This window comes from Lithobates pipiens, unplaced genomic scaffold (genome assembly GCF_037356315.1).
Source record: "Lithobates pipiens isolate NorthernLeopardFrog02 unplaced genomic scaffold, aLitPip1_a1.2 Scaffold_16, whole genome shotgun sequence".
Lineage (NCBI taxonomy): Eukaryota > Metazoa > Chordata > Amphibia > Anura > Ranidae > Lithobates > Lithobates pipiens.
The window spans coordinates 357,783,813-357,918,388 of NW_027507748.1; the positions used below are offsets into that span (position 1 = coordinate 357,783,813).

At 43.7% G+C, this 134,576-nt stretch overlaps 1 protein-coding gene across 2 annotated transcripts; it reads left to right on the forward strand.

The window, feature by feature from the left end:
- Window positions 1–15,937: 15,937 nt before the first annotated feature.
- On the forward strand, window positions 15,938–112,619 carry TINAGL1 (tubulointerstitial nephritis antigen like 1). 2 transcript variants are annotated; one of them, XM_077481945.1, is made up of 13 exons: window positions 15,987–16,093; window positions 32,095–32,223; window positions 44,340–44,668; window positions 59,090–59,153; window positions 86,244–86,336; window positions 86,452–86,566; window positions 90,629–90,749; window positions 94,719–94,869; window positions 96,003–96,186; window positions 98,362–98,407; window positions 99,123–99,246; window positions 109,329–109,374; window positions 111,219–112,619. In XM_077481945.1, the coding sequence occupies exons 3-13, from the start codon at window positions 44,365–44,367 to the stop codon at window positions 111,360–111,362; spliced, it is 1,392 nt and encodes a 463-aa protein (XP_077338071.1). In that variant the 5' UTR covers window positions 15,987–16,093; window positions 32,095–32,223; window positions 44,340–44,364; the 3' UTR covers window positions 111,363–112,619. The 2 variants fall into 2 exon arrangements, with proteins under 2 accessions (XP_077338070.1, XP_077338071.1); XM_077481944.1 differs by lacking the exon at window positions 32,095–32,223 and having other exon boundaries at window positions 15,938–16,093.
- Window positions 112,620–134,576: the final 21,957 nt, after the last annotated feature.

Below are 134,576 nucleotides of genomic sequence, written 5' to 3' on the forward strand. Positions count from 1 at the left end.
CAATGTAGCGTCAGCCGCTTCTATGGAAATATGGTTCTTATGGAAATGTTTGAGGCTTGCACATATTCCCGCACCTGCATGCAGCCACACACAAAATGCAATACTTTAAAGTAAAGGTGCGGGGGTGCCATTACTTTGTAATGGGACCCCCACACACTAAAAATGTGGCTCAGTTTCCCACACACAGAAACACATGGTGCAAAATGTCATATGATTTCTACGCAACTGCATTTTAAATAAAGGTGTAGGAACCTTATCCCTGCAGGAAATGCAGCCAGTGTATTGAAATAAATGAATAATTTGCTGTGCCTGTATAAACGTGGCTTGTAGAGTTGCATAGATGTGAACTGGGGCTAAAGCACTGAGTAGAGTTATACAATGTAACATTATTACTACTTAGTATTTCCCCTGTTTCTTTTATTGCATCAAAGTTACCTTTGATGTGCATATGACAACTAAAGTAACATTTTAATTAAAAGAAAACAAAGTTTTCTCATTTAACCCCAAACCCCTGTAAATTCCCATAATGTGCATGGACAGATGGGCTAACATGGCGGGGTGTATAGAGGCAGGGAAAAAAAAAACATCAAACACCTGTAAAAGCAGGTAAAAGCAAGTCATGACAAAGTTGTTGCTGAATAAACAGGTCCATAGTAAAAATGTAAAGTTTTTTTTTTTTGCAGGTAATGGGATACACACAATACACATAACAGGTAGCACAGTGGCTAAGTGGTTAGTACTTCTGCCTAGCTTCACCAGGGTCTTTGGTTAAAACCCCAACTATGGCTCTACCTGCCTGGAGTTTGCATGTTCTCCCTGAGCCTGTGTGAGTTTCTGCTGGGTACTCCAGTTTCCTTCCACAGTCCAAAGACAGGCTGGTAGTGTGTGTATGTATGAATGTGAGTTTTGGACCTTAGATAGTAAGTATTGGGACACCTGCCTTTACACGCCCATGAACTTTAATGGCATCCCAGTCTTAGTCCGTAGGGTTCAATATTGAGTTGGCCCACCCTTTGCAGCTATAACAGCTTCAACTCTTCTGGGAAGGTTGTCTACAAGGTTTAGGAGTTTGTCTATGGGAATGTTTGACCATTCTTCCAGAAGCTTATTTGTGAGGTCACTGGAGGAGAGGAGAAGGCTTGGCTTGCAGTCTCCCTTCTAATTCATCCCAAAGATGTTCTATCAGGTTGACGTGAGGACTCTGCAGGCCAGTCAAGTTCCTCCACCCCAAACTTGCTCATCTTTGTCTTTATGAACCTTGCTTGGTGCACTGGTGCGCAGTGATGTTGGAACAGAACAGGGGCCATCCCCAAACTGTTCCCACAAAGTTGGGAGCATGAAATTGTCCAAAATGTCTTAGTATGCTGATGTCTTAAGAGTTCCCTTAACCCCACACCAAATGATTTGGACCAGTGCACAAAGCAAGGTCCATAAAGACATGGATGAGCGAGTTTGGGGTGGAGAAACTTGACTGGCCTGCACAGAGTCCTGACCTCAACCGGATAGAACACCTTTGGGATGAATTAGAGTGGAGACTGTGAGCAAGGCCTTCTAGACCAACAACAGTGCCTGACCTCACAAATGGGCTTCTGGAAGAATGGTCAAATATTCCCATATGTCTACCTTGTGGACAGCCTTCCCAGAAGAGTTGAAGCTATTATAGCTGCAAAGGTTCCTGCTCCCAACTTCGGGAAATCATAGATCCCCCAGGATATTGCAGGTCTATTCAGAAAGTACAGCGCGACTTGTGCATGCACAGCGGGGAGCACCTGTGAAACTGCAGGGAGTCACAACCAGCTTCCCACAAGTTATGACCTGTACACACGGTCGGACTTTCCGATGGAAAATGTGCAATAAGAGCGTGTTGTCGGAAATTCCTACCATGTGTGGGCTCCATCGGACTATTTCCATTGGAATTTCCAACACACAAAGTTTGAGATCTGGATATAAAATTTTCTGACAACAAAATCCAATTGCGTAAATTCTGATCGTGTGTAGACAATTCCGATGCACAAAGTGCCACTCATGCTCAGAATAAATTATGAGATGAAAGCTATTGGCTACTGGCTATTGAATTTCCTCTTAGTTTATTATAAAATTTTGAAAACAGGTAATTTTTCACCTTCATTGATGTGCACTGATGAGGCTGCACTGTTGGGCACTGATAGGCTGCACTGATAGACAACACAGATTGGCACTGATAGATGGCACTGCTAAGCAATGATGGGTGGTACTGATGGGTGGCACTGATGGACACTGGCACTGATAAGTGGCACTGATGGGCACTGGTAGGTGACACTGATAGGCAGCACTGATCGGTGGCATTGATGATGAGGCACTGATAGGCATTGATTGGCAGCACTGGTGGTGGGCAAAGGTAGGTGGAACTGGTGGTGATTGGTAGGTGGCACAGTGGGCACTGGTAGGTGGCACAGGTGGCTACTAGTGATGGACGAACTTCCGACGGGACGTTTCGCGAACGCGAAACGCGAACGGACACAAACGTTCGCGAAAACGACCGTTCGCCGCGGGCTCCATTGACTTCAATGGGAGGCGAATTTCGCAAACCTTTAGGTCGAATTTGCGGCCACGGGGTAATTATTAGGGGGTAGCACGTAGTCCCACCACCTGGACAATAGCATAATACATGTATGAGGTGAATTTGGGATCGATAACTACAAGCATTTTTTTTTTATTTGGGAAATTGTTCTGACAATTCAGGACTATGGAGCTAATGAAGGCAATGGAGGAGAGGGAAGGTCAGGGACCAGGGTAGGCAAACAAGAGGGTGCAGGAGATACAGAGCACTGACAGCAGCACCGTAATACAGAGCACTGACATCAGCACCGTGACATACAGCGCTGACAGCAGCTCCGTGACATACAGCGCTGACAGCAGCTCCGTGACATACAGCGCTGACAGCATCTCCGTGACATACAGCGCTGACAGCAGCTCCGTGACATACAGCGCTGACAGCAGCTCCGTGACATACAGCGCTGACAGCAGCACCGTGACATACAGCGCTGACAGCAGCTCCGTGACATACAGCGCTGACAGCAGCTCCGTGACATACAGCGCTGACAGCAGCTCCGTGACATACAGCACTGACAGCAGCTCCGTGACATACAGCGCTGACAGCAGCTCCGTGACATACAGCGCTGACAGCAGCACCGTGACATACAGCGCTGACAGCAGCTCCGTGACATACAGCGCTGACAGCAGCTCCGTGACATACAGCACTGACAGCAGCTCCGTGACATACAGCGCTGACAGCAGCTCCGTGACATACAGCGCTGACAGCAGCACCGTGACATACAGCGCTGACAGCAGCTCCGTGACATACAGCGCTGACAGCAGCTCCGTGACATACAGCGCTGACAGCAGCTCCGTGACATACAGCGCTGACAGCAGCTCCGTGACATACAGCGCTGACAGCAGCTCCGTGACATACAGCGCTGACAGCAGCTCCGTGACATACAGCGCTGACAGCAGCTCCGTGACATACAGCGCTGACAGCAGCACCGTGACATACAGCGCTGACAGCAGCTCCGTGACATACAGCGCTGACAGCAGCACCGTGACATACAGCGCTGACAGCAGCTCCGTGACATACAGCGCTGACAGCAGCTCCGTGACATACAGCACTGACAGCAGCTCCGTGACATACAGCGCTGACAGCAGCTCCGTGACATACAGCGCTGACAGCAGCACCGTGACATACAGCGCTGACAGCAGCTCCGTGACATACAGCGCTGACAGCAGCTCCGTGACATACAGCGCTGACAGCAGCTCCGTGACATACAGCGCTGACAGCAGCTCCGTGACATACAGCGCTGACAGCAGCTCCGTGACATACAGCGCTGACAGCAGCTCCGTGACATACAGCGCTGACAGCAGCTCCGTGACATACAGCGCTGACAGCAGCACCGTGACATACAGCGCTGACAGCAGCTCCGTGACATACAGCGCTGACAGCAGCTCCGTGACATACAGCGCTGACAGCAGCACCGTGACATACAGCGCTGACAGCAGCTCCGTGACATACAGCGCTGACAGCAGCTCCGTGACATACAGCGCTGACAGCAGCTCCGTGACATACAGCGCTGACAGCAGCTCCGTGACATACAGCGCTGACAGCAGCTCCGTGACATACAGCGCTGACAGCAGCTCCGTGACATACAGCGCTGACAGCAGCTCCGTGACATACAGCGCTGACAGCAGCTCCGTGACATACAGCGCTGACAGCAGCTCCGTGACATACAGCGCTGACAGCAGCTCCGTGACATACAGCGCTGACAGCAGCTCCGTGACATACAGCGCTGACAGCAGCTCCGTGACATACAGCGCTGACAGCAGCTCCGTGACATACAGCGCTGACAGCAGCACCGTAAGCAGCCCCAGGAGGAAGTCAGCACAGCACAGGGATGGTGTGATCCCCTCATAATAAGAACCCCCAGGAGGAAGTCAGCACAGCACAGGGATGGTGGGAGCCCCTCATAATAAGAACACCCAGGAGGAAGTCAGCACAGCACAGGGATGGTGGGAACCCCTCATAATAAGCAGCCCCAGTAGAAATATGACACCGCTCAACCTCTTCAAAGAGGAGGGTAGGGGCATATAGTACGGTGTGCTTTTTTGGGTCAGGGAAGTGAGCCAAATGAATTAAGAAGGTCTGTGTGCTTGATTCCAAAAATTGTTTATAGACATATACATGGTCTACTGATCACATGTGTTGAATTCCTCCGAGATCCATGCCTCATTCATTTTTAGAAATGTGAGGTAGTTAACACTGTGGTGAGCTAGGCGAGTACGCTTATCGGTCACAATCCCCCCTGCTGCGCTGAACGTCCTTTCGGACAGGACACTGGATGAGGGGCAAGCCAACAGTTCGATTGCAAATTGGGCAAGCTCTGGCCAGAGGTCAAGCCTGCCCACCCAGTAGTCTAGGGGTTCATCACTCCTCAGAGCGTCCACATCGGCCGTTAACCCAATGTAGTCGGACACCTGACGGTCTAGGCGTTCCCTGATGCTGGATCCGGATGACACCTGTCGATGGGTCGGCTGAAAGAATGACCTCATATCCGAAGTCACCAACACATCTTCAAACCGGCCTCTTCTTGCAGGCGCTGTTGGATTGGTACCCGCAAATCCTTCTCTGGGAGTGGGAATTGCTCCTCTGCCAGCGCACGCAAAAGCAGAATGCAGCATTTCTCGAAGCAAGGCCTGGAAGTGCTGCATTCTGACAGCCCTCTGCGACGGCGGTAACATTTCCGCCATTTTGTGTTTGTACCGGGGGTCTAAGTACGTTGCCACCCAGTACTGGTCCTTGACCCTCATGCTTTTTATACGGGGGTCCCTATTAAAACACTGGAGCATGAAGGCCCCCATTTGCACTAAAGTGGAAGCGGTGTGGTGGCCTGGCTCCTGCTCATCATCCAGGATAATGTCGTCCTCTTCATTCTCCTCTCCCCATCCTCGCACAACAGGGATCCCAGAAAGGTTTAAAGCATGCTCTTCTTGCTCCTGCTCATCCGCCCCGGCACCATCCTCCTCTGACTCCTCATCAGACTCCTGTTGTTGACTTGTCTCAGATAGAGTAGCCCCCCCTGGGAATTCATCCAGCATTGCGACTTCCTCATCTTCCCGCTCCTGCTCCTCCACAGCCTGATCAATGACACGACGCAATGCACGCTCCAGAAAGAAGGCATAAGGTACCATGTCACTGATGGCGCCATGGCTGCGACTGACCAGTTTGGTGATCTCCTCAAATGGCCGCAGAAGTCTGCATGTGTCGCGCATGAGCAGCCACTGGCGCGGTGAAAAAAAACCCAGCTCCCCAGAACCGTTTCTTTCGCAGAGTTCATACAGGTAGACGTTAACTGCACGTTTCTGCTGGAGCAGCCTATCAAGCATATAGAAGGTTGAGTTCCATCGCGTCGGGCAATCGCAAATAAGACGTCTGACCGGCAGATGGTGTCGCCGCTGAATGTCAGCAAGGCGAGCCATGGCCGTGTAAGATCTTCTGAAATGGGCCGAGATTTTCCTTGCCTGCCGCAAGATGTCCTGGACCCCAGGGTATTTGACAAGGAATCGCTGCACGACCAAGTTTAAGACGTGTGCCATGCACGGCACGTGCGTGATTTTGCCCTGTTTCAATGCGCTAAGCAGATTGGCACCGTTGTCACACACCACTTTACCAACTGTCAAATTGAGCGGTGTTAGCCACTCATCTGCCTGTGAACGCAAAGCTGAAAGGAGTGCCGGGCCAGTGTGGCTCTTTGCTTCCAGGCACAACAGACGCAGCACGGCATGGCAACGTCTCACCTGGCATGTGGAATAGGTTCTGGGGAGCTTGGGCGGTGCAGTGGAAGAGACGCTAGCAGCGGAAAAGGAGGAGGCAGCTGAGGAGGAGAGGGAGGAGGATGGAGTAGGAGGAGGAGAAGAAGAGTCAGGCCTGCATGCAATCCGTGGCGGTAAAACCAAATCTACACGGGTGCCACGGGTTACATGCTTGACGGCCGTCAGAAGGTTCACCCAGTGGGCAGTAAAACTGATATACCTTCCCTGCCCGTGTTTGCTAGACCACGTGTCTGTGGTCAGATGTATCTTGGCACCGACACTGTGTGCCAGAGATACATTCACTTGCCGCTGAACATGGCCATATAGCTCTGGGATGCCCTTCTCTGAGAAATACTTCCTTCCTGGGACCTTCCATTGTGGTGTTCCAATGGCCACAAATTTGCGAAAGGCCTCCGAGTCCACCAGTTTATATGGCAGTAGTTGGCGGGCTATGAGTTCTGACAAGCCAGCCGCCAACCGTTGGGCAAGAGGGTTATCCGGCGTCATCATTTTTTTACGCTCAAACATTAGGCCCACGGAAGCCTGCCTTTTTGCAGAAAAATGTGAGCTTGGCGTGATGGAAGGTGGAGTGGAGGACAATTGTGAGGAGAGAGGAGAAGGAGAAGTAGAAGACGAGGCTGGACGGTGAGAGCCTGCAGTGTGGCTTTGTGTGTTCCGTTGCTCCCACTGGGCTCGGTGATGGCTGCTCATGTGCCTTCTTAAGGCGGTCGTCCCTAGGTGAGTATTGGGCTTACCGCGACTAACGCGTTGACTGCAAAGATTGCAGATGGCAACGCTATTGTCAGCAGCGGACACGTTAAAAAAAGCCCACACTGCGGAGCCATGTGCCGGTGTCCTGGGAGCGCCAGATGTGACCGTACATGGTCGATGACTCGCTCCTGATACATTTGCAGTCTGCTTTGTCCCTGCTGTGCAATGTAAGTCATTGCTGCTTCTCCTCCCTATCTGCTGGTCCATATCTCCCTCTGAACTCCCCTCCTCTTCCTCTCTTGTGGGCACCCACGTGACATCACTAGACACGTCATCATCAACGTCACCTTCCCCACCGCTATAAGTAGAGTAGGCAGCAACACCGGGGACCAACCTCCTCCTTGGGCTGATCTGGGTACTGGCGTCAGACTGCTGAGTAGCGCTTGTTGCTACCTCCTCTTCCTGATCCAATACCAAGAGTGGCTGCGCATCAGAAATGTCCTCTTGATATGGATCGGAAAATAATTCCAGTGACTCAAGCGGAAGGTATGTGGTGGTGGTGGTGGTGGTCGTGTTGTTGGTGGTAGTGTCTTTGGGGGTGCACATAGCAGAGAGTGAAGAAGAGGGTGCAGATCGAGAGGATGAGGAGGGTGCAGAAGAGTAAGGCTGAGCGAGCCACTCAACCAAGTCTGGTGCATCCTTTAAAGTAATTGAACGCACCTTCTGCAACTTCCCACTTTGGCTCAAGCCTGTTGCTCCTGCCCTACCCCTACCACCCCTGCGGAAGGGCCTGCCTCTTCCTCTGCATGTCATTTTTTAAATGACCCTGTGACAAAACTCTTAGTCCCTATACCGCTGAAGGACTGCTGCAGTATAGGTGAGCGGTCAGCAGTGGTGCACGTCAACCCTATCTATTGTGGACCTATAGCGGTCCTTACAGAACAGCAGACTGTACCGCACTCAAGCCTATGTACCGTAGCACCCTATACCAAGTTACCAGTCCTTATAAGAACTTTTGTGGACCAAGCAGGTTGTGTATTAGTGTTTAGCAGACTGTACGTCAGTCCCTATACCGCTGAAGGACTGCTGCAGTATAGGGCAGCGGTCAGCAGTGGTGCACGTCAACCCTATCTATTGTGGACCGATAGCGGTCCTTACAGAACAGCAGACTGTACCGCACTCAAGCCTATGTACCGTAGCACCCTATACCAAGTTACCAGTCCTTATAAGAACTTTTGTGGACCAAGCAGGTTGTGTATTAGTGTTTAGCAGACTGTACGTCAGTCCCTATACCGCTGAAGGACTGCTGCAGTATAGGGCAGCGGTCAGCAGTGGTGCACGTCAACCCTATCTATTGTGGACCGATAGCGGTCCTTACAGAACAGCAGACTGTACCGCACTCAAGCCTATGTACCGTAGCACCCTATACCAAGTTACCAGTCCTTATAAGAACTTTTGTGGAACAAGCAGGTTGTGTGTTAGTGATTAGCAGACTGTACGTCAGTCCCTATACCAATGAAGGACTGCTGCAGTATAGGGCAGCGGTCAGCAGTAGTGCACGGCAACCCTATGTATTGTGGACCGATAGCGGTCCTTACAGAACAGCAGACTGTACCGCACTCAAGCCTATGTACCGTAGCACCCTATACCAAGTTACCAGTCCTTATAAGAACTTTTGTGGACCAAGCAGGTTGTGTATTAGTGTTTAGCAGACTGTACGTCAGTCCCTATACCGCTGAAGGACTGCTGCAGTATAGGGCAGCGGTCAGCAGTGGTGCACGTCAACCCTATGTATTGTGGACCGATAGCGGTCCTTACAGAACAGCAGACTGTAACGCACTCAGGCCTATGTACCGTAGCACCCTATACCAAGTTACCAGTCCTTATAAGAACTTTTGTGGACCAAGCAGGTTGTGTGTTAGTGATTAGCAGACTGTACGTCAGTCCCTATACCGCTGAAGGACTGCTGCAGTATAGGGCAGCGGTCAGCAGTAGTGCACGGCAACCCTATGTATTGTGGACCGATAGCGGTCCTTACAGAACAGCAGACTGTAACGCACTCAGGCCTATGTACCGTAGCACCCTATACCAAGTTACCAGTCCTTATAAAAACTTTTGTGGACCAAGCAGGTTGTGTGTTAGTGTTTAGCAGACTGTGCGTCAGTCCCTATACCGCTGAAGGACTGCTGCAGTATAGGGCAGCGGTCAGCAGTGGTGCACGTCAACCCTATCTATTGTGGACCGATAGCGGTCCTTACAGAACAGCAGACTGTACCGCACTCAAGCCTATGTACCGTAGCACCCTATACCAAGTTACCAGTCCTTATAAGAACTTTTGTGGACCAAGCAGGTTGTGTATTAGTGTTTAGCAGACTGTACGTCAGTCCCTATACCGCTGAAGGACTGCTGCAGTATAGGGCAGCGGTCAGCAGTGGTGCACGTCAACCCTATCTATTGTGGACCGATAGCGGTCCTTACAGAACAGCAGACTGTACCGCACTCAAGCCTATGTACCGTAGCACCCTATACCAAGTTACCAGTCCTTATAAGAACTTTTGTGGACCAAGCAGGTTGTGTATTAGTGTTTAGCAGACTGTACGTCAGTCCCTATACCGCTGAAGGACTGCTGCAGTATAGGGCAGCGGTCAGCAGTGGTGCACGTCAACCCTATCTATTGTGGACCGATAGCGGTCCTTACAGAACAGCAGACTGTACCGCACTCAAGCCTATGTACCGTAGCACCCTATACCAAGTTACCAGTCCTTATAAGAACTTTTGTGGAACAAGCAGGTTGTGTGTTAGTGATTAGCAGACTGTACGTCAGTCCCTATACCAATGAAGGACTGCTGCAGTATAGGGCAGCGGTCAGCAGTAGTGCACGGCAACCCTATGTATTGTGGACCGATAGCGGTCCTTACAGAACAGCAGACTGTACCGCACTCAAGCCTATGTACCGTAGCACCCTATACCAAGTTACCAGTCCTTATAAGAACTTTTGTGGACCAAGCAGGTTGTGTGTTAGTGATTAGCAGACTGTACGTCAGTCCCTATACCAATGAAGGACTGCTGCAGTATAGGGCAGCGGTCAGCAGTAGTGCACGGCAACCCTATGTATTGTGGACCGATAGCGGTCCTTACAGAACAGCAGACTGTACCGCACTCAAGCCTATGTACCGTAGCACCCTATACCAAGTTACCAGTCCTTATAAGAACTTTTGTGGACCAAGCAGGTTGTGTGTTAGTGATTAGCAGACTGTACGTCAGTCCCTATACCAATGAAGGACTGCTGCAGTATAGGGCAGCGGTCAGCAGTAGTGCACGGCAACCCTATGTATTGTGGACCGATAGCGGTCCTTACAGAACAGCAGACTGTACCGCACCCAAGCCTATGTACCGTAGCACCCTAGACAGACCAAGTTACCAGTCCTGATAAAGAGCTTTGTGGAACAAGTGAGTTGTGAATGATTAGCAGACTGCAGCAGAAGGGCAGCAGTCAAGTATAATATTCTTTCTATATTTGGAAGAAAGAATATTATACGTGTACAAGCCTATTACCGTACCACTGATACCAGTCCTGAAAAGAACCTTTGTGGAACTAATAGTAACAGCAAGTCTTTAAAATTATCCTCACTGCCTGACACACTGCTTCCTGCCTGTCCCTATACAAATTGGCAAAAAAGAGTAGGCTGGAACGATTAGCTGGAACAGCTCTTTTGTGGACCTGATAGTAACAGCTAATGATGATGATGATGATGATGATGAAGAAAGACTAATCTGGCTGAGCTGTCCCTAAAATAGCAGCATACAGCGCTCTGTCCCTTTATCTAAACTGACAAAAGAAACTCAGGCTGCTGACCTAACACCTATACCAGTCCTGAAAAGAACTTTTGTGTACCAAATAGCTAGCGTTTTCTCTGTCCCTACTCCACACAGGATCCTTTCCCTACAGTGACAGAAGAAAGAATGTAAAATGGCCACCGGATCGGGTGTATTTATAGGTTAGGGGGAATGTCCAAGTGTCCATGAGCTGTCATGTCTCAATTGGTTGTCCTGTAACACATGATAAACGTGTCACGAAAGGTTAAAGTTCTTGTATACATTAAACACGTAAGTCCGCCGGGGCGAACGACGGAAAAAGGCGTTCGAACCCGCGGACGGCGAAAGTCGGAAATTCGCCGCGAAACGACCGCCGGGCGAACCGTTCGGCCATCACTAGTGGCTACTGATAGGTGGCACTGATGAGGCAGCCACAGCTCTCTGTGCGAGGACCGATGTCCCTCTGACAGAAGCCTGTGATCGGCTTTTTTTCCCCTCATGCTGACAGCGTGAGGGGAAAAAAATACCAATTATCAATCTATATACATCACGTGATCAGCTGTTATTGGCTGACAGTTGATCACGCGGTAAGGGGCCGAGATCGGTCCCTTACTCCGATCTGTGATCAGCCGAGTCTCATAGAGTTTCCCCTTGCTGTCCACTCCTCTCTGCCATTCTGATGGGTGGGGCCACAGGTACATTGGCGCCATGCTCCTACACCCATCATGGGACTTCCACATTTGACAGTGTGAGGGGAAAAAAATACCAATTATCAATCTGTATACATCACGTGATCAGCTGTTATTGGCTGACAGTTGATCACGCGGTAAGGGGCCAGGATCGGTCCCTTACTCCGATCTGTGATCAGCCGAGTCTCATAGAGTTTCCCCTTGCTGTCCACTCCTCTCTGCCATTCTGATGGGTGGGGCCACCGGTACATTGGCACCATGCTCCTACACCCATCATGGGACTTCCACATTTGTGGTGTCTCCATGTTTGGGATGTAGTATGTCATCCTGTTGGCTGGAGGAGCCCGCGCCTTGCATTCTCCCATTCAATAGCAAGTGTGTTCTGTGCTTTCACCATAGCCATCAGTTGTATGGCGTTAGGGGTGGAGCCTGCTTCAGGGGGGGGGGAAGCGACATGGAGAACTCTTTCTTTCTGTTGGTTTTTCATCTGGCACATGTGAGGTCATAGGGAGAAAGCACTATGCCACTGACTTTTATGTTGACATCTTCATCTCTCCTCACTTGCATGAACGGCGGTGATGAATGAATGAATGAATGAAATACTTGTATAGCGCACAATGTGAACTGAATCGCCTCTAGGCGCTGATCCCGAGGATTACCACTGATCACAGTCCATAAACGGTTTATGAAACAGAGACCAGATATAGTGAATAAAGGGTCCTGGGTTTAGTAACACCAACTTCTGGGCCACTCGCTGTAGCTACACGTCAGGAATTTGACACTGAATACCGGGCAGATAGCTGCCATAACCCTGGTATATTCTCAAACAGCAGGCGGTCTACTTTACAATAAAAGTGGTCTCTGTGGCAGATTCACCGCAAGATCACTTTTATCAGTGGCGGGAGAGGTGCCCCCCATCCCACCAAGTTCTGGTCGTCTCTGCCGCTTAACGTAGCAGTGATAATGTGATGCTTCCCCTCAGGGGCACTGTGTCGAGTGAGGGAATAATGACCCCCAGTCGATTTAGTGACGTTGAATGATGGAAGCAATGTCAAACGTCACTTCTGCCAACGGCCTTAAAGGGACTTTTTTTTACTGCAAAAAATATATATACTTTTTTTTTAATTATTAAAAGTAATCCAAAAAATGTTTTTTAAAGGGACAGTGTAAAAATAAAAAATAAAAAAGTAAAATAAATTAAGAATAAAAAAAAATACGTTTTTGCACGTAGAAGCAAACACACACGTAAGACGCGCATGCATTTGTAAATGGTGTTCAAACCATACATGTGAGGTATCAACGCAATTGTTAGAGTGAGAGAAATACTTCTAGCAAAAGACCTCCCCTGTAACTCAAATCTGGTAGAAATTTTTAAATGTTGCCTATGGCGATTTTTAAGTGTCAAAGTTTGTCACCATTCCACGAGCGGCCACAATTTTGAAGTGTGACATGTTGGGTATCAAGTTACTCAGCATAACATTATCTTTCACAATATAAAAAAAATTGGGCTACCTTTACTTATTTTTTTTTCAAAAAAGTGTATTTTTTCCCAAAAAAATTGCATTTGTAAGACCACTGCGCAAATACGGTGTGACATAAAGTATTCCAACAACCGCCATTTTATTCTCTAGGGTCTGAAAAAAATATATATGAAATGTTTGTGGATTCTAAGTAATTTTCTAGCAAAAATAAATTATTTTAACTTGTAAACAACAAGTTTGAAAAACAGGCCTAGTCCTTTAGCGGTTAATCAGTACAATTGTCGTCCGAAAATACAGTACAAATACAATATATGACACAGTGGCGGCTGGTGTTTTTTTGTTTGGGGGAGCAGCAGACAACTGAACCCCCCCACCGCCGATGTCTACTGGTCGGTCCACCAGCACTTACCCCATCTAGGCAGCGGGCATCCAAGCAGCAGGAGCGGGGGTTTGGGCATTTTAGGAGCAGCGGCAGGGATCGGGCATCCAAGAATTGGCGGGGACCGGGCATCCAAGCATCAGCCAGCAGCTTTTCTCCTCGCTTCCACCGTGTGTCTTCTCCCCTTCTCTTAGGCGTCCAATAGGATCGTCTGTCCTTTTAGCCAATCAGGTGATGGGTATCAGACCCACTTCCTGATTGGCCGGGAGGAGGATCAGTGTTGCAACAGCGAATGATCATTCACTGTTGCAACACACCTGGGTGGGCTCCGGTCGCACTCTCTGTGTCCCAAGCCCACCCTATTTTAAAGCCCATTAGAGCCTCTGGCTCTAATCAGGTGCTTAAAAAAAACCTGGCCGCTGTAATTCATGCGCCCAATGCCTTGAAAGGGGCTGGATGCATGAAAAGCTGGTGGCCGCGGCGGCCATGGATAGGTTTATGCTATGCCCCTAATGGACGGGGCGCCCCTGACATGATATCACTTCTGAATTTTTATTCTGTTGCATGAGAATTTTGGTAACTTTAGTAAACTCTTCATTTTCTATATGAGATTAGCATGCAAACAATCCCCCCAAAAAACGGACCATCATTCATCTGATAATCTCATTGGTGTGTACCAGGCTTTAGAGGGTACTATAGGTGTTTTTTGTTTTTGTTTTTTTAAAGCACTAGTAGTTAGGAGTTTTAGTGCCAGTTCACACTATTGCGATCCCAGACATTGCATGTAATTCGCAGCGCCACTGCTGTTCACATTAGTATGGCTGATATCGCACTGTATTCTGTCCAAGCACGCACAGGACCCTGTTTCATGTCCGAACTGTCAGTTCGCAGTGCGATATGCGAGCTGAAATGCGGGTGTCGTTAACATATAATCAGGGGCGGACTGACCATTGGGCCACTCGGGCACTGCCCGAGGGCCCGTGCCACTAGGGGGCCCCATCAGGGTTGCCAGCCTCAGTAAAACCAGGGACAGTATGTAAAAATCTGTGTTTTTTTTACATCTCTCTCTGAAATGTCCCTTACCGACATCCTTTTGGTCTAAAAATCCTTAGATTATAGCTACCCCACCTCTCCAGTACCTACCTGTCTGATTGCCTGGGGGCCCCATAATCTCCTATTGCCCGGGGGCCCCATGAGTTGTCAGTCCGCCCCTGCATATAATGACACTCCCCAGCAGTTCGCATATGGTAATGTGAACTGCCATGCGTGTCGGGGTGCGATTCGGGAACCCGCAGTTGATTCGCAGGGTTCTCGCATCGCAATAGTTTGAACCGGCACTAAGGCTGGCCATTCATGGTTGAGTTTCTTTCTTTCCTTTGAAAATCCGATGATGCCACCGTTGATTTCAAAATTCAGCCAACCAATCTTTCAATTCCACCTCACATTATATTGCTATATAAAATATATTTTTTTGCGCATTTCTTTTTTGTTTACATTTCTCGCACGATTCTCCCATCATTGATTAGAAAATCGTTTGTTTTTCAAAAAATTTCCAACACGTCCGATTGCTCAAATTCGATGGCCGCACGCAAATCGGCTGTTGCTGCCGACCACTAATGGTGCGAAATACGAACAAAAATTCTTAGATAAAATTTTCGAAAGAAAATTCTTTTGAAATTCGACCCATGTATGGCCTGCCTAAGTTTGAATACTTTTTTAATTGAGTAACATAAAATAAATATAAAAAAGCAAATATCCTGCGCTCAGAGTAATGCCTTGTACACACGGTTGGACATTCCGACCACAAAATCTGTCGGATTTTTTCAGACGGATTTTGTCCGAAACTGGTGTTGCATACACACAGTCGGACAAAGTTGTTGGAAAATCCGATCATTCGGAACGAGGTGACATTCGGAACGTACAACGGGACTACATAGAGGCTACTAGCCAATAGCTTTGGTCTCGTAATTTGATCTGAGCATGCGTGGCACTGTGTCCGTCTAAATTCTCTACAAATGATCGGAAAAAGTCCAATCGGATTTTTTTGTCGGAAAATTTTAGATCCTGCTCTCAAATGTTTTCCGTCGGAATTTCTGATGGAAAAAGTCAGATAGAGCCCACACACGATCGGATTTTCCGACAATATAATCTGATCGGACCTTTTCCGACCGTGTGTACAGGGCATAATACACAATCAAGGTTTAAGTGAAAGCAGCTAGCAAAAATTTGCTGGTGAGGAATAATACAAATAAAAAAAGAACACAAATAAAAAAAAAATACATAAAAAAAGAATACAAATAAAAAAAAAGAATGCAAATAAAAAAAAAGAATGCAAATAAAAAAAGAATACAAATAAAAAAGAATACAAATAAAACATGATATAAATATATTGCAAACATAAAAGAAAATAAAATGTCATATGTAAGACTATTAATCGGCAGCCTAAGAGTATCGGAAGGTGTGAGAGTGCGATCGGTCGGTCCTCCTGATAAGGGGAAGGAATGAGGCTGACCTGTCAGTGAGTTGGGCTGGGCACGCCTTCTATACACGGACAGTAGTGGGAGTTCCCTGCAGAGCCCATGTCGCTCACATAAGGAGTGTCCCGCACACAACTCCATAAAGTCCTCACTGCACCATCGCCCGATCCCTGGAGACACTCAGCGATCACTCAGGAGCAGGTAAGTGGAATACCAGCACTCAGCTCTATAGGATGATCGCACTGATCCCAGCTATGGATCACACCTGCCTCTCTATGCCCTGATCAGCTGTCAGTCTGCTGGAGGGAATAGGACTGTGCCTTGGCACTGGCAGGCAGGATCTGCCTATCCAGGTATAGCCTGCTGGGCTCCAATATGTCTTAAGGTGGCCATGACATACACAGAACCATTTTATATACGATAATATTATTGATTGATTTCTGTTCTAGAGCAAAAACAGGATTGGAAGAGCATAAAAATTGATTCCCATAGTTGGGCAGCCCATACATGATTCTTTTTTTTTTTTTGATCAACATAAAAAAATTAAAATAAAAGACTTGATTCTTTCATATATATATATATATATATGTATATATATATAGATAGATAGATAGATAGATAGATAGATAGATAGATAGATAGATAGATAGATAGATATATAGATAGATAGATATAGATATATATATATATATATATATATATATATATAGTACCCTTTGATGTGGTAGGGTAGTTGCATTCCATTTTCTTACGCTGCTTTCACACTGCTCTCTTTTCAAAAACACTTGTGCATTTTTTAATGCGTTTCCCGGTGTGTTTTCAGGGTGTCTATTACCCAGAATGCACCGGTGAAACTTGGACATGGGGCTCAAAAAAAACAATGTATAGAAACGAACAGGAAGTTTAAGGAGGATCCAACTGTTGGGTTATCCTTAAACGCTGTGTTTGTTTCTATATATTGGTTCTTTTTCCCTTGTTGTGGGTGGGGGCTGTGCCAGTATTTAGGCTGGTATAGCATTAAGTGCCAGTTCACAAAGGGGCATCTTCAAAGTTGCCCCACTCCCATCTGACTCTGAAGCCGCCCCGTTCAGCTTAACTTCTGCTTGTAAAATGACTTCAATGCAAGCCGCTCCAAAGTCGCACCAAGTAATACAGGAACCTTTTTCTAAGTCGGAGCAACTTGAGTCGCTTCCATTAGAACGGTTCCATTGTACTAAATGGAGGCTGACAGGTCGCCCCTATATAAACCAGCACTAGAGGGTTGTTACCCTCTCTCCTCCGCACACTTTAATACACATATTTTTTGTAAATTGTCTCAAAAAAACGCACCAAAAATGCGTTTTTCCCTCATTTTCTATTCATTTCAATGGGGACCTGCATTTTTGGTGTGGTTTTGAAAACCACACCAAAGAGGCAGCATGCATGACTTTTCAAAACACATCGCAGTGCAGTGATGTGAAGAGTCCTGTAGGGAGTACGTTTTTAGCTCCTTAAAAATGCTTCAAAAATGCATCAGTGTGAAAGCAGTCTTAAGCTGTTTTCATTTATTTTCACCTGGTGAACCGACCAGTAAGTCTGCTGTTTTTCAACTTACCTTCAAATGGTTGTAAACGACTGAGATTTAAAATGAGCAAAGCATATCACTTTAGCAATCATATCAATCTGTTTTTCTTCTAGTATTATTATTATTATAATACAGGTTTTATATAGTTTGCGGAATCAGATTTTCCCTCTAGATCTATCAGAATCATTTTGATGACCTCAATCGGTTTGGCTCAAAATCAGTCAATGGCACAGTTTGTGTATTTACAAGAATTTATAGATCTGATGTTATCCGGAATCATTCTTTTAGATTGGTATGTGCGTTGCCATGAGGTATGAGCTGTGGTGTGATCAGATCCTCTTCCAAACCAACGAGGCCCTCCAGGAAGATGTCACCATGGGCCAATCATCTGTGGCCAAGGCATCTCCAGCTACATTTTTTCCATGCGCCTGTGGGGCAGGGGATGATGGGTCCATTACAGGTGACGGCTTCTGGATGGGTTCAGCCATGTGGCTTCAGAGGAGCATCTAAACACACCTGAGCTCAGCACTAATGGGCACCATGAGTAATGTGGGGGATTTATTAGGTCATCATCGGAGGGGAAATAGACTGCGCATGTTGAAAGACAGACAGAATACAAGAGTATTTAAAGCCAAAACGGAGGCTTATTCACACAATGTCAGTTGACCTGCGTAGATCCGCACAGATCAATACAGGCTCAATGCAAAGGCACAAAGAAAATTATTTTGTACATGCTGCATTTTTACTCAACACACCATACCTTATGAGAAAAAAAAGGGTAAACAGTGTCATGCGTTGTAACAACGCACTGCCCCTACACAACACACACCAGCAAGCGCAGATTTTAGCATGGGATAATGCGCCATCATTGGTGTCAATGGGAGGAATAGCGTGCAATCATTGGTGTCAGTGGGAGGAATAGTGCCTCATCATTGATGTCAGTGGGTAGAATAATGCCCCTATCATTGGTGTCAGTGAGTAGAATAACGCCTTTATCATTGGTGTTGGTCGGAGGAATAGTGCCCCATCATTGAAGTCAGTGGGAGGAATAATGCCCCATCATTGGTGTCAGTGGGAAGAATAATGCCCCATCATTGAAGTCAGTGGAAAAAATAGTGCCCCATCATTGGTGTCAGTGGGACGAATAATGCTCCATCATTGTTGTCAATGGGAGGAATAGTGCCCCATCATTGGTGTCAGTGGGAGGAATAGTGCTCCATCATTGTTGTCAATGGGAGGAATAGTGCCCCATCATTGGTGTCAGTGGGAGGAATAGTGCTCCATCATTGGTGTCAATGGGACGAATAGTGCCCCATCATTGGTGTCAGTGGGAGGAATAATGCTCCATCATTGTTGTCAATGGGAGGAATAGTGCTCCATCATTGGTGTCATTGGGAGGAATAGTGCCCCATCATTGGTGTCAGTGGGAGGAATAGTGCCCCATCATTGGTGTCAGTAGGGGGAATAGTGCCCCATTATTGGTGTCGGTGGGAGGGATAGTGCCCCATCATTGGTGTCAGTGGGAGGATTAGTGTCCCATCATTGGTGTCAGTGGGAGGAATAGTGCCCCATCGTTGAAGTCAGTGGGAAGAATAATGCCCCATCATTGGTGTCAGTGGGATGAATAGTGCCCCATCTTTGTTGTCAATGGGAGGAATAGTGCCCCATCATTGAAGTCAGTGGGAGGAATAATGCCCCATCATTGGTGTCAGTGGGAAGAATAATGCCCCATCATTGAAGTCAGTGGAAGAAATAGTGCCCCATCATTGGTGTCAGTGGGACGAATAATGCTCCATCATTGTTGTCAATGGGAGGAATAGTGCCCCATCATTGGTGTCAGTGGGAGGAATAGTGCTCCATCATTGTTGTCAATGGGAGGAATAGTGCCCCATCATTGGTGTCACTGGGAGGAATAGTGCTCCATCATTGGTGTCAATGGGACGAATAGTGCCCCATCATTGGTGTCAGTGGGAGGAATAATGCTCCATCATTGTTGTCAATGGGAGGAATAGTGCTCCATCATTGGTGTCAATGGGAGGAATAGTGCCCCATCATTGGTGTCAGTGGGAGGAATAGTACCCCATCATTGGTGTCAGTGGGAGGAATGGTGCCCCATCATTGGTGTCAGTGGGAGGAATAGTGCCCCATCATTGGTGTCAGTGGGAGGAATGGTGCCCCATCATTGGTAAACAAAAGGCAAGGAAGGGCTACATCTGGCCCTGGACCACAGTTTGGTGACCACTGCCCTAACAGAGGGTCGTCAATGGGACAGGTGTGCCTTTCGGAAGATTTCCCCCACCTCCTGTGCTGGAGACAACTCTTAATATAATTATTTTTGTGTCCTAGTGACTGAGATCAGAGACAGACATCATTAAAAACTGAGAGGGATTCTAATCCTTCCGTGCTTTATCCAGAACTAAAAAAAAAATCAGTTTTGCCTATAAATTGCATTTTTAAGGGTACTTTCACACTGGGGCGGCGGGTACATTGGCGGTAAAGCACTGCTAGTTTTAGTGACGCTTTATTGTAGTTTAGCAGCGCTTTTTGGCCACTAGCAGGGTGCTTTTAACCCTGGCTAGCAGTCAAAAAAAAAGGGTTAAAAGTACCCGTGTTGTGGTGCTTCAGAAGTGCTTTTCAGGCGATTCGGAAGTGATGCCCACTCATTCCAGTGGGCAGGGGCGGTGTAGGAATAGTCTATACACCGTTTCTCCACCGCCCCAAAGATGCTTTTTCCAGGACTTTTTCTAACGTACTGCTAGCGTGGCACCCCAGCGCCCTTGGGCTTTCACACTGGGTAGGCATGAGAGGTGCTTTTCTGGCGCTTTACAGGTGCTATTTTTAGCGCTAAAACACCTGAAAAGCACCCTAGTGTGAAAGGGGTCTAAATGTATAAATAAATCTGCACAGGACTCACCACACACATTATGATCCGATTGTACATTCTACAACAAAGGATGTAGTACAAGCGCCTGCCTGATTGGATACAAATTGATAGACTAGGTAGAGCCTCATATTACATGGTTTGGGTCAATCTAAAGATTGTACGGCCATTACGATTGTAATGTGTATGGTGACCTTATGGGAGAATTCTGGGTTTCTAACTAGTTTTAAGTGCACCCCCCAATGACTATTTTAGCCAGTTCAGGAAATGGGGAGGCAGATGCTGTAATGTCTTTGGACAAGTCTGATAAAGTCTCCTGACACTCTCCTTGTCATTTAGTGGTTTTCTATTATTATTTGGTATTTTTGGTTCCTTTTTTTGCCCTTCCTAGTGGTTAGAATGAAGCATATGTGTGACTTGTACATGATGTAAGCTTCCTGTGGGTATAGGGGAATGTGTACGCCATGTAGATAAGGCGTTATTGTCAGAGTGATGATGTGCAATGCAGGTCTAGATGACCCTGAATACAAGGCATGCGGTACACACAAGTGTCATTCTACCAATTCCGCTTTTCACCGCTAATCGCAACCTTCGCCTGAAGATAAACAAAGAAAGAAATGCCAAATATTGTCAATAACCTTCCGCTGTTTTTTGGCCTGAAGAGCTCTATATTCGGGCAATCTGAGCTGGAATGTTGTGTGTGTGTGGAGTCTATGTGTTATGTTGCTTGGCCAGTGAAATAGGCCCTTTTCACTACATTTCAAATGATTTTAAAAAATGGCACAGAAAAAGTTTTTTTTTTTTTTTATGCATTTTAAGTGCCAAAAAAAAAAAAGAGAACAATTTGTTAATTGTACGTTGTCTGTCAAACACATCCACCTCTCCTCTCCTTCCTCTGCTCCTCACAGTCCCTCCTCACTACAGGATTTGCATCACCGCTTCACACCATAAAAATGCACTCCGGATGCGTTCAGGATGCTTCTCTGCATGGGTGTTTTTGGTGCGTTTTCGATGCGTTCCAGTGCATTTTTCTCCCTCTTTTTTTTTTTCTTCACCTTAAATAAGGACATGTGTGTTTAGGTGTATTTTGGTGCGTTCGTTTTACCTTGTTCCAGTAAAGAAAAAATGCAGCATAGTCTACTTTTTTTTTTCTGGAACGCCTGTACTGGTGTGACCTATGCCATTGCAAACCATATAACCTACTATTCATGCAGTTTTGATGCAGAAAAAAAAAACGCTGGACTGCATGTGGCATGAACTGACCCTTAAAGAGTATGTTAGCCCAACATTTCATATTCCTGATATGTGGCTGCTGTACTATGTATTTGTATGAGAAAGTTTCCTGTTCTCTTAGTATTGCTTCCTTTATGTGAAATCCCCGGTGTTCCTGCCAGTCCCTCTGTTTTCTTCTTAAAAACTGACCACACTAAGCAGGAAAATCCACATGGTCAGTTGTTTAACTATGCTGGGAACTCAGCCTGCTCACCTCCAATGATGAGACCTGTCCTGACACACCTCCCTTGCACAGCCTTTCACTGGAAAGACCAGTGTTATGCTGTTTCACCCCCACCCTTCCCCAGCTCTCTGAGTTCGGTATGCAGCTAAGAACAGAGGGTATGCGATCGTATAAGAAAGGGGGGGAAAAGTTATAATGTTTTCATATGTATACATAAAAGTTTTGCCTTTCATTTCTATTTTACATTTCAATTGAGCCGCAGGTCCACATTAGCAGTAAAGCGCCGCTAGCTTTAGCGGCAATTTACTGTCTCTTTAGCAGTGCTTTTAACCCCCACTAGTGGCCGAAGAAAGGGTTAAAAGCGCCCCAAAAAAAGCGCCGCTGCTGAGGTGCCCATTCGGCAGCGGTGCCCATTCATTTCATTGGGCAGGTGTGGTGGAGGAGCGCTGGATACATCGCTTCTCCACCGCCCCAAAGACGCTGCTTGCAGGACTTTTTTTAAATTTTCCTGCCAGAGCAGCGCTAGCGCCTCAGTGTGAAAACACTCAGGCTTTCACACTGGGAGGCTTGGGAGATGTTTTTCAGGTGCATTACAGGCGCTATTTGTAGCGCTAAAATGCCTGAAAAAAGCCTCCAGTGTGAAAGGGGTCTAAATGTGTTGTTTTACAAAGTGAGGGTTCACATATACTTCAGCTTAGAACAAGGTCTCCATTTTCTTGGCCCATGCTATTGGACATTAATAGCACACTGTTCTATATGACTTTTAAAGTGATTTGGCAACAACACCTAGCACTTGTGTAGTGGTGTTTCGTCACATATGGCGACCCATCACATTTGGCTACCCACTGGACTGCGCATGCGCGACGACGCCATATGGGTTCCACCCCTGAGTCCAGGTTCAAGCCCCACCATCCAAGTGGATGTAGAGTTAGATTATAATTGTGCCCGAAGTGTGGCGAGCGAAGCGTGCCCACGAGGGGCTCTGTGTTGGACCGCATATGGCAGCATGCGCACTCTGGCGGGTAGCAAAATGTGTTGGTTAGCCGAATGTGACGTGACAGTGGCATTGTGGATTTGATGCATGGAGAATATGCCTATGTTATATTATTTATTTATTACAGGCATTTATATAGCATTTATATAGCGCTGTCAATTTACGCAGGGCTTTACATATATATTTTACATTCACATCAGTCCTTGTCCTCAGGAGCTTACAATCTAAGGTCCCTTGTTCACATACATTCATTCTATATAAATCTAGTATATATAATATATTATATATATAAATACACATACTATATAAATCCTGTATAATAATAATAATATATTGGGGTCAGTTTCAACAGGAGCCAATTTACCTGCCAGCATGTCTTTTGTAGTGAGGGAGGAAACCGGAGTTCCTCGGAGGAAATCCACACAATCACAGGGAGAACATGTAAACTTCATACAGGTAGTGCCGTGGTTAAATTTAAACCAATGGCCCTAGTGCTGCCAGGTGCAAGTGCTAACCGCTACGCCAATGTCAGTGGCGGCTGGTGGGGCAAACATCCCCCCCCAGCACTAACACACTCCACCTCCACCACCCGCTTTCCTTACCTTGGATGCGGGCGGTGAGATCGTGGCGGGCTCGGGGAAAGTTACTTTGGTGACCGATGTCCTCTCCTCGAGCAGCTTCCATGGTGTCTCCTCCCTGATGTTTTGGCCAGTCGGGAAACTGGTTTCATACCTGCTTCCTGATTGGCCGAGAGGAGGATCAGTGTTGCAACAGCGAATTTTCATTTGCTTTTGCAACACACCTGGGAGGGCTCCAGGCGCAATGCTCTGCGTCCCAAGTCCATCCTATTTGGAAGCCTATTAGAGCCTATGGCTCTAATCCATATATTATTAGAGCCTATGGCTCTAATCAGGTTCTTCAAAAAAAAAAAAATCTGCCCACTCTAATTCATATGCCTGGTAACCCAAAAAGGGGCCGGACACATGAATAGAGGGTGGCAGTGCTATGCTTGAATCTATCCATTATGCATATAGGGGGTGGCGACGGTAGAGGGGGCAGCGCCCGGGTGCCCCTAATGGACAGGCTGCCTCTGGCCAATGTGCTGCCCACTATAAAAAGACATACTCCCCTCCTCCAACACATTTGTTCATAGATTGTAAACTCCCTGAGAGCAGGAACTGATGTGAATGTAAAGAATGTAAAGCATTGTGTCATTTGTCTATGCTTTATAAATACCTTTAATACATAAAAAAAACGAATGAGAGAACATTTTTATTTCATTCTACAAATATTTCACATGCACGACAGGGCTGTGGATTCTTCGTTCACTACAACTCATGCTTACTAAAAGTATTAAAGTATATGAATAGTCCAAACTTTTTTTATGAATAGAGTATGAAAGGGTTTATTTTTTTGCTGCCTGTGTACCCTCTGGGTATTTCTGTTCATTTTCTGTATCAGAGAGGCAAGAGAAAGTTAGAGTTCCCCTCCTAGACCATTGTTCTTGGAACAGGAGTCCCCATTGAAATTTGGATTTCCCCTTTAAAGTGAAATCTAAACGATCACTTTGTAAAACAACCCATTCAGTTTAAAATAGAAATAAAAGGCATAACATTTTTGTATAGATATAAAACAACATTATAAATACCCTTTTTCCCTTTTTGTTTTTATAGGTGATCACATTCCTTCTGTTTTCAGCTGCATAAGAGCTATGGGAGGGGGGGGGGGGGGGGGGGGGAAAGAGAGGCACACTGATCTTCCCCCAGTGAATGGCTGTTGAGGGGGAGGGGGATACAGGACAAGTCTGATCATTGGAGGGGAGAAGGCTGAGTTCCTAGAGAACTGACCACGCAGGGCTCTCCTGCAAGTGTGGTCAGTTTATGATAGAAAAGCAGAGGAACTGGCAGGAACACCAGGGATTTCACAAAGGAAGCAATACAAAGAGAACAGGATACTTTCTTATACAAGTACATGGTACAGCAGCCATATATCAGGAATATGAAATGTTGGGTTTACATATTCTTTAAAACAGAGCTAAACGTAACTTTCCATCAACAGTCCCCAGCCTTCACCGGCATCTTCTAGTGGGTGCCTGCCTTTGGCCATCTTCATTGGCTGGTCCGGGGTAGCGTCACCCTTGCGCAGGAGTCGTCCTGGCACACGGGGACTGTGCCAACAATGTAAGCTGAGTTGTGCATGCGCAGCCTGAGAAAGCAGTGAGCAGGCAGGTAGGTGTATTTTTTTGCTGAAGAGACAATGCATGCCTTTTATGCAATAAAGATCCTGCCTACGCGCAGTTTCCGAAAACGGAACTTTAGTTGCGCTTTGATTCCTCTTTCGGTGACAGTGATCACCAAGACAAACAGGGTAAATCTCCACAATAGGGACACAGACACCAATAAAAACCTGACAGAGGGTCTGACTCTTCCCTACTCTAGAAGGATTTGCCTAGACGTACACTTTAAGCAAGGTTAATATTTCTGACCATTATCTTTCAAGAGTAACAGAAAATTTCCTGCATATTAGAAAATTTCAACAGCAGTAAAAAAAAAAAAAAAAAAAAAAAAAAAAAGATGTCCCTTTTTTAACATCGCCGTGCCCGATTCTTTCCAGGCATTGTTGTATTAGGCACATTGTCATGTACTGTACAATTCTTTACCTGTATAAATAAATTATTTTAAAACATTATTTGTCTAGTTGTTCAAAAGTGTGTGGTTGCTTAAGCCTCATGCATGCTGGATGTTTAGCCCATGTTCATCAGATCCTGGCGTTTTTAGGTGCCCAAGGAGGCACAGGTGCAATGCCAGCACCTCTGACAGCAGCTTGCCAAAATCTATGATCAATGTGCAGTAAGTTAATATCCTGCTGCTCTCCTCCAATGATTAGACTTGTTCTGACACACACACCCTTGCACAGCCTTTCACTGGGACGTTTAGTGTCCTGTTGTTTCTCCTCCCCCAGCTCTTATGCAGCTGAGAACATAGAGAATGTGATCACTTATAAAAAAGGGGAAAGGGTATTGATAATGTTTTTTTTATATCTATAGACACATTTTTTGCCTTTCGTTTCTATTTTAAATTGAATGGGTTGTTTTATAAGGTGATCGTTTACAATCACTTAACCACTTTGCCGAGCAGCCACTGTCATTATACTGTGGCAAGGGGGCATGATCCTGCAAATCGCCGTAGGTGTACGTCAGCTCGGAAACATGCGCTCCCATTGCCCAGCGCAGGAACCAATCAGCAGGTCCGGCAGACTTAATGTCCGCTAGCCACCCGCGATTGTTCCCCGCAGTAACAGAAAAGGGATCTGCCTGTCTCCGTTCTGACAGGGGAGATCACACAGATCCTGTCTTTATCCTAAGCAGGAAGATGGATCTATGTGTTTCCCCAGTCACACAGTCCCCCATACAGTTAGTAATCGCAAACAGGGAACACACTTAACCCCTTGATTGCCCCTGATGTTAACCACTTCCCTGCCACTGCCATTAGTAGTGTCAGTGCATATTTTTAGCACTGATCACTGTAATATTGTCATTGGTTCCCAAAAAAGTGTCAAAAATGTCATTAGGTGCCCGATCTGTCTGCCACAATGTCGCAGTCCTGTTAATAATCACTGATCACTGCCATTACTAGTAAAAAAAATACAAAAAATAAAATAAAAATGCCATAAATCCATGCCCTATTTTGTAGATTATTATTATTATACAGGATTAATATAGCGCCAACAGTTTGTGCAGCGCTTTACAATTACAATACAATTCAATACAGGAGGGATCAGAGGATGCAATAACTTTTGCGCAAACCAATCAACATGCGCTAATTATTTTTTTTGGAGCAGAATACATATCGGCCTAAACTGGTGAAATTGTTTACGTTTTTTTTTGTACTATATATACTATAGTATATATGGTATATAGCAGTGATGGCGAACCTCGGCACCCCAGATGTTTTGAAACTATATTTCCCGTGATGCTCCAATACACTGCAGAATGCATAAGCATTATGGGAAATGTAGTTCCAAAGCATATGGGGTGCCAAGGTTCGCCATCACTGGTATATAGTATATACTATACTATATACTGCTGCTTAATCAAGCCCACTGCATATGAGGCCAGCATGTAAACCTTAAGCCCCATACACTATCAGTTTTTCTGCTGAGTTTTTCCTTCAGGTTTACCAAAACCATGTAGTGTAAGGGTCTGCCTGATTGTATACAAATTGAAATTTCTAAGGTTTGACCTCATATTACATGGTTTTGGTAAATCTGAAGGAAAAACTCAGCAGAAAAACTGATAGTGTGTATGGGGCTTTAAAGCTGACCTTCACCCATTTTTTCATCTTTACTTAATTTTGCTCCTCCATACCCCATCTGCCCACATTCAGAGATTTTTTTTTTGTATGTAGCTGGCCAGGAATTCCATTATTCTCGACTGAGCAAGAGTAGCATAGGTATATAGTTAAGTTATTCTGCGGTCACCGATTTTAATGATATGATCAATATTATATAAAATATGATATTATAAGTGAAAAAATTGAAAAAAATATGTTTAAATGTATACTGCTATCTCCAAGAATGAAATACTTAATTCAACTTTTCTTTCCAATGCCCTGTACACACAACCGGTTTTCCCATCGGAATATATATCAAGAACGTGGTGACGTACAACAAGTATGATGGGACTAGAAAAAGGAAGTTCAATAGCCAGTAGCCAATAGCTTCCGTCTTGTACTTGCTTCAGAGCATGTGTCGTTTTTGGTCCGTCGGAACAGCATACAGACGAGCGGTTTTCCCGATAGGAATTGATTCCGTCGGAAATATTTAAAACATGTTCTATTTCTAGGTCCATCAGAATATTTGAAAAAAAAAGTCAGATGAGGCATACACACGATCGGAATATACAATGAAAAGATTCCGTCTGACTTTTCTGTTGGACATTCTGCTCGTGTGTACGTGTATAAGAGTGGCGTAGTCCCAGTCAGTTGTAGCCTCCTAATATACCACATCACACATCCCAGGAGGCTTCTAGTTGCTTTACACTGCGCATGCACAGTGGGCGTCATCAGGGGGCAGGCTGCAAGGACCCAGCAGAGACACCTGGCTCGAAATAACATAAAAAAGGAGGATGGTGGCATTAGAGCTGGTGCGCAGTAGGGGATCGGAAAATCACAGCAGGAAAACCGTGGAAGGTATGTTGGGTTTAACTCTGTGGACAAGGAAAGAGGGGTTAAAGGTAAAATTAGCCACAAGAGGGAGGTAAAGTTCCCCTTTAGGGCTCATTGACACTACTTGTAGTGACCTACTTTTCCACACTGGATAATAGCAGGACACTGGTAGGGCACAAAAAAAACAAAAACAAAAAAAAAACGATTGTACCCTGTGCACTCTGCAACACTGGTGTGATGTGCAGTGCTGCGAATGACACCGCAAGTCACTGTATAGCAGCTCAAAGAACCACACTGCTGAGAAGTATTAATAAAGTTGTAAAAAAATGCACTAAAATACACATTGCTCTGGTTCCTGCCGGAGCTTGCACTGCATTAGCCAGCTTGGTAGACTAGTGAGTTTTAGGCTTCATTCATGACTGTAAAAACGTCATTGATGTTATTATATATGTGTTTTTTAGGAGTAATGATACTTGCATAAAAGTGCATTTAAATACATAAAGATGTGTTTTCGTACATCATTTGTTTTTTATAATAATTTATTTTTTCCCCTTTGTTTAGATGTGATTTATGCATTTACAAATGCGTATACATGCCTTTTATACGTGTAAGCGTGCAATGCAGATTTTTGGATTCTGTGTTACGAATCTCAAAGACAGATCATGTTTTTGTACAATATAGCTGCATTCAGATCTGCGAATAAAGTGTTGCAAAGTCTATTTTTTTTCCTATAAAAATAATAAACATATTATACTTACCTGCTCTGCTGCAGCTGATTTGCACAGATCAGCCCAGATCCTCCTCTTCTCAGGTCCCTCTTCGGTGCTCCTGGTCCCTCCCTCCTGTTCAGTGCTCCCACAACAAGCAGGTTGCTATGGGGGCACCTGAGTTGAGTCACAGCTCTCTGTGTCCATTCAGACATGGAGCCCCGGCCCCTCCCCCTGATTGGCTAACTGACTTTGATTGACATCTGCAAGAGCCAATCTGCTGTGTCTCAGCCAATCAGAATATTAAACGGCTGAGACACTCATGAACATCCCAGAACAGAGAGGCCTCAAAAGTAGCCTCACCAACTAGTATTTCATGCAACCTGATATTATACAATATAATTATAAATTTGATATGTGTTTGTATACCTACTGAATTTTCTATACTGATTGAACTAGCAAATACGCTTCAGGAAGAATGGTCAAACATTCCCATAGACACACTCCTAAACCTTGTGGACAGCCTTCCCAGAAGAGTTGAAGCTGTTAACTTTGCAAAGGGTGGACCAACTCAATATTGAACCCTGCGGACTAAGACTGGGATGCCATTAAAGTTCATGGTCGTGTAAAGGCAGGTGTCCCAATACTTTTGGTAATATAGTGTGTGTGGCTAGCTTATAGCACATTCTTTGATGTCTGATGGTTGAGGGGTAGATATCATCATATATAGTCATGTGAAAAAATCTGACATATGTGAAATGCGTATAGAGCCCCCGCCTTTTGTTTGTTGAGTTAAACAAGAATAGTCACCCTCTGTGTTAATGTATAACAAGGAGCTAGATGGGATCAGTACAGTGTGCAGCCTGCAGACATTCCAGGAACACTGTGTCACCTCAGTAATACAATCACCTGGTAACCGTGGCTGGATCTTGACTTCCACGGCAGACATGCATCCACCATGTCAGTAGTCCATGAATAATCACATTAGTAGGCAAGTTTGCATTGTTAATCCTGAAGACATAGCCCAAAGGTTTTTCTCCAGATTCACACGTAACAATTATATGTTCTACATAACTGGCTTTCAGTGCAGAGGGGTTGCTTATTCTAGACACCCATTTATGTCAAAATAAAACATTGCTTGAATACCTTCGTACTGTAATCAATGTCTTGGCAGAGATTTTATCAGTAAAAATGTTGGTACCTGCTGTAACACATCTTTGGTCTGTTTCCCAACGTGTTGGTATGTTGGTCACTGGGGGCACAGAATGTAACAATTTTCTTTTTGAGTCTGTAAATGCTCAAACTTTTTTATTTAAAATTTTGGTTTGAATATGGAATGCTTACATTAAAGCAGTATTAAATCCAAAAGCAAATATTTATTATACCAATTCTTAGATGTGATGGCTGTATTCATTTTCTTTTTTAGGCTTTCATTCTTCTATTTTTATCTGGTAAACCAGCAAATAAGTCTGTTTTTTTTTTAAGAAGCTCTCTTCCAGATGTATCAATTTACAGGGATGGGACAAACCATTTAACACTGGCAGGTGTGCTTACAATGATCAGCTTTTCTTTATTTATGTAAAACCTTTATCCCAAAAGGAAAAAAAAACTATTGCTATAACTGATTATAAAGTATTAGCTGGAGTTTGTAATCAATTTGTTAGTGTATTTAAATATGCTGCCTACTGTGCCCCCTGTGCTCCTTCACCCAGAGTGGGGGGGGGGGGGGGGTTTACTCTAATACAGTAGGCATGCTACTGGCCAGATCACCAGGTGAAAATGGAGGGAAAACCCTAAATTAAAAGAACACTAATGTAGGCACCACATCTAATGATTGGCAAGCTGCAGTGTGTGTGTGTGTGTGTGTGTGTGTGTATATGTATATATATATATATATATATATATATATATATATATATATATATATATATATATATATATGTGTGTGTGTATATATATATATATATATATAATATTTATTTGTTTATTTTTGTCTATTTTTTCTACTTAATTGTTACTCCTTTTTTTTATTTTCTATTCTATTTATTTTTTCTTCTATTTGTTTTTTTTTTTTGACCATTTTCTGTAAACCCTAGAGATGGTTGTGCGTGAAAATCCCAGCAGATCAGCAGTTTTTTAAATGCTCAGACCAGCCCACCTGGCGCCAACAACCATGCCACTACGAATGTCAATTAAATCACCTATATATACACTATATTACCAAAAGTATTGGGACACCTGCCTTTACACGCACATTAACTTTAATGGCATCCCAGTCTTCGTCTGTGTAGGGTTCAATATTGAGTTGGCACTAGAGCTGCATGATTATTCGTTAAAAAAAAATGCCTTTTTTTTTTTTACCAAAAATATTTACCATATTGGCCTAAACTGATGAATACATTTGTTTTATATATATATATATTGATATATATATATTGATATGTATTATAGCAGAAAGTTAAAAATATTGTTTTTTTTTTCTAAATTGTCACTCTTTTTTTGTTTATAGCACAAAAAATAAAAACCGCAGAGGTGATCAAATACCACCAAAAGAAAGCTCTATTTGTGGGGAAGAAAAAGGACAGGAATTTTGTTTGGGTACAAGTTCGCACCACTGTGCAATTGTCAGTTATTGTGCCGTATTGCAAAAAATTGCCTTATCATCAAGGGAGTAAATCCTTCCGGGGCTGAAGTGGTTAATACAGGATTTCCTGGATTTAGTACAGAGAGTTCTCTGCTCACAGCTGACAGCTGTCAAAAAAACAAACAAACAAACAGCCTGCCAAGTTTATCATTACATTGTCAGTGCTGGGAGAAAACGATAAATAATGTATCTAGTTCTTTTAGATCAAAGGAATGAACTTCAGTCTGTAAATGAGGTCAGTTTAACCATGTAAAGACCAGGCCTTTTTCTGACACTTGTTGCTTACAAGGTAAAATCAGTATTTTTTGCTAGAAAATTACTTATAACCCCCAAACATTATGTATATATTTTTAGAAGAGACCCTAGGGAATAGAATGGTGGTTGTGATATTTTATCTAAGCAAAAAAATGTTGATTCTCATTGTAGCCAGAATCGTGTAGCTCTAGTTGGTACACAGCTTGGGCACAGTGCTACAGTAGATAAAGCCTTTAGTTTCAAGTCTAATGCCGCGTACACATGACTGGCTTTTCAATTAAAATAAACTCTGACGGTCTTTCCAACGGAGTTCTGATGGAGTTCCAACCGAATGGACTTGCCTACACACGATCACACCAAAGTCTGTTTGTTTCGAACGTGATGACGTACGACGGGACTAGAAAAGGAAGTTCAAAAGCCAGTAGCCAATAGCTGCCTTTGTGTTGTTTTGGTCCGTCCGAATAGCATACAGATGAACGGTTTTCCAGATAGGAATTGATTCCGTCGGAAAGATTTAAAAAATGTTCTATTTCTAGGTCCGTCAGAATTTTTGAAGAAAAAAGTCCAATGAAGCCCACACACGATCGGAATATCCAATGAAATGATTCCGTCTGACCTTTTCTGCCAAAAAGTCCGGTCATGTGTATGCAGCATTAGCATTTGAGGTAAAGCATAACATCAGCAAAAGATCCTGTATCTTTTATTTATCTTTTTTTTTTCCTAATAAATTGTCTGCCCCCACACCCCTTGCATGTCATTCACCTAGGATGACGGGGTCAGCCCTCCCCAGTTGTCCCCTGTTGGATTACAGAACACCCCTTTCTCATCTTCATAGTAAGCAAGGTGGGGGAAGTTTTCTGTAGTCCATCAGGGGAGAACTGAGGCAGGGCTGACAACACTGCTTAAAGTATAACTGAAGGCAAAAATTTTAATATTAGTTCTGGATAAAAACATGCCCTCTGAGGAAACGGTCACCCATGCCATTCCTTCAGAGCCATGTACCATGACTGGCTGCTCCCGCTCACATGCATGCAAGTGACATCAGCAGGGTTCCGGACACTCACAGAGGCAGAGTCCATGAACCCAGGAAGCAAGACGGGTGAAGATGGAAGTCGCCTCCCAGCGATGACATTGCAGACTTCAGGTAATTTGCACATAATGTGCTAGTATGCCATGCATACTAGCACATTATGCTTTTACATTGCAGGTTAAAAAAGGAAAAAGTGTGGTTTAAAAGCGCTTTACGGAGATTCGCGCTCTCTATATTTGTCCTGATTAGTGATAGCAAAAGAAAATTACACATTTTGGGTTGTCTCCAGAAAAGTAATAGAGGAGAAATCTTCAAATAGTGACACCAGTTCTGGTGACATGGGACAGAAAGTGAAGGGAAATCTCTGAAATGGGACACATGGCGAAAACATTTTTAATGGGTTATAACCCTAACTCTATCTAAAATGAAGAAAAAAGTTTTGCCTCTAGTTCTAGTTTAAAACTATGCAGATCGCCCTACGTACATTTAGAGCTCTTTCACACTAAAAGAGCCTCAGTGTCCACAGTAAAGCAGCGTTATTTTTATCGCTGCTTTACTGTCGTTTTAGTTGCGTTATTCAGCCACTAGCTTGGTGGTTTCCCCCCCCCGCTAGCAGCCGAAAAAGGGTTAAAACCACCCGCAAAATGGCAGTTTGCCGGCGATGTGGCAGTGATGCCCATTGATTTCAATGGGCAGGGGCACTGTAGGAGCAGTGTATACAATGCTCCTATAGCGCTGCAAAGAAGCTGTTTGCAGGACTTTTTGTGATGCCCTGCCAGCGCAGAGCTCCAGTGTGAAAGCAGAAATTTTCTAAAATTGTCGGTCTATTTTTGTTAATAGTGCAAAAAATAAAAAACGCAGAGGTGATCAAATACCACCAAAACAAAGCTCTTTTGTGGGAAAAAAGGGAATACATTTAATGTATACATGCATAATTGTCAGTTAGGCTGGGTTCACACTAGTGCAAATTGGATGAGGGTTCCCTACATCCAATTCGCACAGCAGGAGATTGTGATTGGCTCTCTATGGAGCCAGTTCACATATCTCCGCAGCGGCTCTGTTGCGATTTGGACAGGAGTCCTGTACGTCTTTTGGTCCATTTCAGGTTTACATTCAGCCAAAAATTCAGGCTGAAATCGGACCCGAAATGGTGAATGAGGACACACTGGACTCCTCTGAGCCTCTCTATGCTCATATGTGAACCCAGCGTTAAAGTAACTTAGTGACGTATCGCAAAAAAATGGCCTTGTCATAGGGGGGGGTGTTATGCACAAGGGGGGTAAATCTTCCGGAGCTGAAGTAGTACATATTTTAGTGCAGCAGAAGAGGCTGCGTTGTCAGGTGACTACAGACATTAGGCGCTTACAGGATTCCTGGCAGGAACAACAGGTTTTTCAAAAGAGAAATGTGCATGTATTACAGAGATGTGCTAAATATTTTTTTATTTGCCCAGACATACACTCTCAAGCAGACCTAAACGATCTCCAACAACATTAATCCATTGTTAACCTTATGCTGCTAGCATTAGTAAATAGATAGGAAGCTATATTATATTTACTTGTCTGAAGATTTTTTTACATTTCTCTAGTTGCTTACTGGTTTCTGACCTAGGCCAAAATAATTTCATGCATTCAACAAGTCTTCAGGAGGGGATGAGGGTTTTTCTCAGCTAAGCACTCCCGCCTGCTTGCATGCCTGAGCTAACGGCAGATGGATTCTACGAAGTAAATACTACATAAATGATCTGCTCTTATTCAAGATGACCACAGCTAGAAATGCTAGCGGGGGTGTATTCTCAACAAAATAAAGCATGGAGACATGGATGGACGGGTGGATTTGCTTTGAATATTAAAAATGAATTAAATAACATTTTAGATGTGGTGCTCAAATGCAGTGAGGTTCCACTTTAACAAGTATGTCTTATTTTAGAGGTTGATTTGAGGAGGTTTTTATTTTTGTTGATATAAGAACGATGAGATTGATAATATTTTTTTTTTTATTATAGGTGTCAGTGCTCTAATATAACTTCTAAAGGCATTTTAATATGCTTAAAAAACTAGGTATAGAATGTACTGCCTCGGGGTACCGCAAACTATTGCTTTCTGGTTATGGCATGCTTATTAAAGTGGTTGTAAACCACACACACCAACACACTTTGACCTACAGGTAAGCCTAGATTAAGGCTTACCTGTAGGTCCAAGAAATATCTCCTAAACCTACACGGTTTAGGAGATATTTGCCGAAAGACAGGCACCGCTGTCTACGGCGCATGCGCCGTAGACAGCGGCGCACTGAGCGCGGCACCCGTCAACGGCGATATGCCGCGCGTGGCGGCTTCTGTGTGCATGCGCGGGAGCGACGTCACGCGGCTTCGCCGAATGACAGCGGCGGAGCGGCGAGACCCACCGAGAAGATGGATGCGCCGGACTACAGGGGACAGTGGTGACTTCGCTGGCTCCTGTGTGCAATTCGGTTGGATGATTGAAATCGGCATAGAACTCACTAAGCTGAAAATCAATTTTGCATTGCAAAGTGAGCATTGTGACAGTGCGAAGCCCTGACACTGTGACAATGTAGGAGAAAACAAAGGACTCACATTAAGGCCTAATCTGAGGTTCCAGACTTTTGTTTCTGAGCAGAGAAAACTGTGTTTTTGGCTTTCTCTGGATTCTTTAAATCTGGATTGGGGCCGGGAGCTTGAAGGCCCAAAGTGTCTTTGGAGGGACAGAACCTTCAATCCTGTGTCCGGATTTTACTAGATGCCTGCAGCCTGTGAGAGTACACAGATGGGCAGGGTAGTTATATACTCAAGACTAGAGATGGGCTCGGGTGTGTTCAGGATCTCACCTGCCGATCCCACCTGGAAGCCGACACAGCACACCGCTAATCACAGGCACTGAGACATTTCCCATTCTGTGCAGCTGCGGATCGGGAAATGTCTCGCTGGCTGTGATTAGCGGTGTGCTGTGTTGGCTTCCTGGCAGGATAGGGCAGGTGGGATCCCGAACATGCCCAAGCCCATTTCTACTCAAGATTGAGGATTGCTCAAGGCTCCCAGTTTGGGGACAGCTCCTATATTGGAGACTGGATGTCTAAACCAGGGTTCTGAGGTACCCCAGCCAGGAGGCAGGAGGTCTAGTCCCAGGAATCAGATGGGCTCCTCTAAGGGTGCAGAAGAACCCCTATTCAGAGGCCAGGAGTTGGCTGTGCAGCAAGGTGCTATGACTAAAAGCTAAGAAAGCTAAATGAACCAGGGAAGCTGGTCAACATAGTCAAAGGGACAGTAAGGAGAGCAGTGGTGCTGCTGACAAGGAAGCCAGGTGGCTTGGCCCTTTCAACTGACTTCATGATTTTTATGTGAACTTTGATGTTTAATAAAAATGGACTGCCATGACCTAAAATACAGACTTGCCTAAAACCCTATAAACACAGATTTTCTGCAGGTTTTTTTCACATTTACCAAAACTATGCAATATAAGGTCAAACCTTAATGCCCTGTACACACGGCCATCTGACTTTTTCCATTGGAATTTCCGACACCCAAAGTTTGAGATTTGGATCTAAAAATTTTCCGACAACAAAATCCAATTGGTTAAATTCTGATCGTGTGTATACAATTCCAACTCGCATGCTCAGAATAAATTACGAGATCATGGGAAGCATACAGGGCCTCCCATGACACCAGTTTGGACTTGCATATCAAGAACCGGCTGAAATTCAGGGTATGGCCAGCTTAAGGTTGACATGCAGTAAAACAGGGTGTTGTATGGAAGTTTTTTTTTGCATTTAATAACCAGGAACATTTTTAAGGGAAAGATTTTCACAATCTAGGAATTCCTTTAAAAAATTACATAGAGTTGGCAGATCTTTTATCCTTCAAAACTTTGAGCCGAATAGCACGTGGAACATAACTGAAAGGCAAGGTGGTCTATCCAGCTACCATTCCAAGTTGCAGCTTCATGAGTTCTCCCTTATAAACCTAGGTTTAAAGTCTGTATTGCATGGTGCTGACTGTAACCCATATTTTCTTAATACTGCAGTAACGCAAAGCCAAGTATTTGGGTGGTTGTAGTTGTGTCCATATGCCTAGTAAAAAACTTGCTGAACTTGGCTACAGTACATTACATAATACAGTACTCACGTTACATAGAACCTGAAGGAGCTTTCTGATTTGACTGTAGATGAAGTATTTCCTGTCTAGCGTTAGGGGTTCACTGATTGTTTTTGACTGTTGCCTGGAGTTGGGATTTAATGTAGAACATATCTGTTTTATTGATGGAAGAGCTTGATTAGAAAGCTGCTTGGCTCTTTCACCAGAACCCAGTCCGCTGTTCACAGCCCAGAGCACTGATGTACTGAAATAATAACTGTATTTTATGCTGTGATGTATGAGTCATAAAAGGTTCATCAGACCGTGAAGATTTATTGAACGGACATGGACGTAGTTTTTCACATGATATGAACAAGCTGCAGCACAACTCTGATGCCTCTAAAATATGGACTAAAAGGAGAATAGGCAACACTCCCCGATGTTAAGTAATAATGACCCAATTAGTAGGCAATTTTTTTCTATATAAAACATGCATAATGATAGACTAATTAACCAATAAAAATATTTTTTTCTTAATAAGCATAATCATATTAATAATAATAATTTTTAAATAATAATAGTAATAGGTAACCAATAGGTGGCTTCATATGTTTGCGTGTTACCATGTGCATTGACGTATTAGGGTAACACATATTTTGCGTATGTTCCGGGAAGAATGTCTCTGCAATGCAATTTAGCACAGTATATAGCAGCGGTCCCCAACCTTTTTTTCACCTGGGCCTGGTTTAATTGAAGACAGTATTTCACAGACCAAGGGTGGGGTGTTGGTGGTGGAGTCAAAACAGAAAAAAAAACGGAGCTATTGTGTTCTCCCGGCAGGGGGAGGGAGGGGGGGTGTGGGGAGCCATTATTTTGCCGCTGGTCGTAGCCGCAAATAATAATCCAACAAGCTGATTGATTGATTGTATGATTATACCCAAGTCGATCAATGGATCTATCTACAATCAGCCTACCCATAGGTTTGAATCTTGAGTCCCAAAGCAAACTTCCAAGATATCTAAGCTATCTTCTAAATATCTAAACTGTCATATGATGCCTACACAGTCTGTTTAGTTTTCACTTTTCTTATCCCACCTACTCAATACCCATGGCAATTGTGACCAGGCAGGATTGGCGCATACATACAAGTTCCAAGTATTGGCTGACTAGTTACAAAATTAGGGCACAAATTGCCATGATTTATGCAATATTGAGCCCATGATTACACCTTTTTAGAGCAGCTTTTTTTATTTCAGTATAAGGACGTTACATAGAAACCATTCACAAGTATTGCTTTTGTAACCAGGTGTGACTGCCAGACTGACCTCTGCCTTCCTTTTTAGTGATTCAGAAATTCCATATTGATCAGAGTGTGGTTATTTATTCCTTCAGTGGAATGTAATGATTCTAATATACGAAGGCTTAGGACTGTACAAGTGACCAGATTCTTAAACCATTGCCTTTTCACCCCCTGTTCAGTTCATGCATAGTTCCCCAACTGTTCCTGATTTCGAGGGACTGTCCCTGATTTGGAGCAATGTCCCTCTGTCCCTCATTCATCCTCATTTGTCCCTGATTTTGGTCTGATCCATATAGCTGTATATAAAATGCACTTTTTATCTATCAAAAAGTGTTTTGCAGCGCTAAACCTTTCATCTGATTTCTAAATTTCTGCATTTGTAAATCGCAAAAGCCAATATAAAGGAATATTAGTGGTAAAAAAGGCACTTATGGGTTTAACCAATCCTGTTTTTTTGTACAATTCTCCTTTAAGGAGGCATGGAAAGGGGTGTGTCCTATGCCTGCATACTTTTGCTGATAGGTGTCCCTCATTCCCATCTCAAAAAGTTGAAAGGTATGGTTCATGACAGGTAAATTACACATGGGCAGTCATACACTAGTTTTTCTTTATCTCTGTTCCATCACCAGTATAAAACAACATCCACATTTTTTACCCATACGATTGACATTTCACTAGACTGGGGTTGATTCTCGAAATACACTTTTAGATTGACGCATCATTTTTCTGATATTGGCCATATTGTGCAATACCCTGACGGCTTCTACAAACTGTTTTCCCATCCAGTAGGACCTTTTAGGAAACACAAAGCATAACCAAAAAATAGCCCAATTTTGTGACAGTGATACCCAGTTTGGAGCACGAAACAAGGTACAAAATAACAATGTAAATGTTTGTTTGAGTTATAGTTATAGCATATGTAAACCCTATAACAATGGAAATACATTATAAAAGTAGTTTTCACATTTTTAAATCTGCAGCTTTCATTATAATAAAACTAGGCAATCCTGCCATGAAGGTCCTTGTTTAGGCACTTCCTGTTATAGTGTTACAGCGCTCTATCCCTGTATCCCATGGGTGCTCCTACATTGTCATCCTGTCACAGCAAACGACCACGGAGAATCGATCATTCAGTGGTCATGGATATAGACCAGGTATTACCCAAAATAGAAAGGAGCTCACCATAGTGTAAATCATGACATACAAATTTATTAAAGCTTAAAAAATTGCACTTACAAGAAGTAAGGAATAAAATATCAAAGTTAAAAGCCAGCTGGCTTGCGAACACCCATCCACTCAGATTAGCAACATGATGACATCAGCACGCCACTCCTCCCAAAAAGGTGCACGGTTTTATGGTGGTGTTGGAAGTAATTTCAAGAGTTCACACATTTGTTTCTTATGGACCAATTTTTATATTTATACACCTTTCCCAATTTTTTGTTGTGTAGAGTCATATTCAGATATATGTATAGTTAAGTGTGGTATTTTAGTCATCACAATATCAAGCAGACAAGAAGTGACTATAAAGAGACTGCTGGAGAGCAGCACTAAGATGAAATAAAGGATGCAAAAAAAAGTAAAAACAAGTTTTTTGTTTAGAAACAAAATGGCATTTTTTAATGCTACACAATACTTTGGCAAATTAAATATCATTTAGTTAGGGTTTAATGGGGTTCTTCAACCAAGTTTCCAAAAATGAAAAGTCAGCAGCTAAAAAAGCTGTAGCTGCTGACTTTTAATAAATAGACACTCGCCCGTCCAGAGGTCCAGCATCGTTCACACCTAGGCCAGTTCTTCTCCGGTCTTCGGGTCCTCGTGCCGGCATGTTAACTGTGGGAAGCCGGCTGTGACTCCTTGTGGCTTTACAGATGGCTTCCCACTGAACTGCGCTGAGCCCTGTGAACGGTCCCGCAACCTCCTGGGACTTGTGATGTGTCACAGTAGGTGGCAGGCATGTGGTGGGGGGGGGGGGAGCTAAACCAGATCAGGCGATCCGAGCAGAAGTGAAAGGTAGTATCAAAACCAGGAACCCCACCACCCAAAAAAAATAAAATTTGCCAAAATTTGAAAAGAGAGAGCAGACTTCCCCTTTTGGTTGAAGTTCCACTTTAAAGCCCCTCTGCCTTCTCTACACAAAGTATGAGCAGTAATTTGGGTTTTATGTTTTGCATGTTAAGTACATGTCTGAATGTTAGACCTCCGCTAAAGGTTACTGATTGCCCTGAAGCTGATCACTGCCTGGCTGGAGCTACCTGCCATTCTTCACATTCTAAGAGCTCACCTGTGGCTTCCAGATGTCAGAATACACTGCCTTTGATGCTGTGGCAGCCTGTGTGCCTTTAGCTGTTATTCTAGCATACAATTAATATTACATTCTACAGAAACAAGCAGTAATATATGAAAAAATAGTACATTTGTGTAGAGTTGGGATCTGACATAGCTGTACATTGTCACCTGTTTTATACAGTAAGGGAATGTAAAACTTTCCACCTGCTAAACAAATCCTAAAGACTCCAATGAAATGATTCCTAACCTGATTTATTCATTCTACTTTTCAAGACATTGATTTTTTATTAGCACTGTGCAGACATTCTACTAGTTCACTTTTCTGGTTCAGGCTAGTGCAACTTCTGATGTGAATTGAGTCGCACAGAATTGCATGACAAGGGAAATCACAATTATTTTCAATGGTGTTTGTCCTAATCAATGCGACTCAGCATGGTGAAATTTTGGAAAAGGTTTCTGCACTACTTTAGTGTAATTTACAGTGCAACTTGGCTCCATAGAATAATCAAAGTCTCATCAAATTTGCATCACATAATCGCACTATAAATTGCATTAGAGTCGCATAGCAGTCATGTGAACCAAGCCTAAATGTACTTAGAAACCACATGGTTTTGATGAATCTAGGGACGTCAAACAACTTTGCAAATATAAATTCTTACTTTTATCTTTTCTTGAACCAAAACACAGACAAACCTGTTTAATTTGTTTATGAATGATATTGAGGCCCGTGTGAACTAGGCTTAAGTGTTGCAGGACAAGACACTTTAACGGTTAAAATGTAGGCGACGCAGGTAGGAAAGATTGTGCTTTGTAATGTAAGCTCCAATGTACTGTGCAGTAGAGCTGCACGATTAATCGTTAAGATTCTAATTCTGTATTTACGCAGCGGTCTTTCAAAAGCAATTTTTTTGGAAAAAAATATAATTTAATGAATAAAAATAAATAAATAAGCAGTAAAGCACAATTTTTTTGTATAATGTGAAAGATGATGTTACAGTACGAGAATCGTGAGAGAATCATGATATTTATTCTAAGCAAAAAAATTGGCATTCTCATTTTAGCCAAAAGGGTGCAGCTCTACTGTGCAGTCCCGGGTGATCCAACTGGGTGTCTCTGTATTCCAAACGGCAGACTGGCGGTTGAGCTGGTGGATTCCAGGCACTTCCTGCAGTTCTCATGGAGGCTGAGAATGCTGGAGATGAGAATGATGTCACTTCCAACATTCAGATGCCACTTCCAAGTTTGCGGGTGGAGGTGGCGGCCCACATTTCGGAGCATGCATGTTCCTTCATCAGGCTGACTACCCCTGTTTTCAAGTGCATAGCTTTACATTTCTCAGTATTGAACCTCATCTGCCATGTAGATGCCCAAGTATTTTATCAGGGTCATCCTGTAACATTGCTACATCCTGTGCTTAATTTATTTGCCTGCATAATTTGATATTAAGAGCAAATACTGTTATTTTAACCCTTTAAAGTAGTGTTAAAGAATTGACTTAAAACAAATTGGTGCATGCTCCCTTCCGTGCCCTGCTCTATGCATCCATAAGACACATAGAGCCACAGCTCGACCCCGATCCCCATTCTCTCCTCATTGGCTCACTGGCTGTGATTGACAGCAGTGGGAGTTAAGGGCTCCATCTGCTCTCTCAGCCAATTAGAGGGAATCCTGGGACAGCCAAGGACTGCAGCTTCTCTATCACGTGATCACTGTGACTGGCCTTCAGGGCGGTCACCTAATTGGAAGCCCATCCTACTGGCTTCCAATCAGACACCTTGACTGTGAGCTGTCATGCTCAGTGAGTGCGCTCAAAAAGGAAATGCTTTCACACTGGGACTGCAGGGGTGACATTTTCCAGGTGCTTTACAGGCGCTATTTTTAGCCCAAAAGCATATGAAAAACGCCCCAGTATGAAAGGGGTCTAAGGTACCGGATGAGAACACATGCCCATGATTTGAGGCTAGAAGAAAAAAGGTTTAACTTCAGATTGTGGTAGGTGTTCTTTCTTGTTAGAGCAGTAAAATTGTTGAACTATCTCCCCCAGGAAGTGATATTAGATAGCTAAGGGTGTCAGCAACTTCAAACATCTTTAAATATCTTCCCTGGCAAGCATCATTTAATGGGCTGTGAGAACTGTTAGCCCTTGTACACACGGTCGGACATTCCGACAACAAAATCCGTCGGATTTTGTCCGAAACTTGTATTGCATACACACGGTCAGACAAAGTTGTCGGAAAATCCAACCGTTCAGAACGTGGTGACGTTATTTTGTTACGATGGGACTACGTTCAGGCTAGCAGCCAATAGCTTTGGTCTAGGAATTTGATCTGAGCATGTGTGGCACTTTGTCCGATCGGAATTCTCTACAAACGATAGGATAAAGTCCCATCGGACCATGTTGTCGGAAAATTTTATAGCCCAGCTTTAAAACTTTGTTGGTCGGATATTCCGACGGAAACAGTCCGATGGAGCCCACACACAGTCGGATTATCATTTTCCGTCAGAATGTCTGACCGTGTGTACAAAGGCTTAGAATAGGGGTGACCGACCTATAGCCCACTATGCAGATTTTTTATTTTTTATATAAAAATGCGTTTACACTTAGTGAACACATGCAACCATAGAAAATGTGACAGTGTCTCTTTACTGGACTTTTATAAGTTTAACCTTACCAAAGAAAAATCTCCCACTCTTCAAAATCCCACCTCATTCATGTCATCAGTTTTCGGCAGCACCTATATTTGTGGGCAACCGTTTTCAAGGATCAAGCACATGAAGGGCAAAATTAGAACAAAAATATCTAATGAGCACCATGAGAATTTATTGAGAATTGCTACTACATTCATCGAACCAGATATTGATGCGTTTGAAAAACAGTGTCAAACATCGCACTAGTTTTATGTTGCCCTCTTTTTAACTTTTATATAAAACAAAAATGACAAAAAATGAAGTTTTATTACTCCGATAGGTACATTATCTATATCAGTGATCATAAACGTGTGACCTGACCTTGACCTTATCCTGACTTTTTCTGCTCATCAGCTGTCCTTATTGTTATTATATTTTTTTTTGTGTGGCCCAAGACGATTCCTCTTCTTCCAATGTGGCCCAGAAAGCTGAAAAGGATGAACACCCCAGTGTTATGCCCCATACACACGGTCGGAAACTCTACGGAAAAGGTCAGATCGGATTATGTTGTCGGAAAATCCGATCGTGTGTGGGCTCTGTCAGATTGGGCGAAGATCCCCATGTCTGCCGGGAAGTGTCATAATGCTGCAGGCACCACAATAATAAAAAAATATATACGGTATATATATATATATCCTGTATATATATATATATATATATATATATATATATAGATATTTTTTTTATCTAGACATCATCTAGATATAGATATATATATATATATATATATATATATATATATATATATATATATATTTATCTAGATATCTATCTATCTATATATTTGGGGGGGTAGAGCTTATATTGCAGCCATCACCGACAATCACGCTAGGTCTTATTTTGGGGGGAAACAAGGTATAGCTATCTATCTATCTATATATATATATATATATATATATATATATATATATATATATATATATATATATATATATATATATATATATATATATGAACATTTTTATTTTTTTTGATGACTGTAGTTTTTTTCCACCCCTAGAGATATTCAACACCAGGGGTGTCCTCCTGCTCTCCCTGCTCCCTCCTAAATAGAAAGAAAGATCTTGGGAGAAATGTGTGCCTGCCTACCTGCAGAGATTTCTTAATCTCTAAGATAAATGAAGTCAGCAGCAAGTTCAGACAGAGATTGTTTTAGCAGAGTTACAAGGGTATTGCAGGTTGCCACTATTTGACATTTTTTAAATATTTAAGATAGCAAAGTAATATTTTATTAGTTTTTGTTCTTTGTTTTGATGAAAATGTAACTTTCTTCATGCTGCCTAATGCGAATTTAGCTGTGAATCTTAATTCCTCTTTGAATATTGAATCCCTTTAGGCAGTAACCTCTACTGTCAACAGAATCTCATCATTCATCTCTTTCCAGGAACTTTGACCGCATTATCCAAAGGATGAGGCTCTTTTTCTTCGCTTCGGTTTTGCTGTGCATTGGTGTAATTAAAGACATCACGGCCCGTAGGTCTCGCACCCGACGTGAGCTGGCCCCAGGACTTCATACTCTTGGAATTAGAGATCCAGGTGGCTCGTATTGTCAAAAGAAAACTTGCTGCCCAGGAAGAGATGATGCCTGTACAGTGCCTTATTTGGATACCATCTGCTACTGCGATCTGTTCTGCAATCGAACCGTGTCTGACTGCTGTCCTGACTTCTGGGGGTTTTGTTTAAACATTGACCCCCCAATAGCTATTGATAAAGGTATGAGCAATAATACCATGTTCACAATAATGGGTTTGATGGCTATGCAAACAGACTGTTCACTTTGCATGAGCATTTTCCCCAGCTTAAGCCTTTTACACACAGGACGAATGTCAGGCAGCATTCGGCCTCTGTGTACTGCACCTGGTCTGACAGAAGCCAGCAGTAAGGCCAGCTTCTGTTAATGGGGCATGACCAAAAGGGTCTGCCGATTGGCCCTCGATCAGCTGGGGGCGTTGACCGGAGTGTTCTGGCGGGAGCGGCCCACTGTCAGAACACAATAGTACAGCAGAGCAGAGGAGGTTGCTGGACTAACATCACATGGTTGATACAGTGATTACTCCTGAGCTGTCAGCTGTCAGAGTTTTTTTTTTTCATTCAGCCCTGCTGGGTTGAACAAAAAAAAAAACCTACTAGTGTGTACTACACATTAGTGAATGCAGTGAAAGTTCAGTCTACAAAGAATAACCAATCACATGCAAGGAAAATAAAAAATAAAAACATTTTTCTTGCACATGATTGGATGATAGAAGTCAGCAGATCCTAACCTCATTCGTCAAGCTCTGAAAAAATATTTCCTTGCAAAGTTTATCTTCCCTTGCAAAGTGAACAGTCTATTTGCCTTTAGTAAATCAACCAGACTGTGTACAGTTTTCTATATGTATTACTTTCTGTTTCCACTGGTTTAAGAGCCTTTCACCATTATTGGCTCTTGCTTTATCTTCCGTCTAGCATCATCCTTCTTCTGTCTGGAATTCAAGCATCCATGACATGCAAAGTTCTCCTCTTTTGCATGTATTTTTCAGCATGGTCAGTGGTGATAGAAGGACTGTATTTTAGTTGCAAAGCAAAATGTAGTGTGCAAAGTGTTTGTATTCCATAGCAATTAAATAGACTCCATTTTTTGTTATTAGTTTACCCAGTAAAAACAAGGAAACCTAATTGCTGATTAGTTGTTTTAAAAGTAAAAAGCCCACTTGCATGCATTTCTGCATGCTGATCAGTAAATACGTTGACATCATGTGTAAATTTAAAGATTTTTTTTTATATATTAAAAATTAAATTTTAATGTATTCCCTTTCTGGTATTCAGAGGCAGTGGCGGCTAGTGTTTATTTTGTTTGTGGGGGGTGGCAAGCACACCCCCCCCCCCCCTGTTTGCCAGTCAACCAGCACTTACCTGATCGGCAGGCACATCGGGGATCATCGGCCACATTGGGCAGGGTACAGGCTGCGGTAGATATCTTGCAGTGTCTTCCGTGTCCTGAGATCATGGCAGCTTCTGCCGTGCATCTCCTTCCCTCCTCCTAGGTGTCCAATAGGATCAATGCCAGAAAATAAAAAAACTCAAACAAACCAACAGCAATGAATTGTAGCTTGAGAGCAACAAAGTGATGTCACAAATAAATTAAATATAGCAAATTATATATAAATAAATATATAAAAATATAAATACAGTCCCAAACAAGTGACACTTGATGATCATAAGGTATGTGAAAGTCCACCAACATAAATCTTCCAAATGTGATGATATCTTCCAAAACCACTGAGTGATGCTTTCACCGTAAACTTAAAAGAACGACACCCAAAAGTGAATGTGAATAATGGGAATCACACGAATAGGACATGGGGATGTATGAGAACCTTCCTCCTCATAAGCACAGGCAGGATATAAGGAAAGAGCAAAAAGATATCCATAGCGTGAACGCACGCCACCCGTGGAGGTGTACGCAAGGTTGATTCCATCCATCACCTAAGCTGACAAGCCAGCAGCCCCAGTGCCAGGATAGGCACTTTTTAATGTAAGAAGCCATTTGGCTAAACTTATTCTATCTATCATACAATAAATACGGTATCACGCTATGGATGTCTTTTGCTCTTTCCTTATATCCTATCCTATTGATTTGTATTGTAAGTGTACTGTCTGCCCTTATGTTGTAAAGCACTGTGCAAACTGTTGGCGCTATATAAATCCTGTATAATAATAATAATAATAATATCCTGCCTGTGGTTATGAGGAGGAAGGTTCCCATTCATCCCCATGTCTTATTCATGTGAGCAGGCACTATCCTGCATAATCACTGTTTGACTATCTTTTTAACTAAAGAAGTCAAATTGATCTGGTAAGCAGACTGCATATCCATTCACTTTTGGGTGCCGTTCTTTATTCTTTATTGCACTCAAGCTACAATTCATTGGTGTTGGTTTGTTTGAGTTTTTTTTATTTTTATTTTCTGGCATTGGTATCACAAAGTAAGATTTATTTTATTAAGTTAACAAATCACTAGTTTAGCGCCCCCACACCTGTTTCACATACCATTAAGAGTCCATTACTCTTTAAGGGGAGCAGCATTTTTATTCTTAGTCATTTTTACTGGCGTGGAGTTTTCACTTTTTTATTCATTGTCCAATAGGATCGTCTAACCTTTCAGCCAATTGTGAAACGAGTAACAGACCCACGCTTCCTGATTGTCGATTCAGTGTTAGAAAAGCAAATATTATTTAGCTTTTCTAACACATCTGAGTGGACAATGCAATGCATGAATCTATCCATTATGCATATGGGGGGTGGCGGCGCCCATGCGCCCTTAATGCATGGGCCTCTTCAGAGGCACTGGTGATGTAACCAGTGTCTCCCAACTGCCCCCTGGGAAGACCAGTTACCAGTGCCTTCCATGGAAATCTTGTGCATAAACTATAGGAGCTACAAGATTTTGCAAAGTCTCACAAGATGCCGGGAAGAATTTTTTTCCCCACAGATGTCAATGCTTTCACATTGGGGTAGGGCGAGAGTCTTCAGATCTGTGCAAGCTTTAAGCATTAGCATGCACCCCAACCCTGAACAGAGCTGCAAGGAGTAAACAGTAGAAGAGTACATACAGCTAGGGAGAGTGTTCGCTAAACCCCAACTCCAGGCAAAAATGAAATCTAAATAGTGCATTGTGCCTCAACTACCCATCTCCACAGTCTTGATTCCAAACACCTTATCCTAAGCAATTCTCCAGTGTAATGGGTCAAAGACATGGTTTCCTCTATGAGCCAAGCTAATTTCCCAGACATTTTCTCCCGCTTGCTATTTTTTTGGACACCGGTTCTCTCACCTCCCCGTAAGTTCCCTTGCCTCTGCAGTCTGATAGATAACCCGACAGCTGCAAGTGTCACCTCAATAGGAGATGTTCACATCATTCAGGCAGTGATCTGGGCACCTGAAGAAAAACCCTGGGAAGTAAAGAGAAAGAGAGAGAGAAAGAAAGGTTGTCGCATGATTGTAGCTTCAGGACATTTGGATAGCTTTCTTTTTCATACTAGTGGTTAGATAGAAGGGAGTGAGCGGTAGGAGTGGAAGACGGGTTACTGATATCCTGAAGTTGGGCTTTAAGTGAACATTTTTGTTTTCACAAACATAAGCAAAAAAATGTACTCTGTGCCCAGACTTTGCATAGTAAAGTTACATTCTGAACAACCAGTAAAATTATTTTAAAACAAGCCCACATTCCTCTCTGTGCCTATAAGTTCACAACACAGGCTTAGATTTTTTCTATGAGTGCCGGTTCACACCAGGAATGCTTTCCTGTGTGACTCCTGTGCTATTCAGTGCAGTGCAATTTTCAGCCCATCCTTTGAATGAACTGAAATGAAACTGGAATGCACCAAATGTAGAACATGCACTACTTTTAAAAATGCACTGCAACCTTATTGCATGGTACTGTATTTGGGGTGTTGTTGGAAATCTTTTGACACCCGCAGAAGATTGCACAAGAAGAGAGGTTGGAACAATATGCGAGAAGCATATTCCGGCATGAACGAGCACTAAGGACAGAATCTTGGCAAGCTGCCAGTCCTCGTATTAATGTATAACCAACTGGTGTTTCTAAGTTGTTAGAAACTCAACTTTAGAGCAGTGGGGTCAACTTACTTGATAAAGGGGCCCTCAACTGTGGTCCTTGATATCACTAAAGGGATGCACAGTATTTTCAATTAAGCTTATACTAAAGGAAGTCTTTTGAGACTGCGGACATGATACATGAGATGATTGGAACCTGCAGACAAGCTATGGGGATTTCTGGAGACATTTTTGAGGTCACGGTCCTAAACTGGAGACAAATTACATGGGGATGCTAATGCAGCCCCAAATCAGCAGTGAAATACAGGCTGCTGTCTGCAGGGGCCAAAGGTTGTACAGTTTTATGAGGATTCTGAGAATGAATAACTTCACATTAAAAGGAACTTGAAAGTTCAGGAATGGCTTGTTTTCTTTTGCTGCTTGTTAAGAATATGTAACATTTTTAATATCCATAGTCAGGGCACAAGTGTTTTTGCCAATTTACATGAACTGCACAATAGCAAAACATTCAGTGAAAATGCAAAAATTTCAGAAGGTTACATCAAAGACATTTAGGACTAGTGATGGACGAACTTCCGACGGGACGTTTCGCGAACGCGAAACGCGAACGGACACAAACGTTCGCGAAAACGACCGTTCGCCGCGGGCTCCATTGACTTCAATGGGAGGCGAATTTCGCAAACCTTTAGGTCGAATTTGCGGCCACGGGGTAATTATTAGGGGGTAGCACGTAGTCCCACCACCTGGACAATAGCATAATACATGTATGAGGTGAATTTGGGATCGATAACTACAAGCATTTTTTTTTTATTTGGGAAATTGTTCTGACAATTCAGGACTATGGAGCTAATGAAGGCAATGGAGGAGAGGGAAGGTCAGGGACCAGGGTAGGCAAACAAGAGGGTGCAGGAGATACAGAGCACTGACAGCAGCACCGTAATACAGAGCACTGACATCAGCACCGTGACATACAGCGCTGACAGCAGCTCCGTGACATACAGCGCTGACAGCAGCTCCGTGACATACAGCGCTGACAGCAGCTCCGTGACATACAGCGCTGACAGCAGCTCCGTGACATACAGCGCTGACAGCAGCTCCGTGACATACAGCGCTGACAGCAGCTCCGTGACATACAGCGCTGACAGCAGCACCGTGACATACAGCGCTGACAGCAGCTCCGTGACATACAGCGCTGACAGCAGCTCCGTGACATACAGCGCTGACAGCAGCTCCGTGACATACAGCACTGACAGCAGCTCCGTGACATACAGCGCTGACAGCAGCTCCGTGACATACAGCGCTGACAGCAGCACCGTGACATACAGCGCTGACAGCAGCTCCGTGACATACAGCGCTGACAGCAGCTCCGTGACATACAGCGCTGACAGCAGCTCCGTGACATACAGCGCTGACAGCAGCTCCGTGACATACAGCGCTGACAGCAGCTCCGTGACATACAGCGCTGACAGCAGCTCCGTGACATACAGCGCTGACAGCAGCTCCGTGACATACAGCGCTGACAGCAGCTCCGTGACATACAGCGCTGACAGCAGCTCCGTGACATACAGCGCTGACAGCAGCTCCGTGACATACAGCGCTGACAGCAGCACCGTAAGCAGCCCCAGGAGGAAGTCAGCACAGCACAGGGATGGTGTGATCCCCTCATAATAAGAACCCCCAGGAGGAAGTCAGCACAGCACAGGGATGGTGGGAGCCCCTCATAATAAGAACACCCAGGAGGAAGTCAGCACAGCACAGGGATGGTGGGAACCCCTCATAATAAGCAGCCCCAGTAGAAATATGACACCGCTCAACCTCTTCAAAGAGGAGGGTAGGGGCATATAGTACGGTGTGCTTTTTTGGGTCAGGGAAGTGAGCCAAATGAATTAAGAAGGTCTGTGTGCTTGATTCCAAAAATTGTTTATAGACATATACATGGTCTACTGATCACATGTGTTGAATTCCTCCGAGATCCATGCCTCATTCATTTTTAGAAATGTGAGGTAGTTAACACTGTGGTGAGCTAGGCGAGTACGCTTATCGGTCACAATCCCCCCTGCTGCGCTGAACGTCCTTTCGGACAGGACACTGGATGAGGGGCAAGCCAACAGTTCGATTGCAAATTGGGCAAGCTCTGGCCAGAGGTCAAGCCTGCCCACCCAGTAGTCTAGGGGTTCATCACTCCTCAGAGCGTCCACATCGGCCGTTAACCCAATGTAGTCGGACACCTGACGGTCTAGGCGTTCCCTGATGCTGGATCCGGATGACACCTGTCGATGGGTCGGCTGAAAGAATGACCTCATATCCGAAGTCACCAACACATCTTCAAACCGGCCTCTTCTTGCAGGCGCTGTTGGATTGGTACCCGCAAATCCTTCTCTGGGAGTGGGAATTGCTCCTCTGCCAGCGCACGCAAAAGCAGAATGCAGCATTTCTCGAAGCAAGGCCTGGAAGTGCTGCATTCTGACAGCCCTCTGCGACGGCGGTAACATTTCCGCCATTTTGTGTTTGTACCGGGGGTCTAAGTACGTTGCCACCCAGTACTGGTCCTTGACCCTCATGCTTTTTATACGGGGGTCCCTATTAAAACACTGGAGCATGAAGGCCCCCATTTGCACTAAAGTGGAAGCGGTGTGGTGGCCTGGCTCCTGCTCATCATCCAGGATAATGTCGTCCTCTTCATTCTCCTCTCCCCATCCTCGCACAACAGGGATCCCAGAAAGGTTTAAAGCATGCTCTTCTTGCTCCTGCTCATCCGCCCCGGCACCATCCTCCTCTGACTCCTCATCAGACTCCTGTTGTTGACTTGTCTCAGATAGAGTAGCCCCCCCTGGGAATTCATCCAGCATTGCGACTTCCTCATCTTCCCGCTCCTGCTCCTCCACAGCCTGATCAATGACACGACGCAATGCACGCTCCAGAAAGAAGGCATAAGGTACCATGTCACTGATGGCGCCATGGCTGCGACTGACCAGTTTGGTGATCTCCTCAAATGGCCGCAGAAGTCTGCATGTGTCGCGCATGAGCAGCCACTGGCGCGGTGAAAAAAAACCCAGCTCCCCAGAACCGTTTCTTTCGCAGAGTTCATACAGGTAGACGTTAACTGCACGTTTCTGCTGGAGCAGCCTATCAAGCATATAGAAGGTTGAGTTCCATCGCGTCGGGCAATCGCAAATAAGACGTCTGACCGGCAGATGGTGTCGCCGCTGAATGTCAGCAAGGCGAGCCATGGCCGTGTAAGATCTTCTGAAATGGGCCGAGATTTTCCTTGCCTGCCGCAAGATGTCCTGGACCCCAGGGTATTTGACAAGGAATCGCTGCACGACCAAGTTTAAGACGTGTGCCATGCACGGCACGTGCGTGATTTTGCCCTGTTTCAATGCGCTAAGCAGATTGGCACCGTTGTCACACACCACTTTACCAACTGTCAAATTGAGCGGTGTTAGCCACTCATCTGCCTGTGAACGCAAAGCTGAAAGGAGTGCCGGGCCAGTGTGGCTCTTTGCTTCCAGGCACAACAGACGCAGCACGGCATGGCAACGTCTCACCTGGCATGTGGAATAGGTTCTGGGGAGCTTGGGCGGTGCAGTGGAAGAGACGCTAGCAGCGGAAAAGGAGGAGGCAGCTGAGGAGGAGAGGGAGGAGGATGGAGTAGGAGGAGGAGAAGAAGAGTCAGGCCTGCATGCAATCCGTGGCGGTAAAACCAAATCTACACGGGTGCCACGGGTTACATGCTTGACGGCCGTCAGAAGGTTCACCCAGTGGGCAGTAAAACTGATATACCTTCCCTGCCCGTGTTTGCTAGACCACGTGTCTGTGGTCAGATGTATCTTGGCACCGACACTGTGTGCCAGAGATACATTCACTTGCCGCTGAACATGGCCATATAGCTCTGGGATGCCCTTCTCTGAGAAATACTTCCTTCCTGGGACCTTCCATTGTGGTGTTCCAATGGCCACAAATTTGCGAAAGGCCTCCGAGTCCACCAGTTTATATGGCAGTAGTTGGCGGGCTATGAGTTCTGACAAGCCAGCCGCCAACCGTTGGGCAAGAGGGTTATCCGGCGTCATCATTTTTTTACGCTCAAACATTAGGCCCACGGAAGCCTGCCTTTTTGCAGAAAAATGTGAGCTTGGCGTGATGGAAGGTGGAGTGGAGGACAATTGTGAGGAGAGAGGAGAAGGAGAAGTAGAAGACGAGGCTGGACGGTGAGAGCCTGCAGTGTGGCTTTGTGTGTTCCGTTGCTCCCACTGGGCTCGGTGATGGCTGCTCATGTGCCTTCTTAAGGCGGTCGTCCCTAGGTGAGTATTGGGCTTACCGCGACTAACGCGTTGACTGCAAAGATTGCAGATGGCAACGCTATTGTCAGCAGCGGACACGTTAAAAAAAGCCCACACTGCGGAGCCATGTGCCGGTGTCCTGGGAGCGCCAGATGTGACCGTACATGGTCGATGACTCGCTCCTGATACATTTGCAGTCTGCTTTGTCCCTGCTGTGCAATGTAAGTCATTGCTGCTTCTCCTCCCTATCTGCTGGTCCATATCTCCCTCTGAACTCCCCTCCTCTTCCTCTCTTGTGGGCACCCACGTGACATCACTAGACACGTCATCATCAACGTCACCTTCCCCACCGCTATAAGTAGAGTAGGCAGCAACACCGGGGACCAACCTCCTCCTTGGGCTGATCTGGGTACTGGCGTCAGACTGCTGAGTAGCGCTTGTTGCTACCTCCTCTTCCTGATCCAATACCAAGAGTGGCTGCGCATCAGAAATGTCCTCTTGATATGGATCGGAAAATAATTCCAGTGACTCAAGCGGAAGGTATGTGGTGGTGGTGGTGGTGGTCGTGTTGTTGGTGGTAGTGTCTTTGGGGGTGCACATAGCAGAGAGTGAAGAAGAGGGTGCAGATCGAGAGGATGAGGAGGGTGCAGAAGAGTAAGGCTGAGCGAGCCACTCAACCAAGTCTGGTGCATCCTTTAAAGTAATTGAACGCACCTTCTGCAACTTCCCACTTTGGCTCAAGCCTGTTGCTCCTGCCCTACCCCTACCACCCCTGCGGAAGGGCCTGCCTCTTCCTCTGCATGTCATTTTTTAAATGACCCTGTGACAAAACTCTTAGTCCCTATACCGCTGAAGGACTGCTGCAGTATAGGTGAGCGGTCAGCAGTGGTGCACGTCAACCCTATCTATTGTGGACCTATAGCGGTCCTTACAGAACAGCAGACTGTACCGCACTCAAGCCTATGTACCGTAGCACCCTATACCAAGTTACCAGTCCTTATAAGAACTTTTGTGGACCAAGCAGGTTGTGTATTAGTGTTTAGCAGACTGTACGTCAGTCCCTATACCGCTGAAGGACTGCTGCAGTATAGGGCAGCGGTCAGCAGTGGTGCACGTCAACCCTATCTATTGTGGACCGATAGCGGTCCTTACAGAACAGCAGACTGTACCGCACTCAAGCCTATGTACCGTAGCACCCTATACCAAGTTACCAGTCCTTATAAGAACTTTTGTGGACCAAGCAGGTTGTGTGTTAGTGTTTAGCAGACTGTGCGTCAGTCCCTATACCGCTGAAGGACTGCTGCAGTATAGGGCAGCGGTCAGCAGTAGTGCACGGCAACCCTATGTATTGTGGACCGATAGCGGTCCTTACAGAACAGCAGACTGTAACGCACTCAGGCCTATGTACCGTAGCACCCTATACCAAGTTACCAGTCCTTATAAGAACTTTTGTGGACCAAGCAGGTTGTGTGTTAGTGATTAGCAGACTGTACGTCAGTCCCTATACCAATGAAGGACTGCTGCAGTATAGGGCAGCGGTCAGCAGTAGTGCACGGCAACCCTATGTATTGTGGACCGATAGCGGTCCTTACAGAACAGCAGACTGTAACGCACTCAGGCCTATGTACCGTAGCACCCTATACCAAGTTACCAGTCCTTATAAAAACTTTTGTGGACCAAGCAGGTTGTGTGTTAGTGTTTAGCAGACTGTGCGTCAGTCCCTATACCGCTGAAGGACTGCTGCAGTATAGGGCAGCGGTCAGCAGTGGTGCACGTCAACCCTATCTATTGTGGACCGATAGCGGTCCTTACAGAACAGCAGACTGTACCGCACTCAAGCCTATGTACCGTAGCACCCTATACCAAGTTACCAGTCCTTATAAGAACTTTTGTGGAACAAGCAGGTTGTGTGTTAGTGATTAGCAGACTGTACGTCAGTCCCTATACCAATGAAGGACTGCTGCAGTATAGGGCAGCGGTCAGCAGTAGTGCACGGCAACCCTATGTATTGTGGACCGATAGCGGTCCTTACAGAACAGCAGACTGTACTGCACTCAGGCCTATGTACCGTAGCACCCTATACCAAGTTACCAGTCCTTATAAAAACTTTTGTGGACCAAGCAGGTTGTGTGTTAGTGTTTAGCAGACTGTGCGTCAGTCCCTATACCGCTGAAGGACTGCTGCAGTATAGGGCAGCGGTCAGCAGTAGTGCACGGCAACCCTATGTATTGTGGACCGATAGCGGTCCTTACAGAACAGCAGACTGTAACGCACTCAGGCCTATGTACCGTAGCACCCTATACCAAGTTACCAGTCCTTATAAGAACTTTTGTGGACCAAGCAGGTTGTGTGTTAGTGATTAGCAGACTGTACGTCAGTCCCTATACCAATGAAGGACTGCTGCAGTATAGGGCAGCGGTCAGCAGTAGTGCACGGCAACCCTATGTATTGTGGACCGATAGCGGTCCTTACAGAACAGCAGACTGTAACGCACTCAGGCCTATGTACCGTAGCACCCTATACCAAGTTACCAGTCCTTATAAAAACTTTTGTGGACCAAGCAGGTTGTGTGTTAGTGTTTAGCAGACTGTGCGTCAGTCCCTATACCGCTGAAGGACTGCTGCAGTATAGGGCAGCGGTCAGCAGTAGTGCACGGCAACCCTATGTATTGTGGACCGATAGCGGTCCTTACAGAACAGCAGACTGTAACGCACTCAGGCCTATGTACCGTAGCACCCTATACCAAGTTACCAGTCCTTATAAGAACTTTTGTGGACCAAGCAGGTTGTGTGTTAGTGATTAGCAGACTGTACGTCAGTCCCTATACCAATGAAGGACTGCTGCAGTATAGGGCAGCGGTCAGCAGTAGTGCACGGCAACCCTATGTATTGTGGACCGATAGCGGTCCTTACAGAACAGCAGACTGTAACGCACTCAGGCCTATGTACCGTAGCACCCTATACCAAGTTACCAGTCCTTATAAGAACTTTTGTGGAACAAGCAGGTTGTGTGTTAGTGATTAGCAGACTGTACGTCAGTCCCTATACCAATGAAGGACTGCTGCAGTATAGGGCAGCGGTCAGCAGTAGTGCACGGCAACCCTATGTATTGTGGACCGATAGCGGTCCTTACAGAACAGCAGACTGTAACGCACTCAGGCCTATGTACCGTAGCACCCTATACCAAGTTACCAGTCCTTATAAGAACTTTTGTGGACCAAGCAGGTTGTGTGTTAGTGATTAGCAGACTGTACGTCAGTCCCTATACCAATGAAGGACTGCTGCAGTATAGGGCAGCGGTCAGCAGTAGTGCACGGCAACCCTATGTATTGTGGACCGATAGCGGTCCTTACAGAACAGCAGACTGTACTGCACTCAGGCCTATGTACCGTAGCACCCTATACCAAGTTACCAGTCCTTATAAAAACTTTTGTGGACCAAGCAGGTTGTGTGTTAGTGTTTAGCAGACTGTGCGTCAGTCCCTATACCGCTGAAGGACTGCTGCAGTATAGGGCAGCGGTCAGCAGTAGTGCACGGCAACCCTATGTATTGTGGACCGATAGCGGTCCTTACAGAACAGCAGACTGTAACGCACTCAGGCCTATGTACCGTAGCACCCTATACCAAGTTACCAGTCCTTATAAGAACTTTTGTGGACCAAGCAGGTTGTGTGTTAGTGATTAGCAGACTGTACGTCAGTCCCTATACCAATGAAGGACTGCTGCAGTATAGGGCAGCGGTCAGCAGTAGTGCACGGCAACCCTATGTATTGTGGACCGATAGCGGTCCTTACAGAACAGCAGACTGTACCGCACCCAAGCCTATGTACCGTAGCACCCTAGACAGACCAAGTTACCAGTCCTGATAAAGAGCTTTGTGGAACAAGTGAGTTGTGAATGATTAGCAGACTGCAGCAGAAGGGCAGCAGTCAAGTATAATATTCTTTCTATATTTGGAAGAAAGAATATTATACGTGTACAAGCCTATTACCGTACCACTGATACCAGTCCTGAAAAGAACCTTTGTGGAACTAATAGTAACAGCAAGTCTTTAAAATTATCCTCACTGCCTGACACACTGCTTCCTGCCTGTCCCTATACAAATTGGCAAAAAAGAGTAGGCTGGAACGATTAGCTGGAACAGCTCTTTTGTGGACCTGATAGTAACAGCTAATGATGATGATGATGATGATGATGAAGAAAGACTAATCTGGCTGAGCTGTCCCTAAAATAGCAGCATACAGCGCTCTGTCCCTTTATCTAAACTGACAAAAGAAACTCAGGCTGCTGACCTAACACCTATACCAGTCCTGAAAAGAACTTTTGTGTACCAAATAGCTAGCGTTTTCTCTGTCCCTACTCCACACAGGATCCTTTCCCTACAGTGACAGAAGAAAGAATGTAAAATGGCCACCGGATCGGGTGTATTTATAGGTTAGGGGGAATGTCCAAGTGTCCATGAGCTGTCATGTCTCAATTGGTTGTCCTGTAACACATGATAAACGTGTCACGAAAGGTTAAAGTTCTTGTATACATTAAACACGTAAGTCCGCCGGGGCGAACGACGGAAAAAGGCGTTCGAACCCGCGGACGGCGAAAGTCGGAAATTCGCCGCGAAACGACCGCCGGGCGAACCGTTCGGCCATCACTATTTAGGACAGTAGAAATTCAAGATTACTATGTAATTACTAATTAAGGGTATATATTAGTTAGACTTACATGGCTGCTCTAAGTTAAGCCAGCCATAGATGACTAGAATCTCAGCTGTCCCCTGAGATTAGAACCATCGATGGGCAGGTTGATTGTACGAGTGCTTGTTCATACAACCAGCATGTTGGATTTTTACATGCAAAAATGTACCCAATTAATCACTGTGTTCTTCTGGCAGGGACAGCTCCTCTGACTCTCCCCAAAACTGAATGTGCTGATGGGGAAGTTGAGTGATTTTCTTTCCTGCAACCATAAATTGCAACATCTATGACTTGCATTAGGCATCATTTACACATGTGTGTACATAGGTGCTTTGTGTGTTGGCAGATAAAATGCTAACAAAGACTTTGTACTCAAAATTGCATCTAGCACTCTCATAACTTCAGCCAACTTTGTCCTCAACCGTACAACACTTTCCTGATGTTTAGAAGCTGGGGAATGAGTGTATGACAGGGAGTGCTAAAAGTGAATGGTCCTGCTTCTTCTCTTTAGCCAAAGATACTCATTCTCCCTCCAGGTCAGATCAGTACTCCATGACAGAAAGAAATTGTAGAGTGCTTTCTATGATCTATACCAGGGGTCTCCAAACTTTATAAAAAGAGGGCCAGTTTACTGTCTTTCAGACTATAAGGGGGTCGGACTATAGCTGGTGCAAGTAGAAAATGCCCTGGCGTCAATGGAAGTAAACAATGCCCAATCACTAGTATAAGTGGAAAGAATAGTGCCCGATTTTTGGTAATAAGGGAAGGAGTAGGGTCCCATCATTGACTTCAGTGGAAGGAATGGTGCCCCATCGTTGGCATCAGTAGGAGGAATAGTGTCTCATCATAGGTGTCAGTGAGAGGAATAGTGCCCTATCATTGGTGTCAGTGGGAGGAATAGTGCCCCGTCATATGTGTCAGTGGGAGGAATAGTGCTCCATCATTGATGCCAGCAGGAGCAATTTGTGCCCCATCATCAGTGTCAGTGGGAGGAATAGTGCCCCATCATTGGTGTCAGTGGGAGCAATAGTGCCCCAAGGGCCGAATAAAGGGCAAAATGCAGTTAAGACAAGCAAAGGAGACCACTGATCTACACTAGTGAGTAGTGTGGAGTAATTATTCCTATATAACAGACCCTTCTAGCACCTTCTATTTAAGACACAGAAATACAGCAACTCCTTTTCCACAGCTGCTGTTTGCTAAATAAAACAACACTGCATGCTGCAGATTTTAGTGGCATGTTGGGTATATTTAATTTCCCCAAGAAAATGGCAAAACCTGGAAAACATCAAAAAACAGCACTACAATTCAACTTTCAATAGTCTGTTGTGCTGATAATAAATTGTCTCCTTGTTAGTTTGTATGTACCCTTTCCTGTGTATTCAGTATGTGTTGTAATTCTGCATGTGCATGTTTATCTGCTTTACCTCTGACATCATGGTAGGTATACTGGGTAGATAGTAAATATATGATGTTATTTATCTTGAATTTGTATGTGCTGCCTATGGATTCTTTTTGAACCAAAAATGCACAAGTATTGTTATTGCTGACTTAAGAAGATAATAAATCATTACAGTACAAATTACTTAACACAATCGCTTTCTTCTAGTGTGTGTTAAAAATAACCAGCAATATCCAAGTGGAGCAACATTCCAAGACAACTGTAATCGATGGTAAGTGTATTAAATGCAACTTTTGCTCGTAATTTTTTTTTTATCAGTAGTTGTTTGCCTGCTTTATAGCCTGTAACAAATACCCCCTTATGATTCTAATAACCTTTGTCATAATTTAATGTTCTCTACTAATCTTCTGGTGATGATTATGAAGGCAGCAGGCTGCCTTTCTTTGTGAATTTACTTTCTTGTATCTGGATAATTCAGAAAACTAGATGTTATACTGTGGTTGTGTCTACCCAGAGACCACATCACATTTGCATACCTCCCAACTTTTTGAGATGGAAATGAGGGACACCTGTTGGCAAAAATATGTAGGAATAGAACGCACCCCCTGTCACCTTAAAGAAGAATTATACAAAAAAAAATTACAAATGCAGCAATTTAGAATTTAGATGAAAGGTTTAGCACTGGGAAACACTTTTTGAAAGATAAATAGTGTATTTTATATACAACTATATAGATCAGAACAAAATTAGGAACAAATGAGTAGGAATGAGGGGGCAGAGGAACTTTGTTCCAAATCATAGTTACATAGTTAGTAAGGTTGAATAAAGACACCAGTCCATCCAGTTCAACCTGAACAAGTGTCTACAATTGTCCCTATCCCTGTACATTGCACACTCACATCGGTCACTACCTCAAGGAGCCCACAATCCAAGGTCCTCATTCATATACTAGTGCCAATTTTGGACAGAAGCCAATTAACCTACCTTCATGTCTTTGGAGTGTGGAAGGAAACTGGAGTACCTGGAGGAAACCCATACAGGCACAGGGGGAACATGCAAACTCCAGGCAGGTAGAGTGGTGGTTGGATGCCAACCAGCGACCCTTCTTACTGCTAGGCAAGAGTGCTAACCACTACACCACAGTGTCGCTCAGGCAGGGACAGTCTCTTGAAATCTGGGACAGTTGGGAGCTATGCATTTGCAGGATCTGGTCATGGGTCCTTTAATTATTTGTCTAACTACTGACTGCTCAATTGGAGTAACTCTTCTGGGTTTTATTGTGAAAATCCTTATAACATCTTCAAAGGTATAACATGATAACACTGTAACATGTATAACATTGCAGACCCACTCCATAAATGGAGGGAGTTGACCTGTCATTCATCCGCCCATCCTGGTACACATGTGTGCATAAACATATATGCGCGTAATTTCATTTTATCGGCTGAAAAAATGAATATTCTAGGCACTAGAATGAAATTACATGCATATGCCTCTAAACGCCATATGCACATAAATACAAGTCAGATTGGGCATTTTTTATGCTGGATTTTTCTGCCAGCACCAATCAACTTTCCATATACAACACATTACCATTGGTGGGCCATAGATCCTGTATGAATACTTCCTGTATGTGTCATGTTTTGTTTGCTGTAAAGTTACTGTGACATTCCAAAATATGTGAAATATACAAAGCAGTAACAGCAATGTGTGGTTGTGTTGTAGATATGTAATTTATTTTTAATTTTTTTGTGAAAACGTGTTTTTTTCATAGTCCCTTGTTAGACATAACACAATTTCATGTTCAAAATGTAATCCAATTTTAAGTATCTTGTCATGCAAGCATGCACAGTTGCTCGCTGGGACCATCGCCAGGGATTGTCTCCCCTCTCTCCTAGATTTTTTTTTTTTACTCTCTCTCAAGGCCTAATTTGATCAGGAATTCTGAAGAGTGGACAGAGGAAAAATGAACAATAATGTCCATTCTGTGACTGCTGGAAACTAAAAAAAAAAAACACAGCATATTTACCATGAATACAATTACCCTTCCTCCAGATCAACATGTGCAGCACAGTTCTGGCCTATAGAGATTTTACTGCATGGCATTTTCCAAAGGAAAGAAGTCTGCATAACATTTTTAGCCTTTGAGAATAATTTAAATATGACTACATAACATACCACAAGTCTCCATCATGCCTAATCCATAAAGCAGTGCAAAGAACACTGAGATTGTGCAGGTGCAGTAATAAATGATGAATAGTAAACTGAAAACCTGACCTGTTGCTTCTCATTCTTATTGCTCTTTATGTTTTTTATTAGGTACGCCTTCAGATTTCAGACTATGAGGGCTTATAAATATAGGCATAAAAGTGCAGTGTTTTGATCGTTCTTTACTAATATGAATGCAGCAGTATATTATGTTATGATCCCATGCACACAGCTGTGTTATGATCAGTAATTGTGTACTGCGCTGAGCTGCATAAATTCAAAGTGAAAAATTCTGCATCTGTGGTCATTATTCCTGCATAAATTGAAAACTGACTCTTAAGCTGGCCATAGATGATTCGAACCATGTATGGGCACGGGCAGGCTGAATGTACCCAAGTTGATCAATCAATCAACTTGGGTACAACCAGCCTGTCAAATTTTACATACAATTATTGCTAGTGGCTGTTCTCGCTGCTAGTAATAATGACCATGTTATCATGGCCTTCTTGCAGCAATAGAAGAATTGTAGAATAATTTTATGGATGTGAACTTTTTTTGGGCACATGTAAGTGGAAGCGCTTGACAAACCATTACATGCATTTATTAGACAGGAACTTTCTGCAAGCAAGATCTTGCATAGAAATCCGTATCTAATTATGTTATGCTTGAGCCCTAATAGCACCATTTTGCCTACCAGGGCCGTCTTTGAGGCAGGGCAAAAGGGGCAGCTGCCCAAGGTCCTGTCATTGTTGTGGGGCCCAAAGCAGCTGCCTCATACTTGCCAACTATTCCAGTTTAAATCCCCTTGTCCCTTGAAGTTTTAGTCCTGTGCTATGTCCCAATATCTCAGTGTGAAGTGCTGCTACTAATGCTGCCCAGCTCCGCCCTATTGTTGTGTACAGATGACTCACCTGCAGACCCTATGTTTACATGTAAATGACCGGCATTCATATGCAAAAGATGGTGGCATTACTAAGTAAATAGCCCGGCTGGTGGCATTGATATGTAAATAAAGGCGGCATTCATACGTAGATCATGCCCTCCTGCAGTGAGGAGATGATGTGCTGTAACCTCTAGCAACCATTCAGCGAGCAGTATTACTGTACAGTAATCTCTAGCAACCAATTAATGAGCAGAAATTGTTTGCTGTAACCTCTAGCAACTAATCAGTGAGCCATAATGTGTGCTGTAACCTCTAGCAACCAGTCATTAAGCAGTAATGATATGCTGTAACCACTGGCAACCAATCGCAATTGCTGCCTGACCTTATACAGTAAACTGATTTTAAGTCTAGCTGCTATTTATTGTATGTCTCAGAGCAGGTGGAGAGTGAGATTGCATGGGGGGGGGGGGGGGAGGGGGGGCCCAAGAAATTTTTTGCCCAGGGTCCAATCAATAATAAAGACGGCCCTGGTGCCTACTCTGTAGCACCCTGTACTCCTGCTTAGAGTACATGCTATGAATTATTTCTATTTGCCAGTCAAAAAGTCTTAAAGGAAATATGGTTATTTGATGAATCTGTAGGCTAATGTCCATCATTATAGGCAGCTAATGTTGTCCTTTGTTTGATGCAGAAATGTGGTTTAGGTACAGACTGGATTTTCATAAGGATGATCCTGGGTTTGGTCTAAACCCACAAAGAAGCTGTCAGTTCCTGCCCTGTGGCTAAACAAAAGGGTGCTTGTGACATCACTGACCTCATATGGCTGCATATACAGTATCTCACAAAAGTAGGTACACCCTCACATTTTGGTAAATATTTTATTATATCTTTTCATGTGACGACACTGAAGAAATTACACTTTGCTACAATGTAGTGAGTGTACAGTTTGTATAACAGTGTACATTTGCTATTCCCTCAAAATAGCTTATTACACTACTACGCCATTAATGTTTAAACCATGGCAACAAAAGTGAATACACTTCTAAGTGAAAATGTCCAAATTGGGTCCAATTAGCCATTTTCCCTTCCCAGTGTCATGTGACTCGTTAGTGTTACAAGGTCTCAGGTGTGAGTGAGGAGAATGTCAAGACCCTGATACTGAGCTGCAGCACGGTGACCATGGGGGCCTTGACCATACAGCGGTTTAACAGGACAGGTTCCACTCAGAACAGGCCTCGGCATGGTCGACCAAAGAAGTTGAGTGCACGTGCTCGGCGTCACATGCAGAGGTTGTCTTTGGGAAATAGACGTATGAGTACTGCCAGCATTGCTGCAGAGGTTAAAGGGGTGGGGGTCTCAGCCTGTCAGTGCTCAGACCAAATGCTGCACACTGCATCAAATTGGTCTGCATGGCTGTCGTCCCAAAAGGAAGCCTCTTCTAAAGATGATGCACAAGAAATGGATTACTGGAACCATCCTGTGGTCTGATGAGACCAAGATAAATGTATTTGGTTCATATGGTGTCAAGCGTGTGTGAGGAGTACAAAACAAGTGTGTCTTGCCTACAGTAAAGCATGGTGGTGGGAGTGTCATGGTCTGGGGCTGCATGAGTATTGCCGGCACTGGGGAGCTACAGTTCATTGAGGGAACCATGAATTCCAACATGTACTGTGACATACTGAACCAGAGCATGATCCCCACCCTTCAGAGACTGGGGCACAGGGCAGTATTCCAACATAAAGACCCCAAACACACCTCCAAGATGACCACTGCCTTGCTAAAGATGCTGAGGGTAAAGGATATGGACTGGCCAAGCATGTCTCCAGACCTAAACTCTATTGAGCATCTGTGGGGCATTCTCGAATGGAGGGTGGAGGAGTGCAAGGTCTCTAACATTCACCAGTTCCGGAATGTCATCATAGAGGTGTGGAAGAGGACTCCAGTGGCAACCTGTGAAGTTCTGGTGAACTCCATGCCCAAGAGGGTTAAGGCTGTGATGGAATATAATGGTGGCCACACAAAATATTGACACTTTGGGCCCAATTTGGACATTTTCACTTAGGGGTGTACCCAGTTTTGTCGCCAGCGGTTTAGAGATTAATGGCTGTGTGTTGAGTTATTTTGAGGGGACAGAAAATTTACACTGTTATACAAGCTGTACACTCACTACTTTACATTGTAGCAAAGTGTCATTTCTTCAGTGTTACATGAAAAGATATAATAAAATATTTACAAAAATGTGAGGGGTGTACTCACTTTTGTGAGATACTGTATATCTATTTGCAGCTTTCCTAAAGGCTCATTCCTTAAGGATTTGCATTAATTGTTATGGCTATGAGTAAAGTTAGTAACTTGTGGTAACCAGCCAGAATGAATTGTCCCTATTTGGCTACTAATAAAAAGAAAGCCTATTAGTTGCTATGAGTTGAGGCTCATTTAGATGTGTAGTTAAGACATGTTAAAAATGTGTGGTTGAGCCATGTTTTTAGCACCTCCCAACTGCCCTCCCTTAAGCTGCAAAGGCAGCGAACGGTGGTGCTTGCATGTCACATTTGACATGCTTTGCTTCATGCCCGCTGCAAAAGATTATTGCTCCTATCACATTTGGCCGGCTATAGCACCACCAAATGCAACCCATTCAAGTGATAGGGGATGCTCTACAAATGTCCAGCAATGCACACATCTGCACCACATTAAAACAGACCATAAGGAGGCGTCATATGAGCTCCTCCAAATGTGGATTGCTTTTCAGAGGCATAACAGTTTAGACACTAACTGTACTTTGCATTCAGTTATTATATGTTTTACTACCAAGGATCAATCTACCGCAACTGATGTAAGAACACGGTAACTTGGTGGCTCAGATTGTCAAATATAGACATTTATATTGTGCTAGCAATTTATGCAGTGCTTTGCATACTGTACATTCATATCAGTCCCTGCCCTCTAGGAGCTTACAATCTAAAGTCCCTATCTTACATACATACATACACATACTAGGGCCAATCTGTACAGGATCCAATTAACCTACTAGCATGTCTGTTGAAGTAAGGAAGGAAACTGGAATACCTGACCAAGCATAGGGAGACCAGGAAAGCACCTTGCACCAGGATATGAATTGAGGACCCCATGACTGCAAGGCAGAAGCACTAAACACCACTGTACTGCCCACCTATATCTAGTATAATACTTCCAGGTACACGTGCCCTTAAGCAAACTTGCATTGAGATGTTTCTGTCCACAGTGACCTTTAAAAAAGGCCATTATGGATGATTTATACACAAAGGGCAATATCAATATGATATTATGAATAATCATCCTAAAACCTCCCACACGACAATGGTCACTCTCATAATTTTGTATCTTATATTGTCTACTATGAATAGCACTTTCTTGGAGTTGACACAGAACAGTTACACACTGAGAGCGATTGAATAAACATTTACAAAGTGTTTCTGCAGTCTTGAGTGCCCATCAATGTTTTATGAATGTCGTTAGCTCAGGGTTTTCCTGATATTTGCATTCGTTTGGAGTATAAAATTCTACATTTGTTACATTGTGTCCAAATAGGGAAAGTGTTTCTGGTATAATTGCATCTAGTGACCACCTCACAGATAGGCATAGATATACAAGGGCAGTCCACCATACTGTTGTGTACAGACCAAGTCCCAGGAGGTACATGTGGTACTGTGGACTGGATGAAAATGTGAAAAGGAGGGAGCACTGTCGGGCTGTTTTCTTTTAGGAGGAATCACAGCTGGAGAAGTTTTTTAAATGTGTCTAATTAATCCTTTACTTATAAACCTTATTATGTCATTTAAAGTGACACTAAACAATGACCTTATTTCCAGAAATAATCCATACACATCCACTACTACTAACTCGCTCAATCAACTATGAATTTGTATTCCTTATGCTGCTAGCAATAGTATATAGATAGAGAGGTATTTCGGACAGCAATATATATATATATATATATATATATATATATATATATATATATATATATATATATATATATATATATATACAGTGCCTTGCGAAAGTATTCGGCCCCCTTGAACTTTTCAACCTTTTGCCACATTTCAGGCTTCAAACATAAAGATATAAAGTTTTTATTTTTTTGTGAAGAATCACCAACAAGTGGGACACAATTGTGAAGTGGAACGAAATCTATTGGATTTTTGAAACTTTTTTAACTAATAAAAAAATGAAAAGTGGGGCGTGCAAAATTATTCGGCCCCCTTGCGTTAATACTTTGTAGAGCCACCTTTTGCTGCGATTACAGTTGCAAGTCGCTTTGGGGTATGGCTCAGTTTTGCACATCGAGAGACTGAAATTCTTGCCCATTCTTCCTTGCAAAACAGCTCGAGCTCAGTGAGGTTGGATGGAGAGCGTTTGTGAACAGCAGTTTTCAGCTCTTTCCACAGATTCTCGATTGGATTCAGGTCTGGACTTTGACTTGGCCATTCTAACACCTGGATACGTTTATTTGTGAACCATTCCTTTGTAGATTTTGCTGTATGTTTGGGATCATTGTCTTGTTGGAAGATAAATCTCCGTCCCAGTTTCAGGTCTTTTGCAGACTCCAACAGGTTTTCATCCAGAATGATCCTGTATCCATCTTCCCCTCAATTTTAACCATCTTCCCCGTCCCCGCTGAAGAAAAGCAGGCCCAAACCATGATGCTGCCACCACCATGTTTGACAGTGGGGATGGTGTGTTGAGGGTGATGAGCTGTGTTGCTTTTACACCAAACATATCGTTTTGCATTGTGGGCAAAAAGTTCGATTTTGGTTTCATCTGACCAGAGCACCTTCTTCCACATGTTTGGTGTGTCTCCCAGGTGGCTTGTGGCAAACTTTAGACAAGACTTTTTATGGATATCTTTGAGAAATGGCTTTCTTCTTGCCACTCTTCCATAAAGGCCAGATTTGTGCAGTGTACGACTGATTGTTGTCCTATGGACAGACTCTCCCACCTCAGCTGTAGTGCTCTGCAGTTCATCCAGAGTGATCATGGGCCTCTTGGCTGCATCTCTGATCAGTCTTCTCCTTGTCTGAGCTGAAAGTTTAGAAGGACGGCCAGGTCTTGGTAGATTTGCAGTGGTCTGATACTCCTTCCATTTCAAAATGATCGCTTGCACAGTGCTCCTTGGGATGTTTAAAGCTTGGGAAATCTTTTTGTATCCAAATCCGGCTTTAAACTTCTCCACAACAGTATTACGGACCTGCCTGGTGTGTTCCTTGGTCTTCATGATGCTCTCTGCACTTTCAACAGAACCCTGAGACTATCACAGAGCAGGTGCATTTATACAGAGACTTAATTACACACAGAGATCCTCGCTGAACTTCTGGAGTGAGTTTTCTGTACTGAAAGTAAAGGGGCCGAATAATTTTGCACGCACCACTTTTCAGTTTTTTATTTGCTAAAAAAGTTTAAATTATCCAATAGATTTCGTTCCACTTCACAATTGTGTCCCACTTGTTGGTGATTCTTCACAAAAAAGTAAAATTTTATATCTTTATGTTTGAAGCCTGAAATGTGGCAAAAGGTTGAAAAGTTCAAGGGGGCCGAATACTTTCGCAAGGCACTGTATATATATATATATATATATATATATATATATATACCTACATCCGAAGCTAGCACCACCAGTATATTCAAACAATGTGCAGTGCTTTAACAAGGTAATATAACAATGAAAAATCTGTCTAATACAGCCCAATTATTATAATAATGTGGAAGGTTGTGTTTGAGAGCAAAAGTCCATAGAAAAAATCTTCCAACAAACAGTTGACAGTAGTACTAAAAGTTGCAGATATTAACGCATAGCATAACATCCATCCATAAGGTGTCACCAGGTGCATAAGGACAACTCCACATGTGAGCTTTCATCCAAACAAGGCACTTACCAGATAAAGGAAGTGAATAAGCATCAGTCAGTAGTTAGGACTCCATCCTCTTCAGTAAATGCCATAGGTTGGAGGATAGCAGCGGTGAGACGTCAGCAAATATGCCCCTCCCAACGCGTTTTGTGCCACACTATTTCTCAAGGGAATTTTTCAAGTGCACTTACTTTATGATTTACTATGTTTTAATACTGCTGCCAATGTTAAAGGCAAGGGGGGCGTGGCCTAGGTGGTCATGTGAGCGGACGTCTTTCTGAGCAGCTCCGTCTTCTCCCGCTACAATCCTGCTCCATCCTGGGTTAATCCCGCGCCAATCGCCGACCGAAAGACACCGACTGCACCGGAGGACCCCCCCGCTTCCCTGGCTTCCCAGGTGATATCGGCGGATGGGCAAACGCAGAAGGCAGCCGCCGGCGCGAATGTCTGCGCACACACGCTCGGGCCAAGATGGCCGCCGGACCACCACCACGGAGCTCTGTGATTCTCCGGCCTCCACGCCGGATCTCTTTGGGGAATCCTCTCCGCCGTCCTCCCCGGGACATCCGGACCCCCCGATCCTGGAGTCACAGATCTCGGAGGGAGAGGAGGCGGAGGGGAGCGGCCGGGATCCGACGCTTGCCGATGTGCTGCACACCATTAAGGTAAACCATGTGGCTCTAATGGGGACTGTGGCTGAAATAAGAAGTGACTTTACATTGCTGAGACAGGATGTTCAGAAAATACGCGGAAGGGTGGATGAGACTGAGAAACGTATTAGTGACTTGGAGGATGCAGTTGACCCTCTCTGGCCTAAACTTAATACGGCGGGGGGTAAAATTGCCTCCCTGGAAAACAAGATGGACGACCTCGAGAACCGCCTCAGACGTAACAACCTGAGGCTGGTGGGTCTTCCTGAGCGGGTAGAGGGGTCTGACCCAGTGGCCTTTCTGGAAAGTTGGCTTGAGCAGGAATTTGGCCGTGACACCCTGTCCCCCTGCTTTGTGATAGAACGGGCTCACAGAGTCCCGGGCAGACCTCTCCCCGCGGGCAATCCGCCACGTACCATGGTAATTAGGTTGCTGAACTACAGAGACAGAGATGCTATACTGCGGGTGGCCAGAGTGAAAGGCAGCTTGAAGATCAATAATGCTGCTGTGTCACTGTATCCGGATTATTCTGTGGCGGTTCGCAACCAACGGGCGCAATTCCAGTCTGTTAAACGCAAGCTGAGAGAACACGCAGTGAAGTATTCTATGATATTCCCGGCTACCCTACGTATTGTCTATCAGGAGAAGGTTCTTTTCTTCCAGTCACCCAAGAACGTCCTTGCATGGTGGGAATCCCTACCCCAACCCCCTCAAGATCCTGCCTGAAGGATAATGGCCTGGATGGTTATCATTCTATTTTCTTCTTTGCCCCCCCTTTTTTCTTTTTTGCAACTGCCTCGGTCAGGGAGGCGGGTCTCTGCTGCTTTTATTGAAACATGTTGGGACTAACAAGATTTATTTTTTTATGTTGCGGGACACTTTTTCTCCTCCATTTCTTGGATGAGTACCTGGGAGCTGCTCCAGGCAGAACGATTTTGAGCCACATTGTGGTGAGGTTATCTAGTTGTGGATAATTGCATGGCTATCAGGCCATGCGCCCCACGCATGGCCCCAGTTTTGGGTACAAGCCCGCTCCATTTCCGTGGGAGCAGGGCAGGGTTGTTGCTGCTACTTGGCAGCCCTTTATTTGTTGTCTGTTGTATGGGTGAGGAGTGTGTGGTGTGTGGATGGATGGGAGTATGTCTGTGTCACCTGTCCCCCTGGAGGTACTGTGGCTCTGGGTGTCTGGTGAGGGATTGTTTTGGGGTTCCTGGGCGGGCTACACCCGCTTGTTCACGTTCTTGTACACTATTCCCAGCCCGTACATGGCTGAGGTAAACATATGCTCCTGGAATGTTCGGGGGCTAAATTCTAAATTTAAACGTGCATTGGTGTTTGAGCAGATTAAACGACTGCACCCGCATATTCTTTGTCTGCAGGAGACTCATCTGGTGGGCTCAAAAATCCTTGCGTTAAAAAAGTGTTGGGTGGCTCACAACTTCCATTCCACTTACTCCAACTATGCTCGTGGGGTGGCCATCTTAATACGCAGGGGGCTACAGTTTGAGTGCCACCAGGTGGTCTCGGACCCCGGGGGTCAATTTTTAGTGTTACATGCCACGGTGCTAAGAACTTCTGTCATTCTGGTCACAATTTATGTTCCTCCGCCAGCCACGGCCACGGTATTCTCCGATCTGAGTACTAAGTTGTCACAGTTACCTGTTTGCCCTACGTTTATTGTGGGTGATTTCAACTCGGTGCTACAGCCTGATCTGGATCGGTTGAAACCCCATGGAAGCGAATCAAGAATGTTTAGTAAATGGTGTGAGGCCTATGGATATGTTGATATTTGGCGTTGGAAATTCCCGGCGGTAAAGGTATTCTCATGTCAATCCAAAACGTATGGCTCTTTGTCCAGACTAGACTATGCACTGGCCTCCGGGAGTTTCCTGCCGGTCGTCAGGGCGATTAAATATATCTCTCAAACAGTTTCGGATCACTCACTACTGCAGGTTACCCTTTCCCTGGGGCACTGTCCTTCATTTAGGGTGTGGAAACTTAGTCCCTTGTGGGTGTCCACACCGGGGATACAAGAGGCCATTCCCTCAGATATGTCAGACTACTGGTCCACGAACACTGGCACCACGGCAGCGGGACCTACCTGGGATGCCTTTAAGGCGGTACTGCGCGGATCGTACATATCCCGTATTAAGCATCATAGACGAGCGGGGAGGGCCCAACAACTGGATCTCGAACGTTCCCTTGAGGAGGCTAAACGTAGACATATACTCAACCCGACTGAGACCACTCGAGGTGACCTGACGAATGCCCACAAGCTGTTACAGTTTCATCTTGTGGACACGACTAAAATACAACAACTACACCTGACAGCAAAACTACACGAACACGGGGGTAAGAATGGGAGGCTGTTAGCCTTCCTCGCTCATACGGATTATCTGGATAGTTCCATCTCTGCCATACAACTGCCCAATGGTTCTACTACTGAAGACCCGGGGGCGATAAATCAGGAATTTACCTCATACTACAGCGAACTTTATGACGATCCAGTGCCCCCATCGGAGGCTACATTTCAGGGTTTTTTCTCGTCGTTGGTGTTTCCTGGACTGGAGGAGGCCCAGCGAGACCTCCTTGAGCGGGAGATTACTCTTGAGGAGGTGGAGGCAGCGATAGGTTCCCTACCGCCTTCGAAGGCCCCCGGCCTTGACGGTATCCCTTCGGCATGGTACCAGACCTATACTGAATTGGTAGCCCCTAAGCTACTCCTTACGTACAGAGCGTCTTTGAACATGGGATCTCTTCCTGACTCCATGAATGAAGCCCTGATAGTGGTCTTGCCCAAGCCGGGCAAGAACAAATTGCTATGTGAGTCCTACCGTCCTATCTCCCTCCTAAACCACGACGCAAAAATTTTGGCCAAGATATTGGCTCTTCGTTTGCAAAAGGTTATACTCTCATTAATCTCGCCAGATCAGGCTGGGTTTATGCCTGGACGTAGCACTTTTGACAATATACGCAGATTATATCTACATATCCATAGAGCATGTAGGGATAAACAAAGTAGTTTGGTACTGTCCTTAGATGTGTTAAAGGCATTTGATAAAGGGTGCGTTGGTCATTTTTGTGGGAGACAATGGCTAACATGGGCTTTGGCCCACTATTCACAAAATGGGTCCGCCTGCTATACGCTAAGCCGAGTGCGAGGGTGAGAACTAATAGAGATGTCTCCTCACCATTTCGGCTGTTTAGGGGGACTAGACAAGGGTGTCCCCTGTCCCCGCTCCTGTTCGCCATCGCCATAGAGCCCCTGGCCCTGGCGGTGCGGCAGGCTTCGGGGATAGGGGGCATCCGAGTAGGATTACTGGAGGAAAAGATATCTTTGTATGCAAATGATGCCTTGATTTATTTGGATGGTAAGGAAGGCTCCTTTCATGGTCTCATGCGGGTGGTTGAGGAATTTGGAGATGTGTCTGGTCTGAGGGTAGGTTGGGACAAGTCGATAGCTTTCCCCATCGGCCCGCGCTGCTCCTATGATTACTTGACCGCGTTTAAACTTCAGACGTCCCAGTCATTTAAATATCTGGGCATTCAGATACATAATGAGCTCCCCAAATATGAAGCCTTGAATATTACCCCAATCACAAAACAGATGGTTGACAGACTTCAAGCGTGGGCAACTCTCCCTCTCAACTTAATAGGTCGTATTAACATCTTTAAGATGATATTCCTCCCAAAATTTCTATACTGTTTTCGAGCTGCCCCGGTCTATCTCCCAAAAAAGGTATTTATGAACATAGAATCCAGTGTGTCCTCCTTTATCTGGCAAAACTCCCATCCGCGATTTGCCAAGACATCTTTGCAATCCCCTAAATCGAAAGGAGGCATGGCCCACCCGAACCTAGGCAAGTATTTCCTTGCCTCCCAACTGACATATATATATATGATTGGTTGCATTCCAACCCCCAGCCCCCCTCCGCCATTCTCATGTCAATCCTTCATGCCCCGTTTGACTCGGTTAATGACGTACTGCACAGGGCCCTACATTCTAGATGCTCTAGATTCTCCCCTATGGAGGTGGGTCTACTGGCCTGGAGAGAGGGAGAGAAGCTTCTTTCTATTTCTACCCCGGGCAGGTCACCACAAACACCGATATGGGACAATCCCAGTGTACCTGAACTACAGGGGCACCCAGACTCCCAATGGTGGGCGAGGCTGCATGTTCTGCGCCTGTCCCACATCATCAAGGGAAATGAGTTTGAATCCTTTGAAAATTTACGGGGTACCTTCTCAATAGATAATACATTTTTCTATAAGTATCTACTTCTTAGACATGCCATTCGGGCGCAGTTTGGTTCCTTGCACATAGAGCTTCAGGAGTCCCCTATGGAGGACCTAATGTCTTACCCGGATCTTACTAAACAGGTTACAACTTTTTATGATCACCTCTCCAGGGCAGGAGCAGACCCATTTTGTAATTCCTTTGTGAAGTGGAAGCGTTTGATACCTGCCCTGGTAGAGGAGGGGTGGGAGGAAACTACTGAAACCTGCTTCCAGGATATTATCAGCACTTCCGACCAATATGTTCAGTTTAAGTTTATTCATCAGCTGCACTACACACCGGCTAGACTGGCTAGAATGGGTTTGAGAACTGATGTCTTGTGTCCTAGATGTACTCACGATAATGCTGATCTATTTCATATGTTTTGGAGTTGTCCTGGACTAAACGTGTATTGGACGGACCTGTTTACATTCTTTGATGATCATCTTGCTCTCCCGGTGCCTCAAACCCCTGAGGTGGGGCTGCTGGGTATATTGAATGACTTTGTCCACAGGGCGTCAGAACGGACTCTTCTGCGTACCATTTTATTTTATGCACGTAAAGTGATCTTATTGCACTGGAAGGACAATGTTCCTCCCAAAATTCAATCACTGTATGGTATTATTAATGGTGAACTCCCTAAATTTAAAATAGTGTATAAACACAGAGCTTGCTTGAAAAAGTTTCATAAGGTGTGGCAACCATGGTTGTATGTTTCTGGATCATTTTGGGGGACGGTCCTGTCCTCGCAGGACCCCCTGGGGGGGCTGCGGGGGTAGGGCCGGAGGTTTGGGCTTTGTGGATGGTGGTCCCTGGTATGGGGGGGGGGAACGAAACAGGGGTTGTAATTTGCTACTGTATGACCTTATATGGCAGCTATTTTGGTTGAAATGATACTGCATAGGGGGACGGTGACAGGTGTGAGTGTGATGGGTGTGTGTGTGCGAATGTTGGCATGTCTGTTGTTGTGTCTTTGTTTTGTTGGGGTTTTTCTGTGTTTTTGCATATAATGGTAGCAGTTTGGTTTACTCCAACGAGGCGTCTTTATTGTTGCCTCTGTATTCACCTCTGGAGGGAGACTCCTTGACTTATGTACTGTTTGCCTTATATGCTGTATGTATGTTCAAAAATATTTTAAAATAAACACCTTTTAAAAAAAAATGTTAAAGGCAATACATACACTATATCAATTTTCTTGGGACGAACGCGTCGAAAAGCGTTGGGAGGGGCCTATTTGCTGACGTCTCACCGCTGCTTCCATGTGTTTGGAACGGTGGCTAACAATATAAGTGCACTTACTTTATGTTTTACTACGTTTTAATACTGCTGCCAATTTTTAACTCAATATATACTACACTATATAAATCTTCTTGAGCTCCTGGTTGGTGAGCTTTTTTACCTAGTGTGGTGTTCTGGATATTATCCCCCAACCTATGGCATTTGCCGAAGGGGATTGAGTCCTAACTACTGATTGATGCTTATTAATTTCCTTTATCTGGTGAGTGCATTGTTTGGGTGAAGGCTGACGTGTGGAGTTGTCCTTATGTACCTGGTGATACCTTATGGTTAGATGTTATGCTATGCATTAATATCTGCTACATCTGGTGAGCTGATAGTACTACTGGCAACTGTATATTGGAATAATTTGTCTCTATATGGATTTTTGCTTTTAATTACAACCTTTCCTATTCTTTATGCACCTGATGGTACCTTATCGATGTAAAGCCTATAAGGCTTGGTTCACATTGGTGCCATGCAGGAAGCCCTGCAAATCCACTGTGGGTTCCCGCATCGCACCCGACTTGCAGGAAGTTCACACTGCCATATGTAAACCGCTGGGAGTGTCAATACAAAGTTAATGACACCCCCAGATCGTTTTGCATATTGCAGTGCAAACTGTCAATTTGGACATGAATCTGATCAAATTCAGCCATACGCTATATATGGCTGAATTTGCATCGCACAGACATTGCATGTGATTTGCACAGCAGTGCAGTGCGGATCACATGCCATGTCGCGCAGTGCACTAATGTGTTAGAGAGACTATATTGTGTGAATTCCACATGAGAGAGAGTGCCCTGTGTAAGTGTCCTGTGAGAGGGACTTTACTATGGAACTACAATATGAGAGAGTGAGTATTCCGTGAGAGTGTTCTGTGGGAGTGACTGTACTGTGGAACTGCCATATCCAAGAGTGTCCCATGAGAGCATTCAGTGAGAAGGGCTCTATGTGGGAATGTCCTGTGAGAATGAGTGCCCATACGTGTGTCCCGTGAGAGGGACTGTACTATGGGAAAGCCACGTGAAAGACCTAAATCTTTTAAATGGTCTGTGATGTCACTTGCAGAAGCAGAGGTCTGCTTTAAGGTCTGGCATAGAAGAAGACCACCCCTATACATCTCGGATTGTTGGTGGGATACGTAAAAAATGTAGTTTGGGCCTGCTGCCTGTGTGACTTTGCCATTAACCTGCATGTAAGATAAGGTCCACAAAATGCCTATTACCAAACCTTAGTGCATTTTGTGACAGATTTTAACATAGAGGAGAAACATTTTTAAGTTTTGACACTTGACCTGTACTCATGCTGAAAATATCTGCTCTTTCTTAAATTTTCCAAGTTCATGTGCCATATTAAACTTTATTTGATCGATTTGGAGTTTGTGTGAGGTTGATGGTTTAAAACTAAAACAAAGAGTAATGCCCCGTATGCATGATCAGACTTTACGAAGGTTGTTGGCTCAAACTTGTATTGCATACACACGGTCACACAAATATTGGCCAACAATTCCGAACATGAGAACACGGTGATGTACAAAATGTACAATGAGCTGAGAAAAATGAAGTGCAATAGCCAGTGCAGCTCCTTCTGCTTGATTCCGAGCATGCGTGGACTTTTTTGCGACAGACTTGTGTACACACTATCAGACTTTCCGACAACAAAGTTTGTCTGGCGGAAAATTTGAGAACCTGCTAGCAAACATTTGTTGGTGGAAAGTCTGACAGCAAATGTTCGATGGAGCATACACACGGTCGGACTTTACGACAACAAGCTCACATCCAACATTTCCCATCGGAAAATCCGACCGTGTGTATGTGGCATTAGTGGAGCTGTTGCTCATAGCAATCATTATGACTTCTAACCCTTCCAGGGTTCATGTTTCAGTGGAAAGAATTACTCTACTAATCGGCAACAAGAGCTCTGGTTGTTTATTTTTCTCAATAATGTGCTCACAATGTTGTCTTTTTTTATGAATGTTAATACAATGTCAAGTAGCAGCATCACGATCTGAGATGGAAGAGATACTAAAGTCAATCATCAGATATCAGTCATTTTTATCCTGTGAGCAAATGGGAAAAAATCAGCACAAACTGAAAGATGAGGTTCCCAGGAAAATGCTTCGGCTAAACTTAGACTTCTGTTTGCAGCCTTAAAAGGAAGCTGAAGTGTTCAAACACATAACGCAGGACTGTTCATAATCCCCAAACCCTGGAGTTTGTCTAATGCATAACGAAATGTCTGCATGGAAGCTTATCATGCCATAGCTACTTAATGCACAAGGACCATACACACGTCTCATCATTTATACAACACTATCCCCTCTCTGCTCATCAGTTACCCAGAGTCACTTTCTATGCTGTGCATATATTTTCTTTTTGGGTACACACACATGTATATGTAATTTGCTGACAACAGAATGTATACTCTGTGTACTAATACTACCTACAAAGCTTGTGTGCATACAGAATTTTGTCCTTAGCAACCAGAAAACAAGGACATTTTCTCTGTTTTTTTTTAAATATAAAAGTCCTCATGAAAAAGTTATGAGTGTGCATTATGACCTAAATCAATGGGTGCAGCAATAAAGCAAAAAAAATATATATATATTTAAAAACCTAGGCTGTACATTGCCTTTAAATAGTATTCATGCACCTTGAAATTTTCCACATTTTGTCATGTAACAACCAAAAATGTAAATCTATTTTTATTGGGATTTTATGTGATAGACCAACACAAAGTGGCACATAATTGTGAAAGGGAAGGGAAATGATAAATGGTTTTCAAATTTTTTTACTAATAAATATGTGAAAAGTGTGGTGTGCATTTCTATTCAGCCCCCTTTACTCTGATACCCCTAACTAAAATCTAGTGGAACCAATTGCCTTCAGAAGTGACCTAATTAGTAATAGAGTCTACCTGCGTGTAATTTAATCTCAGTATCAATACAGCTGTTCTGTGAAGCCCTCAGAGGTTTGTTTACGATAAAACATGCCTGAAACTTGACCTTTTCCTGACAGATTCAGCTGAAAAAACTCTTCATAGCTCTAAACATACTTTTTATATGAAAAGCTAACAAACCAAACACTTTTCTGGCTTTGGCATTACGAAAGACCACTTATACCCCAAAACCTATCCAGATATCTAAACTAGCAACCCATTAAATTTTTTTAATGAATTTCATAAAAAAAATAACTGAATGATATTATTTCATGACCTTTTTTAAACCTTAAGAAAACACAATAAAATATTTAAATGGTACGAAATGTTGAGAACCATTTATCATTTTCCTTCCACTTCACAATTATGTGCCACTTTGTGTTGGTTTATCACATAAAATTCCAATAAAAAACATTCACGTTTTTGGTTGTAACATGACAAAATGTGAAAAAGGGGTATGAATACTTTTTAAAAGTACTGTAGATTATCAACTGCCAATACTGTTCACAAGAATATCTTTAGAACGCTTATTATGCATGCTCCTTCACATTTCCCTATGTCCATATCTATGAACTCCTGACTAATTGGCTGGTAAAGGTGAGACTACATTTAATTTCATTTTAAGTACCTGCATAATTGAGTCACTTGCTGTCTGCAATTTATGTACCAGGAACCCTCTCCCTTAGCCCTTACCTCATCTTCTCCATGTACGCTTATTTCTAATCCCATTATTTTCTCTTGGGCAAGTCATTAATCTGGCCATGCATGGGCATCGTTCATCTGTTGTAATAAATTAATCCAATAGCTTGCCAAATTACCCATTATGAATGCTAGGTTGACATCATAAACCTCAACTCTCATCATTCTCCTCCTAAGAGTACTAATGATGAGTTTATTCTTGCACAAACACACTGGGGAACTCATCAGGGCTCAGCCTCAAAAGTGACGGTGCTTGCACCTAAGTCATGTACCTGTCAGGCTCCTTCCTCAGTGTGCTTGCTCACTCCCTCGCTGGTCTCTGCACAGCCATACTAACAGGCACATGGCAGAGGAGTTTAAACTAGAGCCTGATGAGGAATTGAGAGACTAGCTCCCCATCAGGTCTGATTTATGTTTGAATGACAGTGGGTGGCAGTGGGTGGATCCATAGCCACTATTCAGTCCACTAGTGACTTTGGAATTCACCCACTGCCATGCACTGTCAATCACAGGCAAAGAGGACCTGATGGGGAACTAGTCTTAGAGTTCCCCCTGAGGCTTTATCCATCAAACAGGCACAGGGGCCATGTATTTGAGATGTTGGGTGTCCACATTGCCTGCGATTGACAGAGTATGGCAGTGAGCTTATTTCAAAGACATTCTTTGACTAAATAGCAGTTATGGGTCTGCCCACTGCCATCCGCTGTCAATCACAGGCAAAGAAAACCTGATGGGCAACTAATCTGAGTTCCCCATCAGGCTCCATCCACTCTCAGTTTAGTGTGACTTGTCTCATTGGTTGATAGGACACAGGTGGACTTGGTCCTAGGGACCAATGCTGTAAATGTAAAACACAAACTTATTAATAAATTAATGATGGCACAACACCCCCTCCCTCTGTCCACCAACTTTGAGTCGTTCCTAATTACCACCAGTTTGCTTATCTGTTGAACTGGAAGTAATTCTTATAGAATCTGTCATAGATTCTAAAAGTAACGGTAATAAGAACTACCTGAATATGGTGCACTTGTTGGTACCTGTACCGAAACTGGCTTTCATTAATTAAGTGCAGGCCATGTTAATGGGGCAATACTGCCAGAAAAGTGATGTTATTGCTTTATTGAATCCCCCTCACTGTTGCTTGTTTGTTAACCCTATCACTACTACTATTGCTCAGATTACTTGTACTGCCCATGAAAATTCATAATGTATGAGTTAGTCACATTAACATACCTACCCTAAAACGAACAATTCATGACTGCAATGTATCCAGCTTCTCCCAATCACGTGAGTCTGTAAGACCACCATATACCCTATATAAGGCTTTTGTGGGTTTATATAAATCACCGCTTTCTGTGAGTTTGATATACCCTGCCTATGTGGTATCCAATCTTACATGCAATTAAAAAGTACCTAAAGCCAATTATTTTCATCTTGGATAGAGCAGGGAAGAGATAGAGCCTCAGAAAGTTTTTTTTTATTGTTTTAATAGTACAAAGGAGAAGTGCTGTACCTTTGAGTAAAGGATTTGGTGGGGATATGTCCTTGTATTTGGTCATCAGTTTAGTTACTGTGTTTAGCTGGCAGCTCCCCATCCATGCAGAGGCTTTCCAGGCTTTCCTTATAACAATTTTCAAAGAGCCAATCCATTTGTAAATGTACAGAATGGTCTATATTAGAGCAGGCGACAAAGGAAAACCAGTTTGTTTCGAGGACTAAAAAGATCCCCCTTCATTGGGGGAAGGAAGTAATGGTAATGGAAAGTCTGGAGTGCTTTGAGTGCTACTAGTGATAGGAAATAGAGTAGTAGCTTAACAGATAGAGTAGCAGCAGATGTAGAAGAGATCCATGGTATTCAGAATAGGAACCAGGTTTGCCTACTGAAATCCAAGGTTCTCTATTACCCATCTCAAGCAGACAAAGCAGTCCACAACCACTACTTCTCAGACCCTTCTCAACATTGATTATTTAAGATTTGTAATGTTGTTTGTGTGGTCTTGCTGTAGAAATGTACTCATATTTGTCCTGGTGACCAGTGATACTGGTATTGAAAGTGGGGTAAACTGAAAAATGTTGGGGCAGGAAGAAATGGGGACACTGTTTTGATGGCAACAATCTTTCCCAACAATCTTTCCCTACTTTGAGAGATTTCTTTTTTTTTTTCACAATATTTTTATTGAAAAGATTTTTGGTTAACAGAACAAAGGTAATACATACATCAGAGAATAAGGAGAAATATATAACCTGTAGCAATTAGTTGTAGTATTAGACAAGTAACTCCACAACAATGTTATTAACAATAGCATTAGGATAGTAGAAAACGTTATCTGATATTGATGGATTACAACAAATTATGCTCAGGACCGTAGAGATTCCGACATATGTAGTGAAGGAGAGAGGGAGAGCAGAAAAGGGGGAAGCAGAAAGAGGAGAAGAAGGATAGGCAAAAGAGGATGGAGAAGAGTGGAAGAGAGTTGTGTGGGTAAGTATCAGAAAGGTATCGGGGGGACCCATTTTCAAAATAGACATTTCATCAAAGGGGATAATTATTAAATTATAACAATATAATCTCCAAGTTAGTGGTAGATGGAACTTAGGCAGGAAACTGATCTAGCCAAACCTTCCAGAGCTGGATGGCTTTTCCCTCCGATCCCCGCTTCCGGGCGAGTAGGATTTCATATGTGGAAGTAGTTTGAAGGATACGGTATAAGTCAGATATATTTGGCGCTACGGCATTTTTCCATTGTTTGGTTATAAGTGATTTAGCAGCAAGGAGGATATGGATAACCACGGTGCGGAGATCGGGAGGGAAAAGCTCTATACCTAAGTTTAGAAGAGCAAGACTTATATTAGGAGGGGTGAGCATTCCAGTGGTTGAGGAGATCAGACGAAACACCGAGTTCCAGTAACTGCTCAAGTTTTTGCAAGACCATAGGATGTGCTTAAGGTTACCTATCTCGCCACAACCTCTCCAGCAATGTTGTGAGTGATCACCGGAAAACTTGCTCAAGCGATAAGGTGTCAGATACCATCTCAGGGTAATCTTCTGGTGGAGTTCCCAGTGGTTGATGCATCTAGTGGCCTTATATAGGGTTCTGCATGCTACCTGCCACTGTTGAGTGGTATAAGTAGTTGCCAAATCCCTTTCCCACTTTATATGAGAAGTGGTTTTAACAAATACTGTTTTTTGTTGAAAGAGCAGATAAAATATAGATATTCCCTTCTTTTGAGTTTGTGTGGATGTGAGGTAATTCCACGCTGATTCGTGGAGATATAGCTTGTGGGATGAAAGTGACTTAAAAAAGTGGGAAATTTGACTATAAGGATAGTTATCCTGAACTTGGAACTCATACTGTTGGACAAGAACATCAAAGGATTTTAAAGAGTTATCATGGAAAAGGTCAGCAATCGTTTCAATTCCCTTATCCCGCCATCTTTTAGTGGGAATGTTGGGGATGATGTCTGCTAGTGTATCTATGGGGACGGGGATATTGATTAAGTTTTCGCCAGGTGACGGGGCTGCACAGAGAGCCCGCCAAGCCAGCAGAGAGGCTTGTATGGTCAGAGGGAGCTGCTTTAGTGGAAACGGTTTCCACCTGTCTATTAAAAGCATAGCTGACAGCGTACTGGTAGGGCATATCGCTTGCTCGATAGATCCCCAGGGCGAGGACTTCGTATCTCGAAACCAGTGTCGGAGTTGGACAAGAAGCGAAGCCCTATAATAATCTATGAGTATGGGATATCCTACCCCACCAGCATTCCTATGTTTCAATAAGTAAGTTTTGGAGCATCTGGGTCTTTTGGATTGCCAGACATATTTAGTAATTATGGCATCTAGTCTTTTGAGATGTGCGGGGGAGAGAGGAACAGGTAGTGTACGAAAAATATATAGGATTTGTGGTAGGAGGAGCATTTTGAATGAAGCCAGTCTCCCCGACCAAGAGAGTTCTACTTTGGATAATCGGGCGGTCTCTGTAGTCAAGTGGTCGGAGAGCTGGCGGTAATTAATGTCAGCTAGCTCAGTTGGGTCAGCAACTATCCGGAGACCCAAATAAGTTATGCCCACTTCACTCCAGGTGTAGGAAAACAAGGCTTGTAAGATATTTCTAAGATTGGTAGGGACATTGATTGGTAAGATTAAGGATTTGGAAAAATTTATTTTATAATATGAAATCTGGCTAAAATTTTGCAGAATAGAATGAGCAGCGGGTAAGGATTTCGTGGGGGCATTTAAAAATAAGATGACATCGTCTGCGAACAGGTTGATCTTATGGGAGGTGTTTTGGAAAGTGAAGCCAATTATGTCTGGGTGTGTTCTGATTTTTTCCGCAAGGGGTTCAATAAGTAAATTAAAGATGGAAGGAGAGAGGGGGCACCCCTGCCTCGTGCCATTCGTAATTTTAAAAATCGGAGATAATGTACTTGACGTGTAAACCTGCGCGGATGGAGATGAGTAGAGGGCAAGAATAGCAGATAGTATGGGCCCAGTGAACCCAAACTTTTTAAGAACCTGAACCATATATCCCCAGTGTATCCTGTCGAACGCCTTCTCCGCATCCAAAGAAAGGAGCAGAGAAGGCGTCCGACAGGACTTCGCGTGATGGAGCAGGTCGACAACCCTTCGGGTTGCATCCGAGGGCTGTCTCCCAGTCGTGAATCCAGACTGGTCAGGGTTGATCAGGGAAGGTAGGGTGTCTAAAAGTCTTAAGGCTAGTATTTTTGCGTACAGTTTGACATCAGTATTTAGGAGGGATATAGGGCGGAAATTGGACGGGACATCAGGAGTTTTACCAGGCTTGGGAATAGTAACTACATAAGCTCTAAGCATTTCCGGGGGGAAAGAGGCGGTTAAAATTGCTTTAGAAAAGACGTCTTGTAATGCCGGGGATAACACCGTTTTAAATACTTTGTAGTAATCATTTGGAAGGCTGTCAGGACCGGGAGATTTGCCTAGGGGTAAGGTATGTATGGCTTTTTGTATTTCTTTCACAGATATAGGGGCGTTGAGGGAGGTTAACTGTGAGTGAGACAAGGTTGGGAGATTAAGAGACTGCAAGAAAGACTGGATATCATCTTCTAAGGGTTGGACTGTGTCAGGGTCCTTATCTATGTTATAAAGAGAGGAGTAATAGTCGGCGAAAGCGTCTGCTATGCCCCTAGGATCTGAGATTTTAGCACCATCAGAAGCTCGCCTAATGAAGGGGATTCTGTTACGGGTTTTGTGGTCTTTCAATTTGTTAGCGAGAAGTTTCCCAGCCCTATTACCATGAGCATAGTGGTTAACTTGCAAAGCCTTAATATATTTATCATGAGAGTCCAAAAGCAAACCCCTCAGCTCGTAACGAAGGGCTGTCAACTTGTCTGCCAAGGGAACCCCAGGAGTGACCTTATTTAGAGCCTCAATGGTTTTAATTTCTTGAAGCAGAGAATCTAATTTGCTCGATCTCTGTTTCTTAAGCCTGGAGCTGAGTTGTAGCAAAATACCCCTCATATACGCCTTGTGGGCGCACCATAGGGTCATAGGGTCGGAGACAGAGTTTTTGTTGATATCAAAAAATTCTTGTAGTGTTTTTGTTAAAGAGGTCACATAACCGGGTATCCGAAGCAGACTCGAGTCAGCCCTCCATACAAAATCTCCCGAAGGGACATCCCTCTCCGCCACCACCACCGATACTGGCGCATGATCTGACCAAGTTATGTCATGGATAGCGGAGGAGGATGTTGCCCGCAATATACCTCTATCCCCAACAATCATATCTATACGGGAATAAGTGTTGTGCCTGGCTGAATGAAATGAAAAATCCTTTTCACCAGGATGCCCACATCTCCAGATGTCATACAGTTCTGCGGAATGCAAAGTGGATTGGAGTGTGGGTAAAAGCCTCTTGGACTTAGACGTAGTGTCAATATTGTAGTCCATAGTGATGTTGAAATCGCCACCAATAAGTAAAGCACCCTGTTTAACTCCATCAATTTTTTTCAGTAGCCTTTTCAGAAATCTCAGCTGATGAGAGTTCGGAGCGTAGAGGCTAACTACCGTATAGAGTTTGTTGTTGATTTCTCCAATAACAATGACATATCGACCTCCAGGGTCGGTGGTAAAAGACTTAAGAGTGAAGGTTACAGAAGCACTGATGAGAATAGCAACTCCTTTATGTTTACTTGACACTGAGGCTTGGAAAATATGTGGGAATTTTTTATGATGGAGTCTATGTTGGTCCTGTAGTGTGAGATGCGATTCTTGTATGCAAAGGACATCGGCCTTCAGCTTGCCGGCCTCCTTCCAGAGGGCTGCTCTTTTAGCCGGGTGGTTAAGCCCATGTGTGTTAAAAGAAACAAACTTTACCATTGGCAATTATTATAGGGAAGAGAGTGTAGTACGCATACCCAAGCGGTCTTGGTCCGATAAAGGTCCTCGAGTATCCTGTTGTGGAAACAATCTTCAGCAGTGAGATTGGGAATCTGAGAAGTTAGATGAGTCCATCCTGTGGAGAAGTGAGGGGGGAATAAAACAGAAGGGGGAGAGAAAAAAAGAGAACAAACAGCAAGCAGGGGAAAGCAAAACCAACATGGTTGCACGGAGAGAAAGAGAAACAGTAAAAAAAATAAACTCGGAGCTTCATCTTGCTCCGGATTAAGAAAAGGGCCCTTTCCAGGAACCCGTGGCAGAATTTCTGCACTAAATGTCATGGGGTGTAAAAGCACTCGGTGGCATACGTGCTAGGGGAGCCGGGTATTGTCGAGGGGGGTGGTAGCGTGTGGCGGAGAGATCAAGTGCGTCTCCTGGAGGAGGCATTTTTGTGTTTCCTGGATACAACCTGCCAGGTGTCGCTAACGTCCATTGAAGCTGGTGGAGACGTATGAGATTCTGATTGAGCTGGAAGGATGTCCCATGCTCTAAGCAGCTTCAGTCCTTCCTGCAGGGAATTGACCACAGACACCTGCTCATCTTTAGTGATATGCAACTTAGCCGGATATCCCCAGCGGTATAAGATGGCGTGGTTGCGCAGAGCTTTAGTGATGGATAACAGGGCTTTACGTTTCTGCATGGTGTACTGGGACAAGTCCGCAAAGAGCTGAATATGTGCATAGCATTCAGGTGGTTGTTTGTTTTTGCGATGAGCAGACATGAAATTTTCTTTAATGTGGTAAAAATGTACCCGCATAAGGACATCCCTAGGGATGTTATCTGGTAGATGGGACGGTTTGGGGAGTCGATGGATCCTGTCAATCACTAAATCAGAGTCAGTGGCGTCCGGCAGGAAGGATCTCATCATAGTTTGAGCATATTGCAATAGTTGGCCCGGGGTGATCACTTCGGGGATCCCCCTAATTTTGAGGTTGTTGCGGCGGGATCTATCTTCAAGGTCAGCGACCTTTGACCTAAGCCAGGACACCTCGTCAGCTTGCTCATTGTGGGCATCAACTAATGAGTTATAAGAGGTGGCATAATCGCCCATCTTTTCCTCCACATGAGATACTCTGTCTCCCAGCTCCCCCATGTCTGCCTTAAAACTCCGCATGCAGTCCATTAGGTCCGCGTGGAGGGAGCTGCGAAGGGACACCAGCTTTCAACGTGGTGTCAGACACCGGCTGGTTGGTGGTGGGGAACGAATGGAGCGTTTCAGCTAGTTCCCTAGTATCATCCAAGCCCTCGTGGTCCCCGCTCACCTTGTCGGCGGTCACGTCCACCGTCAGACGGGGTTTAGATTTCGCCGGGCTCCGGGACAGCGGAGATGAGACATCCGGAGGGTCTCTGGACACGCTGGGGCTGTGTTTCGGGCTCGGAGAGGATGTCGCAGACTCGCTGGAGGTAGGCGGCGAGGCGTCTCCGGCGCCATCTTGGAGTAGGCCGCGGTCTTTCTGCGGGAAGAAATGTTGAAGTTTATGGAGCTGTGAGACTCCTTTCCTCTTTTTGGCCATGCCGAGGGAATGAGGGATAGTTCCCACGCAGGTAGTGGTTAGTTAGAGTCAAAGTCCTCTCCGTTAAGCGTCGTTCCCCGGTCTCCAGCACGGAGCTATCTGCTCACATGTCCATGCAGTAGCTCGGTAGCCACGCCCCCCAGCCCTACTTTGAGAGATTTCTTGTCGCTTCCTCAAGACAAGAAAAAGGATTCCCAATGGGACACAGACAGCAGAAAAAAACTTGATGGGGGTTTTAATAAACAATAACTCTATCCAAAGCTAAAAACAGTTTTGACTTTTGAAATATTTAAATGCTGTTTTGACAATGATTGTAATAGGAAGTGTGTCCTTCCTCTTAAAAGTGACTTTTTGCTTTTTTTTAGCAAATATTCATAAATGTTTACAGACCAGTTTGTCTCTATTAGGCCTGAGAGAATTCTGTACAGGTCCAGATAAACTTCCCTGCATGCCCTCTGATTCTGAGAAATGCCATGGTTTATTGTTAAAGATCGGGAAGTATTTTTTCTTGATAGGACGGCTGTAGGTCAAAGAAGTGAATGCTATCAAAGAAATAAAATCTAATCAAGTATTGTGAATATGTATGACATGTTATTATTCAGCTTTTATCTTTTTCTAGCACATGCACCAATGATGGTAAATGGCACTGTGAGCAGAACGCATGCCTTATCAACCCAAGAATTATTGAAGCCATTAACCGAGGCTCATATGGGTAAGAGAGCTCAAACATGCTATATGCTCCCTTTTTGTGAACAACAATTTTGAGTTATCGTTGGGCACCAAAAAATTTTTCAAATTAAAACTGTACCTTGTTTCCTTTACTGAAGCTGGAATGCTGGGAACTACAGTCAGTTTTGGGGTATGACACTAGATGAAGGTATCCAGTATCGATTAGGAACCGCAAAGCCCTCCTCTTCAGTGATGAACATGAACGAGATGCACGTACGTACGCTACTTTTAATTTTACTTCTGATTAATTCAAACTAAGCAAGACACTAGTGATTTCCTGCCAGAGGTTCTATTTGTGGTCTGGTGCACAGGCAAGGTTTCTGTATATATATTTTTTTAAGCTTTGTATATACAGTGCCTTGAAAAAGTATTCATACCCGTGGACATTCTCCACATTTTGTCATGTAACTAGCAAAAACATAAATGTATTTTGTTGGGATTTTATGTGATAGACGAACACAAAGTGGCACATAATTGTGAAGTGGGAGGAAAATGATAAATGGTTTTCAAACTTTTTTACAAATAAATATGTGAAAAGTGTGGCATGCATTTGTATTCAGCCCCCTTTTTTCTGATACTCCTAACTAAAATGTAGTGGAACCAATTGACTTCAGAAGTCACCTTATAGTAAATAGAGTCCCCCTCTGTGTAATTTAATATCAGTATAAATACAGCTGTTCGGTGAAGCCTTCAGAGGTTTGTTAGAGAACCTCAGTGAACAAAGCAGGGTTAGGTTATAAAAACATATTCCAAGCTTTGAACATATCACAGAGCACTGTTCAATCCATCATCCGAAATGGAAAGAGTATAGCACAACTGCAAACCTACGAAGACATGGCTGTCTACCTAAACAGGCAGGGCAAGGAGAGCATTAATCAGAGAAGCAGCCAAGAGGCCCATGGTAAGTCTGGAGGAGCTGCAGAGATCCACATCTCAGGTGGGAGAATCTGTCCACATGACAACTATTAGTTGTCTACTCCACAAATCTGGCCTTTATGGAAGAGTGTCAAGAAGAAAAGCCATAAGAAATCCAGTTTGCAGTTTGTGAGAAGGCATATGGGTGCACACAGCAAACATGTGAAAGAAAGGTGCTTTGGTCCGATGAGACTAAAATTTTACTTTTTGGCCTAAAAGCAAAATGCTATGAGTAGTGGAAAACTAACACTATTCATCACCCTAATCACACCATCCCCACTGTGAAACAAGGTGGTGGCAGCATCATGTTGTGGGGATGCTTTTCTTCAGCAGGGACAGTGGTCAGAGTTGATGGGAAGATGGATGGGGCCAAATACAGGGCAATCTTAGAAGAAAACCTGTTAGAGTCTGCAAAAGACTTGAGACTAGGGTGGAGGTTCACCTTCGAACGACCCTAAGCATACAATATACAAGTAAATGTGCAACTGTCAGGACAATAAAACAAAAGGGAAAAAAAACGTTGTTTACGGAATAAAGAGCAATGTAATAATAGCAACACTTATGTCAAAAATATTATATTTAAAAATAATTGAAAAATAGAGTCCATTAATAATAGGGTATAAAGCAAAAGTATTGCTAGAGTCCAATGTGGAGATGGATTGAATGGATGGATCCCACTTAGCAGGGCTGCCTCCAAAGGATAACTGAAACTGAGTCCCAAATTTCTACAATAAAAGCACAAAGAGAGGGGCACCTCTGGGTGTAGATATAAAACGCAATTTTTATTAGCATGTTACTTATATATGGCAACTCACATTTAGTAGTAAGTCGTAGGCATAAAACTGATATCCATCAGAATACATCAGGTCGGTTATACACTCGTTCCGCTCACAAAAAACACCTGGCCATGTATTGAAGATACCGCTGAGTGTAGAGAGGCTGGCCATGGTGGAGAGGATACTCTTTCCAAAATGTGGCTTGGAGAGCTGTTGTGGATGGGCAAGAGGAGATGACGTCACTGGTAAGCGACGCGTTTCTTGAGCGTACGGGCAGAGATGACATAGCGACCGCGCGCCTTCATCAAGCTCTATGAAGTCCAGAATCTGAGAGGATCCCGACTGTAAAGTAAGGGTCTCTCCCCAGCCTGGACCGGCTGAGTGAAGTCAGCTGACAGCAGGCTTCAGCCCGCTATCGGCTGAAAATGGATCACAGGAGTGCAGAACGTACTGCACTCCTGTTATCCATAGGAAAAGTATAGCCAAAAGAGCTTTGGCCATACTCTAGCTTTAAGTGTTCCAACATGTGCAACAGATTCAATTTGCACCACTTTCACAATGTGTCACTATGTCTTCAACTTATTTAAAAAAAAAAAATACCCCAAATTTGTAGATAATGAAATTGGAGGTAATTAAGACCAACTCCAGATAGTGGTTTCCACCCATTGCCATCCACTGTCAATCATAAGGGAGGGGGACCTGATTGGGAACTCGGAATCTCCATCAAGCTCTGTACACTCAATTGCAGAACTCCTCCACTGTTTTACCAGTCTGTGTGACATGTCCAGTGGACAGGCAGGGAGCTCAGTATTACTGAGCTGCACGGAGGATGAAGGGTCTGGTATGGCCTCAGTGCCAGCCTCCATGCAACAAATTCAAGTACCTTTTTCCAATAGGTACATTAATCTGTCACAAGCACAGACATTTTATATGCGGAGGCACAACAGAATTCTAAAGAATGTGAATGACACTCTTTATGAATTCTAGAGATAATATCCTTTTGTAGAAGTAAAATGTACTAGCTGACCATTTCTGGGGGATATTTGTTTTTTGGAAAAATTGAGAAAACAGTGTATATAGATATAGATATAGATATATATATAGAGAGAGAGAGAGAGAGATACAGCAGCAACTTAGTGCTAGTGAAACATGAAGGACAGTTCTCTCAGTTGCATGTGGAGAAAGGTAATAGGTTTGCGTAGCCAGGTCCACTTTAGGAAGCGTGAGTGGAATGTATTGCTGTCATGTCACAAAGGGTTAGTATGTTAACATGCCACTGGAATGCAGAGATTCTTCCTCCTCCAGTCATAGCTCTTTCCTGAGGTTAGGGTCAGTGTGTGATTTTTGGCAGGCCCCAACAGGGAAGCACAATGCGAATGTGATTAAGCCAGCTTTTTCAGGCAACTTCCACTTAGGAAGTACCATTCCACTCGAAATAAAAACTAGTAAGAGAAAAATCATTGCAGGCTACTGTTGAGCAAACACCCGTCTTTTTTACCATCCTGCCAATAGAGGAAAGTAAAAGAGGGGGGTCTACCCAGAGACAAGAGAATGGAAAATTCCTTGTGATGGGACAAGTGAATTCAGTCAGGACCCATAGGATTAGACCCCATAATGCTTCAGAATTTCTGCCTATTTAGGAATTCCTTGACCATTTCCCAGCATGTACGTCACTATTAAATTCTTGACATATTTTTAAAGATCCAAGAAAATATGTTTCTGTTTTTAGGCTAAAAATTAAAATGACATATCGAGGGGGTGGAAATGAACACTAAAAATAAGTAGTGCTACGTAGAGCTGTAGCATCTAGCTTTGCGCATAGAATACTTTTCAAATTTATGTTAGCCAGCAAAAGTGCTTATTGAAGGTTTGTAAAAAGTATCACAGAACTCCATACGGAAACCATTGGAATCCCATTGGTGACCTCTTCATAAAGGAACATTTCTTAGATAGATCCACGCCCTTCTAGAGCAATAACCAACACAGCAGGGTTGTAAATGATTTCATAACAATCAGACTGAGCTACCTTATTCTAATGAATTATAAAATGCTTTTACTACCTGAGTAAATCATTATGCTGCTGTACTGTCCCAGGTACCTGTGCTAAATAACACTATTCAGCTTCTGCATGCAGCTGGTGGCACTGGGGGGGTGATCACCTATACCTCACACACCATAAAAAGATTACCTGCAAAAGACAAAACAACAAACGCAAGTGCTAAAATCCATTATCTCCATTATCCAGGTTCGAAGTGTAGTTATTTTGCTAAGGTAGCTGTATGTCTATGAAGAGAAGCTCGTATAGGACACAGGAAAACCAGTTGTTTCTTATATAGGTTTCCTTTCCCAGTTGGGGTGAGTAGCACATGGAGGGTTTCCATTTATTTGTTTACTGTTAGAAGTGCCAGAAGTGCGCTTTTATGTCTTGGACTCTGTATTGCGCAGTAAAGAAGTGGTCATGGTCCTATCTTGATTTGCATTGTCTAACATGGATTTTTCCCTGCACGGAATTATGTATATATTATACCAGATGTTCTCCATGTTGTTTCTTGCAGTGCTGACTCTTAAATTCTCCACTATGTAGGTAAACATGGACAGTGATGTTCTTCCATCCCACTTTAATGCTGCAGATAAGTGGCCAGGGATGATCCATGAGCCACTTGATCAAGGCAACTGTGCTGGTTCCTGGGCATTCTCCACTGCAGGTATCCATATTTCTGAAACTTTTTTCTGTGAAGAAAGGTGTCTATTTATCAATGTTTTTAGTCAAGATTTCACACAACATTTATCCAAGATTGACTTTTCGCCTAAGAGCCATTGTGAAAAATAGGTGAATCTTGGGTGAAAATTGATAAATAGACCTCTAATAGTATTAATATAGTGAAATTATATGCCTTTAGTAAATTCCACACATAAAATATTGAAAAAGTATTGAAAATGTAACCTGAAATGTACAGTTTTTGATGCACAGAGAAAATGGTATACCCATAACAGAGGTAAACCAGAAGGAAATGACCATTTGAGTCACAGTTCTTAAAGGAGAGCTGAAGGCAAACTTTTTCTACATTTTGGATAGAGTAAGGAAGGATTATAACCCCGGCCAGCTTTTATTTTGCCATGTGTGTCCTATTTGGGAGATGTCACTTCATGTCCAAAAACTGGAAGTAAGAGGAAATCCTTCCAAAATGAGGGAAATCCCTGGTAGTGACCACTAAAAAATTTTTACATTTCTTTTACTTTCTGTGATAATGGTCACCAAGACATATATAGAGGGTGGATCTCTCTAATGGGAGACAGGTGTTGTAATCCCTTCCAACTCTATATAAGTGCCAGTACACACTGGAATGCTATGCAGGAAACCTGTGTTCTATGTGCGCTTTGCACACCTCGTTCAAAACGTGCTGTCCCCATGTCTGCGATCTGCAGCGATTGTCAGTGTAAAGTTAACGACACCCCAATCACAGATGGCAAACGCAGTGTGTTTTTAAAATGAATTGATGGACTACCTTTGGGGTGATGCAGAGCAATTTCAGGCCATTTAAATGAACGGGCTGAAAACGCACTGCACTCAAATTGCACAGGAATGCAAGCATGTTTCTGTGCAATTCCTTGCGTGATCTAATCCTAAAACACATGCAAACAAGTTACCTTCAGGTATACTTTAACCCTTGCAGCAAGAAGTCTAGCAATATCATGACTGCACATTGCTGATAAAGTTTAGATATTTTTAAAATTAGATCTGTTATTATTTAAGAAGAAATGTACTGTATAAGGGAGAGCATGATATTTTTAAAAAATCAATAGCTATTCAATTTGCTAAAATTGAAATCTAAAAAATTAACTAAAAATTATTATTATTATTATTTTTATTATAATGAATATTATACAGGATTTATATAGCGCCAACAGTTTACGTAGCGCTTTACAACATTAGGGGAGACATTACAATACAATACAATTAAAGGCAGGGGGAATCAGAGAGCCCTGCTCGTTAGAGCTTACAATCTAGGAAGGAGGGTCAAGTTATACAAAAGGGTAATAGCTGTGGGGAATGAGCTCATGGAGAAAATAGTGCAGTTGTTAGATGGGGGCAGGATAGGCTTCTCTGAAGAGGAAAGTTTTCAGGGATCACCTAAAAGTGGATACATTTTGAGACATTCTGACAGATTGTGGTAGTGAATTCCAGAGGATGGGCGAGGTTCGGGAGAAGTCCTGGAGGCAGATATGGGAGGTGGTGATGAAGGAGCTAGTAAGCAGGAGGTCTTGGGAGGAATGAAGAGGGTGATTAGGTTGGTATTTTGAGACTAGGCTAGTGATGTAGCTGGGGGCAGAATTGTGGATGGCTTTGTAAGTAAGTGTTAGTATTTTGAATTTATTCGTTGGGCAAGTGGCAGCCAATGAAGGGATTGGCAGAGAGGGGTAGCAGACACTGTGCAGTTTGTAAGGTGGAGTCTGGCAGCAGCATTCATGATGGACTGAAGGGGGGATAGTCTATTTAAAGGTGAGTCAATGAGGAGGGAGTTGCAGTAGTCAAGGAGCTTTGTGGTATCATTGGTTAGAAAGGGACGTAATTTAGAGATGTTTCAGAGGTTGAGCTTTGGAAAGTGATTGGATGTGGGGCCGAAAGGAGAGTTCAGAGTCCAGGATAACACCTAGCACCCTGACATGTGGGGATGGGTGGATGGTTGTGCCATTACTCTTGACAGAGAAGTCAGGGGAAGAGGCTCGTGGGGGAGGAAATATTATAAGTTTGGTTTTGGACAAGTTGAGTTTGAGGAAGTGTTGTGACATCCATACAGATATGTCTGTTAGTAAGTTAGTGATGCGTGAGGAGACTGATGAAGTGAGTTGAGGGGTGGAGAGATAGATTTGTGTGTCGTCAGCATAGAAATGATATTGAAAGTGTTAGTGGCTATCAGCTGACCCAGAGAAGAGGTGTAGATTGAAAATAAAAGAGGTCCAAGAATAGAACCTTGGGGGACTCCGAAAGAGAAGGGAAGAGGAGTGGAGGAAGTAGAATTGTTAGTGACACTGAAGGTGCGTTGGGATAGGTAGGATGAGAGCCACTGAAGAGCACAGTCACGGAGACCAAGGGAGTAAAGTTTTTTGAGGAGGAGGGGGTGGTGAACCATGTCAAAGGCAGCTGAAAGGTCCAGAAGTAGGAGTACAGGATAGTGTCCGTTGGTTTTTGCAGTTAGTAGGTCATTTGTGCGTTTTAAAAGAGCAATTTCTGTGGATTATTGAGGGCGAAATCCAGATTGAAGGGGATTAAGAAGGTTATTCTTAATGAGGTGGTCACTCAGTTGGTTGTAAACCAGGCATTCAAGGCGTTTAAAAATTAACCTGATAAATATATATATATATATATATATATATATATATATATATATATATATATATATATATATATATATATATATATATATATATATATATATATATATTCATCTTTGTAGCATCCCATTCACTGACAGCATAATTTAGCTTATTTAGCTTTTTTATTTTGGCACTGACTTTTGTTTTTTCTTGTTTAAGCCTAGTTAGCTAGGATGTGCTGAAAAGAAGAAATTTTAGGCAAGCATGATTTTTGAACCTCTTGCTCATGTGCCTGAATTTTAGATGAAATAGTTCTATAGTTAAGATATTGCAGTATTTTCCAAGCACAATGCATACATAAGCATTTATAGAGTTTTCAAAGAAAGCTTGTTTTTTCTTTTTAGTATTATTAAATTGCACTGGCCTGTTACGCAGACAGTTTAGATGCATATAATGCATATAATGCTTAGCATAGTATTTTTTTTAATTGTGTTGCCTTGATTTACAGTGCAGATGATTTCTGTGCCTGCTCTACTCTGAGAAATCTTATACAATGTTGAACAGTCTATGCAAATGTGGCAAACATTTGGTGTAAAATTAGAAATGTTGCACACACTTGACTTTCATAGTTTAATGTTTTGCGTAGTTCTAGGCTAAATTTTAACTATGTTCTTAAGAGCAAAAGAAGAAAGGGAAATTGTGACATCTTCAGGAATTCTTGAGATAGTACAAGCATATCGATTGAGTACTGTCCATGATACTTTTTTTATTTGCACTAACATATCATTTTTCATGGATGAGCTTTCGGGGTATGTCCACTTCTTCAAGGTCCAAGCAGTACTGATTCACAAAAGTTTTAGCAGAAGGTATAATGTTAAAAGAAAACAAAAAAACAAAACAAAACATAACAAAAAAAAAATATTTGTATATGTATGTGTTTGTTTTTCTTTTTCCTTTCCCTCTTTTTTATTTGTTTTGTTTTAACATTTTAGCTTCTGCTAAAACTTTTGTGAATCAGTACTGCTGGGACCTTGAAGAAGGGGGCATACCCCGAAAGCTTGTCCATGAAAAATGATATGTTAGTACAAATAAAAAAGTATTACGGATAGTACTCAGTTTTCTCTGTCACATTTGCACTAATACGGCTACAATCATCTCAAGTAAGCATATCGATTAAAATCCAAGGATATTCCAAGAACATACTGTATACATGCTTTTGTTATTTTGTATGTTGATCACAAGTTTTACTTGTCAATAATGCAAAATGTATGTATATAACAAGTGGTATTTTAAAAGTGGCTTGGCGTAGAAGGCTAATTAAAACTAAATTAAACTGCATTTATGCCTTTCTTCATCAGCTGTTGCCTCTGATAGACTTTCTATTCAGTCGATGGGTCACATGACTCCTGCTCTGTCTCCTCAAAATCTCATTTCTTGCGACACCAAAAACCAACATGGATGCAGAGGGGGCCGTGTGGATGGAGCATGGTGGTATCTCAGAAGAAGAGGGTAAGTGAATTGCATTTGTTTTTATCAATATCATTTAAGGTTTGTTCTAAATTAGACATAATAAACCTGGTTATTTTGTTTTGCAGAAATATTTGATTTTATAAACATTAACTATAGCAGTGATGGCAAACCTTGGCACCCCAGATGTTTTGGAAGTACATTTCCCATGATGCTCATGCACTCTGCAGTGTAGTTGAGCATCATGGGAAATGTAGTTCCAAAACATCTGGGGTTCCAAGGTTCATCAACACTGAACTATAGTAACTATACCTGGATAAAAAGAGTCTATATCCTAGATTGTAAGCTCTAACGAGCAGGGCCCTCTGATTCCCCCTGTCTTGAATTGTATTGTAATGTCTGCCCTAATGTTGTAAAGTGCTGTGTAAACTGTCGGTGCTATATCAATCCTGTATTATAATAATAATAATAATAATAATAATAATAATATTTCAGAAGTAGTCAAAGCGGAATCGTAAGCAGATTTACAATGAATATTAATTCAGCTTTAAAAACCTTTAATACATTATTAAATCAGTTTTTTTAATACAAGCATTTTAAGTACCTGAATTTGACCTGGTATCAACAACTTGCAGTCTCTGTAGAGGAGGGCTGGAGTGTAAGAGGAAGAAGAACAGGGATCCAATCAGTACATGTGCTGACAAAAAGCATGCCGAAAACAATAGAAAATAGAGTGACAGAGAGCTCATTTCTTTGCTGCTTCTCCTTTCACTGTCCAGTCACTTTCAATGGGTTGAATCATACTGGCTATAAGACTGAGGACATTTGGAGGCAGACATAGTACTACAGGGGGAATCACTGGATTGAATGGGAATATTGCAGTAAAGGCTGGTTTTGCTAGTTTATCTGTTAATGGCCAGTTCTATATTTTTATGTTTGGCGTGAGTTCCTATTTAAATGTATTGCATGTCATTCTTTGCATTCACACAATTTTTGCCACTGCGGCATCTGCACAGTTGAAAATTCTCCTTGTTTTTTAATCTGATATTATTCAAAATAATTCTTAATCTTTTGGACTGCACTTTTGTTATTATTTGTTCTTAATCTCATTAACATTTTACAGGTCTTTTGAGTATTCAATCTGCTTTCCTGAAAAAATTGTATTTCTCCTTCAGGGTTGTAACAGAGGATTGCTACCCATTTTCAGTTCAAAATACAAATGGAGCGTCTCCACCATGTATGATGCACAGCCGCTCTACAGGAAGAGGGAAGAGACAGGCCACTGCTCACTGCCCAAACCCGTATGCATCATCAAATGAGATCTACCAGTCAACACCAGCCTACCGCCTAGCATCCAATGTAAGTCTTTCTACAGAACTGATCAGTTTCTGGAAGCATCATAAGACTAGATCCAATAAAAAAAACGGACAAAGTGAAAAAGGAAAATATCTTCAAACAGACATGTTTAAACACACTTTTTTAGCTCCCACAAATTTTAATAAAAATTTGTTATATACCATAATGGATTAGAAAGAACTTATGGGAGAATCCAAACCCTTAAAGCTGAGTTCCAGGTATGCTTGTTTTTTGTTGTTGCAGAGTTACATAGGTTGAAGCATATTCCATCCTTTGCTGAGCCATGAGTAGCTCTCACTACTACAGAGATCCTCTCTGTCTTCAAATCCCTTGCCAATCAACCACCCTGCATAACTACCACGGGGGCTTCTATACTTGGCACCATTCAGAAAATGATTTGCAATTTCCTAATGAATGCAAGGAATTCTCTGTTTGGGTGAGATGGAGAGGTGGGGGGGGGGGGGGGGGGTGACATCACAATCTTTACCTTGTCCAATTAGAGAACACCTTGTATTCACTGAGAAAAATAGAAGGTGTTCTCCAAATGGCTCACATATCGAGGGGGTGACACCCCCTGTGGTTGCTATGCAGCCTCTTGGTTAACAGCGAGAATTACTGTAGAAGCTGCGGCTCCGGTATGGAACATGCACACTTACATTGGTCCAAAGTGGAAACTGAGATGTAACAATGCAAAATTAATAATACCTGGAATTCACTTAAATGGCTCTCGATTATTGGAACATGATTTTCACTGGGCACCAGGATCACCAATTCTTGGGCACAGTTGGCTACAGCAGATTCCTGGTCACATTTTTGGATAACTTCTTTCTAGCCTTGGCATCCTCCTATTGACCAACAAATGCAATGGGGCTGCATTTGTCAGTAGGAAGACATGGAGCATGCTCTCTTAGGAGCTGTGGTTATCCATCCCAGGGTTTTAGGCTCCGTTCATACCTGAGCGCATCGATTTATTGGCGTTTTCAGCCCTTTTTTAAAGCATTTTTGCAGCTTTTTACAAGCATTTTTGAAGCTTTTTACAAGCATTTTTAAAGCATTTTACAGCTTCAGGCATTTTTGTTTGGCCAGTAGAAAGCACTAGGAGGAGGAGAGGATCAGGAAATTAGGGGGGAAGAGGTGCTATTTGAGCAGGAAACGCTTGTAAAAGTCTCAGGTCAGGCATGTCTATTGATGTCTATGGGGCCAAAAATGCTTGTAATCTGCCAAAAAGAAGCTAATGTACCTTTTTTGAGCAACAGGTGTTTTGCTTCAGGCGCCAGAACGCTCAGATCTGAAAAGGGGCCATTGGAATGAATGGGATCTTGCTTGTTGAGCATTTTTAGAGCTTCAAGCAGAAAATCGCTCAGGTGTGAACGGGGTCTTAGGGTTTAATGGCTATCTAGGAATGTGAGCAGGTATTTGAGTAGAGTTCTTTTGGATATCTTATCAAAACAGCCAGCCTAAGTGAAGATGAGAGGTAAAGGAAATACTATATTACTTCCGAAATCAGAATAAAAGCTACAAACAAATTTGTTTTAAAAAGCTAATAATGATTAAAAATGAAATATTATATATTATAGGGCAGTGATGCCGAACCTTGGCACCCCAGATGTTTTGGAACTACATTTCCCATGATGCCCATGCACTCTGCAGTGTAGATGAGCATCATGGGAAATGTAGTTCCAAAACATCAGGCCAAGGTTCGCCATCACTGTTATAGGGGATGAGGAAAACCTACCAATAGAAAATCGTAAAGGCACCATAGATGAAAATGATATATGTTTCTGTGTTATGCTGCCCCCCTGCTTCTATAACTTGAGTCACTAACCTAGCATAAGTATGCAGATAAGATATTCTTATCTACATGCGTGTCAGGTCAGTGACTCATATTAGCTCCTATATTTCTCTCGTAACAGATTTACCTTAATAAAGGGATATTTATGATAGTTGTTTTAAAGAAACACCGCCCCCCCCAAAAAAAAAAAAAACAGATGTTTTAAGATTATGTATTCAAGCCTTTGACCTTGCTACTGGCCATTGAGGCCCCATCTTATTTGGGAGTCAGTAGGAAAGTGCAGCGGGTGGGAGGAAGCAGACTATAAAGAATCTGTTTGATTTCCATAAATTATGACATTTGCCGCATTGATGTCCATTTTAATAGCTATATTGTTATGCCTGCAGGAAAAAGAAATAATGAAAGAAATATATGAGAATGGTCCAGTACAAGGTACGTAGTACAGGGGACCTGCTTTACTAAATTAACCAGGGGAGCATCTGAAATCTGAACACATTAATATTCTCTCACATATTATTTGACTAAAGGTTTTAAGTCTTTTCTTCTTGCTCAGCTCCTCCATAGTAAAATTGCGTCGTCGTACTATAAATGTAGAAGCATGCAAGTCTCTGTAGATAAAATTGATCAAGCCATGTTATACACACAGGTTGACAGCAATGCCTCTTATGCCCCATACATACGGTCAAATTTTTCGATGGAAAATGTTCGATGGGAGCCTTTTCTTCCGACCATGTGTAGGCTCCATCGGACATTTTCCATCGGAATTTCCGTCGCACAAAATTTAGATCTGGTTCTCAACTTTTACGACCACAAAATCTGTTGTCGGATATTCCAATCGTGTGTACACAATTCCGACGCATAAATTTCCACGCATGCTTGGAATCAAGCAGAAGAGCCAAACTGGCTATTGAACTTCATTTTTTTGGCTCATTGTTCATGTTGTACGTCACCGCGTTCTTGACGTTCGCAATTTCCAACCAGTTTTGTGTGACCGTGTGTATGCAAGACAAGTTTGCCAACATCTGTCAGAAAAAATCCATGGATTTTGTGATCGGAATGTCCGATCGTGTGTGCGGGGCATTATTCTCTTATTCTTAACCATCCATGCTGCCAGTATAACTAATGTTTTAAATATCTCCTTTTTTAGCTATAATGGAGGTGCATGAAGATTTCTTTGTGTACAAAAGTGGAATCTATAGACACACACCTGTAATGGCAGGAGAACCAGAGCTGTACCGTCGTCACGGGACACATAGTGTAAAGATCACTGGGTGAGTAAGGGATTAGTCTGGCTAAGCCTGGATGTTTATTACATATATGAAAAAAATATAAGGAGGTATTAGCATACTGTCATAAACATACTTACATACAATAAAATACTCTTTGATTATAATCTATTGCACGTCATTGATGCTATAATAATATTTGAGTTTCCACAGAAACTGACCAAATCTGCAGTGTACCAGTTCTAAAAGATTCTGAGCTCTTGTATGTAACTTTTTGTTTCTTTTTTAAGACTTTTTTTTTTAGGACATTTCTAAGAACATACAAGCAGCTTATTAGAAGGAACTTCATTAGTTCTGGTTTGTGTTTGATAACCTATGATACAGTGCAAATGTTCAGATGTGAAGTTATGCCTCATAGTGTGGTCATCTTTTAATTGAAACCAACAAATCAATAAACCAAACCAACTGAACTCAATAAAGTAAAAGGTTGAATGGAATGCTTTAAATTGATTAAACTCTGAAGGACGCAACCTTAAAGTGGATCTTAAGGCTATACCTCCTTGACTATACTAGCTTGATTGCATCTTTTTCCTTTATGGGTGCTCAATCTGTGGCCCTCCAGCTGTTGCAGAACTACAAGTCCCATCATGCCTCTGCCTTTGGAAGTCATGCTTGTACCTGTAATCCGTGCAATGTCTCATGGGACTTGTAGTTTTGCAACAGCTGGAGGGACACAGGTTGAGCACCAATGAGTTGTTAGGCAGTGGTTACATGACTGATTCCTCTCTGTTCTCCTGGGTTTTTTTTAATCAAATTTTTATTTTTATTTTTTATAGTTATACAAGCAAAAACTATGTCAACTAAATTACTGAATATCAAAAATGATTAAATAGTATATATATATAAAAAAAAAACACAAGACGTTTCTGGTACCAAAGAACTTCAAGTTCCCCCACCTCTTTCTATTCCCCTCACACCGAATACAGGTTCATATGGATCCTACTGTCAATCTAGAGTGAGGAGTGTGTCTGGTCATGGCACAGCTTTAGTGGGAGTGGTCAGGCAACCTTTCTTAGCGACAACAGGGAGACATTGCAGGCCGAAGTTGTGTGCCCACACAGTCTTGTAGAACAGATGGACTGGGTAGAAACACTGCAGTAAGTTCTGTGGGAAGATGACCCACACCACCATTATTGGAAGATTCAACAAGTATGCAAGCGTAAGATGAATGGGAGCAGATATGTGGCTTGCACATAGAACAAAATATCTAACTATTGCACTGACAATTTGTGTTTTTTGCATTACATTTTAAGTGGAAGTACTTTACAAAGAGCATGTAGGCTTTAGATATGAAACTATGGTTTTAGATAATAAAAGCAGACTTCTGCAGACGGGATGTACATCATGTGCTGTTTTTCTAATATATGGAAATGGCTTTGGCCCTTGGGAATGATTGAGGAAATAGACCAGTCATAACAATCTACTACTACCTATCAAACTACTACCACACTACTTTCTCTGTTAGTCTATAATGCACACTTTATATTATATAAATAATATGTCAAAATCATTGACTTGGTGCAGTTAAAACATACCAGGTATGTATAAAACCTGCTTAGGCTCAAAATATGGCAACATTTTTGCATAACCACTTTAGCTCTCATACCATATATACTCCCTATAGATCAGTTCAGTTTTTACATTTCTGCCATTAGCCTGTACATAATTTTTAAAGCAGAAACAATGCTTACTTTTCTTGAGATTGTCTTGTAAAAAAAATTTTTATGCAAACCTAAAAAACAGCCCCTATTACAAAAAAGTTGAGACACTGTGTAAAATCTACATCAAAACAGAATACAATGTTTTGCAAATTTTATAAACTGTTATTTTATTCATAATAGAAAAGATATCAAATATATTTTGAAATGCATGGCAGCAACACATCTCAAAAAAGTTGGGACGAGGCCATGTTTACCACGGTGCTATCCAGTGTTTCACTGTGCAGGTGCTCATCAATCAGAATTGCTCTGGTATATCCCGGAAGCTCTGCACAGAGAAGAGGGAAAAGTGTGGGGATTTAAAATCTCCAGACTGTTGGACTGGCTGCGTGGGCACTGACAGTTCAGCATCCCCACAGGGGGAGTAGGTAACCGGTTGGGTTAGGGAGGGTGTACGATGTTGGTTCACCTGTTTTGTTAATTTGTCAGATTGTTTTAACTAACCTCATCCACTTGATGCTCAGCTAAATGAAATAGAGTACATATGAAAATAACAATGTTACTTTGTATCACTCTATCTCAATGAACAGTGTTTATAAAACACTGTGTCAGACAGGCATTTTTTGACAACAGCAGCTTCTACAACTGCTGTATTTACACAGCAATTCCCAACTAACAGTTTGAGAGTGAGGGATTGTCTGCAAATACAACAGGGGTAGTGGCAGGGGAGTAGAAAGACCGGGCTTACTACATACGCCCTGTGTACTTTGGTGAAACTATTGTGGGTATGTGTAACAGGCTGAAGGTCCGCAACTGTTTAAAATAAACCTAATGCCCCGTACACAAGTGGATTTTCCTTTGGAAAATACTCAGATAGTTTTTCCGACAGAATTACGCTCAAGCTTGGCTTGCATACGCACGGTCACAGAAAAGTTCTCTGAACCTTTGACTGTCAGGAACACGGTGACCTACAACACTACGATGTGCTGAGAAAATGAAGTTCAATGCTTCCGAGCATGCGTCGAATTGTTTCCGAGCATGCGTAGGAATTTTGCACAATCGGAATTTGTACAGACGATTGGAATGTCCGTTCGGAAATTTTTCCGACTGAAAAATAGAGAACCTGCTCTCAATCTTTTGCTGGCTGGAATTCTGCCAGCAAAAGTCAGATGGCGCATACACACGGTCGGAATTTCCATCCAAAAGCTCACATCTGACTTTTGCTGGCAGAAATTCTGATCGTGTGTATGGGGCATTACATAAAATTTTGCATTTATGCGCTATAGATCCAACGCAAGTCAGGAAAAAAAAACATGCATTAAGGAAAAAATATAGACAAAAGGCAGAAACTGCCAAGCTTTCAACATACAAATATCTCCCACTGCTGATTTTATTCGTTTTTATGAGAACAATGTGCTTATTAGCTGCCCACTTTGTTTACGGATGCACACACATACACAAATATGTCACAGTCTTGTCACTTGTAACATTTATTAATGTACTAGGCAAGGAAAGTTCACAGAAGGATACAAGCATAATGCTACTGTCCCTGAAATCTGCGGATGGGAGAGGCAGGAAGCATCACAGTAATCTCACGGGGGGGACATGCAGAGCCTTGAACTGAACATTATGTCCATACCAAGGAGACTATATAACATCCTGCCCTGCCCTTTCTATGTTGGGCCAAGCTAAGTCAAAGATGTGATGTCTGGCTGGGAATAGTAGGCACTAAAATAGAACAGGTAAAGAAATACAGAATAATATCATGAATGTGACAATGCATGCACTAAACAAGGTAGAGGCAAAGCGGTAAAAGCACTCATGGTTTTGTTGTACTAAAAGAATTAATAGGGAAGGTAGAGGAGCTAGATTACTTATATTGTCTAAAAAGATCTTGCTCGTTTCTAGCTTCAGTCTCAGCAAATTCCACACTGGCTATTTACTTAGGAATGTTCTCTAATGTTAACTCTGTCCCAGATATTAGACTGACCTCAAGCTGTGCCCGTCCCCATAGTAACACAGCACCCAGGCATGGCACTGTCCAAGCGTTAGCATAGAGAGGGCCATATTACATTTATAATTAACCATAACCATAAAATATTCAATGAGCGTGCCATCAGACAGAATCTTTACGTTTTTTAATGAAAATAGAGGCCTCTGTAAATATGTGGAGTTTCACCAGGTGAGTAGTCCTGCTCAGGGGTCCCCAAGTCCTGGGGAAAAAAGTGTGGGAACTCCTACCCAAGATCCACTCCCCCACCAAAAAAAAAAATTGGACATTGGGGCACATCAGGGCCCGGGGCACCTCAGGGCATGGGGCACATCAGGCCACATAGCACATCAGGGCACGGGGCACATGGCACATCAGAGCACATTATGGCACATCAGGGCACATAATGGGGAACATAGCACATCAGGGCACAGGGCACATAAGGGCATGGGGCACATCAGGGCACATAGCACATCAGGGCATGGGGCACATCAGGGCTCGGGGCACATGAATGCACATTATGGCACATCATGGGGCACATTCGGGCACATAGCACATCAGGGCACATTATGGGGCACATAGCCCATCAGGGCATGGGGCACATTAGGGCACATGGCACGGGGCACATTATGGCACATCAGGGCACATTATGGCACATCAGGGCACATTATGGGGCACATAGCACATCAGGGCATGGGGCACATCAGAGCACAGTATGGGGCACATAGCACATAAGGGCACAGGACACATAAGGGCGTGGGGCACATCAGGCCACATGGCACATTAGGGCACATAGCACATCAAGGCACATGGCACATCAGGGCGCAGGGCCCATCAGAGCACATTGGGGCACATTATGGCCACATAGCACATCAGGGCATATTATGGGGCACATAGTACATCAGGGCATGGGGCACATAGCACATCAGGGCATGGGGTACTTCAGGGCACATAGCACATCAATCAGGGCATATTATGGGGTACATAGCACATCAGGGCACGGGGCACATAGCACATCAGGGCATGGGGCACATTAGGGCACATCAGGGCACGGGGCACATGGCACATCGGGGTACATTATGGCACATTATGGGGCACATCAGGGCACATTACGGGGCACATAGCACATCAGGGCACATAGCACATAAGGGCACGGGGCACATGGCACATCAGGGCACAGGGCACATAGCACATCAGGGCACAGGGCACAAAGCACATCAGGGCATGGGGCACATAGCACATCAGGGCACATTATGGGGCACATAGCACATCAGGGCATGGGGCACATTAGGGCATGGGGCACATAGCCCATCAGGGCATGGGGCACATTAGGGCACATGGCACGGGGCACATTATGGCACATCAGGGCACATTATGGCACATCAGGGCACATTATGGGGCACATAGCACATCAGGGCATGGGGCACATCAGAGCACAGTATGGGGCACATAGCACATAAGGGCACAGGACACATAAGGGCGTGGGGCACATCAGGCCACATGGCACATTAGGGCACATAGCACATCAAGGCACATGGCACATCAGGGCGCAGGGCCCATCAGAGCACATTGGGGCACATTATGGCCACATAGCACATCAGGGCATATTATGGGGCACATAGTACATCAGGGCATGGGGCACATAGCACATCAGGGCATGGGGTACTTCAGGGCACATAGCACATCAATCAGGGCATATTATGGGGTACATAGCACATCAGGGCACGGGGCACATAGCACATCAGGGCATGGGGCACATTAGGGCACATGGCACATCATGGCACGGGGCACATGGCACATCGGGGTACATTATGGCACATTATGGGGCACATCAGGGCACATTACGGGGCACATAGCACATCAGGGCACATAGCACATAAGGGCACGGGGCACATAGCACATCAGGGCATGGGGCACATTAGGGCATGGGGCACATAGCACTCAGGGCACGGGGCACATCAGAGCACATTGGGGCACATTATGGCCACATAGCACATCAGGGCATATTATGGGGCACATAGTACATCAGGGCATGGGGCACATAGCACATCAGGGCATGGGGTACTTCAGGGCACATAGCACATCAATCAGGGCATATTATGGGGTACATAGCACATCAGGGCACGGGGCACATAGCACATCAGGGCATGGGGCACATTAGGGCACATCAGGGCACGGGGCACATGGCACATCGGGGTACATTATGGCACATTATGGGGCACATCAGGGCACATTACGGGGCACATAGCACATCAGGGCACATAGCACATAAGGTCACGGGGCACATGGCACATCAGGGCACAGGGCACATAGCACATCAGGGCACAGGGCACAAAGCACATCAGGGCATGGGGCACATAGCACATCAGGGCACATTATGGGGCACATAGCACATCAGGGCATGGGGCACATTAGGGCATGGGGCACATAGCCCATCAGGGCATGGGGCACATTAGGGCACATGGCACGGGGCACATTATGGCACATCAGGGCACATTATGGCACATCAGGGCACATTATGGGGCACATAGCACATCAGGGCATGGGGCACATCAGAGCACAGTATGGGGCACATAGCACATAAGGGCACAGGACACATAAGGGCGTGGGGCACATCAGGCCACATGGCACATTAGGGCACATAGCACATCAAGGCACATGGCACATCAGGGCGCAGGGCCCATCAGAGCACATTGGGGCACATTATGGCCACATAGCACATCAGGGCATATTATGGGGCACATAGTACATCAGGGCATGGGGCACATAGCACATCAGGGCATGGGGTACTTCAGGGCACATAGCACATCAATCAGGGCATATTATGGGGTACATAGCACATCAGGGCACGGGGCACATAGCACATCAGGGCATGGGGCACATTAGGGCACATGGCACATCATGGCACGGGGCACATGGCACATCGGGGTACATTATGGCACATTATGGGGCACATCAGGGCACATAGCACATCAGGGCACATAGCACATAAGGGCACGGGGCACATGGCACATCAGGGCACAGGGCACATAGCACATCAGGGCACAGGGCACAAAGCACATCAGGGCATGGGGCACATAGCACATCAGGGCACATTATGGGGCACATAGCACATCAGGGCATGGGGCACATTAGGGCATGGGGCACATAGCACTCAGGGCACGGGGCACATCAGGGGGCACATTACAGGGCACATGAGGGGATCTTACTTGCCAGTATGCAGAGTAGCACAGGAAGCGCCTGTCTATAGTAAGTTCTCTCTCATATCACGCAGCGCCTGTCTGTAATAGGTTCTCTCTCTTGCCACTCAGCGCTGTTCACTCCCCGGCGGCCCCTCCTCTCTTCTCGTCTATCCCAGATGATGTCACAAGCCAATGGGGATAGACGAGAAGAGAGGAGGGGCTGCCGGGGAGCGAACAGCGCTGAGTGACAAGAGAGAGAACCTATTACAGACAGGCGCTTCCTCGCTACTCTGCATACATCTCATTCGGCACGGGCGGCTCTAGTCCTGCAAAGGGAACGGCGATCCTGCTGGGAAAAAAGTGCAGGGACGCCGTTCCCACGCGTTCCCGCAGGACTCAAGCCCTGGTCCTGCTCATACCTACCTCCCAACTGTTCCGGATTTGGAGGGACGATCCCTGATTTGGAGGGACTGTCCCTGATTTGGAGGGACTGTCCCTGATTTGGAGCAATGTCCCTCTGTCCCTCTTTCCCCCTCATTTTGGTCTGATCTATATCGTTGTATATAAAATGCACTTTTTATCTTTCAAAAAGTATTTCCCAGCGCAAAACCTTTCATCTAATTTCTAAATTGCTGCATTTGTACATTTTAAAAGCCAACATAAAGGAATAGTAGTGGTAAAAAAAAGTCCTTGTGGATTTATTTAACCTTTTTTTGGGTTAATTCTCCTTTAAGTGGGTGTGGCAGGAGGCATGCCCTATGCCAACATACATTTCTTAGTAGGTGTCCTTCATTCCCATCTCAAAATGTTGGGAGGTATGCTCATACACAATTCATGTATGGCTAATACAGGCCACCAGTAAGCAGGTGCAAACTAGATCTACCCCTGTACCTAATATATGAAGTTCATATAAGGTTGCTGTCTTACTTGCCAAATTAATTTGTATTTCTGTCCATCCATTCCTGAGACTTACACAGCCCTGCCACACAGCCCTGTCTGGAAGGGCAGAAAATCAGATTTTTCCCTGCTGCAGTTCAGTAACATTCAGGCTGGGTTCATACCATTGTGAATTGGTTGCAGAATCACCGCATCCAGTTCGCAATAGCAGGAGATTTTGACCGGCCCTCTATGGAGCTGGTTCACATATCTCCGCAGTAGGTCCGGTGCGTTTTGCAGAAAAACATGGTGTGTCTTTTGGTCCGTTTCGGGGCCGAAATCAGCCCAAAATTCAGGCTGAAATCCGACCTAAGACTGTGAACCAGCATGCACCGGACCCCTGCTATGAGCCGCATGCGGTTCATGTGAACCGAGCCTTAAAGGTTATGTTCCTTCTCCAACCTGTGACTGGGCAGTGAAAGAAGAATCAGCAGATTTTTTTCTCTATCACTCTGCTCTCTCCTCCTACCAGCATGTCCCATGCTAACACATGAGCACAGCAGCTCAACCAATTGACTCCCTATGCTCCTTTTCCCCTCCCAGTCTTAGCTCTTCTGTATAGTGGATTGCAAAAGGCAACACCAAGTCAAATTCAAGTACTTACACAACTTGCATTAAAAAAAAAAAAAATCTGAACTTCAGGAATTTGGTTACTTTGTAAAAACTGCAGGCATACCATGAGTTAAGTCCAATGATGTGTCTGGCGCATCATAGACTTATCTATGTTTATAATTATTATGTGGCGCTACCTAGCTAAAAACTATTTAAAAAAATTATTAAATTGTATAAAGCTACATCAATATCAATTATGTGCAATATAAGCAAATTCACAATGTGCAATACCCAACCTTACAATAAAAGTGCAACATTCATCAATAGTGCAAAAGAACGAGAATAAAATCTCATAAGTGCAATGAAAAACTTGATTAAATAAAGTCTCATAAGTGCAATGAACCACTTGATAATGATTATGAGACTTTATTTAATCAAGTGGTTCATTGCACTTATTAAATTTTATTCTCGTTCTTTTGCACTATTGATGAATGTAGCACTTTTATTGTAAGGTTGGGTATTGCACATTGTGAATTTGCTTATATTGCACATAATTGATATTGATGTAGCTTTATACAATTTTATAAAAAATGTTTTAATAGTTTTAAGCTAGGTAGCGCCACATAATAATTATAAACAAAAATTTATGATAGTGTAGAGATCACTGTATATGTTGGCAGCTTCCTATATTCAGTACTTTTTATCAAAACCTTTTTCTGAGCGTGAGATTAGGGATATTAGTAAGGGTTCTGCGCATTAGTATTTCTGTTTACATAGACTGATCTATATTATTTACATCTGACAGGTTTATTGTTCTCCAGGAAGATAATTGCCAGAGCTCCCATGCTCACTGTGGTATCGGCTCCATCAAGAGCAAGAGTCCCTGGAGGTGCTATGCCCACTCCTCTTTTCTGCCTGTTCTGCTCTGCCTGTTCACAGAAGCCTTTGTAGTATGTGAACTCATTTGAATACAAAGGTTTCTGTGAATGGACAGCAGAGGGGAGGAACGGGCATAACTGCTCTGTGCTTCCCTTCTCTCGCAGTTGGAGTGTATTCTCTGAGAGTGAAATAAACCTGTCACATATAAGTAATAGCGATAAGTCTCAGAGGTGGCATACGCCTAGTTGGATTTAACTGATAGTGTGCCCGCATTTTTTGCAAAGTTGCAAAAATTCTGGAATTCAGCTTTAATGATATTTTAAAGTGGTTGCAAACTCTAACATATACCCAGTGAAGTGATTGGCCTCAGGTAATACACAGAGATGAAACCAATCCTCCTACATAAATTGTGCCTGTGTATCTGCAGTCTTCTCTTCTCTACATCTGTTCAAAGTGTCGAAAAGTGCCTGCACAACATCCCCTGCCCCTTTCCGTCAGCACTGGGGTCACATTAGTTGAGTGATGAAGAGAAAATGAGGGAGAAGAGAAACATTGGAATACTAATCATTACCGATGTGCAAAGGTGTATTTGATTTGGAAGAATAAATCAGCTCTAACATTGGGTAACCTATGTGTGTGAATGTTACTTTGTTTTGGAAAAATACTTGTTTTCTTTGTTTTTTTACATTTTAGAATGGGGGGCCCCGAGCTTATGCATAATTTTCAATTTTCAAACATTGAGAAACACTGTTATAAATTATTCATTTACCACTCAAAGCTACAGTATAACTCTGCAAAATATGTAGTAAAAATCGATATTGCTTGGAATATTTTTTTTTTTTGTATTAAATATTGTCTTTTTTTTACCAGGTGGGGGGAAGAGTTGGCACCCAATGGTCAGATTCAAAAATATTGGGTAATTATGCATTTATTTCATGTCCTTATGTTTAGGCAAGGCATAACGTTTAGGCATGGTAAAATAAACATGTGTGCTACAGTATTATGCCCCATACACACGGTCGGAAATTCCGATGGAAAAAGTCAGATCGCATCTTGTTGTTGGAAAATCCGATCGTGTGTGGGCTCTATCAGACTTTTTCCATCGGAATTTCCGACGCACAAAGTTTGAGAGCAGGATCTTACATTTTCCAACAACAAAATCCAATCGCATAAATTCCGATCCTGTGTAGACAATTCTGACGGACAAAGTGCATGATTGGACTTGCAGTTTCATCGCATGCTCAGAATAAAGAGACGAAAGCTATTGGCTACTGGCCTGTTTATTGTCCTGACGTATGTGTTTGACTTCACCTCGTTCTGAACGATGGGATTTTCCGCCAACTTTGTCCGACCGTGTGTATGCAACACAAGTTTTGGCCAAAATCCATCGGAATTTTGTGGTTGGAATGTCTGACTGTGTGTACAGGGCATAATACTGCTTAAAGGAATCCTTCTCTGAGTGAACTGTGTAGGTTGCCATTGCTGCTGCTTTACTTTAAAAATCATAGCTGCCCATAGGCCTTGCTGATCACTTTTTCTTTAAAAAATAAATTCTACTTTGACAGCTTATATAATACACTATATTGTCAAAAGTAATGTCATCCCAGTCTTAGTCCGTAGGGTTCATTATTGAGTTTGCCCATACTTATCAGCTATAACATCTTCAACTCTTCTGGGAAGGCTGTCCACAAGGTTTAGAAGTGTGCTGTCTATGGCAGGGGTCTCAAACTGGCGGCCCTCCAGCTGTTATGAAACTGCAAGTCCAATCATGCCTCTGCCTATGGGAGTCATGCTTTTAACTGTCAGCCTTGCAATGCCTCATGGGACATGTCGTTTTGCAACAGCTGGAGGGCCGCCAGTTGGAGACCCCTGGTCTATGGGAATGTTTGACCATTTTTCCAGGAGCACATTTGTGAGGTCAGGCACCGGTGTTGGACGAGAAGGCCTGGCTCACTGTCTCCGCTCTTATTCATCCCAAAAGGTGTTCTATCAGGTTGAGGTCAGGACTCTGTGCAGGCCAGTCAAGTTCCTCCACCTCAAATTTGCACATCCATGCCTAGATGGACCTTGCTTTGTGCACTGGTGCACAGTCATGTTGGGACACAAAGGGGCCATCCCCAAACTGTTTCACAAAGTTGCGAGTATGAAATTGTCTTGGTATGCTAATGCCTTAAGGGTTGAAAGCCCTACAACGTAATCCCCCTTCCACCAAATGATTTGGACAAGTGCACAAAACAAGGTCCATAAAGACATTAATGATTGAGTTTGGGGTGGAGAAACTTGACTGGCCTACAGAGAGTCCTGACCTCAACCCGACAGAACACCTTTGGGATGAATTAGAGTGGAGACTACGAGCCAGGCCTTCTTGTCCAACATCATTGCCTGACATCACAAATGCGCTCCTGGAAGAATGGTCAAACATTCCCATAGACACACTCCTAAACCTTGTGGACAGCCTTCCCAGAAGAGTTGAAGATGTTATAGCTGCAAAGGGTGGACCAACTCAATATTGAACCCTACGGAGTAAGATTGGGATGCCATTAAAGTTCACATGTTTGTAAAGGCGGACATCCCAATACTTTTGACAATATAGTGTAACTAGGGCATAAACAACTTCATGCAATTTTTGGTAGTCACTTTCAGTTTTTTTATTTTTCTTCTTTAACACTTAGTATAGTGCACATGTAGCATGTAACCTACTTCATATCCCTATAATGAAGTGTGTGTTCCTGATCTGTTCTCATCTTCTCTTTACTGCAGCTGGCTGCCAATTCATGGGGCAAAGACTGGGGAGAAAGCGGATATTTCCGCATTGCCCGCGGTGAAAACGAGTGCGAAATTGAAACCTTTGTAGTAGGCGTGTGGGGCAGAGTCAGCATGGAGGATGTTGCTCGTAGAAAATGAGGAATTTCCCAGGCAATAGGACTTTGTGGATTTCTAATAAGCAAACCCTGGTTTGTACCTTGCTTTTTACCTCCAGTTATTTCCACAGCCAGTGAGCTGGATCATAAGGTCTTAGGTGGGTAGGCATGTGTGTTCTAAAGTGGGGAACTGAGTCTGTACTATAATTAAGAATGAGGTAAGTGTATGTGGGTGTTTTTATTAGTAATAGGACCCAGACAGCACAATAAATATCTGCAACTCACTTAACAGACATTAATGGCCAGTGTTCACTACATAACGGCACTGATATTTTTTTACCATGCTTTAATTTTTGAAAGGGTTAGGTGAATCACTGGCACATACTGAACTTGACTTTAGTTGAGTTTATAAAGCGTAAAATGTCAGCAGCACCACAATCTATGTACTTTGAATTTCTACTGTTTAATGGGCACTTTGTACCTTTTTTTTTTTTTCCAAATATGTTATCCATATGCTGGACCCTTCTAAAGCTACAAAGCCATTTTATAAACATCCTATAAATCAACAAAAGTAGTACCGCAGCTCAGGACGAGCGCAGGATGCAGTGAGGTACTTAATGTAATTAAGCTGACCCAGTGGTGCTGACACAGGGAAGATTCACAAGCCTGTGGCTTTGGAAGGGATAATAGTGCATATAGTCCTATAATCTCCCCAGGGATCAAAAGAGCATTGTTTGGGGCTGTATGAAAGGGGCACACAGGCTTGTGAACCGGTTACAGACAGACATTCCCCGCCAAGCTGCAAACTGTCGGAGGAGTGGTAGACTTCCACCTAGGACCAAAATGAACCTACATACGTATATAGATATAGATATATATATATATATATATATATATTATGAGAGCTTAAAATGAAGGCCAATGACCTTTTTATAAAACATATGTAAAACATCCACTGCTATCGGAAGCTTGCTCATTTTAAAAACATCATCTATCCCACGCACTGCTAAATTTCTTCAATCCATCAGCCTTAAACATCTTTTGGGGGATTTGCATTTATTAAAGTCATTTACCTTAAAAAAAAAAAAAATAATAATAAAAAAAAAAGCCTTTATGAAAGCCCACACACAAATGCAGAAAATGTGAATTATGTTTAGCTATTTATTGAAATGTTTTTTTTTTTTTTTTTATTGAGATTGTGTATATTGTTTTGAACCCTAATCCTTGTGCACCATAATTTGGATTCCAACCACTGTTACATTTACAACATTCCAGTTTGAATAAAAGTATTTTTCACCAAGTGTGGATAAATGTTTATTCTTTTATTTACCTGTTATTAAGTTTAAGGTTCACCTTTAAAGTGAAAGTGTTAATAGAAAGTGACAAGTGATGGGGCCAAAAACTGTGAATGGAAATGAGTGAAATACTCTGGATATGTGAAACAATTGGAAAAAAAAAAGGTTGTTGATGCCTGCCTTTACATGCACATGAACTTTAATTGCATCCCAGTCTTATGCCCCGTACACATGGTGGGATTTTCCCACGGAAAATTTGCGATCGGATCATGTTGTCGGAAAATCCGACCGTGTGTGGGCTCCATCGGACTTCTTCTGATGGATTTTTCGACGCACAAAGTTTGAGAGCAGGATATAAAATTTTCCGACAACGAAATCCCATCGCATAAATTCCGATTGTGTCTAGACAATTCCGACAGACAAAGTGCCACGCATGCCCAGAATAAACTAAGAGACGAAAGCTATTGGCTACTGGCCCGTTTATAGTCCCGACGGACGTGTTTGACGTCACCTCGTTCAGAACGATCTGATTTTCCGACAACTTTGTTCGACCGTGTGTATGCAACACAAGATTGGGCCAAAATCCATCTGAAAAGATTTTGTGGTCAGAATGTCCGACCCTGTGTATGGAGCATTAGTCTGTAGGGTTCAATATTGAGTTGACCAACCCTTTGCAGCTATAACAGCTTCAACTCTTCTGGGAAGGCTGTCCACAAGGTTTAGGAGTTTGTCTATGGGAATGTTTGACCATTCTTCAAGAAGCGCAGTTGTGAGGTCAGGCACTGATGTGGACAAGAAGGCCTTGCTCACAGTCTCCACTCTAATTCATCCCAATGGTGTTCTATCAGGTTGAGGTCAGGACTCTGTGCAAGCCAGTCAAGTTCCTCCACCCAGCACTCAATCATCCATGTCTTTATGGACCTTGCTTTGTGCACTTGTCCAAATCATTTGGTGGAGGGGGGATTATGGTGTGGGATTGTTTTTCAGGGGTTATGCTTGGCCCCTTAGTTCCAGTGAAGGGAACTCTTAAAGTGTCAGCATACCAAGACATTTTGGAAAATTTCCTGCTCCCAACTTTCTGGGAACAGTTTGGGGTTGGCCCCTTCCTGTTCCGACATGACTGCACACCACTGCACAAAGCAAGGTCCATAAAGACATTGATGAGGGTGCAAGAAGTTGACTTGCCTGCACCTAGTTCTGACCTCAACCACCTTTCGGGATGAATTAGTGCGGAGACTGCGAGCCAAGCCTTCTCATCCACATTAGTGCCTAACCTTACAAATGCGCTTCTGAAATAATGGTCAAACATTCCCATAGAAACACTTCTAAACCTTGTGGACAGTCTTTCCAGAAGAGTTGAAGCTGTTATAGCTGCAAATGGTGGGCCAACTCAATATTGAACCCTATGGACTAAGACTGGGATGCCATTAAAGTCCATGTGCATGTAAAGGCAGGCTTCCCAATACTTTTGGTAATATAGTGTATATATTTCTGCATTGCAGAGCAATAGCTTGATGATCTTGTCATATACAGTGGCAAGAAAAAATATGTGACCCCTTTTGGAATTAACAAGTTTTCTTCAGTAACTTGCCATAAAATGTGATCTGATCCTCATCCGAGTCACAACAGTAGACAAAAGCAATGGAGAGGAATATCCTGCAAATGAAGGCAATCACTTGGGACCCTCCAGATCATCAGAATTGTGTCCCTATTGGAAGATTTCCTCTCTATTACTTTTCTGGGGACAACCCAACATTCGGGATTCTCTATTACTTTCACTTTCAATGATAATGATAAACAGGACAAAAAGAGAGGGTGAATTTCCTTAACGGGGGGCAACAGACGGCAATAAAAACCTGACAGGGGTTCTAATCCCTCTGCACTCCAAAACTGGAAAAAAAAAGTTTTGCCTTTAGTTATACTTTAAGCACATTGTTTGATTGTTGCTATGACTTAAATTAGGATCAGATCACATTTTATGGCAAGTTACTGCAGAAAACCAGTAAATTCCAATGCCGCGTACACACGAGCGGACCGTATGGCGTACTTAGTCCGTCGAAACACATTTCAGCGGACAATCCGCTCGTGTGTGGGCTTTAGCTGACTTTTTCAGCGTGCAGTCCGGCGTACTAAGAATTTCGGATTTTTCGAAATTCTGTCCGTCGTACTTTGGTTTCAGAGGACAATCCGCTCGTCAGTATGCTAGTTCGACGGACTAAGAATGGCGCATGCCCAGAAAGGATTTACACGGCGGAAGGGTGCTTTGCTGTGTCTTGGACTTCCTATTTCTAGTCCCGTCGTACGTGCTGTACACGTCATCGCGCAAGCTTTCGACGGACTGTTTGTGCATCCGTGTGTGGTCAAGTCCGTTCAGTGGAAAGTACGACGGACTGTCCGTCGGATTGTATGACGAACTAAGTACGCCATACAGTCCGCTCGTGTGTACGCGGCACAAGGGGTACAGGTACTTTTTTTTTATTTTTAGATAAGCTTATAGCAATGAGATAAATTAATGCAGTCAACCCTTCTTTCAGTGGTACAAAAGACCATGTGTTACAGTAAACCAACATCAAGAAATATCAAAACATTTAGCCACTGTTTTACTTACTTTTCCAATGTTTGACTTTTCCCCTTCCTAACCAGCTGCCGCAGTTGTACTGCAGCAGGTTGGCTTCCCTGGGCAAAACAATGTTACCTTACATTGCTTTGCCTTTTGGCCACTAGAGGGCTTGCCATCGGAGCCGATGCGAGTGCCCAGCGGGTGCGATGACCACTGGGCACCCGTGATCATTCGTGACAGAGCGAGAACCCTGTAAGCACACAGATCCCGGTTCTCTCAAGGGAGAGGAGACAGATCGTGTGTTCATACTACATATGAACACTGATCTCTGTCTCCTCCTAGTCCCACCCCTCCCCCACACAGTTAGAACATACACTAGGGAACACAATTAACCCCTTGATCGCCTCCTAGTGTTAACCCCTTCCCTGCCAGTGACATTTACACAGTAATCAGTGCATTTTTATAGCTCTAATCGCTGTATAATTGTCACTGGTCCCAAAAATGTGTCAAAAGTGGCTGATGTGTCCACCGCAATATCACAGACCCGATAAAAATCGCTGATCACCGACATTACTAGTAAAAAAAAATAAAAAGGCCATAAATCTACTTCCTATTTTGTAGATGCTATAACTGTTGCGCATACGAAACACTTATTGTGATTTTTTCTTATTTTTTACCAAAAATATGTAGAAGAATACATATTGGTCTAAACTGAGGAAAAACATTTTTTTTTTTAAATTTGGGAGATATTTATTATAGCAAAAAGTAAAAGATATTGTCTTTTTTCCAAAATTGTTGATCTTCTTTTGTTTATAGCGCAAAAAATAAAAACCGAGGTGATCAAATACCACCAAAAGAAAGCTCTATTTGTGGAAAAAAAGAACATTAATTTGTTTGGGTACAACGTCGCATGACCGCACAATTGTCAGTTAAAGCGGCGCAGTGCCATATCGCTAAAAATCGCCTGGTCATTGAGCAGCCAAATCTTCCGGGGCCTAAGTGGTTAATGAAAGAAAGCATCCATACTCCCGCCAAATAATAAAGATCAAATGTAATTTTTGTTGTGCAACTACGCAAGTGTGTTATGTGTGGACACAACTGTTTATTCAAAGAAGTAGCTTTGTTTGACTTTACAGTAAAGTAATGCAAAAGATAAAACACATCCATGATGCATGAAGAAAGCTTGAACAATGTTTGATGAATGAACCAGCTATTAACTGAGTAATTTATTAGGAGTATTTACTGCACACCAACTTGGCAAACATAAGGGTTTCTGTGTGTTCAGACCTGAGCACTGGTCTGTGAAATATCTTCTTTGCTTCACAAACAGATAGTCACTTTGATGGGAAGGTTCTGTGTTTGGTGTTAGAAAGCCCTGGAGGTCACATGCCACCTCTGTACCAACCCTCAGCTCATCCCTGGTCCCTATTGTGCATGCCTATTCAGCCTGTTCTGCTGCACAAGCATTTAATCCGATAAAGCCATGGTGTTCAGCAGTACACCGGCAGTAAAATATTCGAAAATCCAGGGTCCTGACACATTAAGGACAAATACTTACTATTTTATATAAGCTCACTAAATTATTGCCATGCTATTCACAGCTATAGAGCAAAAGGTTGGTTTTCTTAGTTATTAAAATGATACTACTCAATAATGTATCAATGCATTACCAAATTACTCACTAAATGTCACTTTATGCCTTACACCCTCTTGTATAGTACAGTGATGGTAAACCTTTTTGAGCCTGAGTGGCCAAACCTCAACACAAAACCAACTTATTAATTTCTTTTTTGTTTACAAACGTTTTATTGAAATGTTTAGGCAAGTACAAAATATATAGGCAGAGAGAGATCGGTACATACATCCGAGGGACAAGATAGGAATAGACGGGTACGCATCTCTCAATATAACTTTGAGAAAGACTGAAAAACAAGACAAAAGGAAAAATATAGCATAAGTAAAAAAAGAAAACAAAAATTAAAGAAACAACATTGCATCTGCAAGATAGAATATTTTGCCAACTTGCGAAGTATGTCTAGGTCAAGATCATCTATAGGAAAGAATCGTTGGTGCTAGATGTATCTCAATAAAATGGATCAAACATAGAAAGCCATTTCAAATGAGAAAAAAGGAAAAAAGAGCTCAAACACTGTATATACTTAGTAAGCTGACCAATATTCCCATTTACGGTAAAATATATGCATGGAGTCTATGATGCACCCTCTCCATCAATCTGATGGACTCCATAAGGAAAAGCACTTGTGACCATGCTAACGAGGGGGACCGCCGATTAAGGGCTATTGCCCACTGGATGGCACTAAAAAGTGTATGTGCCAGCTTTTGACAGGGGGGTGGGACCTCTGGGAGTTTGGCAAATTGGATGAGCATCTGGTAAGTCAGTGTTATAGGTACCCCTGTTATTTGAAACCCAACTTATTTATTTTAAAGTGCCAACACTGCAATTAAACCTGAATACTGAGGTTTTAGCTTAAAAACAACTCGTACAGTTGTCCTAACAAATTAACATCTTTTGTCTTAAAAGAAAAACACAATAACAGAGCTTTCAATTATACAGTGTTTTTTTTAATTGAAAAAAAAAATCAACTCTATATGTGCATGTATTTTTGGATAAGAGATACTCAACTTGTAATATGATTATATGCTTTATGACACAGCCCAATGATTTCTGATGTGTTCCACGTTCACCCCCAGACATCACAGCACACTCTCACCAGGTTCTGTATATTTTCCTCTTACTGTTCCTGATGCAGACACCCAGCCACCCAAGTGATGATCGCCCTCCCCAGGAGGGGTTGCAGTCAGTTCAGCCCTCACCCGGCATCCAGTGTCGGTGTGTCTGGCAGCAGCTTCTCCTTCTCGCATGTCTCCATCACCATGCAGCACATCACACGTCTCCATCAGAATGCAGCACATCTTCATGCAGAACATCGCACATCTCCATTACACTGTAAACTTCTAGCACATATTACAATATGTATCGGCCTTCATCTCACACTTCTTCTCTGTTGTCCACATCACATCAGCTACAGCACATTAGAAATCGCCATGCAACTCATAGCACACCTCCTCACCATGCAGCACACCTCCTCACCATTCACCATAGCTCATGGCACACTTTCCTCTCCATCACACATCTGGTCCCCCCTCACCACCACCACCCCCTCTGCTGTGGTACAGAAGTGGTACAGTTACACTCATGTAGCCCGTCATGCTCCCTCTGCCCACACACACACCCAAGCTATATCACCATAGCACAGAACACGGTCACATGACCTGGTCTCATCTCTGGGCTTTCGCGCCAAGGGCATGAAGCAGCTGCACTCAGGCAACCCCCGGGCAAACAAAAGCCCACTTCTCCTCCCATGCCAGTCAATTGGCTGCTCCAGACTGAGTAAGGTGATTGGCCGCCCCTCCTGCCGGTTTGTAAGTCGGTCCTGCATCGCTTTCTCCAAAGAGTTGTCTCCTCACTTCTTGTGAGTCAAAGTGCTGTGTGCGATCTGGAGGAGGCAGGCAGTGCCAGGACAGTGCGAGGACAATGTGTCCTCTCTCCGCAATGGCCTCATTATCTGATTATCTGCCTGTTAGTGAAGTGTGAGGAGCCTTTGTGTGCCTGGAGCTACTCAGAAGACTATTGTCAGGAAAGGCTGGCTGGGGACAGTGGTCCATCACCTGTCTGTGCGCACCCGCGGGTGCCTGGTGCGCACGTTCGCGGTCGCGCGGTTCCACGCGTTTGCGGTCGCGCTGTTGCACACGTTCACGCGCACGGTTACCGGCGCCAGGCGGGCTATTTAAACCCAGTTCTCCCTTCAGATCTTGCTGCTTGATCCTGAGACTATTACCTGAATCTGATCTGTTTGTGTATTGAACCCGGCCTGACCTGTGACCTTCCCTGCCTTCTGCCTGTCTCTGACCTCCGGCTTGTCTACGACTCTGCACCTGTCTCATCCTCTGGTCCATCCGTGCTCATCCGTTACCGACCCGGCCTGTTCCACGTTCCTGCCTCTGCCTGCTGCATCTGTTCCTGTACTGACTGTCTGGTTTGACCCGGCTTGCCCGACTCTTCTGCGTGCCTGCCCCTGAGTGATCCACTTGTTCCTGTTGGACTCCTGCTGTCTACTGGTTCCTGTCCACTGCCACTGGGGCCTGCTTTTCCAGCTACAGTTCCTGAAGTCAGCCTGATCCATCCTCCGGCTGTTGATCCTGCCAGGCACTCATGCTACCTTTGACTCCCGTGCCTCCTGTCACCACCATCAGGGGCCATGAGTCGGGGACACAAGAGAGGTCTCCTTCTGCATTCCGGGCTCACCACTAGGTACGTGACAACTATAGCTCGTGTGCCCACACAGAGGGCTCTCCGTGGCAGCTGTGGCACGCCTGCCGGGTGTTCGCCATAGCTGGTATAGTACTATGTTAAGCTTTTTTATATAACACAGGCACAGGGGCACATAACATTATGTTACAGAGGGGATGGGATGTTTTTAATGTGTTGGCTTAACAAACACTTTAACATCCTCAAACAAATACCTTCAAATTCCAAAATGTCATTTGGTATCTGCAAGGTCGGTAACTGCCACTCTGAGTCAACAGGAATACATGGCATCTGTAGGCATCCAATATGCCTATCTGCATACTGCCATTTATCCACCTTACTAGCGCTTTGCAGTGGCAGACAATAACTTCCAGTGTGTTGTACTGCCTTTTGGACAATCCTCTGCTCCCAGAGTATTGATAAAAGTCCTAGCACCTCTTTTTGCCCTTCTCAGAACATCCAGGTCACATGTCATCTTCTCAATTCTTTTCCAGGGCAAACATCCACAAGACAATTCAGATTCACCAGGCTTTTTAATGGGTGATCCGTTTTAAAAAGTATTCTTTTCACCTGGAATACTTGGGTCTGGTCCTGAACACATCCCAAATAAAGGTTTTTCATTCAAAACAGAAAATTCTTTCTCTTAAGAGACCACACTTGAGAATTGAGTTCAAAGAGACATCCCGTAATGAGATTTTCAGTGAGAGGTTTAGGCCTCATAGTAGCCTCTTTTGAGGCTGTACCATTCGGCCAATTTAATTTAAGGCCTCTCCTACACAACATCTTTTTGACCTGGAACAAGAATGCTCCTTCTCTCAACCTACCCATGTTTCTGTCCAGCTAAGCAAGGAATTCTCTAACTTGGTGAATCTCCAGTCCAGTCTTAAAAGAGAAGTGTGAGTTTTTTTTTTTGCTAATCATACTTGCCTCTTGGATAGAGCATCAGACCAATGCTGCAGCTGTCCCCTGGCGTCTCTGCACTGAGAACCAAGCCACCTAACACCGCTGATGGCTCGGTTCTCAATCCTCCTCTGTCAGTCAACATTGCTCATAGTCTGCTTCTCCATGCTCATTGGAGCAATGAGCTGTGGAGAGGCAGGAGAGGCCATTTCAGCGGCTCATTGAGACTACCATCAAGGCAGCTGGCAGATCCAGACTTCGGAAGTTGGGATGATGTGCTGCCTCAACTGATGTCAGTGACGTCAGTGGAGAGCGGACTTCAGACCACTCTCTGCTGAAAAGGGGTCACAGGAGTGCAAAACGAATTGCACTCCTGTGACCCTTAGGAGAAGCCCAGCCAAATGTCCTCAGGGTGGACTTCTCCTTTAATAACAGGGAAGTCTTTCCCTTTCCTTCCCTATCACTGGAAAGTGATAACAACAGTTGCCAGTCTTTTAGGCTGGGGAGAAGTGTTCCAGTCAGGGCCGACTTTAATATTGATTGGACCCTGGGCAAAAATTTTCTTAGGGCCCCCCTCCCCCCATGCAATTTAGCTCTCCACCTTCCCTGAGACATACAATAAATACCAGCTAGACTTAAAATCAGTTTACTGTATCAGATCAGGCAGCGATTGCGATTGGTTGCCAGAGTTAACAGTGCATCATTACCTTTACTGACTGGTTGCTAGAGGCTACAGCACTCCTTAAGGCTCACTGATTAGTTGCTAGAGGTTACAGCACATTTCTGCTTGTTGATTGGCTGCTAGAGATTGCTGTACAATAATACTGCTTACTGGTTGCTATAGGTTACAGCACATTTTCTCCTCACTGCAGGGGGGCATGATATACCTATGAATGCTGCCTTTATTTACATATCAATGCAGTTGGCCTCAGCTATTTACATATGCATGTCACTACTATTTACATATGAATGCCAGTATTTACATGTAAACACAGGTCTGCAGGTGAGTCATCTGTACACAACAATAGGGCAGAGCTGGGCTGCATTAGTAGCAGCACAGGACTAAAACTTCAAGGGACAAGGGAATGTAAACTGGGATAGTTGCCAAGTATGAGGCAGCTGCTTTGGGCCCCACAACAATGACAGGGCCCAGGGCAGCTGCCCCTTTTGCCCTGCCTTAAAGAAGGCCCTGGTTCCAATCCCTCTCGGGGCAGGGAATATGGTCACCTGTGGAAGTCAAGCTTCCCATGAACATCCTGGCGCTCAGAGCAGTTCAGATGGCTCTGCAACAGTGGACCCTCTTTCTGTGAGGAAACACATTCAGGATGCAGTCAGAGAATGCCATGGCTGTGGATTACATCAATGCTCAAGGGCCGACCAGGGGTCTTACAGCCTTGAAGGAAGCACAACACACAGCAAATAATCTCAAGGATGGAAAATGACTGTCCTGCGATCTCTGTTGTCCACATCCTAGGAGTAGGCAAATGGAAAGTGGAAAGTGGCATTTCAAATTAAAGATGTCTGAGTGAGGGGCCCATTGCCCTTTAATTTGAAATGCCACAAATGTAAACATCCTAGCCTCCATATTCAACTACATATGAAAGCTGTAGCCAGGACCAAGAATCCTCAGGCTCTGGCCCTGGTCTCAGTTAAAGCTACTCTACACCTTCCATCCAATACGCATCCTGCTCAAAAAGATAGAGCATGAGAGGAAAACAGTGATTCTCATTACACCATACTAGTCCAGAAGAACCAGGTACACAGACCCTCTCAGACTTCTCCTGCTTCTCAGTCTCTCTTTAAAGACATAGCTGATGAAGCCTAGGTCTTAAAAGACTGACGGGTCTGTGAATTTGTTAATCCTACCATGCTGAAAGCAGAAAAAGCCACTTACAGGAAGATCTATCATAACTGGATATTTGTTTTTGCCTGGTGTGAACACAGCACACACATAAAATTCCAGAGATGACTGTTTCTCACATTCTAGCCTTCAAGTTCTTTATCAGAACTTGGCCTTAACCCTTTCACTGCCAGAGCATTAGTTGAGTTTTTTTCACATGTTTAAAAAATCATTTTAGACCTGAAGACTAGTTAAAAACTCCCAAACATCATATATTTTCTGGAAATATAAAATGGTGGTAGTTCTAATTTTTTTATGTCACACATCTGAGCAAGGGTCTATCAAGCGTAAAATTCCAGTAAAACATACACTAAAGTTAATTTTAGCACACACAACACAATATATTATCCATTTTTTTTTTCTTTTTAGATAAAATCTAAAAGAAAAGGTTGCGCCAAGTAAATAGACACCAAACATGTGAAGCTTTAAATTTGTGCATGCCTGCAAAATGTAATTGAGCCCCAGTACCCTATATTTTTGGTGCTTTAAAAGCCCCTAAAGGTCATCAGTTTAGAGTCGACCATGAATATTGGGCCTAGAATTATTGTTTTCTCTCTGATGTACACAGTAACTGTACATGGATGTACAGTATATGTAACATGGGTATCATAAGTAACGTTTTCATTCACATGCGACCCCAGTGTGTGCGTTTATGCTCATGTGTGCTGTGTACATGGGGGCAGTGCAGGCTACAATATTAGTTTTTTTTTGGGGGGGGGGGTGGGTGGTTTAAGTGCTTGAATGTAACTATATGTGTTTGACTCTTTTTTCTTTTTTATTACTTTCAGTAAAACTTTATAGTGTATATCATGGATATGCAAGTAACAGACCTCCAGCTGTTTCAAAACTATGAGTCCCATCATGCCTCTGCATCTGGGTGTCATGCTTGTGGCTGCTAGAGTCTTGCTATGCCTCATGGGACTTGTAGTTCTGCAATAGCTGGAGGTCCGCTAATTGCATATCCCTGGTGTATACAGTTGTGTATGGCCACTGCCATAAGATATGCAGGGATGGTTTCTAAAAGATTAAGCAATCTTTTTCAAACACCTATGACCTACCTGTACCATTGATCTCAGAGTCTACAGATATCTCCCTCACTTTACACTCCTTTTCCTCCTGCACAATCACTACTTCCCTCTTTTAACCCAGCTACTATAGAGGAAGTCACTAAACTTTTTTCTAACGCCCACCTAACCTCCTGTTCCTTCTCAAATACTACGGTCACCATCTGATTATCCTATACTCTTTAACTCATATCTTCAACCTCTCACTCTCTACTGGCATCTCCCCCAACCCTCTAAAACATGTGCTAGTCACTCCCATACTAAAAATGGCCTCACAAGACCCCAACAATCTTATCAACCTAAGACCCATCTCTTTACTCCCTTTTGCCTCCAAACTCCTTGAACGTTTATTCTACAACTGACTGAGCGACCACCTCATTTATAATAACCTTCTTGATCCTCTTCAGTCTGGATTTTGCCCACAGCACTCCACAGAACCTGCCCTCCGAAAACTCACAGACAACTTACTAACAGCTAAATCCAATGGTCATTATTCCATACTCTAATGCTCTGTACACACGGTCATACTTTCCGATGGAAAATGTGCAATCGGACCGTGTTGTCAGAAATTCCGATCGTGCCTGGGCCCCATCTGACTTTTTCCATCGGAATTTCTGACACACAAAGTTCCACTTCCTCAAACTGAATCTATCTAAAACTGAGTTCTTAATATTTCCTCCCCCACGTGCCCCTTCCCCTGACTTCTCTGTCAAGATCAATGGCACATCTATCAGTCCGTCCCCACATGCCAGGGTGCTAGGGGTAACCTTAGACTGTGAACTGTCCTTTCAGGCCCACATCCAATCCCTGTCCAAATCATGCTGCCTTAGACTCTGCAACATTTTCAGAATACGCCCCTTTTTTACTGACACCACCAAGCTTCTAATTCACTGCCTGGTTATCTCTCGCCTCAACTACTGCAACTCCCTCCTCATTGGATTACCTTTACATAGACTATCCCCTCTTCGGTCCATAATCAATGCTGCTGAAAGACTCATCATGAAAGAGTCCTCCACCCCTCCCTGCCAATCCCGCCACTAGCTTCCACTCACCCAACAAATAAAATTCAAAGTACTAACAATAATTTACAAAGCCATCCATAACTCTGTCCCCAGCTACATCACTAACTTAGTTCCAAAATACCAAGCCGCTGTCTTTGGTCCTCCCAAGACCCCCTGCTCTCTAGCTCCCTTGTCACTTCCTCCCATGCTCGCCTCCAGGATTTCTCCAGAGCTTCTTCCATCCTTTGGAACTCCCTACCCCAATCTGTCAGACTGTCCCCTAATCTACAGTGCCTTGTAGAAGTATTCACCCCCTTGGCATTTTTCGTGTTTTGTTGCCTCACAACCTGGAATTAACATTGATTGAGGATTTGCATAATTTAATTTACTAAACATGCCCACAACTTTGAAGATTTTTTTTTTATTGTGAAGCAAACAACAAATAGGACAAAATAACAGAAAAAGTCTATGTGCATAACTATTTACCCCCCTAAAGTCAATACTTTGTAGAGCCACCTTTTGCGGCTATCACAGCTCCAAGTAGTTTTGGATAAGTCTTTATGAGCTTGCCACATCTTACCACTGGGATTTTTGCCCATCCCTCCTTGCAAAACTGCTCCAGCTCCTTCAAGTTGGATGGTTTGTGCTTGTGAACAGCAATCTAAGTCTGACAACAGTTTTTCTATTGGATTGAGGTCTGGGCTTTGACTAGGCCATTCAAACACATTTACATGTTTCTCCTTAAACCACTCAATTGTTGCTTTAGCAGTGTGTTTGGGGTCATTGTCCTGCTGGAAGGTGAACCACCATCCTAGCCTCAAATCACACACAGAGTGGTACAGGTTTTGCTCAAGAATATCACTGTATTTAGCACCATCCGTCTTTCTCTGAACTCTGACCAGTTTCCCAGTCCCGACTGCTTAAAAACATCCCCGCAGCATGATGCTGCCACCACCATGTTTCACTGTGGGTATGGTGTTCTTTTGGTGATGTGTTGGGTTTGCTCCAGGCATAGCATTTTCTTTGATGGCCAAAAAGTTTAATTTCTCCCACATGCCTTTTCGCAAACTCAAAACATGTAATTTTGTTTTTCGCTGAAAGTAATGTCTTTCTTCTGGCCACTCTGCCATAAAGCCCAACTCTATGTAGCTTACAGCTTATTGTTGTCCTATGTACAGATACTCTAGTCTCGGCTGTGGAACTCCTCCAGGGTTACCTTATGTTTCTGTGTTACCTCTCTGATTAATGCCCTCCTGGCCTGGTCCATGAGTTTTGGTGTGTGGCCGTGTCTTGACAGGTTTGCTGTTGTGCCATGTTCTATTTGGTTATCATAGATTTGATGGTGCTCCTAGGGATTATGAAAGATTTGTATATTTTTTATAACCTAACCCTGACAACATTGTTCCTTACTTGTTTGGAGAGTTCCTTGGTCTTCATGGCAGTGTTTGGTTAGTGGTGTGTGAGAGACCTAGCCAGGACAGAGGGGACAGAATGCGAGCTTCTTGCCTTGCGATTATGGGCCCTGGCATTAGGGGGAACGGTGCTCTTTGTAAGCTGTATGCCTGGGGACCCTTGAGGTGGTGTTACTTGGATTCGGATCCATGCCCCCCCCCCCAGAACACAGACTCTGGATATGTATTTGCCATATTAGCAATAGACTGAATCATACTGTTGGGACATAAACTGTTAGATGCTAATGACATCAACTCCAGCCACCTGTCTGTTGTGTAAATGAGTCTAGTCTGGCTTGTAAGAGTATTCCACACATTGTTGTTGTGCTAATTAACCCTGTGTTGATGTTTATGGTAATATGGTAATGTGTATTGAATAGTCAGTCAGTGAGCTAGGAGATGTACCCTGAAAAGTCTTATCTCTCAGACAACTAGTCTGGGTCAATGATTAGATAATTGGCTCATGCTAATTAGGTTAGGTTTTAGTCATCTGCTGTATATATTTGTGGGAGATCTCAAATAAAAGACTATTCCTGATGTACTCCAAGACTGGTGTTGTCTCGTTCTTGGGGGTTCCTATAGCCAGATCCATTGGACTCGTGTCCCAGGACTTAGGAAGCGGTATACTGACGGAAGCACTCAAGCGGAGTGTGGGGGACGTTCGGTCACATGGTGCCTCTTGCTTAGGTGTTGCAGCCTCTGGGGCCTTTCAAAAAGATGTGTATATGTAATGACAGATCATGCGACGCTTAGATTGCACACAGGTGGACATCATTTCACTAATTATGAGACTTCTGAAGGTAAATGGTTTCACTAGAGCTTTTTATGGGCTTCATAACAAAGGGGGTGATAACATACTCACATGGCAATTATCAGTTTTTTATTTCTGAAAAAAAAAGTTATGTATATATTTTTCTAATTTTCTTAACCAACTTGGACTATTGTATTCTGATCCATCACATATAATTCAGATTAAAAAAAAAACATTTAACTAAAGGCTGTAATGTAACAAAATAGGTAAAAAGCCAAGGGGGTGAATACTTTTGCAAGGCACTGTATAAATCTTTTTTTTTTTCTTCTTTTTTTTTAACTCAAAAAACATTTTTATTGAGCACAGGTATAAATATTTACAACAATACATGTATACATGTTATCTTGACAGAGTAGGGTAAGTATACAGTAGGTATCCGGGTGATTGGTATTTATACATGCACACTCAATCTTTGTATACATTAGAAACATAAATTAACACACGCCACGCTCAAAGGGTATAGACCTTTCTTTGTTGAAAGTTTGGATTAATTAGGTGTATGTTTCAGAGTCTTGAAGCCACCGGTCCCATATCTTATAGTATTTATCTGGGCAGCCTCTATTGATATAATTATTTTGCATGGGAGGCTAGCATTTACATCCTCTTTCCACTCTGAGAAATCAAGGGGTATTATTCTCATCCACTTTCTTGCTATAACCCTCCTGCTTGAGAAGAGGGTCTCCTGGAGAAATATTTTAGTGATTTTGTCAAGGACATCTGGGAATAGCCCCAGTAGACATTGCTTTGGGTCAAGCGCCAGCGGAGAACCCATATTGTCATGGAGGAATGTTACCACTTGTTCCCAGAATCCTTGTGATTTTGAGCAGGCCCAGATAAGGTGGAAGAAGGTGCCCATTTCTATGTTGCACATAGGGCAAGTATTAGGTTGATCTCTTTTGTACTTGGCCACTCTGAGTGGGGTGAGATACGCACGATGCAATATATACATTTGTGTCGACTTATCTAAAAGTTTGGGAGACACTTGTTTACAGGTTTCCATAGCCTCCTCCCACTCCCCCATCCTTGAGTGGGCCCAAGTCTCTCTCCCATCAGGTTTTCAAGCCATATGCTATCTTGGCTGAGAGTGATGTGCCAAGCATGTTATAAAAACATGATATCAGCTTTTTGGGATCTGTGCCTTTGATATTTGCTACGATTGGGTTTGGCGGTAGGCTGTGGGGCCAGCGTGGGAACTGAGTCTGAGTTACGTGTCTCAGTTGGATGTAGCTAAAGAACATTCGGTTATGTAATGAAAACTCCGCCTTGAGCGTGTCATATGCTTTAATCATTCCATTAGTAATTAGATGATGCATATAGAAGACGCCCTGTTTGAGCCAAAGTTGTGCATCCTGGAAACTGAAGAAGCTCTGTAAAACTCTGTTGTGCCACAGTCGGGTGTAGTCATTGAGAGGGGGTATATCAAGCTTGGAGACTACTAAGTCCCATATACGTTTGTAGTGATGTATCAACTAGTGCCTGTCAGGTATTGTCTTGAGAGACTCATTCCCTGTGGTTATGGCATAAATCGGGTCACCTATGTCTACTTAGGGCAAAGTAGCATTAGAAATCTCTTTGTCTACCTTGTCTATGTGGTAGAGTTGGGAGAGTTGGGACGCTATATAGTATCTGTTAAAGTCTGGGAGTGCTGTGTCGCCCATGTCGGTAGGGTTTTTGAGCGCCTGCCACTTGAGTTTATGCCTGTTATTCCCCCAGACAAAGGGTTTGAGGAGTGCTTTGATTGACTTGAAATACCTAAGGGGTAGATAGAGCGGGGTGTGCCATAGGACATAAAGAATCTTTGGTAACAGTACCATTTTTATCAGGTTAATGCGGCCCCAGATCCCAAGAGGTAGGCGAGACCAAACTTGTATCTTGTTTTTTACTAGGGAAAATAGAGGTTACAATATTGAGTTTAAAATAATCAGCTGTATTTTTGGAGATAAGGACCCCTAGGTATTTAATTGCCTCTACACATTGTAGTTGCATGTTAGCTTGGGATTCTGAGGGTAGGAAGCTATCCAGTGGGAGAATTTGGGATTTCCCCCAGTTAATTTTGAGTCCTGAGAATTTCCCTAATTGTTTGATTGTTTGGAGGGTGGCAGATAGGGAGGGGCCAGAGTCTGCCAAATATAGCAAGGTACCGTCTGCATGCATGCTTATTTTCTCTGTAAGATGTCCTAATCTTAAGCCCTCAATCTTAGTGTTTGCCCGGATGGATATGGCTAGTGGTTCCATAGCCAGAGCGTAAAGAAGGGGGGATAGTGGGCAGCCCTGTCTCGTGCCTCTACTGAAGTCAAACATTGGAGACGGCCACCCATTCGCCACCACTTTAGCTGTCAGGTCCTGATATAAAAGCTGAACCCATTTGATGAACCTAGGGCCAAAGCCATATCCCTCAAGGCATTCCAAAGATATTTCCATTCTACTGAGTCAAACACCTTGGCTGTATCCAAAGCCACTACCACCCTAGTACCAACATGGTCATGGGGGGCGTGTAGGTTGATAATGTGTTTGCGGAGGTTAAAAGAAGTGTTACGGCCCAGCATAAACCCTGCCTGATCTTCATGAATTAGAGACAGGACAACCTGGTTTAGGCGGATTGCAAGCGTTTTGGCTAGAATTTTAGTGTCGACCTGTAGAAGGGAGATGGGGCGGTAGGACTCCGGGAGGCCTGGATCCTTACCTGGTTTGGGAATAATAACTATTGTGGCTTCTCTCATAGATGGCGGAAGAGTAAGTGTTTCAAATATGTCATTGTATAGGGTCAGTAATTTGGGTGTGAGGACATCAGCAAACTGAGAGTAAAATTCTATAGGTAAGCCATCTGAGCCTGGGGACTTGGCTCTGGCAAAACTTGCTATTGCTGCTGCAATTTCCCATTCGGTAAGAGGAGCTTCTAGGAGAGCAACCTGTTCCTGGGACAGTTGGAAGAACGAGATGGTCTCTAGAAAGTGAACCATAGGAGCTGGGTCCCCCTGGGCTGTGAATGTATATAGATCCGCATAGAAATCTCTAAGTTTAGAAGAAACGGTAGGGGGATCTGAAACAGGCTATTCTAGTGGGTCATGGAGTGTGATGACTACAGGTGGTCTATCCTCATTATGAACAAGGTAGGCCAATAGCTTTCCAGCCATTTCCCCATGCTCAAAATGTTTCTGTTTGCTAAAAAACAGTTTCTGTTTGGCCTTCTCGTATTGCATCTGGGTCACTACCCTGGTTTGTAGTTTAAGTAGGTCAGCATGGCTCAGGGAAGGGTCCTCTTTGTACCTTTGTTCTGTCTTAGATAGTTTCGTCACTGCCTTGTCATTGGCATCTGAAGAGGCTGTTTTAATCTGGTTTATATGTGTTTGTAAGGTAATATGGGAGTGTAACTTAAAGGAGTACCAGACTGCAGTGGGAGACGTTGAGCCCATGTTCTCTGTGAAGTACCTACTCAGTTCGGTGTCGAGCACGTTGTGTTCGGGCGGAAGTGCCAGCCAAAATGGGTTTAGGCGCCATGTCCATGGTGGTTTGTCTGTGGGGATGCTCATTGTGACAGTATAAGGGCTGTGGTCAGATAGAAGTCTAGGGCCAAATGACACCTCCAGAAGGCGTGGGGTGAGTCTCTGGGATATAAAAATAAAGTCAATGCAAGACATAGTGTTGCGAGTGGAGGAGAAATAGGAATAGTGGTGCGATTGTGGGTATTTGTATCTCCAGGTGTCCGTGAGGTGGAATGGGGAAATAAGCGTGGAGAGTCTGGATTCACCCACTATTCTTGGGACAGTTGGGGTGGTCCTTAGTCTGTCTAGGTCCTCGTTCAATATAGTATTGAAGTCTCCCATCCACACTACCAGAGCTGATGGGTATTGGGCTACGAATTTAAGGCCTTCCGTAATTGTCGTGGTGGAGAATGAGGGGGGGGGGGGGGGCATTTGAGGCTAGAATGAGAAAGAGTTCTCCATACAGTTTAGCAGATAAAAATTCACATTGGCCTAGTGGATCTGTGCAAACCTCACCAAACTCGAAGTGCACTGACTTGGCAATGAGTACGGATACCCCTCTGGACTGTGATGTGTGGACTGAATGGTACGTCCACCCCACCCATGCCTGTCGGAGTGCCCTCTCAAGTGGTCCCTCTATATGAGTTTTGACCAGTGCAATGACATCTGCTCTCTGTTTCTTCAGGAATGTGAGGGCTGCCGAGCGCTTAATTTTGTCTCGGAGACCCCTCACATTCCATGTAAGGAATTTCAGAGATGCCATTTACAATTTGTCTTAAATGAGTGTGACTTTCTAGCATCAGTGCTTCCCAAGCTATGCATTCGAATCACAGATACAAATATGCCACTCCTATGGTATTGATGCTAACAGATAAACAGTAAAACCCCATACCCACTATCAGATTTTCTGCTGATTTTTTCCTTCAGATTTACCAAAACCATATAATATGAGGTCCAACCTTAGGAGTTTCCATTTGTATGCAATCAGGCAGGCCCTTGCACTACATGGTTTTGATAAATCTGAGGGAAAAAAATCAGCAGAAAATCTGATAGTGTGTATGGGGCTTAAGTGACATTGCAATACCTGTGAAAAACTGTTTTTGAGTGAAGTGAACCCCCTAACTTCCCCTCCCCACCCTACACCTACCCCAACTGGTGCGGGCATTGCTCCATAACAAAACTCGACCTGCAGTCCAGAAGGCAATGATCCATGTAGCCGTAGAAGGTTCAGTATGTACAAAGGACCCGGGTGATTTTGTGCTGTATTTAGGATGCCCCTCAGGCGGTGGAACCTCCTGCCTTGTGTTACCTCCGGTTCCTAAAAAAGTAAGAGTAAACTTAGTCCTACGGTGACCATTAGAAGGTGGACTGCACGTTACAACTGTGTGTGGGGGTACTTTCCCTGCACTTTACATGTGGGTGGTATGACTAGTACAGCACCAAGGCTCCTGCTACCAGTGTAGCTGCATGTAAGAAGCATTTGCCCCCAGGGGGAGGCAATGTGGGTTAGGATAGTCAAACATAAAAGAATGATGTCCCACAGTTCCAAGATTGCATGTGTATGGGTGAGAACAAGAAAGTATGGTTTAGCAATCTGGTGATGGCAGTCTAGTATGGTGCTTTAAGGCACCTTGTGCAAGGCTGAGTAAGTCATGTATTGCTGAGTAAGTAGCTGCACAATGGCTGGTGTAGGGACAGGGTCCCAAAACAGCATACTTACAGGGGCTTCAATCCGCCCTCTCCGAAGCTGCTCGGCGTTCGATCCAGGTGATCAACTCTTCAGGGTCCTCGAAGAAGAATACTCTGCCATCATGCTCCACTCGGAGCCGTGCTGGAAACAACATAGCATATTTGATGTGAATCGATCGCAGCCTGCGTTTGGCTTCCATAAAATTCTGTTGGCGACACTGGACTTCTGCCGAAAAGTCCGGGAAGACAGCAACCTTAACATTCCCGTGCATGCATCCCTGTGCTTGTAGTTCAATAATTTAGCGATAAAGGTGCGAGGGGGGCCCCCTGTGGTGGCGGCTTAGCCAGCATGGGGGAAAAAGCCTCCCTGCCATATGTTGTAATGAGCAACTGCTCTAGAAACGTGGTCGGGTCTTTCCCCTCTGCCCCCTCCGGGAGACCGATCAGACGGAGATTGCATCGTCTGATCCTGTTCTCCATGTTGTCCTGTTTTGAAAACAGTTGCTAAATCTGCCTCTGCATACAATCTGTACCTGCCTGCAATGGGGGGAGAGCGTCCTCCATGAGGCCTATGCGGGCCTCTGTCTCCTTGACCTGATCACGGAGCTTGTGAAAGTCCTGCCTGATTAAAGATGTGTCTACCTTCACCTCCTCTATTTGTGCAGTGAGCGAGGTGTGGCACAGCGTTATTGCCTCCAGCAGTCTGTCTGTGCCTCCCGCCATCTGCTCCTCACTGACCTTATTGTTCAAGTTTCGCGGCTGTGTTTTTTTGCGCTTTCGACAGGGACATGATGTCCAGGATCTGGGGTTTCACCCGTGATGGTTTAGGAGCTAGGATAATGCCCGTGGGGTGCAGGATGCTGAGGATTGCAGGATCAATGTCCAGAGTTGCTCGGATTGCGTCCTACGCCATGTATCCCTGAAAAGCCTTCTCTTTTAAAAAAAAAAAAAAAAAGCCTATGCTGCTTCTAACGAACACTGTTTTACTTCCTCCATCAGCTCATCCCCACAGCTATTACCTTTTGTATCGATCTTTTTAGATTGTAAGCTTTAATGAGCAGGGCCCTCTGCTTCCTCTTGTACCAAACTGTAATGGAACTGTAATGTCTGCCTTTATTTTGTTAAGCACTGCACAAAATATTTGGCGCTATATAAAACCTGTATAATAAATAATAATGTCCTTGAAAGCTTTGCCATTGTCCAATCACTTGAAGGCACCAGTCTCTGAATCATTTGCCTGTGACCTGTACTGTACTCCAAGATATGAAATTTACAGGTTAGTCAAAATTCCTGTTTTTTCATTCTTTTAAATGTGTGTGTGTTATTACCCTGGTACTATGTTGAGAGACTCAAATCACATATAGTATATGGTATACATTGGTGTCAATGTGAGGGAAACTGCCCCATGTACTAGTGATCAATGGGAAGAACATTGGCCATTACATTGGCGGTCAGTGGGAAGAAGACTGCAGCTACAGTACACTGGTTTTATTTGCAGGAATTGGTCAGAAGTCTTGTTTCTACGTATTTGTGTACATAGGGGTAGTCATATATAGAGCAGTGGTGCTCAACTCCTGTCCTCAGGACCCACTAGAATACCAGATTTGCAAGATAACTCAAATATATCACAGGTGAAATTATTTGCTACTCAGTGATTGCAGTATTCTATTCTGTATCTCCCCAAGGTAATACGTAAAATCTGTCCGGTTATTGGGTCCTGAGGACAGGAGTTGAGAACCACTGCTATAGAGTCACACATGTGGGCATATACACAGTGGTAAATGATAGCCCCCTCCCACTAACCAGCTAAATACAATAAGAACGGATATTACATGTAATTAATGGTGGCTTCCCCTCCCTTTTATTCTAAGATACAGGCTGGAGGGGCGTGACAACAGACTGTGACTGGCAGAAATCCTACTATGCAGTGCGATATATATATATATATATATATATAAAATAATCTATATATCCAGTATAGAAGGAAAATGCCATCTAATGGGGAGTCTGCTCAAATCCAACTCTGCATGATGTCTCCATCCCACCAATAATGGAAAACCACGGCTGCCGGAGGCGCTCACAGAGCTGGAGGAGATGTATAAGCGGTCTTCCCCCAAGCTGACCTCACTTCCAACTTATACCCACAGGGGTCCAGGAACTTCTCCTCCAGCCCTGTGAGCACCTCCAACGGCTGTGGTTTTCTATCATTGGCGGGATGGGGACACAGTGCAGAGTTGGCTTGAGCAGATATGTACTTTATGGTGAGTTATAAAACATTTTTAATAAACAGTCCATTAGATGGCGCTTCTCTTCTATACTGGGTTCACACAATCGCAAATCGCACTGAAAAGTATCGGTACATGGTATTGGCAAGTACTTGACCAAAAGTATCGATACCATTTTTTTATTGGCTAGTATGAGTATCAGTGCAACAATAGCATGTATTGGTGGCTCTAAGGTTAATGGTTAGTTAACTCAAAACTGTAATTTCAGTGGAAGTTGGTTTAACCACCTAATGACTTCATACATGTCTTGGGGTTGAGATCCCTGCACTTGGGTTCCTAGGTCTGCACTCCTGACACAGTCATTAAGAGGGCATTCTACTCTCCCTGTTGGAATTTTATACTATGTAAAATGCAACAGCTGAAGTGGTAATTCCCCTTGCTGAGTGAAGACAGGGTCAGGGAACTATTGTAATGATACTGTATACCACTGCTGGAGTTGCCAGGAGATATAAGAAGCCAAAAAGGTGAGGCGCCAGTTGTGGGTTCACC

Bases quoted from the DNA above. Each gene is read 5' to 3' on its own strand.
- TINAGL1 (XM_077481944.1), top strand. From the start codon at position 44,365: ATGAGGCTCTTTTTCTTCGCTTCGGTTTTGCTGTGCATTGGTGTAATT. The intron at 44,669-59,089 runs GTATGAGCAATA...GCTTTCTTCTAG, and splicing joins CCCAATAGCTATTGATAAAG to TGTGTGTTAAAAATAACCAG. The intron at 94,870-96,002 runs GTAAGTGAATTG...TTTCTCCTTCAG, and splicing joins TGGTATCTCAGAAGAAGAGG to GGTTGTAACAGAGGATTGCT.